A 124,737-nucleotide genomic window follows, 5' to 3' on the forward strand; every position below is an offset into this window, starting at 1 on the left:
AAGGGGTTTATTTTGTGATAACAACCAGCTGACTGTATATTATTCTGCTTATTACATGGCTACTAACCAATTACATAAATACAGGTGAAACTCGAAAAATTAGACTATCGTGCAAAAGTTCATTAATTTCAGTAATTCAACTTAAAAGGTGAAACTAATATATTATATAGACTCATTACAAGCAAAGTAAGATATTTCAAGCCTTTATTTGATATAATTTTGATGATTATGGCTTACAGCTTATGAAAACCCCAAATTCAGAATCTCAGAAAATTAGAATATTGTGAAAAGGTTCAGTATTGTAGGCTCAAAGTGTCACACTCTAATCAGCTAAACACCTGCAAAGGGTTCCTGAGCCTTTAAATGGTCTCTCAGTCTGGTTCAGTTGAATTCACAATCATGGGGAAGACTGCTGACCTGACAGTTGTGCAGAAAACCATCATTGACACCCTCCACAATGAGGGAAAGCCTCAAAAGGTAATTGCAAAAGAAGTTGGATGTTCTCAAAGTGCTGTATCAAAGCACATTAATAGAAAGTTAAGTGGAAGGGAAAAGTGTGGAAGAAAAAGGTGCACAAGCAGCAGGGATGACCGTAGCCTGGAGAGGATTGTCAGGAAAAGGCCATTCAAATGTGTGGGGAGCTTCACAAGGAGTGGACTGAGGCTGGAGTTACTGCATCAAGAGCCACCACACACAGACGGGTCCTGGACATGGGCTTCAAATGTCGTCAGAAGCGCCTTACCTGGGCTAAAGAAAAAGAACTGGTCTGTTGCTCAGTGGTCCAAAGTCCTCTTTTCTGATGAGAGCAAATTTTGCATCTCATTTGGAAACCAAGGTCCCAGAGTCTGGAGGAAGAATGGAGAGGCACACAATCCAAGATGCTTGAAGTCCAGTGTGAAGTTTCCACAGTCTGTGTTGGTTTGGGGAGCCATGTCATCGGCTGGTGTTGGTCCACTGTGCTTTATTAAGTCCAGAGTCAACGCAGCCGTCTACCGGGACATTTTAGAGCACTTCATGCTTCCTTCAGCAGACAAGCTTTATGGAGATGCTGACTTCATTTTCCAGAAGGAATTGGCACCTGCCCACACTGCCAAAAGTACCAAAACCTGGTTCAATGACCATGGTATTACTGTGCTTGATTGGCCAGCAAACTCGCCTGACCTGAACCCCATAGAGAATCTATGGGGCATTGCCAAGAGAAAGATGAGAGACATGAGACCAAACAATGCAGAAGAGCTGAAGGCCGCTATTGAAGCATCTTGGTCTTCCATAACACCTCAGCAGTGCCACAGGCTGATAGCATCCATGCCACGCCCCATTGAGGCAGTAATTAATGCAAAAGGGGCCCAAACCAAGTACTGAGTACATATGCATGATTATACGTTTCAGAGGGCCGACATTTCTGTATTTAAAATCCTTTTTTTTATTGATCTCATGTAATATTCTAATTTTCTGAGATTCTGAATTTGGGGTTTTCATAAGCTGTAAGCCATAATCAACCAAATTATATCAAATAAAGGTTTGAAATATCTTACTTTGCTTGTAATGAGTCTATATAATATATTAGTTTCACCTTTTAAGTTGAATTACTGAAATTAATGAACTTTTGCACGATATTCTAATTTTTCGAGTTTCACCTGTACATGGAAATAAAATACTGCTTTGCATTGAAATTATGTATTTATGTGGCAAGAAAAACTCACTGAACAGCTGAAATCCTGAGTTCTGCTGTTGTTAATTTTTTAAATTACCATCTCATTATCCAGCCTATTACAAGACTACATACCAAATAAACAAATAAATGGACATGAAACATTGATTTGAGTTTAATTATTTTATTAGCTTGTATAGATTGCACAATGATCCGAGAAGTAGGAAAGATGGCTCGAAATACCCGGATGAGCAGTCTGATACATGGATGTGCAGTTGTTACTGAGAAATATCAGACCACTAGATGGTGCCATTGGGAAATAAGAATAGAGTATTCCAGAGACCCGTTTAATAAATAATGTTAATGAATACAAAGTGTGACATCGAGGCAGAAGCTCTGTCAAGAGAAAACACAAGGTTCACCTAAGGAGAAACCGAATAATGGAAACACATACGGGATTACAGAGGGAGGAATCTCCACGTACGAAGCACTGAGCCCAAGTACACCGGCTCACCTGAAGAGGGACATACCACAAGTACCGGGACTGGTGGTGTCACTCCTCTGCTGAGTTCACCACTGAACAGTGCTTAAGAAATCAAAAAGGCGTCCAGTGTTTTCCAGTTTCGGGGAACTGTTGTGGACAAGATAACGCACATTATCACCTCGAAAGGGGAAAGGCGCTGATGCAAGTGATACACCCATTCGGCTGGCTGGCCTACCTGTTGTTACCCCGTAACACTCGGTCTGAAACCGGTTCTAGGCGGAGGTTGTAGAAACTTGCAAAGGTATTCGGTGTAGCCCAACCCACTGCTCTGCATATGTCTGTTAGAGAGGCACCCCTCGCCAGTGCCCAGGAGCAACAACAACAGCTCTGGTGGAGTGTGCTCGAACTCCCAATGGGCACGGCAGGTCTTATGATTGATGAGCCAAAGAAATGGCATCCACAATCCAATGGACCAGCCTCTATTTGGAGACAGCTTTCCCTTCTGCTGTCCTCCAAAACAGACAAAGAGCTGCTCCAAGCGTCTAAAGCTCTGCGTGCGGTACAGATTGATATGCAGGTCGCGAACTGGACACAGCAACGACAAGGCCGTGTCTTGCAGGTTCACCACCTGATCCCGAAAGGAAGTGGTAATAGTTGTAATTGTTTAGTAAGTAAATGTAAAAGATTACTGTAAAATAAAGTGCTACCATGATTTTTGTCCAGACAAATTTAATTGCAATGTAATTAGTTTATCACACTGCACTTTTTGAAGCTTTACCCTTTTTGGGATTTTATGCTTGGCCTGAATGTCTTTCCTCCCTATTAACAAGCTTTGTGTTGTTCAAAAATGTTTCCATTGTACAGCAAGTTGATTGATAATCATAATCCATCCGATCCAGACAATGACCCTTAATGAACTTGTCATAATAGTGCGTGCGTATGAACAGCGCTGGATGATTGTGTCTCACAGGCAAATGGAAAGTCCCCCAGACTAGTTACCATGCTTATGCTGGCTCAGCTGCTGTCCGATGTTGAAAGTTCCAGCAAATGGATTTAACAGCTATGGCTCGATCCCCACTTGACCTGAATCGCTGTGCTCTTGTGTAGACCAAAGAGTCGAGAGTCAAGTGTGTCTCTGGATCAACCTTCACATCAGAGTTAAAATTGTCTTTTTCAATGCAAATCTTCTTAAGGAGATAATTGATTAAAGTAATACTAAAGCATTTGTAAGGGGCTAATGAGCTGTGACTATTATGCAATATAAACTAAAGAGCTGGAAAGGATTGAGTCAGCAGAAATTGACAAACTTTTATAATTATATCTTTTAGAGGACAGTTTAGTAAACAATTTAGTATGTTTCTGACTGTCCGCAGACAGTCTATTCTATTTCAATGTTTCTCTGTCTATTCAAAGTCCTGTGTTATACTGCAAGCATCCAGACTTCTCTGTGGCTGTCTGGCTGTATCTGTTCAGTACAACCTGTATCAGGTCTCTGTGGAGTCCCCTGCCAGTCTGTCTTCTCACATCTGCATCACAATTAGTACACGTCGGATGCAGCTATAATTTAGCATTGCAATTAAAGCACTTGCTACATTAGGGTGTTTCTTCAACTATGGGCACTTTTTGCCCTTTGAAATTTGACTTATAAAATAAACTCTTTTAAAACACATTTTTGACAACTTCTCCAGCTTATTTAATTTGTCAACTAACCATGTCCAACAGTGTACATACATGCATCATGGGAGAATTATTTAGTTTTTGTGTTTCTTCTGAAACGTGCCACACCACAGTCATTTTCATCTCAAATTATGTGTTATTTTATAACATTCTGTAGGAGAAAGGAAAGTGATGGCAATTGTATTAAGTATTTTTTTATATATATAATATAGGGCTCACCTCAAGGCCAGCCTGCCCATCCTCTTGAGCCCCCCGAGCCGGATGAGCTCGCCGCTGCATTGGAGAGTGGTTTGGCGTCTGACTTGACAGGGCTGCCGCCTTCGGGCCAGATGGCTTCGAGGCTGACGTCCAGATGTCCAACATGCTTTCCCGGGCCGCCGTCAGCGCGGTGCTGGACTGGAACCCTCCGTCCTTCCCACAGCCTTTGCAGCTGGATGATTGGTTCCTCGGGTCTGCGAGCCACTCACAGCCGGACACCCTTCTCCACCCATCAACGTGCCTCTCGCACATCCGCTCTCACTACCCTTTGGAGCGGCCCACGGGTACACGGCGGTCAACCTGTGCCCCGAGAACGCCCTCAGGGCCACGAAGGTCACAGTGCGGTCACTCGGGCAGGCGATGACCACTCTCGTGGTTCAGGAATGTCATCTGTGGCTGAGCATGGTCGAGATGCACGAAGTGGACAAAACATGCTTCCTCAACGCACCTGTCTCCAAGTTCGACCTTTTCGGCAACACCGTTGAGGACTTCACCCAGCAGTTCTCAGCGGTAAAAAAGCTGATGGAGGCCATATCTCACATCGTGCCCCGTCACACCTCCAGTGCTGGCCGTGCCCCGTCTGCCCGCCGAGGGCGTCCTATTGCGGCACCTAAGAAACTTACAGCTCCGTCTCAACCCGGGCCCAGCTCTTAGCTCCAGCGTCGAGCACCCTGCAGGAGGCGCACTCTGTCACCACACCTCACATTGGATGCAGACCTCTCACATCCAGCCCCACGACTGTTGTCCCCCGGCCGGCCGGTTCTGACGAGTCTAGAGGACGCCTCCACGGGACCTCCTCCTCAGTCACTAACCCGCCCCCAGCCGGGTGTGCGGAGTGAAGTAAGTGCTACGAGTCTTCTCTCAGCACACGAGCCTTGGGACACGTTTTTGGGACGGGACTCACCAACGAGCGCACGCAGTCAGTGCTGAAATGCCTCACCGTGTTCAGGCCGGGCACGGCAGTCCATTTAAAACACTTCTAGAGGCTCATGGGGCATATGGCGTCCTCCGCAGCGGTCGTGCCGCTGGGGTTGATGCATATGAGACCGTTTCAGCACTGGCTGCGTGTATGTGTATGAGTTGTACAAGAACCTGGATTTTTAAATAGCTAAAATTATCCAACTAAGTGTAGTTTTTATTTGGACATTTTAGTGCACAAAATGTAGTGAAATTACATACTAATATATACTTCTTACTTAGCAAGAACAACTGATGAGTGATAACAAGCAATTTCACTGTAGGCGGAATGGTGTTTTTAACATTATTTGCAGTAGTTCTTCGAAATAGGTGAAACCTTCCCTTAAACTCCTAATCTGGGATCAAAGTATCATTTATTGGAATGTGAATGCACATATTTATTTTTTACTTTGACCTATTAATACAAAATGTCAAGATCTTTTGTCATTCATACTATCATTAATTGGGCAAAGAACACTTTATAATTCACTGTTCATAATGAGATTTATCTTTACCTCCCGTTTTTTGGGTAATGTAAATTCTATCGATTCCAAAACCAAGAATTGTCCATTCCCAAATTTCTGGAACCTAACAGCCCTACAGTTGTTGTTTCTATCGTCATCTCTTCCTGACAGGAAAGGCTCAATTGTGAGTGTTGCCACCTTGTGGACCCACTAATTATTGCAGATAATTCCAGCCGTAAACGCATTCTGCACGTTCACAGTACATGCTGTTAGAAATATCAGGCCGCACGTGTTCAGGGCTAGAGAACCCGGCTGGTGACGAAATTTGCGTAAAACGTCCTGTATGCAAATGCCTATGCAAATTCACGTTTGACCATATTATACTTTTGGCTTAAGTATTACATTTCGGCACGTAACTCGTCCTGCATCGTTTGTGATACAGACATGAGTGATTCCTCAAATTGTACAGTATGCTGAGGAGAGGTGCACTACAGATTTTCAAGGTGATCTGTCTTCCAGGCACAAAAATCCCATAGACTTATTTTGAAAAGGAGCTCCAAACATATCTAAGAGCCAGAATATCACAGAGACTTGGGGGTGGTCTATTTTGATTTGGGCCAGTAAACAACCATTTGGGCACAGCAAGTCATTGTGGCAGCTAATCATAATAAAACAATTGGCATTATTTTGCAAACAGTACCGTTGCACCCTATATTCATATTACGCAGTCTGTGTAGGACACTAACTACCTAGGTGGGCACAATCTTAATCTAGGAGGGCACCAGAAACACCACCGGCTGCACTTACTTGCACGTTATACGTTATCCATGGACCTGCTAGCAGTCGCGGTAAATAGACTATTGCCTCAAGCTCGCACTTTCGCCTCATGCTCGCACCGCGCCTCGCAACTCACATCCCCCACCACCCAACCCCCGTCTGACGATCCTGGAGATCTAAGTAGGGCATCAATTTGGCCAGCATTTGCCCTTTTTGCAAATTACAATATTTACGTAATTTAAGCAATTAAGCAAATTAAGAAATGTACCTGAGGTAACCCACAACACATCTTATTTATATGCAAAAGTGAAAGTTGGCCTGTTTTCTGTATAATAAGACTTTTACTCACTGATACGCAGTTTTACGGTATGCAAACTAGCAATCATATCAAATAAACACAACCTCTTACCATGTTCATCTTCAAAGAGATTTTGGATTGTACAATCAATCACAAAGAGCCTGAGGAGTAAGAGGAGGAGTAATTAAAATTGCCAAAAAAGTCATTTTCACTTATCACAGCACAAAAGGATGCCTCTTCTGAGCTCATGTTAATCACTGATAACATGCTGACAGCAAATGTAGTCATACTTCATTAACTCTCACAAAAACATTCTGTCCTAAGGAGACATACTGCATCGCAATGCCAGAATGTTCTGCAATTGTTGTGGGTTGTAACAATCTCTATCTTTGAAGCACCAATAGACAGAAGATTCTGATCCTTCATTTAGACTGAAGAAAATCTTTCATGATGACACATCTGTATTGAGTAAACGGCAACTATCTCACCCTCAAAAGGCATGTGCAGGTGAACGGTGCATGTTAAACCACCTTAAATTAGTATGTTCTTTATAATTGATGTGTGTAATTTTCGTGATTTTAAAATACTTTGTCCTATTCCTGCTTGATATGCAGAGAAAATTATAAATAATCCATTAATAGGTTGAGTGTACTTAAAAGTGTGAACACTGTGGTTCTGTGGTGCTTTCAACATCTCTGGTTGAGCCAAAGGATCAAGCTTTGTCAGTTAGCCTCTGCTGGTAGAAAAATTTGTTAAACGTAAGTTGAAAGCTACACTTTAGAGAAAATAGCTAGTTACATTACAAGCTACATGCCCAAAGTAGCTTGCTACATTTAAGCTACTTTATTATTATTTTTACAGACTTTTTCACATAACTTTTATCAAAGCCATAGTACAGCACAATAAATAGCTTGAGAGAGCAAGCAAGAAAAACCTGTAAGAAAAACAGGGTAACACTTTACATTAATATTCCCTTTGTAAAGTGTTTATAAAGGGGTTCATTACTGACGAATAAGTCATTTAACAAATCCATTATAGAAAATATTATAGCAACACGCATAAGGCAACACAAAGGGCAACTTTCATTCTTTGCATACAAAATAGTAAGCACTTTAACTTAAATGTTATAAATGCTTAATTGCAGAAACTGATCTATGGAACTTCTCTCTAGTGATATGTGGTTAAAAAAAACAAAACACAAACTTCAAGCAACTTGTGGAGGGACATTTTATGCGAGATTTTCACCAGCAGAGCCGGAGTCATAACGTGCTATATTCATATTGATATTATGTTATTATTTTAAACATATATAATGGAGATTTTACTTGCTTTGAGGAAGATCAGCAACACCCTAGGATTATTCAAGTGTTATTAAATGCAATGTTATTAAATACTTGGAAGACATATTCACCAGAAAACATAACCACACTGTAACCACACTTCGATCGGTACACATGAGTAATGTTTAATTCATTAAAGCATGACAACAAATATAAGCTTCAGCAATTCTACCAGAAAACAGTGATGTCACAATGATGCTATCACACTCCCTTCCCGATTCTCCGACACTCACGCACCACAGCCGGACCTTATTTCTGATCTTACAGACAAGACATAAACACGTAATGACGATTGATGTTTGCCTGCGATTTCACACCAAATCCGACCCGACAGCTTTAAATAAAAATCATTATTGTAGACTTACCATAGTGAATGGGGGTAAGACAAGGACAGGATTTTGAACATGGATTTTCTTTATGTACTCACTCAATAATTCATTTTTATTCATTGCAACCAAAAAAATCCAATGAAGTGCAGCTTTAATAAAAGTATGCATCCTTATATTAATCACAACAACAACAAATTCTAATTCGTGCCACAATTTGGCAAAACAGGCTATTATAGTGAGATTAAAAATCTCCTTTAAAATCCCTTAACAATTAGAACATTAATATATAAATTGTTTTTGCAATGCCGTTAGTGAACTTCAGCTTTAAAATTGCTTTAAATGGCAAAACATCCTTGATAAAAATGACTCTTATTAAAGCTAATATTTGTCCTATAATATATATGAATAACCAATCACTGCACACTTAATCTCCATGTCAAGTCTCACCCACCCTGAATGGTCAGTTCACCTGGACAGACAGGAAACATACATGCTGTCACAGTGCAGTGTGTCATGTGATTTTTTCATTATACAGGGATTGAATCTTCACAAATAACCTGTATTTATCCAGTCAGCTGACCAACAGAGAGGGGAAGAGGCTGGAGAGAAGTCAATCTGCCTGAGAAATATATGGATGGATGTATGGAGCAATGGCACCGTGTGGGAATGGAAATATGCCAGGTGGATAAAGATTGAAGGAAGGAAGGATTAGGGCAGTCACACTGTCGCACTTCAGTAGAACATCCAGAAGCCGGTGGCAGTACATAAGACCTGAGTCATCAGGCCACTTGCAGGAAGAGTGGAGTTGAGGCATTATTGCGTGACTAACTGGCCAGGGAGATAATACAACCAAATACAACCCCCTCCATGATGCCATTTATTCTGTCCAGTGATCATCTTTGGCATATAATGTTAACACAGGAGAAACAAAAATTGTCCAGGGGAACATTATTGCTCAGTTGTTGCTTTTTCATTGCTCTGTAGACTTATTGGAGGTCTTAGTTATGTTCATTTTAAGTACAGTTGCCCCAAAGAGTATTTGGACACAAATATTAAATTCACAGCATTAGGAAACAAAATATCAGGTTATACCTTATAAAACAATAGATATTTAAAATACAATAGGCAATAATTCATGTAAAAAATCATACAATTGTTGAAATACAGTAAATGTAGATCTATAAAAATGTATCTGGACAGCTTAGATAACTGATCTTGGAAGAATTTGATGTGAATGTTTGAGTTGATTTTAATATCTTACTTTTGATTGCAGGCTTTGGTATCTTGGCAAAACTGAGCAAAGTTTGAGCCATTTTTGAGCTGTCTTCTGAAACTAGAGAAGATTGCGGGGGTAGAAAAATCTAAGCAGGAGACGTTAAGCAAAAGTTTCTACCTCATTGCTGTCTAGGATCTATAATGGATCTAAAAAGAGAGATTTTTCTTTCAAATGAAAGTAGAAGAAAACCTAAAACTTATTCCTTCAGACTGATCTCACAGTGAAATCGGAAACAGTAGGTTGACTTTTCTTTACCTAAAATCTGTCCATGAAATGCTAAACACTGCCCCCAGTGGCAAAAGCGGTAAGAGTTGTTGGGAGTATGGCACGTGTGAGCTACATTTTCCAGGTGTAATGTCCATAGATGGGCGCCAAAAGCAAGTTATGAATTAGTTGTTTTCAGCTGTACAGGCAGTAAGACGATGAAGAGGTATGGATATTTTATAAACTGTACACCCAAACCTAAACTTAACCACATTGGCGGGTCGTGCATTAAAAGTCTAGGCCTTCAATGTGATTCATGCCATTAAGAAAACACAGTTTCACAATGAATAAGACACCCTATGCCTTTTGGGCATCATATATTATGTCGCAGCTAACTAATAATACAAATTATCATTTTACAAATACATTAAAAAACTGAAGCCAGAACTTGAAACGACACTGAATGCTCAAACAAGCCTAATTTTAACTGCAGCGTTTTGTGAAATTAACGTCAACAATCCTAATTTTTCATATGAATCTACCAAGGAGGTCTGGTATTCCAGTACCTGGAAAAATCTATCTAATAATATTTGTGATTTAAATGTTGCTTGCAATACATTTCATTTCATCAGGGTACATGGTTATGCTGCGTTCCATTCAAGTTGGATGTGGGTTATTCCTCCTTGATATCTCTGACCATAAATGTATTCCATTCCCCAATATCCGGAACTGCAATGCTCTCATTAGTTTAGCAGGGGTTTGACTCTCATTAGAGATGTCTCCTAGCAACCCAGCGCTAGCATTTGTGCTACAGGTGTTTAAATATCAAAAGAGATTATAATGTTTTATACACCTGACATCATGCATCTGCATCTCGGTGAAATCGAAGTTGAGAATTTCTGCACAAGCCTACAAATTGTAATTCTGACTTAAAGATGCATTCCATTGCACTTTTCCTAGTAGGAAGTTGAAAAATATGACTTTCCAAAACTTGATCTGACACTGAATGCTCAAGCAGCCTAATTTACACTTAGAAAACTCGTGATGTTGCTATAACAATGCAAAAAGCACTTACCAATTTACTTGAAGTGAAAATCTGTCCTCTTTTCCTGATTAATAAATTAAGCAATCACATGGTCATGCAGCACATCTCGTGTTTTTAAATCCATATGGATCTCTTTCTCAACGGTGATAGTGGCAGTGATGACAAACTCTTTCACTTTCAAATAAAGTACATCACTTAAAGAGTGATTGCATCACTCAAGGCCAGCTAGAAGGCCTCGATTGGGACATATCCTAAAGAACAAGAACACATAAATCAATCTGATTGGCTGATGAATCTGACAATCTGACTTTAGTTGCTCATTCATTTGCACTTTTGAGGGATTCTGTGGAAATTCTGAAGGCCTGACGGTGTGGAGCTCAGACTCACTCGCTGTTTCGGTCATGTGATTTGTGAAACAGTTGTCACAATTTGCTTGTAAGCATCAAGAAATAAATTCTGACTGGATTAACTTTTAGTTTATCTCTATTTGTTTGTAGATTAATTAAGAGTGGGAAGCGATTAAAAATACATAGTCAAAAAGTGATTGAGAATGAAAGGATAAAAAATATAAATTTATTTGGCATGTTAGGCCAGCAGAGAAGGCTTTGCTGGCCCTGAGAATTCGTCACTGCCTAACCCTCAGTGGAGTAAAAATGTAATGATAGAGGGGAAAATGGAACCTCCGAATCACCTCGAAAGCCTTCCTGGTTTCAACGCGGTATCTGAACTCAGGTCACCCAAGCTGCTAACATGACACACACACATCTGATCATGCCACAGGGGAAGATAAATGCATGGAGCCGATGCAAACATGTCTGATAGGAGATGGCACTTGTCAGTGAGTCACATAATGTGGCCTATCCCAGGGTACTGGAACTTTCTTAAACAACATGCCGACCTCCAGTGTGGTCATGTTGATGTATTTGGGGTTTGGGTATTAGGGAAAGGGTCAGGGATAGCATAAGTTGGGGTTAGAAGTATAGCACCATCAAAAAGCTGAAACTGTGAGACATAAGTTTAATAATCAGCAAGCAACAGCTATCAAAAGCAAGAAAGAGACAAGAGTATGATGTAAAAGTTACAAAGGCAGTGGAAAAAATTATCTTGTGTGTGCGTGGCCTGCTATGAGGTCTGACCTCTTTGTTTTTTATTTATTTATTTTATCTAATATTCTGATATAGTCAGCGGACTGGAATTTTATGTACCCCGTGTCATTTCCAGATTATAATGCATTAAGGCCTCAAACCGTCTATCTGAGAATTTCAAAACCTTCCCAATGTTCTCTTGTTACACAGGCAGCTGTGTACACCACTATCACTTGATCATCCCTCCCTGGGTTTGTGCTGGAGTCTACAGCCTCTCTGGGTATTCAGTGGAAAATTTACATTGAGGTCAATGTTTTCCAGGTGCTATAACTAAACATTGCACCAACTTATTCAAACAAATTTGTGAACTGATGGAAGGCAGTCAGTAGAGAGCTTTTTAAACTGTTTGTTGTGCTAGGATAGCTTCTTGCCCATAGATGTGGGCCACAGATGCTGTACCAACATACTTTAGATTAAATACTGTGTTGTTTGATAGCACTATCTGTCTAAACAGACATTATTATGCATTAATTGGAAGAAATTATCCTTTATAGTGCCTGCCCATGAAAAACTTACTAAATGGACCAGAGTGTTGCAATGCAGTTGCTAAAGCTGGCATAAACACTAGCTGACCAGCGAGAGGTGTGTAATTCCTTGACCGACTGGACTCCCTGCTTAGTTGATGGATCCAGCAACTGGAAAGCACATCAAACATGATAGAATTTTTTTTTCAGTTACTCTGGCAGACACTTGTGGTCTCGTCAAATGACCAATGAGTTCCTTTTACTGAAAAACCGACAAGACGACATGCTGATCTGAACGTTTTCATCAGTGATTGTACTCAGCCGCATATCATCACAAACACAGATTGAAATCCATAGTGATTCTGTCACCAATAATTTTTCTGGGGTTCTCCGATAATAAAATCAGAAAGCGAAGGCAGAACAGTCTGTTTTTATTGAACATAAATTGTTTACTTCCTGAAAGATGCCAATGCATAAGCGTGTTCTATGGTAAGCCCCAAGGGGATAAATGTACAATCACATACATTCAAAGGGTAAAGTTACTCAATGAATCACAACCTAAACACTCCATTAAAATTGTTTATGTTCACGTGGTACTCCTGTTATAATTTCTGTGAGCTCCATGTGAAAGGGAATCGGAGAGAGTGCCTAGGCATTTATCCACACAATTTTGGAACTAGCACCTGAACTAAAATCAGTTTCTTGTGGAACTACATTATATCCCATTCTGATTATATTCCAAGCATAATTTTTCCCCCTGGGACTCGAAAGTAGGAACTTTATTGAAATAAGCTTTGACATAAGCATGTGACACTGTTGTGCTGGTGATGCCTGAACTTGAAGCAACAACAGCCAAGCAGACTTACCTCAAAACATAAACAATGGATGACTCAAAGAGAGATTTCGGTTGATTTTGATCATCCTGGGCCTCATTTCCCAAAAGCATCGTAGGCCTAAGTAGATGGAAGAATCTTAGCTTTGTGTCTTGTTTCCCAAAGACATTGTATTTTAAGTAGTTCTTTAAAAAAGCTGGTAGAGTGCTCTTGAGAAATCTCAGAGCATCATAAGGACATACAGATTTATGCTGACACTTGCAGGACAGTCGCAAAATTACACCTAATACAATTAAATACCTTTACTGTATCTACACTTTATGCTGAGACTTTAATATCAGGATACATATGATTTATTTACTTTATATTACAAGGCTAATAAATAATAATAATAATAATAAAATCATAAAATTGATAGTCATTATATGGATGAATAGATGTTGAATAAAATATTGAACTTACGTAAAATCGCTCCTGGAAAACACTCTTAACAGCTAAGATCAATTGTTATTGGAAAACAATGCCCTGTTTTGCTGTGGAAAACTTAATGTGGTCAAGATGCTCAACTGGACGCTGGAGAGCAAGAGCAGAGAAGAGACACCATCTGTAGTCAGCTGCATTTTGTTTGTTGATTTTTCATACCTTTGTTTGATCTTATGTGTGCTTGCAATAAACAATGCCACTTGAAACTATTGTGTATGGAGCTTAATAACACTGATTTCAACTAGCAATTCAATGAATGTTGTGATTTGTAGGATAGTATTACAGTATGTACACATGACGAATGGAAAAAAGGGCCTGCAGGTCTGGTTCAGTTGTTGTGGTGATGTGGGCATGGCAAAGCGACGTCTATGCAGAGTATTAAGGGGGTACATTTCCAAGCCTTGTTGGATTTAGGTTGTAATCAAACCTCCATTCACCAAAACCTGGTTCGATCCGAGGCTTTGTATTTGAGCTGGTATGGTGAGGTAAGGGGTGCACAGGCATATTGAAAATGATATTCTATTTGAAAAGCCTACAATAGCAACACTCAATAAAAGTTTTAACAAAGGTTACTAACCAGACTTTTAAAATGGCCGTTATCGGACTTCTGATGGCTGATGGCTGATTTTTTTTTTATCAACTAGAAATGTTTGCTGTTCTGACTCCACCCAAATAGTTGCAATTTGCAAGGAAAGTACCACCTCAGGAGCAGGTACTAAGAAGTTTCCTGATTTGGTTCAGGTTTTAGTTCCATGTGGAACTACTGTAGTTCATCCATCCATCCATCCATCGTCAACCGCTTATCCTGTGTACAGGGTCGCGGGGACTGTAGTTCATGTTGTGGAAAAATAGTGAGAACCTGAAATCGTTCCAGGAACTATAAAAAGTTCCTGCAGTGGAAAAACGCCTTCAGAGAGAGTTGGTACTTCACTCCACCATTCTGAATCGGCAAGAGACCTCAGTAAAACAATCTGTAAGTGTGACACCCTTGACAAAAATCATGTTAACTGGAATCGGCTACTTTGACAAAATTTTAAGGTTATCTGAGTGTTTTACCACCTTGCTATGCAGTTTCTAGGGTGTTCTGTGCTTGTTTATTGGCTGAAGTCAAAAGATCCAACCTCCAAGTTTCTATGATATTCTGATTTCTAGATATGGTTCAGTACACAAGATCACTATGTGTTAATTACTGAAGTTTAATACTAACGATTCAGGGTTTCTTCAAATCTCTTACCCTAAGTATGGGCAAGAGTTACAGCGATACTTGCCTTAGCAAGCACCACTAATGAGTCTCTGAGAGTCTTAACCTTCTCCTAAATCTGTATGTGTGTGCCCTTCACGGCACCCAACACACTGTTCCTCTCCATCCTCAGCTGATGAGAGTATGCCACACTCACACAAAGGAATCATTCATTGCCCTGACCAGTGTTGCTTATGTAATTCCATGATTAAGCAGTTGCATATATTATCAATGCAAAACATAACATTCTCTGTGGTTATGAATCTCCAGTGTACACAAGATCTCATTTGGGATCAGGGTACCAGTAGTGCATCATATAACCTGCAGAATTAAACCATTATCCATGTGTCTCTTGGAAAGTGACGCCTGACCTGAAGTTCAGTTCTGCTATTAGCATTGTAAGCCCTATTGTTGGTTATGTGCGTCACTGTGTTGCAAGGATACATTACAGCATTGTTAAATTCAGTGCACTTTACCCTGAACTCTTTGGCTAGATTACTGTTCTTAATGGCTGGCACTGAGAAACAGCTGTCATTTGGCCAGACAGCTCTAACTTGTTTGTTCACAACTGGCTCATTTTGGCAGAATTTGCAGAGATCTGTTAGAACAGTAGCTCTCAAATGGTGGGTCTTGACTCAAAATTGGGTTGCAAGTCTCTTCTGATAAGGTCACAAGCCTGGGATAATAGTTTAGAATTTTAATTTTGTTTTTATTTCAGCCTAGTCTCATAGAATGAATGTTACACTAACTACAATTTAGCAAACTGATTTTTACACTGGAATTAACTAATAATTTTATTTAAGGGATAGTTCACCCAAAAATGTAAATTCACTCATCATTTGCTCACCCTTGTGCTTTTCAAGATGTGTATTACTTTCTATCTTATGATGAACAAAAACAATGATTTTTGATGAGTCAATGATTTTTGAAATGGCATAATGTGTCCTTGATCAAAGGGAGGGGGGATGTGGGTAACAGTCAGTATCTGGTGTGGCCACCAGCTGCATTAAGTACTGCAGTTCATCTCCTCCTCATGGACTACACCAGATCCAGTTCTTACTGTGAGATGTTACCCCACTCTTCCACCAAGGTACTTGCAAGTTTCCAGACATTTCTGGGGGGAATGGCCCTAGCCCCCACCCTCTGATCCAACAGGTCTCAGATGCTCAGTGGGATTAAGATCCAGGCTCTTCGCTGGCCATGGCAGAACACTGACATTCCTGTCTTGCAGAACGAGCAGTATGGCTTGTGGCATCATCATGCTGGAGGATCATGTCAGGATGAGCCTGCAGGAAGGGTACCACATGAGGGAGGAGGATGTCTTCCCTGTAACGCTCAGGATTTGTGCACATAGACAACGTTGTTGCTGGTGATGTCTGGTAAGGACATGAGCGACCTTCCATCAGGCATACAAGCCCTCAGTCCAGCCTCTCTCAGTCTATTGCGGACAGTCTGAGCATGATGGAGGGATTGTGTGTTCCTGGTGTAACTCAGGCAGCTGTTGTTGCCATCCTGTACCTGTCCCGCAGGTGTGATATTCGGATGTACCGATCCTGTGTTGTTATAGTGGTCTGCCACTGCAAGCTGTCTTTCCTGTCTCGCTGTAGCGCTGTCTTAGGCGTCTCACAGTACGGACAGTGAAATGTATTGCCCGGGCCACATCTGCAGTCCTCATGCCTCCATGCAGCATGCCTAAGGCACGTTCACGCAGATGAGCAGGGACCCTTGACATCTTTCTTTTGGTGTTTTTCAGAGTCAGTAGAAAGGTCTCTTTAGTGTCCTAAGTTTTCATAACTGACCTTATTTGCCTACCATCTGTAACTGTTAGTGTCTTTATGGTCGTTCCACAGGTGCATGTTCATTAATTGCTTTCACTGAACAAGCAAGGAAAACTTTGTTTACACCCTTTACAATAAAGATCTGTAAAATTATTTGGATTTTTCTAAATTATCTTTAAAATACAGTACAGTGTCCTGAAAATGGTTTCTTTTTTTGAGGAGTTTATTTTTCAATGAAAAGTAGCTAAATGCTGCTCAAAAAGTCGCTAAATGTTGCTAGATGACGTCATGCGTTAATTAGCATATTCATGACGTCATCGTGTCGTATTTGCATTCTGACTTGTGTCAGCCCTTTACATCTGTTTGTTTCCCTCCTACTCTCTGTGCTCACATACTGTATTTTAATACAGCCGAATTCCCCAAAAAGCTGTTCTCATGTACATATTTGTTCTGTTTCTGTTGTCAGACAACGGAACGAGTATGAAATAGTGACTGAAACGCTGCCCATTATTATTACATGTTAACAAGGAGTTTAAAGGAGGATGCTCGGTATACTGCAGCCTTCAAAGGACGCATCCTACTAGCAGGCAGCCTTCGAAACAAGACACAGCGAAAGACATTCTGTCACTTCTAACTTTCTCTGTGAGTGATCATTTTACATGTAAATATAGCCAAAATCTAAATCACAGTACAGCCGTTGTCTTTAACTTATGTGTATGGTGATTTTGTCAGATGAAGTCACTGTTATAAAATCAGGATTGTATATATGTATATACATACACATGACTAATCTGTTATACAGAAGCAAGGTAATGTTGGCAAAGCAGGTGTAGAATGTTGGATTAATATAAATAGATTAAACTGTGTATTACACATAATAATTGCTCAATGGGGCAGTTTTAGAAGGCAATAGTTCAAAAAGGTAGTGTGCTGGGTGACTGGGTTCAAGAGTGACTTTTCCAGCCCTTTTTCTCACTCTGGAAGTGTAGAGTTCCAGACAGTTACTGAAGTGCAGAGGACAGACTCAATGACTGCTGAGCAGAACTGTATAAGCAGCACCTGTGGCAGGTTGAACTTCCTCAGCTGGCAAAGGAAGTACAACCTCTGCTGGGCCTTTTCACAATAGAGTCAATATGGGTCTCTCACTTCAGCTCCTGTGAGATGGTAGTGGGGAGAGCACTCATCCCTGGGGGGCACCAGTGCTGATTGTACATGTGCTAGAAGTGAATTTCTCCTGTCTCACTAGCTGCTGCTGTCTGTCAGAAAGCTGGTGATCCACTGACAGATAGACGTGAGAACAGAGAGTTGGTGTAGTTTAGTCTGGAGGATAACTGGGATGATGGTGTTGAAAGCCGAACTGAATTCCACAAAAAGGATCCATGCATATGTCCCTGGTCTGTCCAGATGTTGCAGGATATGATGCAATCCCATGTAGACTACATCATCCACAGACCTGTTTGCTCGATATGCAAATTGAAGGGGATCTAGAAAGGGTCCATTGATGTCCTTAAGGTGGGCCAACACCAGTCTCTCAAATTATTTCATGACTACAGACGTCAGAGTGACAGGTTTGTAGTCATTAAGTTCTGTGATTTTGGGTTTCTTTGGCACAAGAATGATGATTGAGCATTTGAACCAGCATGGGACTTCACACACATTCTGAGAATGTAATTGTTTGTTCACAGAATTATAGGGCAAGGCTAATTAAAATAATATCAATATTAAAAACTAATAGCCAATAATTAGGCAATAATACATAGGCCTAATAAAGTGTATTATTATAATTATTAATTTGATTTAATTTAATGTTTTGTTTTCGTTCTGGTCATTTTTTTTAATTTTTTATTTGTGTTCCAATAAAGGACATTGTAGCTTTTCTGCTAGTATTGTGTATTTATTTTCATTTAATACATATTCTGCATGAAGGGTTTGATGTTCAAAAGCATACTGAAATAACTTTACAGTGGAGAGATATTTATTTTTGCCATGGAGCAAACATGGAGCGGGGTGTCTCTAATCCAGGAGTGCGGAGCGAGCGAGGAGCGGGAAATGGATAACCCGGAGTGGAGCTGGAATGGAGTGATTAAAGAATGCTTTGAGCGCGGAGGGGAAATTATCACCCCTCCACTTCACTCACATACTCTGCTTGGAAGTGACTGGTTAACATGTATTCTTAATGGGCTGTGGTTAATCATTATTTCATACTTGTTCCATTGTCTAACAACAGAAACAGAACAATATGTAGGCTAAATGAGAACAGCTTTATTGTGAATTCGGCTGTATTAAATTAAAGTAATAAAGTATGTAAGCACAGAGAGTAGGAGAGAATCAAACAGAGCTAAAGGGCTGACACTAGGCAGAATGCAACAAGACTAGATGACATCATGGATATGATAATTAGTACATGACACCATCTATAGCTCCATTTAGCGACTTTTCGAGCAGGCTTTAGCTACTCTTCCTTTTTAAATGATTCATTTCAGATTCATCCCTCTATATTTGAAAGTCTTAACTGGAAAGTAGTCTGGACAATAACAAAATTTAGAGAAGTATCATTCAAAATACTGCAAATAATTTATCCCTTTAAGCAGTTGAACAATTTTATTTAGATATTGAAACATTTGTGTACATTTTGTGGAGTTACTAAATATTCTATAAATATATATTTTCTTCCAGTGTGTATACTCAATAATATATTTTTTTTTAAACGAGGTTAAGCAATATGGCAATTCTTTGGACGGTGTTAGAAATCAAAAAGCAAAAAAAAAAAAAAACCTTTTAAACCCCTTTGTATTAAACATTGCATGTGAGATTTGTCCTATTTTTGAGCGTGAACTAATTTTTTTTAACCTTTGGAATATTACATTTTTGAATTTCTCAACCTGGACATTTGCGATATATTTTTTGAAGCTTGGACTGATGTTTTATATTGCTTAGTTTTACCTCTGGCATAGATTATATACACACTGGTGGCCAAAAGTTTGGAATAATGTTAAGATTTTGCTCTTATATAATTGGTACTTTTATTCACCAAAGTGGCATTCAACAGATCACAAAGTATAGTCAAGTGAATAATGTGAAAATAATGTGAAAAATGACAATTACAATTTAAAAAAAAAACTTCTTAAACTACTTCAAAGAATTCTCATCAAAAAAAATCCTCCACATCCAGCAATGACAGCTTTGCAGATCCTTGACATTCTAGCTGTCAGTTTGTCCAGATACTCAGGTGACATTTCACCTCACACTTCCTGTAGCACTTGCCATAGATGTGACTGTCTTGTCGGGCACTTCTCATGCACCTTACAGTCTAGCTGATCCCACAAAAGCTCAATGGGGTTAAGATCCATAACACTCTTTTCCAATTATCTGTTCCAATGTCTGAGTTTCTTTGCCCACTCTAAACTTTTCTTTTTGTTTTCTGTTCCAAAAGAAATTTCTTATAAATCTTATCTTTACTGTTGTACATGAAACTGGTGTTGCGCGGGTAGAATTCAATGAAGCTGTCAGCTGAGGACCTGTGAGGCATCTATTTCTCAAATTAGGCCTTGTTCAGACTGCCACTAAAAATCGGATTTTTTCCATATCCAGATTGTATCCAGATGAGATTTTGATAGTCTGGACAGCAATTCTGATTAAAACCACATCTGGAGGGGGTTTCAAATGCGATTGAAATCTGATTTTTTTCAGATGTGTCTCAGTCTGGACACTCTGGCTGCTCAAATTGGATTTCAAATGGCCTTTAGCGTCACTTTTAACCTGACACACAACGATAACGGCTGTGTCTTGTTTCGAAGGCTGCGTGCTAGGTAGGACATGCCATTTGAAGGCTGCAGTATACAGAGTGTCCTCCGTGAGATGCCTAAGACTTAAACAAGTCTCATTTAAACGAGACGGCCTTCGTAGGACAAATGGAAACGGAACATAACATGGTTGCTATGACAGCACGCCACTCTTTAACAAGCGGGAGCACTTTGAGTGAGAAGGGAACAAAGTCCCTCTGGAAGGGAATGTATGAGGTACATTTTAGGTGAGTTATAATGATGTAAAGAGAAAAGAAAATAGATTTTACAGGTGTACTTTTAGTCTAATACTTTATTTTAAATATATATGAATATAATTATACATATTATATATGTATACTACTGAGGTACTTCAACTTGGGAATTAACATTCCTTGTGTTTGAACATCATATTTACAGGCAAATTGCTGTTGTTATTTTTTTTTAGACATTTCCGTTGAAGCAAAGAATTGTGGGTTGTGAGTGCCCATGAATGATACACCTCATGCATCCTCCGAATTCCTGTGAAAGAAGGTTGCATTCGAAGGCTGCATTCAAAGTGTCCTTCTCGCTTTTCTGAAATGGGACAGCCTCGATGACATATGCGGTTGAGAAATGCGACCTCCGGAGGACGCAGCCTTCCAAACGAGACACAGTCAACATCAAAAACCGGCGACTGCAGCACGTAACATCCCAATATTTACCAATCTTCTACACCGTGACAGGACAGGGTGCTTTTTTGGAGAGCGAGATGATGCACCTCCATTTTTACCACATCTGTTTGGAAAGCATCGTAACGTGGGTAGGCCTAAGTCATTACCAAAGCAACCCATGCAGATAGGTTGGATATGTCAAATGCGCAAATCTGATTTGATCACTTGCAATTAATAATGTGGATAGTCTGCCTGAAAATATCTGATTTGAGAAAAAAATCAGATTTTCCTGCAGTCTGAACATAGCCTTATGGCTCCTACACACTACACGTTACAAAGACATTGTATCATGGTACCGTTCATATTACAAAACTGTCTGTCTTGTCACTGAAGTCGTAGCGTTTTCAAATTAAACTATGAATCTGTGACAGGGGTGAATACATTACAAGACATTAAATTATTGACGAAACCCGACGACCCTGCCTGGACTCGAAATTACATTTCACAACAGAGAACACGCGAAAAGTGATACGAGATACGAAAACAAATGCATGATCATATGTTATGCATTTAAGAATATGATGTGCATGTTTGTAATCATATATTTTATTGGTTACAATATGAAAAAGTACCTCCAACTGAAAAATCTACCTATTTGCTGACCTGACTGACCAAGAGAATTGGCAATTTCTCTCCAACTCTTCTCTTTCTCCACCCGGTTGTGGTACAGTTCAGATTAAACATCAAATAGGCACTGGTGCTCCTGTCAATGTTCCACTAATCTTTTCCCCATTTCTTCGGTCCAATTAAAGTTTCTTGATACCACAGCCATACTAGTTGATGTTCTGTTGCAGGTACATCAGGACTCCTCCCACTGAAACTTCCCATGCCCTGTTTCTTGCTCTCTCATTGGCTATAGGTTAACGCTGCAGTTGTATTCAGTCAAAACATATTTCACATTGCGCGATTTAGAGTCGCAGATATTTAACATTCTAAATATCTCGCTGACATCGGCGATTCTCTCAAATCGCGTCTTTGAGAGTTCATACATTGCGATCGTTGCTCACGGGAGCGAGCTTCGATTTGCCCACAATTTCAGGCTTTTGCCAGCGATCTCCACAAAACTGTTTACGAGCGAAAATTGGGCTTAAAATCGTGTAGTGTAAACTCTGCATTAGAGACTCTGATGTACTTATTCTCTTGTTTAGTTGTACATCTGGCCTTCCACCTTTCTTTCTGTTCTTGTTAGAGCCAATTGTTCTTTGTCTTTGAAGACTGTAGTGTACACCTTTGTATGAAATCTTCAGTTGTTTGGCAATTTCAAGCATTGTATAATCTTCATTCCTCAAAACAATGATTGACTGAAGAGTTTCTAGAGAAAGCTGTTTCTTTTTTGCCATTTTTGACCTAATATTGACCTTAAGACATGCCAGTCTATTGCATACTGACAACTCAAAAACAAACACAAAGACAACGTTAAGCTTCATTTAATGAACTAAATAGATTTCAGCTGTGTTTGATATAATGGCAAGTGAATTTCTAGTACCAAATGAACTAACTCAAGAATAAGGTGTTGGGAGTGATAGCTGCTGGAAAAGGGGTCTGTCTAGATTTGATAAAACATTCTTATTTTTTCAAATAACGATGGTGCTGTTTTTTACATCAGTAATGTCCTGACTTTATAATTATACTTTATGATTTTCAGTTGAATGCCACTTTGGTGAATTAAAGTGCCAATTTCTTTCCAAAACAGCTAAATCTGTACATTATTCCAAACTTTATATATTTATATATATTCACATTTGTTGTGAGTTTGTATGCATCTAGGATACTATATAGGATATAGGATACTAAACAATTCTCACCAATGCAGGACCTTTAATGTACAGTGGGTGGCGGCAATGGGACATTAAACCCAGAAGAAAAGAAAAAGAAAAAGAAGAAAAAGAACAAGAACAAGAACAAGAACAAGAACAAGAACAAGAAAAAGAAAAAGAAAAAGAAGACGCTAGTTAATATTGAAATTGAAGTAAATTCCGAGTCTTCGCTTCGCTTGACGACAACGTTGGGAAGAGTTTGTACTGGTCGATAGATACTATTCCTTGCTGTTATTGTTGGAATACTCGTTTATGTAATAGGGTGAGATTTAGAGGTGGCATGTCTCCTATATAACCTGCTATCACTGCTCAAACTAATGTTGTATAATTTAAAATATTCAGCTTGAAAAGTCTTAGATTGCTAGTAAGTGAATTATCCTTGTCTGCTAATTATTGCAATGTGGAGTATTGAATCCCATGAATATATATCAATACCCGTTTTAATTGTGTCCTTCACTTCGTTGGTTTACAAAATGTGTCTCAGTTTAAGCAAGTGGTCACAAGGGTCCACGTGCATTGTTAGTTTAGAATGTTTTTAATGTAAATTAAGTCTACATTTTAGAATATTTATTTACATTATTATTATTATTACAAAATGGCCTACTCGGTTTATTGCTGTGATTTGTTTGTTTGTAAATGCATTGTTTTGTTTTGTTATTGTATGCATTAAACATTAAAGCAAATTCCTTGTTTGTGAAAACTTACTTGGCAATAAAGTCAATTCTGATTCTGATTTGCATAGCAATAAAAGATCATAGCCTGAGATTAATTTTGTACAGAAAACGTAATTACGTTTTCAGGTATTTAATCAAGAAAAATCACTGATAAAGACATGGAGGAATACCTGTACCTCAGAACTAACAGGTCAACATTATCTTCATAACATGTCAATAAATCACTGTTATCTCTTTCTTACACATACTAATTAGCATTTCCTCGATATTTGGCTCCCAAACACAGTGTCTTCATATGATTCCTAATGTCCCATCTGGTCAATTAAAAAAAAATGGTAATTAATGGCAAAATCATCTGAACCTGTAGTAAAAGATGTAAATATCTAAGTGACTGAAAGTAATGTACCTGGAACGTTGATCGGTCAAGGGTCAATCCAGATGGAAGAGCTGCAAATGAACAATGGGAGCAGAGAGCTGTAACTCTACCAGCTTATGACATATCATTACTATTGGCTTTTCGGTGAAAAGGTGGATAAATAAGACCTAAGAGGAAGATCACTCAAGGAACCTGATCGGGTGTAGCGCGCCACTTGTTTCCGTGGAGACATGAGCACTACGCACAAGTGCGCACTTTCACTTTCACTATTCAACAAGGACAGTTGAGAGAGTGTTACTTTTGTACCTCACTCTGGCGAACAAAACATTTCTACATTTATATCAGCGAAAGGTACGGTTTTTTAATTTCTAAGTGTTCAAATAGGCCTACGTCATCAACAGTTATGCATTTATCGTTAAATTACTCTTTATTGCATTTAAAAATAGCTAGTGGCTGACATGCGATGCTTTATGATTGAACGCTTGTTGAAAAACAGGTTTTCCACGTTTCGTGCTTCTCTGAGAAGGTTGCAAAGTTTCCAGTCTTTTTGCGACGTGTACGTTTTTGCATCGATCAGCGCTTGGCGATTCAGGATAGTCAGTAGCTTATTTACAATCTATCACCCCTTCTACACTTGCAAGCGAGAGCTGTCCACAATTGCGTAGTTCAGTTGAATGTGGAGCTTTAGTTTGTCGCGTGGTTTGCTTGCATTGTAGTAGTGGCGTTACCCTGATGCGACGTTTGGATGGTCATTTTGATCTTTAAGGTGGGAAACGTTGTGGTGGAGGGGGCAGAGTATGGTAGTATTAGGGGAATTCACTAAACAGTGAAAAAAGCTCCACTTTTGTGTGTGTTATTTCAGCACATATACAGTATCTCACAAAAGTGAGTACACCCCTCACATTTTTGTAAATATTTGATTATAACTTTTCATGTAACAACACTGAAGAAATGACACTTTGCTGCAATGTAAAGTAGTGAGTGTACAGCTTGTAAATTTGCTGTCCCCTCAAAATAACTCGCACAGCCATTAATGTCTAAACCGCTGGCAACAAAAGTGAGTACACCCCTAAGTGAAAATGTCCAAATTGGGCCCAATTAGCCATTTTCTCTCCCCGGTGTCATGTGACTCGTTAGTGTTACAAGGTCTCAGGTGTGAATGGGGAGCAGTTGTGTTAAATTTGGTGTCATCGCTCTCACACTCCCTCAAACTGGTCACTGGAATTTCAACATGGCACCTCATGGCAAATAACTCTCTGAGGATCTGAAAAAAGAATTGTTGCTCTACATAAAGATGGCCTAGGCTATAAGAAGATAGCCAAGACCCTGACACCGAGCTGCAGCATGGTGGCCAAGACCATACAGTGGGTAAACTGGACAGGTTCCACTCAGAACAGGCCTCGCCATGGTCGACCAAAGAAGTTGAGTGCACGTGCTCGGCATCATATCCAGGGGTTGTCTTTGGGAAATAGACGTATGAGTGCTGCCAGTATTGCTGCAGAGGTTGAAGGGGTGGGGGGGTCAGCCTGTCAGTGCTCAGACCATACACCGCACACTGCATCAAATTGGTCTGCATAGCTGTCATCCCAGAAGGAAGACTCATCTAAAGATGATGCACAAGAAAGCCTGCAAACAGTTTGCTGAAGACAAGCAGACTAAGGACATGGATTACTGGAACCATGTCTTGTGGTCTGATGAGACCAAGATAAACTTATTTGGTTCAGATGGTGTCAAGCGTGTGTGGTGGAAACCAGGTGAGGAGTACAAAGACAAGTGTGTCTTGCCTACAGTCAAGCATGGTGGTGGGAGTGTCATGGTCTGGGGCTGCATGAGTGTTGCCGGCACTGGGGAGCTACAGTTCATTGAGGGAACCATGAATGCCAACGTGTACTGTGACATACTGAAGCAGAGCATGATCCCCTCCCTTCAGAGACTGGGCCGCAGGGCAGTATTCCAGCATGATAACAACCCCAAACACACCTCCAAGACGACCACTGCCTTGCTAAAGAAGCTGAGGGTGAAGGTGATGGACTGGCCAAGCATGTCTCCAGACCTAAACCCTATTAAGCATCTGTGGGTCATCCTCAAATGGAAGGTGGAGGGGCACAAGGTCTCTAACATCCACCAGCTCTGTGATGTCGTCAAGGAGGAGTGGAAGAGGACTCCAGTGGCAACCTGTGAAGCTCTTGTGAACTCCATGCACAAGAGGGTTAAAGCAGTGCTGGAAAATAATGGTGGCCACTCAAAAGATTGACATTTGGGCCCAATTTGGACATTTTCACTTAGAGGTGTACTCACTTTTGTTGCCAGAAGTTTAGACATTAATGGCTGTGTGTTGAGTTATTTTGAGGGGACAGGAAATGTACACTGTTATACAAGCTGTACACTCACTACTTTACATTGTAGCAAAGTGTCATTTCTTCAGTGTTGTCACATGAAAAGATATAATCAAATATTTACAAAAGTGTGAGGGGTGTACTCACTTTTGTGAGATACTGTACCTGCGTCTTATTCACTAACCACCAACAATCTATTTAGCAGACAAGTGTTGAACTTGCAATGCGTTTTGAGCTTTTAAAGTATTTGTTATTCCTTTCTGTGCAAACACACTTCCTTTCTATTTAAATTAGGCTCATTGTAAGTTGCACTTCATTAACAAAAATTTGCTCAACATGTGTACATTTTCTTTTGATCATATGTGCAGTAATTTGTCAAAAAAGGATTAAATTATGGAGAAAAGCATTATAACCTGGCATATATCAGGATGCCAAGCAGTCAAGCACCCTTTCGGCATGTTAAAGAGATGATTAAGGTGTCTGGATCACAGCAGTGCAAGTGATTCTGTACAGTCCTGGCAGAGTGTGTCATATCATGGTGATCAGCGGCATCCTCCGGTGTATCACCCAGAATCGTCCCGCAACAAGACAATTACACATCCAAATTACAGTTATGCATACATTTTGTGGGTGTTTGAGCTGATAATGTCTAGGCAGATAATCATGTCATCCTAAGACCTTGACCAGGCTATGTGCCCAAGGTTCCTACGACCCCTTTCAGGGACCAGGTAGTGAACCTGCAAGCGCTGCCCCGGGAGGAAGCAAACCCAGTCTATTCATTGCTGTATCCGGTACGTGCTTTGCGTACCTATTTGGGCCGCAAACAGAGCTTTAGACTCTCTGAGCAGCTCTTTGTTTGTTTTGGTGGACAGCGGAAAGGGAATGCTGTTTCCAAACAGAGGCTTGCCCACTGGGTAGTCGACGCCATCGCATTGGCCTATCGGACCCAGGCTGTGCCCTCCCCCTTGCGGGTTCAAGCACACTCTACAAGAAGTGTGGAATCCTTCTGGGCACTGTCCAATGGCACCTCTCTAGCAGACATCTGTAGAGCATCAGGCTGGATGAAACCCAATACATTTGCAAGATTCTACAATCTCCGAGTTGCGTCGGTTTCGTCCCATGTTTTGTCAGGTCTGAGCATGTAGAACTCGGTAACATGGGATGACTGACCGGGTGTACCACTTGCGCAAGCGCCTTTCCCCTCCACTGAGGCGATTACGTGTGCTCTCTCTCCCAGGAAAGTCACAAGGCTCACGCTCCCTGGATGTTTCTCTTCCCCAGCCCTCTGGATTGCATATTCAGCTGAGGAATTCCCGACCAGACCCACTATGTGTACTAACTACTCTGTACTGGAATAGGTGTTCCACAGGGTTTGGCCGTCACGGATTAATCCCCCTGTGATGTATTTTCCACGGTTTGGTCCTGTTTGCCCTGTCAGGTGGACCCACGTCTCCCTTGGGCAGTCCCTTCTGCCCCTGTCACCATGTTTGTAGCAACTCCTCCATCGCTAGGTAGGATCTGCCACCACGCCACTTCCACATGTGGCCTGAAAACGTATGTGACGTATTTGCCACATTTTCACCTCCCCCAGCCTGGGCAGGATGTGGTCTCTGCGGGGTCTTTTCCCCCTGAAAGAATAGGACTGCAAAAGAACGTCTTCCCCGATGCGTGTTATAGCTATATGGCCCCAGCCGCATCTAACACTCTGTGAGGAGAAACATAGAGAGGAAATGGCAAAGGCTGGCACGGCCTGCTCCCATGCTTGCCACGTCACTTGTTCCCACCCCTCAAGGGAATCCTCAGATACCGGGAACCTAATAAAAACAATATGACATCTTAGTGGGGCATCGGGGAGGGTTAGGTGCAGTCTGATGTTCATGCTCCTTTGGTATGCTACAGCTTGCTGCACCAGCATCAGCAGATCACATAACATGGTTCAGTGTAGGTGACGCTATTGATAGGGACCCTTTGTCACTACAATCAACACAACGTCGAGTGAGTGACAGAAGGGGAATGTCTAGGTTACTAGTGTAACCCCCGTTCCCTGATGGAGGGAACGAGACTTTGTGTCCCCCTTGCCACAACACTGCACCAAGCCGCTGTAATGGCCGAACCGTATTCTCGGCACCTCAGTGCAGAACCTGACTGAACAGATGCACAATCCCCGCCTTTTATACCCACATGTCCGGGGGCAGGACATGCAAATTCTGTTTGCCAATTTGGCATTGGCCTTTTTCATATTCAGAGGTATCCGAGGCTCAGTATAAGATTTCACTTTGCCTACCATTTTTCCCAACTTAGATCCATAAACCACCGACTGGTGATCACTGAACGTTTCTAAGCACGGCACGAAACGGTTACAGTAGCATTTCTATATGAGCATGGCACGATCATAAACCTTCTTTGGTCCAAAATTCTCGGCACATACTCAACCGTTCTGTTGGAATGGCTTTAGGACATGGTAATGTGGTAACTCATGATTGTCAATTTTCCAATACCACAGTAACTTATAGTGCTTTTAGTTGTTTCTAGTGGGTTGAGGATAAGGATATCAGTTTTGTGTCTACCTCTCATCTGATTTTAGATCACTATCGGTTCAGTTAAGGTAAATTGTTTAGTGTAGGAGGTACGTTTTACTTAATAAAATCTCCAACTAATATTTGCCTTAAAAACCATTTCACTCCCCCACGCTGGACATTTCACTGAGAAACTGCAGAAAAAATACCTGTACTAAGGCACGTAATTTAGTTTAGCAAAAATGTTGCCATGGTCACATAATGTTCATGAGACCAGGCTGATTTAAAAAAATACTGCGATATAAAATTTTGAGATACTACAATAAGATGCAATAAATATAATGCTGAAATATATACAATATAAATAATACAATAATTAAGAGTAATAGTTCAATGAAATAGTGACAATGAATAAATAACCATATCTGTCACTTTGCCGTGTTGTGTGTGAAACGTCATATATTGAACACAAGTTTTTCATATACGTCATACCTCTCACACTGCATCGTCCCTAACCGCAGAATCAAGTTTGTTTTGTTACAATGTTCGTCTAGTGTTTCCCCATCAACCTGTGATGACATGACAGTGATGCTGAAGTCTTAAAGAAGCAATTGGGAATTGGTTGATGTGATCAGCCAAATTATACTGTAAAACCAACGCTCGAGTAATAGGAATTGAATGTAGACCGATACCGATCGGTGGCCGATCAATAGTAGCATCCCAACTTTCTTCCAGTATTATTATTAATTCTCCTTCTTTAATTTATTTATTTTATTTTTATTTTTATATATTTATTTCCTAATTTTGTTCTGAATATTTTATTTCTTCATTTATTTATTTATTCATCCTATTTCATAATTCTTTTTATTTTTTTTATTATTTTATTTTTTATTTAGAGAAACAGGGACAGCGTACAATAAACATTAACCTCAAGGGGAAAGATGCATAGTACCAGGTTTTAGCTCAAGAGCTAATTTCCACCCGTAGTCCCTGGGCAGGCTGATGTTATAATAAAATCCATAATATATCATACATACATGAATAATGAAATTTACATTGACCAAATAAATAATAATAAAAAATTCTAGTCATTACATGCACAACATCGGTCACATATGGGTGCAAAGTTGATTTGACAAAAGCCATTTCTTTGCCAGACGTGAGAATGTGTAAAAGTTTGTACTTCTTATCAACTCTATAGGCAACATATAATGAGGAGGCATGGCTTTCACATTGTGGCATAGCTTTTGAATCCATTTTTGACATTTATGTATTTATTAGGGCTGTCAATCGATAACATTTTTTACAATTTGCATACAAATATTTGCTGAGAAAGCCCCTCATATAACAATAATTCAATATATAATGATGAAATAATTATACATAGTTATCTTTAAATATAAAAAAATTATATATTTATATATATAAATAAAATAAAAACATATTCAGATAATTTTTAGCTTTAGAATACAATGTATTGTTTACTACCATATTATTGATCATATTGGCATACAGTTTACAGCAATCCATTTCACAAGTGAATTTGTCAATCAGTTGGAGATTTATTTTGAGGGCATGTTTAAGAGCCCGTCAAAGTACACCTGCGTCAGACATATTTTTAGAAACAAGCCAGGGGTATACATAGTACACAATACTACAGATATATTTTACAATAATGCCAAGACATTATATTCATTACATAGTGCAATGATTTTCAATGCATTGGAGTTGTTGGAGTATTTAAATAATATTTCAAGTCTTTACAAAAAAGTGCAAATAGGGACTTTATAGACATAAATTTACACATATTTATAAAAAACTTGCCAAGAAAAATAAACAGATTAATCAGGAAATATTAACTTAAGTTATCAAAACTGTGAAAACCAAATAAAACATCTTTATAAAGCAAAGAAAAATTTGTTAAAATAGAGGTACGTACAAACAAACAAAATTTTCTCCAAAATACTACAGCGTGGACACATTCCCAAAAAAGGTGAGGGCAGATTCATCTACAGCATTACAGAAGGAGAAAGTGGATCTATTTCAGAGAGCATGTTTCTTAAATAAAGATTGACTGGGTAAAACGGTGTAACAGTTTAAAGGACACCTCATTAACCTTGTTGGTAATTAAATATTTGTGAGGTAAAGACCATACGACCTGCGTCAGACATGCTTGTGTCACGCGACAAACTCGGGTGTGTTGCGTCATAAACATCAAATGTTTAGGTCACTGTTTCAAGTTAAATACAGTTTAATACTCAATCTTTAAACACATCTTGAGATCCCTTAGTTCGCATTTGCGCTCCTTCAAGTGTTTTGAACGCAAGAACGTAATGCATGTTTGTGTTGTGTGTCCGCTGAAGGGTTGTTAATGTTTTGTTCACTGTATTAAACTGTGTGTTGCTCACACAGCTGAAGTTTCACTTACTGCCCTCTGGAGTAAACAGGTGGTACTACAAGCTTGAATTTCTCAGGAATTTCTGATGATTAATTGCATTAATTTTTTTAACACATAATTTTTTGTAAAATTAATCGCACATATTTTAACGCGTTAAATCGACAGCCCTAGTATTTATTTAACCTTTATGCAGTTATTTTTTTGTTTTAACAGATTTAGACCTGTAGACAGGTGTAATTCAGCCATTAACAATGATTATTTTACTGGTGATGTAAAAAGAAAAAAGTATAATGTTGCAGACATTAACTGATATTTTGTGACGCCACTCTTTACTGTTTTAGCCTAATCATGGACACAGATGGAATGGTTATCGAAGTTATTGGGCTTCCAGACATCGACCCAAAAAGCATGATTGACAGATTAACCGTGCACTTTCTGAGGCGCAGTAACAAGGGTGGAGATGTTTTAACAGTGATTTATCCAACCTCTACCAAAGACCAGGCGTATGTAGTCTTTGAATCAGCAGAAGGTATGAAAACTTTGCTTAATATATTCAAAATATTTTTCCTCTTGTTTCCTCAAGTGTTTTTTCAAACTTTTCGAGCAATATCTGAATCCATGAGTAAAACCCCTTGTTTTTCTTTCAATATTTTAGTACCTGGAGTTTTGGAACACCGTCATCTTTTGGAAGTGGAAGGTCAGTTTTACCCACTGGATGTTAAAAGGGTACATCGGCCTCAGGTAATGCTGTTTATTGGTGATCCTTACTTACACATAATCAATTTACTGCAAATTAAATACAGTTACCAGTGTTTTGACATTTTAATTTTTGCATTTGAATATTTTGTTCTAAATGATAAATGTCCAACTTAGAAGCATGACAAAGATATTTCCTTAACATGATTGTGCATATGTTCATGTTTCCATTTTCTTAGCTGGACATGCCAGTTGAAGCATCCCTCAATGTGAATATGTTCTCCAGACAGAGAGAAATCCAATATCTTCTTGAAAGCAATGGCTTTAAGGTGTCAGAGCCCAGATCAGGTGAGCTGCATTTGGAGGGCTCCTTTTTCAGACTTAAACTCATCCATTCAAAACTCATGCAGCTTCTGGATCAAGAAAGCCATCTTAAGAGAAAAACACCTCTGCCTTACACTAATAGCTACTCAAATGGCTCTGTCTCCAAATATCACCCCAATGAATATGAATTCATACATAAATCCAAATTGAGACACAATCATGCCAATGGCAACTCAATGTATGCTGGGGCCAGTAGCCCATCTACAGCAAGAACCTCAAGATCCCCAGAGTCTCCAAACAGTCTGCCACTGTTGCAGCCTGCCTCTCCACTGGCTGGAAGCTCAAGCTCAGGAGGCTCCTTTAGCAGTCCCTCCAGGTACAATGATGAATCCAACGTAATCTGGAAGAGCCCTTCTCCCAGGCAAACTGAGTTTTCTTTCTCTGTGGAACCAGATGTGTTTAGATACACAGTGTACTTTGAAAAAGATGTTATTAAAAAAATTGAATCCGATCACAGCACTCATATTAAGCATGATGATAATTCAGAGGTTTTTATTGTCAGAGTCTTGGGAGGGGACTGTAAGGAAGCAGGTAAGAAACTGTCTTACTTCATGCAGGACATCACCTCATCTCTACGAACACAAGAAATAGAGCTGAATAAATTTGGTATTAGTCAGAAGAGACTAATTGTTCGTGAAATGCACAAGCTCAAAGACATCTACAAAGTTTTGATTTGGCTGGAACAGGATGTTATTAAAGTGGTGGGATCATCAAAAGACAGCTATGAAGTGAAGCAAAAGCTTCTTGGATGTGTGGTTGACAGTCCTGTGCCTAGCCAGTTGGCGAGGAACTCACAATTGCGACGCAGCAACTCTTTACCAAGGCAGCAAACAAGGACTAAAACTGTGAATGTTAGCTCAAGACGAAGTCCTGACACTGTGCTTCAGGATGCTACTAGTAGTTCCTCCGCCTCACAGTCTCAGTCTGGGCGAGACTTACAACAGGATAGAGGTCGTCAGTTGTCTAAACCCACTGCTCAACATGGCAGGCCACGTAGCGCTTCTGAGTTCCGAAATAAAAATCAAAACAGAGTAGACAGACCGCTGCCAACCAATGGTAAGAAGGATTTTACACCCCCTAGTGGAGTCAAGACATCTAAACAAAGCCCAGCACCTAAAATTGTTCCTCCTTTGCAGATCCCTGTTGTTGACATAAAATCAAAACTTCGCAAAAATCAAAAGTCACAAATTTCCCACGTATGAAATGACTGAATCTTTATTGTTAAACGCACTTATAATTTTGTCTTGGAGCTTTTTAAATTTTGTTTTAGAAAAGGTTAAATTGGTCTGACACATTATAATCCTTGCACTTAACTCAACTTTAAGAGAAGTACGAGACTGTTTTACTACTGACAATTTTATTTGCTTTTTCACAACTATTTAAACTCTACACTCTCCTGAGCACTTTGAAACAATGACTGTGATTATTTTTGTAATTATTGTATCACATATGTTATAAAATAGGAAATCCAAATAACTTCCATTATCTACATTTTTGTATTTGCTGTTGTTTACCTGTCGAATATATTACTTTAGTGTTTACAGTGTATGCTCATTCTTTTTCTTCATTGATGATTTGTCAAGACTCCCTCTCATTACCATAGAGACAGGTCTCCACTGAATGAGGAAGTGCCTTTTTCTGCATTCTACAGGATGTGAGGCTGGTCCTGTGGTTGACTTAGGGTCATATTTAAACGTTAGCATGAGAGAAATACATTAATGTGGATAGTGCTACTGTTTGTTCTTTTTGATCTGACAAATACTTAACAGATTTATTTTGTATTCATTGAGAATACATGTAGTATTTCTGTAAGATACAGCCTTTTTATCTATTGGAATCCCATTGAAAGGTTTTGTTTTACCTGTGGTCTGTTTTCGTCATTATGATTCGTCTGTTGTCTAGACAAAACATTATTTTTAGCCATTTTGAAGGGATATTTTAGGCCTCACTCTAATGTGGACAACTATGAATTGCATTTCATTGCTCAGAACGGAAAACAGAGTACAACAACAATGCAAAACACAGAAGGGTGACACTACAATTACATTTGAAACACTGCAAACATGAACTAAACAACCCAAAACACTCTGTAACTGACACAAATTAACAATAAAATAAATAGAAGTATTTGACTTTTGCATGACACTAGCTAAAGCTACAATATCAAGGTTCACACAATTTTAAGGTTCACAGTTTTTAGATATTAGATATCTGCTTGATAAACTTAATTAACTTACAGTACCAGACTCTTTTTATCACAGATTGAAGGATAGGACACAAATGCAGGATGGCAAGTAAAGGGCTTTATTACAAAATAAAGAAAACATAATAATCAACTTCAAAAACAAAACAACCAAAAAAAAAAAACAACCGAAGTCTTCAGGAAATCCCAGGAATACAGCGACTGAAGATCACAAGACTCAACAAAACAAACTAGCACAAAACAGAACACAGGGACTTCAGTAGGAAAAAGGTAAATAGGGGTAGGTGCCACCAATGATGTTAATTGGAGAACAGCTGCCCGGAAACAGATCTGTCCTTATCCACGTGACACCTGCAAGACACAAGAGGGTGTGAGAGACAAGAAAATGAATGAAAAAAAAAAAAACATTCAAGACTAGACAAACAAATAGTCAGGACAGACCAGAACACAAGAGGGACTTCAGTAGGAAAAAGGTAAATAGGGAGCAGGTGTTCTTGGCCACAACAAGCTAGTTTTGAACAGACCTTTTGCCGCACAAAGACATACAATATAACATTTTGACTTTATAGCAATATATTACATTTTTGTCATGGTTTGGTTGTTCATAACATTAGCTCTTGAATGTCCTGCTTTATTACACTTAGAAAAAAAATGTCCTACTTGTTTCTTTTATACTTTTACACTGCATTGAAATTCATCTGTTGGAGCTATGGTTGCCAAATACAGAGCCATACAATATACTGTATAATAAACACAATTTAGTCTTACTAACATGCAATTTGTAATATTGTGATTAAGCAGGAACAGCATGTTTGTTTAGATCATTTCATACTACTGATAGCATCACAACTGCTGATTTGCATCACAAACTGCTCCTATCACCCCCTTATTTCTCCATAAATGGCATGCTGTAAATTCTTTCCTGTATCTTGTTTGGTCCTGTTGTTTATGGTTTTGAGTAGGTTTTTCAAGAATGAGATCCTAGATTAGTGTGTGTGGGCAGCACAATGTCAGACCATGTGAAAGTTCTAGCTTTTGACAGTATCTATGCCTATTACCCATACTCCCCCATGAATGAAGGACAAGATGAAGGGGGTGGGTTTACGGAAATGCCATTCATCCTCTCATAAAATAACATAATCTACACACAAAAAAAAGACTAATAGCCAGATTTGCTCAATTTTAATTTGGCAAGTTTTTGCACAGTTATAGAAGTAAAAGTACATTTAAGTGTGTGATTCAATTTAACTTAAACATTTCAGTTAATTCAATAACTTTTACTCACAAATCTGTACTTATATAAACTTGGTAAAATGAACTTTCTTTTTAGAACCTTCTTTATAAATGCATTTAACCGTGTATCACATGACATACAGAAGCCTTCCACATAGATGCTATATACATATAAACAGTACCTCTCATTTCTTCTGTTAAAAGCAAGATACAGAGCTGTGCACACAGACCTCAACATTTGGTGCCCAAAAAATTCTAAATAATACTAACAAAATCTTTCAATGTAGAAAGTCTACATTGACTCCAAGACCACAAGTAGAAGTAAACAAAGCAGTCTATATACTGAAAATATTTTTTCTAGTATATGATTCCTTAAAAGAATAGTTACCCCAAATTAAAACTTACCCTCATGGCATTCCAAAATGTACTGTACTTATGACTCTCTTTCTTCTAGGGAACACAAAATGTGAATTTTTGATCTGGTCTGAATGATTCCTTCATGAGTCAGACTGCACTTGTCCACAAGTTCAGTGACTCAATGATCCGGTGGCCGCAGATAACAGCTCACTGGTGGATTATCAGTGAATAATACGTCAAATGTCAGTCTATTCTTCATACAAAGGTGTTGTATAATTCCAGAAGACTTGAAATATAGTGCACAAGCTATATTGGCCACTTTTATAATAATTTGAAGGTGCTTATTTGTAACTCTGGAGATTGACAACCCCGGTCCTCAATCTTTCACTCTTTTATGGAAAAGATTGGCCCGGATATTCTTCAAAAACTCCCCTTTTTTGTCCACATAAGACAGAAAATCAAGCCAGTAAATAATGAAAGAATTTTCTTTTTTGTTAGTGTAAACTATTCCTTTTAAGCTTCTTTAATACACTATTTATGTTGTAAGAATATGATATATTGTTATTTGGGATTATATTTTATTTACATCCAGCAGGATCTGATCTACAGGGTCATTAAAACAGTGTAGAGGAAAGGATCTGTCAAAAAAAAAAACATCAGGGCAGGAGTTGAGGTTTCGCTGTGGCTGCATCCAGGGCCTGTGGTAACTCACGAAGATGCAACAAAGTCACGAGTTTAAAGATAGTTCCTTCCCCACTATATACACCCATGTGTGCGCAGTAACACACACAAATGCAGACGTTCTCTCAAACAGGATGAAATGCTGAAGCCAGCAGACCGCAGTCATCACTGACTATCAAGACACAGGCAACACCCACTCCAAACTTGTCTCCTCTACCGGCTTTGAGAAGACTATAGCCACTGTTCTGTTTCTCTGCCTTTCTCGTCACCCTCCACTCTACTCTCCATCCGTTTGTCCTTCAGATAGACAACTGCAGGGATGGCGGAACTGGAGGGCTTGGAGTTTGGAAAGTCTGACTTTGTTCTTCTAGATGAGGTGACTATGGAGCAGTTTATGGAGAATTTGAAGTTGAGGTAAGAGTGAACAGCTTACACTAAGTAAGGGTGTGCAATAGGCATTATATATTACACAGAAGCTAACAGCTTTAAACATAATGGCTTTCAATGACTTAAAACAGCATACTTATGTTAAGTGTTATCTTAGACTAATTTTGGGAGCGTTGGTGCTGTAGAAAAGTCTTTTTTTGTCTGCTGAACTTGACTGTTATATAATTTTCAATGTAAAAAAGCCTAATTTTGTGGTTTTAGTGCTTTTTGACTTTGCCACTCCCTCATTGCTAGAACAGACAGAATGATGAGAAAATGACAGATGACGAAAAAGAAGTGGAGGGGGAAGAATGAGTCAAACCACATTGAACTTTCCCACTCATGGCTGAGTTATTCAATTTAGTGGCTGACCGTGACAACTTAAGGGACAAAATACATCTAATCATGTCTTAGGACAGCTGATCAAGGCCAGCCATTAGAACCTTAGTGGCGCTGTTCATGAAATCAAAAGTTTCTGGTTCTCCTTTCCTTCTACTTTCAGCATTTACTTCCAAGTTCACCCTCTGTGTCATGCTTAAACTGAGTGAATCAGATGACCTTTGCGCATGTCTGTTTTTTAATGTGCTGTTAAAAGTGCATTTGCAGGAAACTGAAAGTTTCATTGCATCCTGTGTTGTCGGTCATGTTACACCTCTGAAACATCTAGGGAAAGAACATACATTTCTGACAATTCCCTGTAATAATATCATTCTTTTTATCAGCTGAGGTGTGACAAGGTCTCATGTGATAGCACTGCACAATCACACAGCAAATCAACAGAAGTCTATTAGAGCTTTATTGAAACTCTACTGAGTTAATGCTTATTACTTATTGGTTAAAGAGCATGTTGCCGTTTAATTTGAATCCTCGGAAATAAGATCTAGTGTGCCATATAGATTAAGATTATGTATAAACTCTAATGATAATGTGCTTGTTTCAAAAAACTATTTTTAGAATTAGGGCCAAAATGACTAAAACATTTTAACTATGGAAAGATGTCCATGTTTTTCTGCTGTACGCCAGGAAGAGATAGCTTTTCATTTACTAAAATTACGCTTTATTTTTTGTTGTCATAAATTCAGAAAGTCAACTTGAGCCCCACTGCACTTCCTGTTCTCACTTCCCGGTCTCGTATCACTTCCTGCTGAATATAGGCATTTTCTTTGGTTATTAATATGCTATGAATTTGCAGAAAAACCTATCTGTAAATTTACAGCAAAATTATTTAACTACTGTAATTCGTAAATACAAAAAATTCAAAAATGTTGCATTAAGCAGAATTCAGGTCAGTTTGTCCATACAATGCATGTAAATGGGTGCCATCAGGCTGCTGGCTGTTTGATGGTCCAAAAGGTATATTTAGGCAGCATAAAAGTAATCCACATGACTCCAGTCGATCAATTAATGGCTTCTGAAGCAAATCGATAGGTTTAGGTGTAAGAAACAAATCAATAATTAATTTTTTTTTTACTTTTAATCATTGCTTCCACCTTTAATTGTTGCTTCTGTTGTATCCACCTATTTCACAGGCAGCGAAATGACCTATTATTTTTTTTTTGTGCTTTGTGTGTTCTTCCAATGCGGATGCTACAGACTTCCGCTTCACAGCTTATTCCCATTACCAAGCACTGAAATATCACTGCCAACACTTAAAAATGAGTGAACAGTCTGTATTTTCTTAACGTAAATCCCTTTCTCACTAAAGGCCGCATGGGGACATTCGGTTTCAACGGCAATCCCTGAATAGATAAGTATACAATCACTCACCTTTACATGGTAAAGTTACAGGGCTCTAGCACTCTCTGCATGTGCCCTGTATGTGTGTGTGTATGTGTGTGTGAAAGAGAGAGAGAGAGATATACAGCACGCAGAGAGAGGGAATTCACGTATATTTTGCGCTAGAGAAAATTACGTTTTTTGTTGAGCAGTTCAATATGAAAACAGCCAAATCCCAGACATTTAGGAAATCTAGAAATCCCGACTGAAAAGAGGAAACATCAGTGAAAAGAGGACGTATGGTCATAATAGGTTCCATTTAAAAATCTTCAGATTTGAGGCACGTACCTTTGTATTATTTATGCATTAACAAGTGCCGCCTTTTCACACACTCTGCTGAGAACAACTTGGTCTCTCCCTCATTCACATACTCTCACAGCACGACATGAGATATGAACCTTGTAAAGATGATTAATAAAACAAAGGCTTGATTGAAATGTTTTTCATCTTTGTTATCTTCCAAAATGACGGACAGTATTTGGAATTATCTGTCAATGTTTTTAAAAAAGACAAGGGATGGAGAATTAGTTTAATGGAACCTCTGATTATTACTTCTGGTTCGACTTGGAATGTTTCAGCATTGGCAGCTTTTGGGGGCTTATCGTTGTGACATTCATTTTACAGTCATGCCACTTGTAGTTGTTATAACACCTTGCAACAGTGCGTAATTATCCAGACCCTTAGCTGCTCACCATCACCAGTTACGTTAGTCTAGCTGATAATAACTACTAAGCGGAAGTGTGGAGCATACGAGAGGAAGCCTCTCGCTGCAATGGCGCCGAACATGGAGATGTCAGAAAAAGGTGGATACTCATGTGAATGCATCATAACGCTTACGTCACTAACGCGTGGACTGCTGGCAGAAAGCGATTTTTGAAAGTTAATAAAGTTTTAATTATCGACTTGTTTCTTACACCAATCTATCGGTTTGCTTTGACATTAATTGATCGACTGGAGTCATGTGGATTACTTTTATGCTGCCTAAATATGCCTTTTGGACCATCAAATAGCCAGCAGCCTGATGGCACCCGTTTACATGCATTGTATGGACAAACTGACCTGAAATCTGCTTGTAAAAATGTATTTTTGGTTCTGCTGAAGAAGGAAAGGTATACACATCTGGGATGGCTTAAAGTTGTGTAAATCATAAGTGACTGGTTTTACAGTAAATAATTGCAAAGAATATAGAAAACTTTCATTTAAAAATAATGGTACTGATATTGAGGCTATGCTTTAACAAAATATTCAAAGAATAAAGAATGTCAGAGCTGTTGAATATTCAAAGTATACATGCTATTAACAGCCATAATGCTACTGTGGTGGTCCAGGTTTTACTCTGTTTTTTTTTTTGTTGCATTCATTGCATTCAGATGTTATACTCTGTAACTTTTTAAACTTTTGCTCTGAAAGTGCATGATTTTTTATTGAACCAAAACAGGACATATGAAAACAATTAATCTCATCATTTCTGCTTGTACATCCTGGTCAAGCATTTTGTTCACGATAAGTTTGTTGTTATCAGGTTTGAGAAGGGCCGTATCTACACATTTATTGGAGAAGTGGTGGTCTCAGTCAATCCGTACAGACAGTTGGATATCTACGGGAAGGAGGTGATTGAGGACTACAGGGGCAGAGAACTGTATGAGAATCCCCCTCACCTGTATGCTGTCGCAGATGCGGCTTACAAAGCCATGAAGAGACGAGCAAAAGACACATGCATTGTCATTTCAGGTATGGCAGCTACATCCCCACTTCGTTACACAGTCATTATTTTTAACCTTGGTTAATTTTCATATATTAAAATATTACTGTTCTTTGTTACTTCATGTAAACTATTGCGTTAACTGATATTAACATACACAACCTTATTGAAAGTGCCCCAAAATATCTAATATTTAAATTATGATTTCTGGTTATCACGCGGATCTTTGAGAATCTTAAGCGTGTAGATTAGAGACTGTTTAACACAAATCTCTGTGTTTCAGGTGAGAGTGGAGCAGGCAAGACTGAGGCAAGCAAGTACATAATGCAGTACATTGCAGCTATCACCAATCCCAACCAGAGGGCAGAGGTCGAGAGGTCAGTTTCTGGACTTATTTTTTTTTTTGCATTTAATTGCATATAAATACATATTATTGCTTTTAATATCCTATATTATGGATGGAGATTTTTTTTGATTTACATGACAATATTTGGAGAGATTTGGAGCATGTTACCTCATCCAAGAGGAAGTCAAACTTTCCAGGGAAGCAAAAGGAAAACTTGTGAAAATTCTAATGCTGAAAGTCTTCTGACTGCCGCTAGATGGCAGTATAATGCCATTTTATACAGTACAGTAATTGAGTGTATTGCGATGTGGGCAGCTTACTTGATTACTGAGATCTGAAAGTGCATGTTCACTCACAAGTACAAAGGTTTTTTGATCGCATGATTTCATTTCATTCAGGGGTCTAGCCCCTACTCGTCAGTTTGTACTTGAACGATCTTCCACATGCCAGTCCAGATGTACATACTCAAATGTATGCAGAGGATACTGTGATTTATGTACTAGTGAACAGGTGGCGCTCAAGTTATCATCTGCAATGACTATAATTTTTGATTTGACTACAAAAGTGCTTTCTTACTTTAAACGTCCAGAAAACAGCATGTATTTTTTTTTTACAAAAAATAAATAAATAAAGGGTAAAAGTCCAACCCGATATTTTAGTTAATAGTGAAAAATTACAAATTGTTCCAGATTTGAAATACCTAGGAATTATTTTAGACTCACATTTTACATTTGAAATGCATATTAAAAAGTAGTTTGTGCAGTTACATTTAACAAAAGAAATGTAAAATTTATTCGGAATCAACTTTCAATAGATGCTGCTAAAGTATTTTTACATTCGATGATTTTTTCTCATTTTTCTTAATGTATCACATCGTGGTCACAAGCAGGAAAAACTACCCTTTGACCTTTACACAGTTTATACAAACGTATTAAAAATATGTGATAAAAAAACAAATAAATATCATCATTGTCATATAATTACGTAGCCTATATATTTAAGTATATATTTTTTAATTTTGATAATTTTAATATTTGTAGACTAATGTATAAAATTATTAACAACCTTGCTCCACAAACTTTGAAAGAAGTTGTGTCATTGCGTTTAGAAAACTCCATAACTTAATAAGAGATAATGAAGTGCAACAGAGCCTCAGAATTTGGTCATCCATCTATATAGTTCTATATCTATATACAGGTGTCAATAGTTGGAATACGTAACTTTACAGTACTTAAGACAATGTCCTACTCTTGCACACTTTAAGTTACATCTTAAAATATGGTTAAAGACAAACTAAACGTGCGAACATTGAATTGTAATTCTGGGGCAGTAATCAACTGTCCATTGTCCCTGTTAAATAAACTACTGAATAAATAACATTTGTTTTTTTTGCATTGTTTGTATCCTACCACAGTGTGAAGAACGTGCTCCTGAAGTCCAACTGTGTGTTAGAGGCCTTTGGAAATGCAAAGACTAACCGCAATGATAACTCCAGCCGCTTCGGGAAATACATGGACATCAACTTCAACTTTAACGGAGACCCCACAGGAGGACACATCAACAACTATCTGCTGGAAAAAGTGAGAATTCGGTTTTACAAAAGGGTATAATGAATGAATACAGATAATGAACCTGACATTGGGATTTTCGTAGTCTCGCGCAACCCTAATGTTTTGGCCCACAAGAGCATAGGTTTGACTTTTTGCAGCACGAAGCATTTACATATTTCCATCGATCATAGTATAAATAATGGGGGGGGGGTTATTACATTTGATATTTTAGTTTAATATCGTTTCAGGTACAGTAGAATGCTTGTGACCTGTATGTAATACCTTCTCTTTCACAGTCAAGAGTTGTCCAACAGCAGGAGGGAGAGAGGAATTTTCACTCATTTTATCAGGTGAGATCATCTGTCAGGAATTGATATTCCTATGGATTTATCATATTACTCACGGAGTCCTAAAATGCCACAAAAAGTGCTTTTAAAGGGATAGTTCACCCAAAAATTTACTTACCCTCATGCCATCCGAGATGTGTATGACTTTATTTCATCTGCAGAACACAAATGAAGAATTTTAGAATAATATTTCTTACACAATGCAAGTGAATGGAGACCAGATCTTTGAAGCCACATAATAAGCAACATAAAAGTAATCCATGTCTCTAGAAGTGATATGATATGTGTAAGAAACCGATCAAAATATAAGTCATATTTTAATATAAATTTCCTTTTACTTTACCAAGATTTCTTCTTCTTTTGTTTTTTTGTGATTCACATTATTTTTGCATATCGCCGCCTACTGGTCAGGGAGTAGAATTTATAGTAAAAAAGGACTTAAATATGAATCTGTTTCCCACCCAAACCTATCATATTGCTTCTGAAGACCCTCGTTTTTGGAGCCTTTTTTTTTTTTTTTTTGGACCAACAGAGCTGAAATATTCTTCTACAATCTTAATGTGTGTTCGGCAGAATAAAGTCATACACATCTGGGATGGCATGAGGGTGAGTAAATTATGAGAGAATTTGCATTATTGGGTGAACTATCCCTTTAAATGTTTAACACAGACATGGATAAGCTTTTTATGTGTTGTGTTGATGCAGTTACTACGGGGAGGGTCTGAAGATTTGCTGAAGTCCTTGTGTCTGCAGAGAGATCCGGCAAAATATACTTACACCAGTCAAGGGGCATCTGTCACACTGGTATGTCCAAATCTAATGAGTTTGGTACAGCATCTTAAAAACAGTCTTTATGCAAAATATAATGAAATTTTTATTTTGGGTTGAAATATGACCCGTACAAGTTCTTGGTGAGATTCACCCATGTAGTTTCTCCCTATACCCATGACTTGGACTATCAGCATAGCAAAATGCACCATACAACGTATCCCCACAACGCACCTTATTTTCTTTCTCTTCTCTGTCTCCCTCCATCATTCCCAATGGGCATTAAAGGCCTCCAATAATGACTCCTTGTGTCACAAAGCCGTGATGGCAGCACTGAAAGTGATTGGATTTACTACAGAAGAGATCCGCTCCATCTACAACATCCTTGGGACCATCTTGCACTTGGTCAGTCTTTCTATCTGTTTGTAGTTTCTAATTTGATGCAACAGTAATTCAAAGTTTTACAGTGTTATTTGTCTCTGTAAAACATTCTGTTTAGGGTAGCCTTCAGTTTACTAGTGATGGTGAACATGTCGTGCTGGTTGGAGAGGACACAGTGAAGCACATGTCTGAGCTGACCTCCACAGAGCCTGAGAATACCAGAAAAGCACTACTTTACCGCACAGTGGCTACAGGGGGTGGTGAGGTCATCGAAAAGGGACACAGTGAGCAGGAAGCTAATTATGGAAAAGATGCTTTTGCCAAGGTATTATGCCCTTTGCTATTTTTGTTATTTATTTAACTTTTTTATTCTAAGTTTGTATTATATGTTCAGTTATATCTTTATGTTAGGCGTTGTATGAGAGGTTATTTGGTTGGATAGTGGGTCGTATCAATGCTGTGATTGAAGTGAAGAACTACAACCCTGCCCTGCATGGCAAAAACACTGTTATAGGTGTGCTGGACATCTATGGCTTTGAGATCTTTGACAATAACAGGTAACTCATTTATGTAGTGTCAAACTGTATTTATTAAAATTGTTTTTATTATGATATTATGCAGATCTCTTGGTTTTGTGTCTGACTTCACAACTCCACAAAATAATGTTTGTCTTCACCATTTCATGGCCGCAGTTTTGAGCAGTTCTGCATTAACTACTGCAACGAGAAGCTGCAACAGCTCTTTATTGAGCTCATTCTACGACAGGAGCAGGACGAGTACCAAAGAGAGGGAATCACATGGCAACATGTAAGCAGAACTCACACATAAATTAAACACACCTAAAATTAAAAAGATAGTTCACCCAAAAATATCAATTCTGCCATCATTTATTTACCCTCATGGAACACAAAAGGAAATGTTAGACAGCATGTTAGCCTCAGTCATATAGGCGTTTTGAGGCACAGCAATGATTCACAATATAGCACAGCATTGAGTGCCTTGTAGCTTTTTATAAAAGAACTCCTGTGTTATAATATAAGCACATGATCTTTCTGAATCCAAACGTTCTTTCTTTAAGATGCACTATTATTTCTTTCAGATTGAATACTTTAACAATCAGATCATCGTGGACTTGGTGGAGCAGCCTCATAAGGGGATCATCTCCATTCTAGATGAGGCCTGTCTCATTGCGGGGAAAGTCACAGATACAGTCTGCCTGGAGAGCATGAACAAAAAGCTAGGCCAGCACCCTCACTATACTTCCCGGAAGGTAAGCATGCACACTTCATGCAAACCATCATCCATGATTTCTCTGATCAGAACACATAAGCATACATTTTTTAAGCTTGTGGGACAAAACTGCACCCTCACATATCTAGATATGTAGTTGCTTAACATGTACTGCACTGCTGCAGTTTGACAGCAATGTCAGAAGAGGGCAGTACTCTTACACATTTTACAGTTAAAGGGATTGTTTTGTGGCTTTATTTTGTTCTGTGGGACACAAAAACAAAAGGATGTTTGGCTTGATGTTAGGAAATGACAGTCTCAGTCACTATTCGCTTCCGTTGTATGGAAAGAAAGGTGCAGTGAATGTGAATGGTACTGGGACTAACAATCATCTCCTCTTGTGGTGTACAGAAAGATAAAGTAGAAATTAAGTCATTCAGGTATATTTTATCGTTGGGTGAACCATCTCTTTAAAGTCAACATGAAAAAAGATTTGCCCTGTTTACTTCTGTAATGTGAGTTTTTCACATTACATGAGTGAAACATGATATTCAATAAGAAAAAAATGTAGGATGGTACTTCATTTTATCCATCAGTAATTGTTTTTTTATCTTAAAGGGACAGTTCACCCAAAAATGAAAATTCTCTCATCATTTACCCTCATGTCATCCCAGATGTGTGACTTTCTTTCTTCAGAACACAAATGAAGATTTTTTTGTAGAATATTTCAGCTCTGTAGGACCATCTAATGCAAGTGAATGGTGGCCAGAAGTTTGAAGCTCCAAAAAGCACATAAATGCAGCATAAAACTAATGCATAATACTCCAGTGGTTAAATCTATATATTCAGAAGCTATATGATAGGTGTGGGTGAGAAACAATCTGTGAGAGGTCAATATTTAATATTTATTTTTAACTGTTAATCTTCACTTTCTCTTTCACATTCTGGTGTGGAAGTGACTTTCACGTTCAATTAAATATTGACTTAAATATTGATCTGTTTCTCACCCTCATCATATCACTTCTGAAGACATGGATTAAACTACTGGAGTCTTATGGATTACTTTTATGCTGCCTTTATGTGCTTTTTGGACTATCAGAGTTCTGGTCACCATTCACTTGCATTGAATGGACCAACAGAGCTGACATATTGTTTATAAAATCTTTGTTTGTGTTCTTTAGAAGAAATACATTTCTACATATCTGGGATGGCATGAGGGTGAGTAAATGATGAGAGAATTTGTCCAATTTGTTATTTATTTTAGAATAATGTTACATTTACATTTATGCATTTGGCAGACGCTTTTATCCAAAGCGACTTACAGAGCCCTTATTACAGGGACAATCCCCCCTGGAGCAACCTGGAGTTAAGTGCCTTGCTCAAGGACACAATGGTGGTGGCTGTGGGGCTCGAACCAGCATCCTTCTGATTACCAGATTACCAGTTATGGTGCTTAGACCACTACACCACCACCATAAGATCTGGAATGTGCAGTACTGTCAGAAGTGTATGTTTACTTTAACACAAGGACTGTATTATACCTGTTGATGGCATGACCACTGGAACTATCTTTTTTCTTAGCTTTTCCCTACTGACAAGACCATGGAGTTTAACCGAGACTTCCGTATTCGACACTACGCGGGAGATGTTACGTGAGTGTTTGAAAGAGATGATTAATGTGACCTTTTATGTGACATTATCCTGTGCAACAGACTGTCCATTATGTGATTCAGATGCAGTTGATGTGAACAGACTGATTGCAAATGCCTGAAACACCAGTTTTGTCACTTCAGCAGCTGTGACAACAGCTTTGCAAACTTTTTGTATTGTAATAAAATAAAAATGGGTCGGTACAGCAATGTACAGCCAGACAAAACAGCATTAACTCTTCCATATGTCTGTGTATAGGACAACAGAAAGCTGCTAAAGTCGCCACTTAAACAGTTGATCCACCATATTACCATGATCTTTGACATGAAAGCGAATTCAAAATGCATTTAACTAACATAGTGTTATGTATTTCAAGGTAAAACAGAATATTCAGCTGTAAATAATGTGGGGCGGGACTTGATTTTACCTGGATTAGATTTATTTGTGAAAAGTGGGTTAAAATTGTATTGTTTAATGTTAGTTTTCCTCTCCCACAGAGCCTTGAATACCAAAAACTTTTTTTTTTGGTATTCCATCAATGACAATACATTTTTACATTTTGATGAATGATTATGAAAACAAACTTAATTTTATTGAACTCAGAGTTACAAGTTGGAAACTCTGATATTATTAAAGCATCTCTCACTTGGCTTTAGTGATATACTGTAAATCACAAATAAGCAGATTTGGCAGTTACAGTAGTTAGTTTCCTAAACGTATTTCTGTTTGATATTTTCTATCATTTTGCAATTGATTGACAGTGTTGTCACGCCCATTCAGTCAGATTTTTGAGCCAAGAGGATTTGAAATAAATAAATTAAATACTTATTGCAATGCATGTAAAAAAAAAAAAAAAGAATGTCTGCGGCAGAAATATTTATTCACATTCAAATTTTGTTAGTCCAACGGAGTCACATATATTCCATTATACGTGGCATTCAGAGATCATGCTCATTGGGTAGATCAAGCAGAGTACCAAGGGAAAGCGTAGAGTTACAGTAATAAATACAAATCAAATGCATCAACTTCAGTTAAGTTAACATTCGCCAACTATGTCTGATCTCGTATAGAATATGTCAAAATCTTTGTTTGATCGGTCGCTGTTCGTTTCCTTTGGTTCTGAAATGTGCTTGACAGTTTTTGTGACATCTTTGAACTCTCTTTTCTTCATGTTAAAGAAAGCAGCAGCTTATTATCTTATTTCAGTGTGAATCCTTGGTGCCCTTTCAAAAAAAATAAAATTGCATTACGACCCTGTTGATTTTTAATAAATGTAAGTTTAGAGATATCTAAAAGCAAACCAAAGACATAAAATACACATTTACAGCAAAGTAGTACAAGGATTCGTTTTGGCATTGAACCTTAGAATGTGAACAGCTCTGAGTAGAATCAATAGAGTTGTCATCTTATAATTATGTTCATTTCAAAAATATGTGAATGACGCATGAGACATTTATTTAAAAAGTGAATAGGGTTAGTTTTTATGTCATGTTACCTTTAATAACTGTTTTAAGAGGAAGTTTCTTTAAAGGTTTGAGGATGCAACTTTATTAATATATTAAGTTGCAGCTGCTGCAGAAGTCTGCAGAGTGCTGAAACTCAGTGAGAGCCGTGTCCTGGTTTAGGAAATAGCAAGACCTTTTCTCATTGAGGAAAGAGGAGCAGAGTGAAGCTACTGGAGGGCTCAGCTCTGAAAATAGATGACACATTTTCACTTCCTTTTCACTCTTTAATGAGTGAGTGTAACTGCGGAAGTAACTGATTAAAGCTAAATTGTCTTGAACTAAAGTTTCGTAGTGCTGCAATCTCCTAATCTCATATCTTGTGAATCTGAGTGAGTGAACAGTGAATGTCAGTGGGAGAATCCAAGGGTGATTTGTATATTCAGCGTCTCATTGGTGGCGGGTCTGAGAAATGAGATGAACAGTGTCGGGAGCCACAAGCCACATGCTTGATAATTGGGTCAAGAGTACAGAGGACTCAGTCCTTAACACTGAATGGCACTATTATGACAACCCTGCAGTAAAACCACAAAACATGCACATACACATTCTGTGACGATTGCTTTGGATCTGTCTGAGAATGCGTTTGCGACACAAATCTCCTAGATTGATGCATGTCCTTCTCTCTCGCTCTCAAATACACACAAACACACACACACACACACACACACACACACACACACACACACACACACACACACACCACAGGAAGTCCCCTCAGGAATATAGACTGTCAGAACAGGGATATCAAGCCTCACTCACAATCTGTGAGATCCCTGAGGCTCTGCTGTCAGTGATGGAGGGAGGTCTCGCTAAATATACCAACCCCTTATCAGCACACCCCAAACCATGGCCTATTTCCCTCTGTCTCTCTCTCTCTCTGTCTTTCTCTCTCTTCCCCCCTTCTCCTTGTCTTCTCATGTCTTTCTTTATCACTTCCGTGTTCTTTCCCTATATGTCATCCATGTCCCTGGCTATGTTTAGAATAGCTTACTCTTACTATGTATGTGCATAAAGTATGCACATTTTATATATGCAGGGAACAGTGTTGGGTGTAATCTGATTACAAATGAATTAATAGCGATAATCTAATGACTTTTTTAGTACTGAAAGTAGTGTAACAAATAATTTTTTGTAATCAGATTACAGTTACTAACTAGGTGTGGTGGTGGCTTAGTATGCTAAAGCACATAACTGTTAATCAGAAGGTTGCTGGTTCAATCCCCACAGCCACCACCATTGTGTCCTTGAGCGAGGCACTTAACTCCAGGTTGTTCCAGGGGGATTGTCCCTGTAATAAGTGCACTGTAAGTCACTTTGGATAAAAGCGTCTGCCAAATGCATAAATGTAAATGTAAACTTTAAATTAAATTAACTTCTAAGTACATTACTTGGCTTATACTGGCAGGTAATACTGCTTGTTTATGCTACCACATTTGCCAAAATGTGCAGTATACAATCTAAAAGAAATTACATCTTTAAGATATTTCTATGCTGAACTGAATAAAAAACAAATACTAACTGTTATTTCCAAGAGGGTTACTGGAGGTAATTTGACAACAATGTAGCGTACTGTTTGAAACATTTATCATTGCATAGAATACTGTTTCACTTACTGTTTTTCAACATTAGGTAGTATACAAATACTGCACAGTAATCAGTAAGTAGAAAGCTAGTATTCCATTCCAAACACAGCTTTTTTGTCTTTTCACTTCCTCTTTCTATCCTCTCTTTCATTCCACTCATCTCACATTCATCATATGACCATTTCACACCCTAAAATAAGCATCATGCCTCATCTTGCATGCACTGAATTGAAACAGATGTATTTTATGCTTATATTTTTAATGGCTATCAAGTAAATTTTCTCTATAACACAGTGCCTTTGAGAATTCACACTCCTTGACTACATTTCTTATATCCAGGTCAAAGAATGTGTTGGTATGTTGTAAGCACAAACAGTTCCTTCTGGAACATTTGGGTTTACGCCTGTTCTCACCCCGTTTTCTGGAAGTCTTACTAAAGAAGGGCCACAGGGCAGCATCTGTCCACCAAGGACTGCTTTTGCCCCTGTGATATTGCTATTGCACAGCCATGTGGGCATACACGTGTTGTGTGAGTGAATGTGAAGCGTGTGTGAAAATGACAGTTTAAGCAAAAAATGTGCACTTGAATGTATAAAGCAGTATTGTTTATACTTGAGTGAATGAGCACGTGTCGGTGTGTGTGGGTCTGACTGTTAGATGAATACATCTGTGCTTTGCTAATCCGGTCTACAGAGCTGAATGGACTCTGGGCTGCTCTGATTTTGTACCTGGCCAACACACACAACACATTCTCTCAAGCATTTGACACTTTACGTAACGCTTAACAAATAACAGTGAACAATGCTAATTCATTTGTTTTTTGTTTATTGTTCCATTTTCTGGGCACGTCCTTGGGTTTAGAATTGGTCCTTTGCTCATTTGATTGCCCCTTACTAGTATAAAACATTTGACTGTAGCTACACTAGCTAACCTAAAAGTACCGTAAAGTGCCAAGTATTTAGAGATGCCACCTTCAATATGGTAATATAAGGGACATGTCATGCTCTCCTCTGAGGTTTCATATTGAATTTTAATAGCATAAATAGAGTAAGGTCTTGGTTAGGATTAGTAAAGCATAAAATTAAAAACTCACTAGAATTATCTATTGGCAGACATAATCTGATTTTTAACCTTATCTAGTCTCTTTTAGAGAAAATAAACTTGCTTTTGGCACCACTCAGTGGACATTTCAGCTGGAAACTGAAATGATATGTACAGAATATAACTTATTAACGCTTTGGCAAAAATGTAGTTATAGGGCCCTATTTTAAGAGCGCTAGTGCTAAGTGCAGCGCTATGCCATATATCATAAGCACAAAGCCAGTGGGCATGGCCATGACATTTTGGTATTTTTATGCAAGCATGCACTAAGTCTTAATTCAGAGGTTCTTCTCCAGTTATTGCGGCATCTGCATCCTATTATATATTCCATTTCCTCAAGCACAAGTGATAGAAACAAAGGCAGCACATTCATAAGAAGTTAGTAGTGTAAATGGATTGTATGCAATGAATTAGAAGAATAGAAATATGGACACACTCCTGTTATGCATAGAAAATGTTATTCTCATCAGGATTTGGAAGTATGTTTCATTAAATTATAAGGAATGTAAGTATTATTAATAGTTTATTTTGATTTTGAACAATTCAATTTATTGAAACTTGAAAAAATTCTAATTACATTTCAAACGAAACAAAAATATAATCAAAATAAAGAAGTTGTCAAAAAATCATACCTAATCCAAATATTTTACCCTCTCCAACTTCTTTCACCAGCCTCTTTTACTGTGACTTAAAAATCACGCTATGACAACAGGTGTAAAAATACCAATATAAAATGTTATCTTAAATACCATTGTAAATATAAACAATAATAATAATAATAATACAAAAATAAATGAATATCATGATAGATAGTTTAACATAAATCTCAAAAATGTTTGTTTCATAAGTTAAAGAGTTTGAAAAGGAACTTTATTACCACCTGCTGGTGCAATACCCAACTGCAAACGTAGGAACTGAATTTGGACTGCACTGAAAACAGACCTGCTTTCAAAATGTCTTAGTGCAATGACCTATTTCTCAGAAAAATAGCGAATTGAGCTTTGCGCCACATCATTAACACCCACAGATAGCGTGAACACTCCCACCACACCAGCGCTTTGCTCTGGCACGAAAACTGCTCTTAGAATTAGCGTTCTCATGAAAATTGTATAAGACGTAGCACACAATATGTAAGGGACACTGGCAGCACTATAGTGTGTAACACATATTATGGTAATAATTCAGCATATGGCATGAAAATATTTTTGAGAAGTGGACATGTCTTGCGGTGTGGCATATTAAACTCCAGAAGTCTAAAACTACTTTAAACAGCCTTGTGCTACTTCTGTGATAATTATTATGCATGCAGTGTTATATCCATGTTGATTCTATTTTCTATAAAAACTCATCTGTCACAAAGCAGGACTGTTTCATATTAACAAGTGAAGGCAAAAGGGTGATTACAAATATTGAAAAACCAATAACAGCCCTACAATACACACTTTGACATTTATATACATTTTTATATATACTAAAATCTTGATTTATATATCAAAGTATCAAAGTACCATCTAATACCATCATATCATGTTCACCAAAATGCCAAAATATATGAATAAAAAGAATGTAGCCGATAAACTTCTTATGACCTTTCTGCATCATACTGATTTTTGAACTTTTTTTGCATCATACTGCCAAGATGGTCCAGGTGTTTTGTAGGTTTACCTGTGCGTTTTGTGAGTCATTTGTGCCTTTGTGAGTCATTCATAACCACTGAGTCACTCAGTTACTGTAATCGTATTTTCCTTTTTGTTTTAAAGCTTGTGTTTTTCTAGTGATTTATCTCTATTCATGTTCCTCTCTTTTTCCTCACTTCCCCTTTCTCAGGTACTCAGTTGAGGGTTTTCTAGATAAGAACAAGGACCCGCTGTTCCAGGATTTCAAGCGTCTGATGTATAACAGGTAGTGATGGGAGGCTTTTACCTTCCTTTCAATTAAGAGTATTACACCCAAAATTCTGTCATTGCAGACTCACCTTTATGCCGTTCCAAACTAAATGACTGTTTCCCCTCTGTGGAACACAATACAAGATTTAATGCAGAATGTCTGAGGTTGTCTTTTCTATACAATGAAATTAAATGAGGACTGGGGCTGTCAACAGGGATGCAAACTCCTCACCTTTTGGCAAAATTCGCTGTTTTGTTAAAAAAAGGTAACTTTTGTGATTTGTGCTGAGCCGAAGAGTTTTTGTTGTTCTACAGCAGCACATGCCCAGTGATTCTGCGTTTGACAGGAATGGAGTGGCTCTGAAGAAGTGGTGCTCGTAAAACTTCTCATTCGTATCATAATCAAACTGTATGGCTTGGTTCACATACTGACCAACTGAATAAGGGGGGCATGTTGTTCGTTCACTTTGACATTGTGAAACTCTCATGTTCATTAAATTGAGAAAGGGGCATAAGAGCTATAATTGATGGTTAAAAGTGACTGATGTTTATACAATGAGGAGCTTTTACATGACTCACGTCAACACTGCTGAATATGTTGAAGTTTATCGACTGAAGCGTCACCGTTCACCGTCCAACCGTCCAAGTGATTGTCTCACTTTTTTCGCCCCTCGTGAGTTTGCATCCATGTGTCAAGCTCTAAACTGCCAAAAAGCACCATAAAACATTCCATAAAAGTAGTTAAAATGACTTGTGTGCAATATTTCAAGTTTTCTAAAGCCATATGATAGCTTTGTTTGAAGAATAGACTGAAAACGTTTGGTTACGTATGTAACCTCCGTTCCCCGAGGGAGGGAACGACACGTTGTGTTGGAGAAGCGACACTAGGGGTCTCTCTTGAGCGCCGATATTCACCTCTGACCTATTGAAAAGGGCCAATGAGAGTTGGCAGTCAGTATTTGCATACCCGCCCCGCGATACAGGTATTTAAGCGGGGCAAATACGGAAGTTTAGTCAGGATTTTTCTGAGGAGCCGAAATGGTCCGGCCACAACAGTGGCTCGGTTCAGCGACATGGCGGAGGAAAGACACAACGTGTCGTTCCCTCCCTCGGGAACGGAGGTTACATACGTAACCAAATGTTCTCCTTCTGTCGCTCTCGCCACGCTTGTGTCGGAGAAGCGACACTAGGGGACCCATTCCAATCTTGCCATGTGCTGAACCGTGTACGTGAACTGCCGATAAAGAGGCGGGCAGGGATTCATCCAGTGCCGCGCATCGCCTGTACCTGGCTGCACGTACTCTTCCCCAATGCCCCATACGAACATCGGGATCCTTCTAGTTACCCTGAGAGGGGAACAAGGCGATGTTTGCCAACATGGGAACGGGCCAGCCTGGCTGGGCCTCTTTCTCTCTATATTTCTCGCGATAGAGCAATCACGGCCGGGCCCTTACACGCATATAGGGAAGGGGTCTTACCCAGACCCTGCGGAGACCACACCTGCCCTTTTTCTTGGGGAGGAAAAGTGGTAGACACGCCACACGGCCGCCTTAGGGCTCGTGTGGAAAGTATGGTGCGGTGGTAGATCCAGCCTCGAAAGGGGGAGTTGCTACAGCACGGCGACCGGGCAGCAGTAACTGCCTAAGGGAGACACGGGGGTCCGCACGTAAGGGGACAGAACCGTGGAATTACACACAGGGGGAGTCCGAGCAGGAGGCCTTACCTGCGGAGCACCTATACCAGTACAGGGTAGCCATCAGGGTACCCGCAGTGGCTTGGGTCGGCGAGTTCCTCTGCTGCACTGTGGACCCAGAGGGCTGGGGAGGAATCGACCAGGGTCCCGACTCGGAGTGGGGCGCCCTGGGAAAAAAGGCGCACTACTTAAACTTGACGTCAGGAAAAGGGCGCTGGGCACAAGCGATCCACCCGGCCGGTCAGTCTACGTGTTACCAAGTTCTACGGCTCGGACCTGACAAAACACGAGACGCAACCGACTCAACGCGAAGGTTGTAAAACCTCGCGAAGGTGTTGGGTGTTGCCCAGCCCGCGACTCTACAGATGTCTGCTAGGGAGGTGCCCTTGGCCAGTGCCCACGAGTACGCAACCCCCCTTGTTGAGTGAGCTCGGACCCGCAAGGGTAGGGGCACGGCCTGGGTGTGATAAGCCAGTGTGATGGCGTCAACAACCCAGTGGGCGAGCCTCTGTTTGGAGACGGAATTCCCTTTCTGCCGTCCCCTAAAGCAGACAAAGAGCTGCTCAGAGCGTCTGGTGCTCTGTGTGCGGTCCAGGTAAATGCGCAGGGCGCGACTGGACATAGCAACGAAAGGGCTGGGTCTGCCTCCTCCCGGGCAGCTTTGCAGGTTCACTACCTGATCTTGGAATGGTGTGGTAGGAACCTTGGGCACATAGCCCAGTTGCGGTCTTAGGATCACAGACGTATCCGCCGGACCAAACTCCAGGCAAGTGTCGCTGACAGAGAACGCTTGCAGGTCCCCGACCCTCTTGATAGAGGCGAACGCGATCAGCAGGGCCGTCTTAAGAGAGAGGGCCCTGAGTCCAATTGATTCAAGCGGCTCGAAGGGAGGTCTCTGGAGTCCTGCCAAGACTACCGAGAGATCCCAGGAGGGAACTAGGCCTGGCCGGGAGTGATTCAACCTCCGGGCGCCTCTCAGGAACCTGAGGATCAGGTCGAGCTTACCCAAAGACTTGCCGTCTACAGGATCGTGGTGGGCGGCAATGGCGGCAACATACACCTTGAGGGTGGACGGGGACAGCCTCCTGTCCAGCCTCTCCTGTAGGAACAGGAGCACTGACTTGATCGCAGCATCTCTGCGGTCTTCAGTTCGGAAGAACACCAATCTGCGAACAAGCGCCACTTTAGGGCGTAAAGGTGCCTGGTAGAGGGGGCTCTGGCTTGGTTGATTGTATTCACAACGGTCGCCGTAAGCCGCCTAGCTCTTCTGCATCCCGCCCAGGGACCAGACGTGGAGGTTCCAGAGGTCTCGCGCGTGCCAGAGCATGCCCCGCCCCTGAGAGAGGAGGTCCTTTCTCAGGAAATTCGCCAGGGAGGAGCTATCATGAGAAGCCTGAGTTCCGAGAACCAAGTCCGAGTGGGCCAGTAGGGGCCACTAGCGTGACTTGCTCCTCGTCCTCCCTGACCTTGCACAGCACCGGTGCAAGAAGGCTCACTGGGGAAATGCGTACTTGCGCAGCCCCGAGGGCCAGCTGTGTGCCAGCTGCCTGTCCCGAGGGGAGCCTCTGTTAGGGCGTACCAGAGCGGGCAGTGGGAGGTTTCCTGGGAGGCGAACAGGTCTACCTGGGCCTTGCCAAACTGTTCCCAAATCAGCTGGACCGACTGGGGGTGAAGCCTCCACTCCCCGCCGGGCAGGCGTTGTTGTGATAGCGCGTCCGCTACGACGTTGAGCTTGCCGGGGATGTGAGTGGCACGCAGCGACTTGAGCCGCTGCTGCGTGCCCGCTGCACACGGCACCCCACCCGGACCGGGAGGCATCGGTTGTGACCAGAACGCGTCGGGACACCTGCTGCAGTGGCACTCCTGCCCGTAAAAAGCAGAGGTCTGTCCAGGGTCGGAGTGTTTTGAGGCAGGGGGGGTGATCCTTACCCGATGCGTGCCGTGGTGCCATGCTTGTCTCGGGACTCGAGTCTGGAGCCAGTGCTGGAGTGGTCTCATATGCATCAACCCCAGCGGCGCGACCGCCGCGGAGGACGCCATATGCCCCAGGAGCCTCTGGAAAAGTTTTAGAGGGACCACTGTGCCTGGCTTGAAGGAAGCGAGGCAATCCAGCAACGACTGAGCACGCTCGCTCGTGAGATGTGCTGTCCTTGAGACTGAGTCTAACTCCAACCCGAGAAAAGAGATGCTCTGAACCGGAGTGAGCTTGCTCTTTTCCCAGTTGACCTGAAACCCCAAGCGGCTGAGGTGCCGGAACACCTGGTCTCTGTGTGTGCATAGTAACTCTCGAGAGTGTGCTAAGATAAGCCAGTCGTCGAGGTAGTTGAGAATGCGGATGCCGGCTACTCGTAGCGGGGCAAGAGCCGCCTCTGCGACCTTCGTGAAGACGCGAGGGGACAGAGACAGGCCGAAGGGGAGGACTTTGTACTGAAACGCCTGGCCGTGGAACGCGAACCGTAAGAAGGGTCGGTGTCGTGGCAGAATTGAGACGTGGAAGTACGCGTCCTTCAGGTCTACCGCTGCGAACCAATCTAGATGCTGAATGCCAGCCAGAATATTTCTCTGCGTGAGCATTTTGAACGGGAGTTTTAACAAGGCCCGATTGAAAACTCGCGAGGTCCAGGATTGGTCGTAAGCCGCCTTTCTTGGGTACAATGAAGTAAGGGCTGTAGAAACCGGTTGGAGGGATGGGCTCTACGCGCCCTTGGCTAAGAGGGTCGCGATTTCGCGCGCAGGGAACTGGCATGCTCGCTGTGTACTGCGGAAAGCGGATGCCCCTGAAGGGGGCGGAGCCGGGCAAACTGAATTGCGTAACCGAAGTTGAATGGTCCGGTGCAGCCAGCGTGATGCATTGGGAAGCTTAAAACCACGCTTCCCAGCTCTGGCGCTTAGGGGCACCAAAGGGACGAGTATTTTGGACGTACCCGGCGGGGCCTCGCAGCGGGCCGGAACAGGTAATGCAGCGTCGGGCAGCTTCGTTGTGGCCTGAAGCTGGGGTGCTGAGAATAGACTCAAAGCACTTACCTTGCTCGGGGGTTCGTGAGACAGGGGGCGTGGGCCGCCTGCGGGTTGCTCGACGCTGGGGCTGAGAGCTGGGCCCGGGTTGAGGCGGAGCAGGAGCTGGTTTCTTCGCAGTGGGACGCCCTCGGTGGGCAGACAGGGCAGGGCCCGTAGCGGCAGGTGTGCGGCGGGGCATGATATGGGAGATGGCCTCCGTCTGCTTCTTCACCGCGGAGAACTGTTGGGCAAAGTCCTCGACAGTGTCGCCGAAAAGGCCAATCTGGGAGACAGGTGCGTCCAGGAAGCGGTTCTTGTCGGCCTCACACATCTCGACCAGATTGAGCCAAAGATGGCGTTCCTGGACCACTAGGGTGGCCATCATCTGTCCGAGTGCCTGCACTGTGGCCTTCGTCGCTCTCAGGGCGAGGTCGGTCACTGAGCGCAGTTCCTGCAGCACATCAGGATCAGGTCCACCCCTTGCATGCTTCTGAGAGCTTTGGCCTGGTGGACTTGCAGGAGGGCCATCGCATGCAGGGCGGAGGCAGCGTGTCCAGCCGCACTGTAGGCTCTCGCATTGAGCGAGGATGTTGTCCTACAGGGCTTGGATGGGAGTACGGGGCGACCACGCCAGGAGGTAGGGCTACCGGGTTATAGATGGTGCGCAACTGCCCTATCGACCTGGGGAATCGCCTCGTATCCGTGGCGCTCTCCGCCATCGAGGGTGGAGAGAGTGGAGCGGGTGGCACCTAGACGAGCGGAGAGCGGGGCTCTCCACGTAGACGTCAGCTCATCATGCACCTCCGGGAAAAACGGGACCGGGGGGATGCGAGGCCGCGAACGGCGCGCTGTCCCCAGGAACCAATCATCCAACCGTGAAGGCTGTGGGGAGGACGGAGGGTTCCAAACCAACCCCATGCTCACGGCGGCCCGGGAAAGCATGTTGGACATCTGAGCGTCGGCCTCAGCCTGGGCCTGCTGGCCCGAAGGCGGCAGTCCAGGGGAGTCCTCGGCATCAGACACCGCACTCTCCGATGCAGCGGTGAGCTCATCTGCTTCGGGCTCGGGAGGATAGACAGCCAGGCCGTGAGGCGAGCCGCTATCGCCGCGAGCGTGGACGGGGACCAGCGAGCGTGTCGGGAACGGGAGGTTCGCGGGGGCTACCCGGCGAAACTGCACCCGCTGCCGCCTCCAAATCGCCCTCAGCGCCAACCGCATCGCCCTCAATCCCGTGGGAAGAAGGAGCAATGCGGGTTGCAGCTGCTTGCTGAGCAAGCTACGCGTAACGGTCATGGTCATGTTCTCGCAGTGAGAACATGAACCATCCACAAACGCCGCCTCGGTGTGATCGCAGCCCAAACACACGAGACAGCGCCTGTAGCCGTCTGAAGCAGAGAGGCTTCTACCGCATCCAGGAACGACACAGGGGGCGGAAGGGCATCTTGAAAAAGACGCGTCCTCAAAAGGAAGTTCAACGCCGCTGTGTTTGCTCTTTTAGAGAAATTACTCTTTTAGGGAAATTACTCTTTTAGTACACAGTGTGTGTGTGTGTGTCTGCGCTGTCGAAGCGCTCAGGGGCAACAATGCACGCCGTGCAATGAGAAGAGAAAGCCGCTGTTGTGCGCCGTCAAGATCCAACAGCATGCAGATCGTCAGAGGAAACAGGAACGTTTTAATGGCGTGTAACTCGCAGCAAACTGCAGAGACCATCGGCTCCGAAGAAATTTTCTGACTAAACTTCCGTATTTGCCCCGCTTAAATACCCGTATGCGAGGGCGGGTATGCAAATACTGACTGCCAACTCTCATTGGCCCTTTTCAATAGGTCAGAGGTGAATATCGGCGCTCAAGAGAGACCCCTAGTGTTGCTTCTCCGACACAACGTGGAGAGAGCGACAGAAGGGGAAGTCAATATTCACTGAAAATCTTGCCCCTCACTTTAGCTCATAATTCTCATTCACGCTTGTGATGTCAATGGCAATGAACTGCACGTCTTTTAACAGACACACAACCGTTTGGTTCAAAATGAGGTAAATGATGACAGAATTTTCACTGTAAATTAATTCTCAAAAAACTTTGATCAACATTCATTTATTTAATTATTTGGATATAAGCTGTAAAGTTGGCTGGTCATCTTTGCAAGATAATTCTTTTTTTAGGGTGATTCAAAACTCTGCAATTTAGTTTGCAACATTGGCTGGGTTACTTCACATTATCTCTAACTTGTATATTTAGATACCATTTTACACTTATTATTCATTTATGTTTTAATCTTAATCCATGGCATGAACAGTTGATTTATTTTCATGCATTTAATTTTCATGTGCATCCTTATATCAGTAGCTAAGGGTAAAACAGGGTAGTAGGCTCTGTGGGGTTAAAGGCTCCATTGATTTTATTTTCTCCCAAAACATTAAAAAACTAAAAAACTAACACAGAACTTTCCTAAACGCCTGTTTGTCACTATACACTGGAAATATTCCTAATCCATTATATCTTTGCATTATATCTTAAGGTATTGAGGCAATTTGATCGAATTTTTATTATTTTTTAAAACGTTGCGAATTTATGCAGCTCATGAAAATGCCTTAAATTATCATATCTTTTGAGACAAAATAATTATTTATTATTTTCAGATTTGTATAATGCCATTAAATTAAAATAATTTCTATAACAGTCCAATAAGTGAAAGGATAGTATATGGGGTAAAAGCCCCCTGTTGAGGGGTTAAAGGCCCCTATTAAACACGTTGGTTTTCTTAAGTGGGGCGAATAGATTTGTTATGAAAAATGTTTAAAGTGGGCTCACATTGACTGATCCAATCATAATAGAGATTAGTTTGTTTATAGAATATTGAGATGTAATAAAATGCCAGATGTGTTTGAAATAAACAGGAAATGGTCGACATATTTCTGAAGTATTTATTTTGAGCAAGCATCAACTTAATTTGTTACTCAAAAAGCATGCGTCAGGGTGTCTCAAAATTATTTATATCTATTGCCCTCTTGTCTACACAAAATCACTTTAAACTACCTAAGGGCCATTAGCCCATGTGAGTTTTTTTTTTTACATACTTCTTTTCCTTACTTCTTTTCCTTGGTTTATATTACTCTCTTTTCTAAACCTGTCATATAGTTCGGACCCAGTCCTCAAAGAAATGTGGCCTGATGGGAAAATGAGTATCACAGAGGTGACCAAACGGCCTCTTACTGCAGCTACACTCTTCAAAAACTCTATTATTGCTCTAGTGGACAAACTGGCCTGTAAGGTAAGAACTGCTTAAATGTCATATTTAGATTAAAAGTATTTGAAATGTATTTTTATGTTTATATGTATTATTATTATTACATGGCTTTCTGAAATATTTGATTCTAAGGTTAAATCATTTAAAATAACGACTGCATAATTGATTGGTGTCCCAGGCAATCGATTTCCTACATAGTTGTGCTAGTTCCATATCTCTCGTAGCACTTTATGTAATAAAATATTTCTCAAAAAACTTTGATCAACATTCATTTATTTAATTATTTGGATATAAGCTGTAAAGTTGGCTGGTCATCATTGCAATAAAACTCTTTTTTTAGGGTGATCCAAAACCCTTCACTTAGTATGCAATTTAGTTTGCAACACTGGCTGGGTTACTTCACATTATCTCTAACTTGTATAGATACCATTTTACACTTATCATTCATTTTTGTTTTAAAGGGGTCATGACATGGTTTTTTTTATTGTATTATTATGTTCCCTTAGGTGCAATTATAGTATTAATATATTTTTTTTAAGAAAAACTTTTAAAATCTAGTGATTTATGACCTTTTCCCACCCTGTTTCTCATCCTCTGATTCAAACAGTCTGTTTTGGGGGCGTTTTCCATTTAAGACTTCAGTGTTAACGCCCACTGTTATGATTGGCTAACGCCAGTGCCTATGTATCAATTATTGACGCCTCCAGCCAGAACAGTATGCAAGTAAACTAAGTAAAAACACTGTGATTATTCATAATGAATGAAATTGCGCTTTAAAAAGTAGTTTAAAGTTTAAAATAGATTACTTACAGTTTGGCGTCGTCGTTGTTCCTAGAATAGTCGGCACGGACTTATCTTTGAGCAACAGTTTTCTGGCAAAGCCAGCATCATATTGAGATTTGTTCTCAAAACAGTCATCCTTAAAATGTACAGAACAAACGCTTAAGTTAACACTGCCGTGACTGGGATGTCCGCAAAAAATAAACTGCATCCATTTTTCCCTGACGTCTGGATCTTTCGGCAGCTTATTCAGAGGTTTTGTTTGACCACAGCCAGGAACAGCACATCTGTGTGGCATCGTAATTTTCCTGTGCACAAATAGTCTCTGTCAGAGCTCGCTGTCCATCGACTGAACACTTGTGAGGCGCACGGCGATACTGAAATGAGCGTAGTTGTCTTTGCGCTTAAAGCGTAGTTATCTTGTGCTGGAGGCGGTCATATGCAAACGCTGTTACGTCACTTCTAACCGACACGTCACTTCTAACCATGAATCCAGAACGAGCTGTATTTTGAGCTTGATTAAATAAATGATTCGTTTAGAATGGGGAGGACGTCTTAAAATATTAAACTTGCAGGACGTTTTAATGATACAAAGACCTCTTATATACCAAAAGATCAAGGCAAATTTGGTTTCTCATGTCATGACCCCTTTAATCTTAATCCATGGCATGAACAGTTGATTTATTTTCATGCATCATTTAATTTGTATGTGCATCCTTATATCAGGAGTTATTTCAGTTCTGGTACAATTATACAAATATTTAGGCCAGCTGAGCCAATTTGTGTTTGTGGATTTGTAATCTCATACATTGATGAGATTATAAAATATAGTGACTTTTACACTGCTTTATCTAAAATGTATGTTTTATAGAATGAATCATTAATTTAATTGAATCCAAGATTACTCTACACTACCCTCATTTACAGTTTTTCTCAATGGCATTGGCTCAGTTCTCAAATTTCATCAATTGGCATTGGCTCAGTTCTTCAATTTTTTTTTAATTAAATGTTTTTAAAACAATATGTTCAAATCTCTGAACAGTTAGGTTCTTGTTCAAACCAGATTTGAATTTCTTATTAATTTAAGAAAATTGCTTGTGTTTTGGCACATATGTGCAAAAGAGTAAGAACAATTGTCTACAATTTGCAATGGAAGGTTTGTGATGTCCGCTAAATCTCTGGCCAGACCAACAAGAGCGACAGGAAGTCCACCAAAAGATGGGAACTTTTAGTGTTACGTACTATGAGGAGGTACAATTTATTGTTTTTCATAGAACTACTGCAGGTTGTTGCATTTTTTATTTTTTCATTTTGTGGCAATATTCTGTTCACTATATATGACTTTACATGTAAGAAATGTGTAAAAATCAACATGCAAATGTGAATTTTCTGTTTACATGTAACTCATTGCTACAAAAATTTATGTACTGTATACGTAGAAATGTGCATATCATTTTTCTGTGAACTACAGTATTGACTTTTCCCAGTAAACTTTTACCTACTGTTGAAATCGGTATCTAAAAACAAAAGACAAAACTGACATTCTTGTATTCTACAGTAAGCAGTCAGTGTGAACAAAAAAGTAGAACAAAAGTGAAATTTGTATATAACAAACATTTCCAGGGTTGATTGCCATGGTGAAAAAACATCTAAACATTTGACCAGTACGGCTCACACGATGACAAAAAAACCTTTTCATTTTGGTGGCATTGGCCAATTTACTGACACAATAACTGGGTTTTGAAGCATGAATGAAATGTTTTGGGTAAGTCACTACATTTTGCAGACATGCGATAGATTTGTGATGTCCCATAAAACAGTTGTGACAATTGAACTTTAGTTCCCCTTCTGTCGCTCTCTCCACGTTATGTCAGAGAAGCGACACTAGGGGTCTCTCTTGAGCGCCGATATTCACCTCTGAACTATGAAAAAAGGCCTATGAGAGTTGGCAACCAGTATTTGCATGTCCCGCCCCCGGACATACGGGTATTTAAGCGGCGCAAATACGGGAGTTCATTCAGAAAATTTCTTCGGAGCCGATGGTCGTGTTTGCAGACTGCTGCGTTTTACACACCGAGTTCCTGCTATCCTCTGCTGCATGCTGTTGGATTCTACGGTGCACAACAGCGGCTTTCTCCTGTTTGCACGGCTGTGCACTTCCTGCCCCTGAGCGCATCGACAGTTGCAGATAAGAAAGATCTCTCACGAGTTCTTTCATTCATAAAAGAGTGATTTTATTTAAAAGAGTAATTTCCTCTAAAAGAGCAAAAAACACAGCGGCGTTGAACGCCCTTTTAAGGACGCCGTCTTTATAAAGATGCCTTTCCGCCCCTGTGTTGTTCCTGGATGCGTAGATTACTCTCCGCCTCCGACAGCTACAGGCGTTGTCTCGTGTGTCTGGGCAGTGATCACACTGAGGCTGCGTTTATGGATGGTTCATGTTCTCATTGCGAGAACATGACCATGACAACGTTAGCGGTCGCGGCTTGCTTACAACCGTAAGCAAGCCACTCCAGCCGCCCGCGTCGCTCATTCTTCCCACGGGATTGAGGACGATGCGGCTGGCGATGGAGGCGATCCGGGATGGCAGCGGGTGCAGCTCCGCCGGTACGCCCTCGGACCACCCGCGCCCGGCACGCCGTTGACTCCCGTCCCCGCCGAGGTGGCAGCGACTCGCCTCACAGCCAGTCTGCCTACCCTCTTGCGATGGAAGCATATGAGTTCGCCGCGACATCGGAGGGCGTGGGCTCTGATGCTGAGGGCTCCTCTGGGCTGCCGCCTCGGGCTTGCACGCCCAGGAGGAGGCCGACGCACAGATGTCCGGATATGCTTTCCCGGATAGCCAACAGCGTGGGCCTGGATTGGAACCCTCCATCCTCCCCACAGCCATCACGGCTGAACGATTGGTTCTTGGGCGTGGGCGCTGCTCACAGCCTCGCTCCCCGGTTCCTTTCTTCCGGAGGTGCATGATGAGCTGACGCCTTCGCGGAGAGCACCCCTCTCCACTCGCCGCGACCGCCATCTGCTCATCCTCCTCGCCACCCTCGACGGCGGAGCGCCCACGGTACACGGAGATCCCCAGGTGGATAGAGCTGTTGCGCTCCACTTATGTCCCGGAAGCACTACCACCTGGCGGGCCGCCCTGTACTCCCTTCCCGGTCCTGTAGAGCAACATCCTCGCTCACCGCGAAGGCCTACTGCTCTACCGGACGCGCCGCTTCCGCCCTGCATGCCATGGCTCTCCTGCAGGTCCACCAAGCCAAGGCACTTCGCAACATGCACGGGGGTGGCCCTGATCCCGACACGCTGCAGGAACTGCGCTCAGCGACCGACCTCGCCCTGAGAGCGACGAAGGTCACAGCGCAGGCACTCGGGCAGGCGATGGCCACTCTGGTGGTCCAGGAACGTCAGCAATAGACTTGGTTGAGATGCGTGAAGCTGACAAGACTCGCTTCCTCAACGCCCCTGTCTCCCAGTTCGGCCTCTTCGGCCACACCGTTGAGGACTTTGCCCAGCAGTTCTCCCTGGTGAAGAAGCAGACGGAGGCCATTTCGCACATCATGCCGCGCCGCAAGCTTGCCGCCACGGCCCAGGCCCCACCTGCTCGCCGAGGGCGCCCTCCCGCTGCCAGAAGACCTTCTGCTCTGCCCCAACCTGGGCCCAGCTCTCAGCCCCGGCGTCGAGCAAACCGCAGGAAGCGTACGCCCCTGCCTCACGGACCCCTTCGAGGACCCGGAAGGCTCCCAAGCGCCCCTGAGACAGCGGACCCAGAGGACGAGAAGTTAGCTCCGAGGTGGTAAGACCACTCCGTCCCCGGTGGAGGGCCGGGAGGAGAATCTTTTGTTTTTTCATTTGCCGCACTCCTGACGGGGCTGCGGTACCCAAATTCTCAATAAAAGAGCTATTTCCTTTACCTCTGGGTCACATGGCCCGCAAATGCCGTTCTCACGGTACTTTGCTTTCAGGCCTCAACAGTCTCGGCGCCCAGGATGCGGTGCTTCCGCCCTCAGCCCCACGACTGTTCCCCGGCCGGCCGGTTCAGACGAGTCCAGAGGACGCCAGCATCAGACCTCCTCCTCAGTCACGAACCCGCCCCCTGCCGGGTGCGCGGAACAAGGTAAGTGCTTTGAGTTTATTCTCAGCACCAGAGCCTCGGGACGCCACGTTGCCTCCCGACGCTGCGTTACCTGTTCCGCACCGCTGCGAAGCCCCGCCGGGTACTTCCAAAATACTCGTCCCCTTGGTGCCCCTAGCATGGAGCTTAGAGGCATGGCTTTCACTGCCCAGCTCGTCACGGTGGCTGCACCGGACCATCCGACTCGGTTACGCAATTCAGTTTGCCAGGTCTCCGCCCCTTCGTGGGCGTTCGTTCCTCCGCAGTGCACGGCGAACATGCCCACTCCCTGCGCGAGGAAATCGCCTCCCTTCTAATCAAGGACGCGATAGAGCCTGTCCCTCCGACCGAAACGAAGAAGGGTTTCTACAGCCCATACTTCGTTGTACCCAAGAAAGGCGGCGGCATACGACCGATCTTGGACCTGCGAGTTTTCTATCGGACCTTGTCCAAACTCCCATTCAAAATGCTTACCCAGAAACAAATTCTATCTGGCGTCCGGCATCTAGATTGGTTCGCAGTGGTAGACCTGAAGGACGCGTACTTCCACGTCTCAATTCGCCCTCGACTTCGACGGCCAGGCGTATCAGTACAAGGTCCTCCCCTTCGGCCTGTCTCTGTCCTCTCGCGTCTTCACGAAGGTCACAGAGGCGGCTCTTGCCCCGCTACGAGGAGCGGGCATACGCATACTCAATTACCTCGACGATTGGCTCATTTTGGCCTCCTCGCGAGGAATTACTATACGACACAGAGACCAGGTGCTCGAGCACCTCGGCCGCTTAGGGTTTCAGGTCAACTGGGAAAAGAGCAAGCTCACCCCGGTCCAGAGCATCTCTTTTCTCGGTTTGGAGTTAGACTCAGTCTCAATGACAGCACGCTCTCCAACGAGCGTGCTCAGTCAGTGCTGGAATGCCTCGCTTCTTTCGAACCAGGCACCGTGGTCCCTTTGAAACATTTCCAACGGCTCCTGGGGCATATGGCATCCTCACGGCGCGCCGCCACTGGGGTTGATGCATATGAGACCACTTCAGCATTGGCTCCAGACTCGAGTCCCGAGACGAGCATGGCGCCACGGCACGCACGGCGTGGAAGTTACCCCCGCCTGCCGCCAAACCTTCAAACCCTGGACAGACCTCTGCTTTCTACGGGCAGGAGTACCCTTGCAGCAGGTGTCCCGTCACGTTCTGGTTACAACCGACGCCTCCAAATTGGGTTGGGCGCCGTGTGCAACGGGCGCAGAGCCGCAGGCCGGTGGAACCGAGGCTCGCTGCGCTGGCACATCAACTGCCTAGAGCTGATGGCCGCTTTTCTTGCCCTGAAGAAATTTCTTCCGTTGGTTCAGCGGCAAGCATGTCCTAGTCAGGACAGACAGCACCACGGTGGTGGCTTACATAAACCGCCAAGGCGGAGTACGCTCCCTCCACATGTCACAGCTCGCCCGTCGTCTCCTCCTTTGGAGTCAGCAGCGACTGGAGTCACTGCGCGCCACTCACATCCCCGCAACCTCAATGTGATAGCGGACGCGCTGTCAAGGCAAAACTTGCCCGGCGGAGAGTGGAGGCTCCACCCCAATCGGTCCAGCTGATTTGGGACAGGTTCGGCAAGGCCCAGGTAGACCTGTTTGCCTCCCAGGAAACCTCCCACTGTCCGGCTCTGGTATGCCCTCACAGAGGCTCCCCTTGGGACAGATGCTCTGGCGCACAGCTGGCCTGCGTGGGCTGCGCAAGCACGCTTTTCCCCAGTGAGCCTTCTTGCACAGGTGCTATGCAAGGTCAGGGAGGACAAGGAGCAAGTCACTCTGGTGGCCCCTACTGGCCCAACCGGACGTGGTTTTCGGATCTCACGCTCCTCATGACAGCCCCTCCCTGGCGAATTCCCCTGAGGAAGGACCTTCTTTCTCAGGGACGTTGCATGCTCTGGCATCCGCATCCAGACCTCTGGAATCTCCACCTCTGGTCCCTGGACGGGACGCGGAGGATCTAGCCGGCCTACCTTCGGCCGTCATAGACACTATTAACCAAGCCAGAGCCCCTTCGACCAGGCATCTTTACGCCCTGAAGTGGCGCCTGTTCATGGACTTGTGTTTTTCCCGAGCCGAAGACCCGCAGAAGTGCGCAGTTAGGTCAGTGCTCGTGTTTCTTCAGGAGAGGCTGGAGAGGAGGCTGTCCCCCTCCACCCTCAAGGTGTATGTTGCCGCTATCGTGGCCCACCACGACACGGTAGATGGCAAGTCTCTTGGTAAGCACGACTTAATCGTCAGGTTCCTAAAAGGTGCCCGGAGGATGACTCCTCCCGGCCTAACCTGTTTCCCTCCTGGGATCTCTCGGTCGCCCTTATGGGACTCCGGAGACCCCCTTCGAGCCGCTTGACTCAGTTGGACTCAGGGCCCTCTCTCTCAAGACCGCCCTGCCGATCGGCCGCTTCCATCAAGAGGGTCGGGACCTGCATGCGTTCTCTGTTAGCGACGCTTGCCTGGAGTTCGGTCCGGCGGACACTTTCGTGATCCTAAGACCGCGACCGGCTACGTGCCCAAGGTTCCTACCACACCCTTCAGGGATCAGGTGGTGAACCTGCAAGCGCTGCCCCGGAGGAGGCAGACCCAGCCCTTTCACTGCTGTGTCCAGTACGTGCCTTACGTATTTACCTGGACCGCACACAGAGCACCAGACGCTCTGAGCAGCTCTTCGCCTGCTTTGGGGAGAGCAGAAAGGGAATGCTGTCTCCAAGCAGAGACTCGCCCACTGGGTTGTCGACGCCATTTCCCTGGCTTATCACACCCAGGCCGTGCCCCCCCTTTGCGGGTCCGAGCCCACTCCACCAGGAGTGTTGCGTCCTCGTGGGCACTGGCTAGGGGCACTGCCCTAGCAGACATTTGTAGAGCAGCGGGCTGGGCAACACCTAACACTTTTGCGAGATTCTACAATCTCCGAAGTTGAGTCAGTATCGTCCCGTGTTCTCTCAGGTACCGAGCCTGTAGAACTCGGTAGCACGCCCACGATCTGACCGGGTGAATCAGCTTGCACCCAGCCCTTCCCCTAACCAGGGAAACAGTGCGCCTTCATTCCCAGGAGATCCCAGGTTTGGAACACTGGTTGACTCCTCCCTAGCCCTCGTGGGTCGCAGTTCTGCGGAGGAACTCGGCGACCCAAACCACTGCGGGTACCGCAAGCTACCCTGTACTGGTATAGGTGCCCCACAGGTAAGGCCTCCTGTTCGGACTCCCCCTGTGTGTAAAACCACAGTTCTGTCCCCTCACGAGTTGACTCCGTGTTTCCCTTAGGCAGTTACTGCCTCGGTTGCCGTGCTGTATGCTTCCCCCCTCTGCGAGGCTGGATCTACCACCGCACTACTTTTCCGCATAAGACCATGTAGAAGTATAGGCCATGCGATGTATTTGCCACTCAAAATTTGCCTCCCCTCCCGGGTAGGTGTGGCCTCCGCAGGGTCTTCTCCGCCCTAATAAGGGCTAAGACCCCCCTTCCCTCAATGCGTGTAAGGGCCCCGGCCGTAGTTGCTCTATGCGAGAAACATAGAGAGAAAAGAGGCCCAGCCAGGCTGGCCCGTTCCCATGTTGGCGGCCGTCAACTTGTTCCCCCCTCCAGGGTAACGATAAGGAATCCTGATGGCTTAAATGGGGCATTGGGGAAGGGTACGTGCAGCATGATACAATTGGTCGTTCTGCACGTAGGAATACCTGCTCGCTCCTGTATCAGCGGATCACGTACACGGCTCAGCGCATGTCGCTTCTCTGACACAATGTGGAGAGAGCGACAGAAGGGGAACGTCTAGGTTACGTATGTAACCTCCGTTCCCCGATGGAGGGAACGAGACGTTGTGTCTCCCCTGCCACGTCGCTGAGCCGAGCCCCAGTTGTGGCCGGACCATTCCGCCTCAGAAAATCCTGAATGAACTCCGTATTTGCGCCGCTTAAATACCCGTATGTCCGGGGCCGGGACATGCAAATACTGGTTGCCAACTCTCATTGGACTTTTTTCATAGTTCAGAGGTGAATATCGGCGCTCAAGAGAGATCCCTAGTGTCGCTTCTCTGACACAACGTCTCGTTCCCTCCATCGGGGAACGGAGGTTACATACGTAACCTAGACGTTTAGAGAATGTTAAGACTGTTTCAAAAAATGAGCCAAAGCGATTGAGAAAAACTGTAATACTCTTTTCTGTGAAAGATGAAATAGGGTCTCTCAGAATAGCACAGGTAATCTCTTTGGTAGACATGTTGAAAAATGTAATCTCTCTAATGGAGACTGTCTGTATTTGATAAAGCTGTTAACGGCAAAGGAACACCTTCTAAATCCTGTTTTAGCTTAGAGCCAGTGGGCCACATCTCCTCACTTCTCCTCTCCAAACTTCTCCCCTCTCCTACTACTAGAGAAAGTGTGAAATTTGATGCTGTTATTTTAGGGTAACCTGCTACATCTGTGAAGATTTCTGTTTCTACCAGGCTGCACATGTGTGTGCATACTCATGTGTTGCATTGTAAAGTAGCTGCATCCGGGACAACTTGTGTTTTTTAGGTTACAGTAAAGGACTGCCTGCTCTCTCTCTAGTCCTATGGGGACACCGGTACCTTGTTTGTCACATGCTCTTAACACTGTAAAAACTGAAAATGAAAATGTGCAGTTGTTACCCTAAGGTCTATTTCTACCTGATCTGACCCTTTAAATGTTTTTGTTGGTTTTAACGTAGTGTATTGAGTTTGAGTCAGTCATACACTGATCAACCACAACATTAAAACCACCTGTCTAATATTGTGTAGATCCCCCTCGTGCTGCTAAAACAGCACCAACCCGCATCTCAGAATAGCATTCAGAGATGATATTCTTCTCACCACAATTGTACAGAGTGGTTATCTGAGTTACCGTAGACTTTGTCAGTTTGAACCAGTCTTGCCATTCTCTGTTGACCTCTCTCATCAACAAGGAGTTTCCATCCACAGAACTGCCACTCACTGGACGTTTTTTTGTTTTTGGCACAATTCGGAGTAAACTCTAGAGACTGTTGTGTGAAAATCCCAGGAGATCAACAGTTACAGAATTAATTAAACCAGTCCATCTGGCACCAACAAACATCCATGTGATAATCTAATCAGCCAATTGTGTGGCAGCAGTGCATAAAATCATGCAGATACAGGTCAGGAGCTTCAGTTAATGTTCACATTAACTATCAGAATAGGGAAAAAATGTGATCTCAATGATTTGGAGTGTGGCATGATTGTTGGTGTCAGATAGGCTGGTTTGAGTATTTCTGTAACTGCTGATCTCCTGGGATTTTCACACAGAACAGAATCTAGTGTTGACGCTGTTTTAGCGGCAAATGGGGGACCTACACAATATTAGGCAGGTGGTTTTAGTGTTGTGGCTGATCTGTGTATATTAAATAACTTTTTTTGCCTTGAATTAAACCAGGTAATTTAGATGTTCCATTTGAAGCAAATTTTAGGTTACTAGAATCAACAGAGTATAGAGAGGAGAGAATGAAAAAGATAGATAGATAGACATACAGACAGACAGACAGACGGACGGATGGATACATACATGCATACAGAGGTAGATTGATCTGTATAGTTTGATTGATTTTAAAATGTTAAAATGTTAAAACCAAACCTACACCATTTATAGTAGAAAGAGAGAGAAAGAGAGAGAGAGAGAGAGAGAGAGAGAGAGAGAGAGGGAGGGAGGGAGAGGTAACAGATGTTTGCAGACAAGCCTGTTTGAGTGAGGGACGTAAGGGCTATGTTTTGTGAATGTTGGTTGGGGAGAGTAAGAGAACAGAACATTGCACTATTTATTCATGTAGAAAATCACAATTCTAGGAATTGACATAATCACTGTAACACAGTGCATCCTTGATGAAGTGAGATTTGGGCTTGCAGGAAAGGTCAGGAGGAGAAAAATATATTTGATTAATTCCTTATACTGTAAATGTTTTTTTCTTTTTACCTCATGGTACTGTCTAGTATTGCTGCAACTGGGGTTTTAGTATTAGTACAACTACCATTTCAAACAATTCGCCTATTTTTTTATACTGTATATTACCTTTATAAATCCTTGTTATTAGCCTCAAATCTAACTTATAGAGCAGCTGCAATTTAGCAATTCAATAATGTACCTTCGAGGCCTCCTGGTAAATGCTAGTAAATAAAAGTAAATAATATACAATCGATCTTACAGGAGCCCTATTATGTGCGGTGCATAAAGCCAAATGAGGTGAAGTCCCCCTTGCTGTTTGAAGACGCACGCTGCCAGCACCAAGTTGCTTACCTGGGTCTACTGGAGAACGTCCGTGTGAGGAGAGCTGGATTCGCCTACAGACAGCCTTATGCACGCTTCCTTCAGAGGTCAGAGGTCACACATACAGTACACTTAAATTAAGGTAGTTTGAAGTACTCTCAGTAGCCTACTGAGCATTCACGGATAATCTGATGCATATGCAAAATGCAAAAATGGTAAGAGCTCGCTGAATTCACCAGTTCTGAACTCAGTGGATTATCGGGGTGTAGTAGTTTTCATCACTTTGCTGGGAAACATTGTGTTTGCAAAGTACAAGGTTGTTATTATAGGCACTTCTGTGGAAGAACTAGTAGGGTTCCCGCTGGTCCTTAAAATTTTTTAAATGTCTTCAATTCAGTTTTCAAAAAAACAACAAACATCTTTATTATCATTTAAAGAGGTCTTAAATTTGGGGATTGGAAAACTGGAATCTGTGTTCAGCCATCTCGGAGCTTTTCACATGCATTGTGCAAGAAAAGTGCTGCAGGAGAACCAATTCGCACAAATCTAAATATTTGATGGTGCTTAAAGTTACTATACAAATCTAAAAATGCAACACAGTATCACTGAAATGTAGGAGGTGACAGCGTTTCACTAGATTTGCAGTGAGGAACATTATAAATTGTCAAATAGAGTTTGACACTGCTGGGATCATTGTTTTGTCAAAATAAAAGCTCCATGTGAAGGTGAAGTAAATTCAATAGAAATATATTACTATTGTATAAAACAAATCCTCAAAATAATAATAATTCAGTATCATAATAATAAACTTTACTGGAGAATAATAAATAATATATATATCTGGGTTCCAAAATCTAAGTGAGTTAAGTTGTAGTTTTTGCACACACTATTAATTTACAAAAAATGTTTTGTATAAATATATGTAGGTAAATATTACTTTTTTATTAGTGTATTGGTGTGCATAAATTATATTTGTTATATTATAAATATATAAAAATTCTTGTGTTTATTTAGTGGAGAAACTGTGGAAAACATGAATTCATTATCTTTAGCTAGATTTATTGTACTTGGCTACATTGACTGTTAGAAAATACTTTTTAAAAATACTTTTATGTAATTTCCCCCAGCTAGACGGTTGCTTGGGGCCTTGGAAATCGTAACTCCGCCCCTAATTAAACTACAAATGTCTGCCATTTTATAAAAAAAAATACTGTAAATTGTCTGTATGTGCTAAGTGCTTCAAAGTGAAGACACAGCCCCGTTCTCACACATTATTGGATGCTCATAATGCAGTGTTTTCAGCAGTTTCAGAGCGGTTTATAACAGACAGTTATGAAAAGAAATCACTGATGATCTAATTTTGAGGAATTACTGCTCATATATGTTATATGCCAAAGTTTATTTTACAGTGTTTATATTGTAATACGATGTAGAAGTGCATACTGTTTCCCTCATTTGTTTGTGTCAGCAGCTTGGAGAACATGCTGTCAAATATTTGATAAGTAAAGTCATCTGTGTATTTTAGGCTTGAGTATTTATACATTGTTACAAAAATATTTTTTATCTGATTTGATGCAACATTATATGATACAAATGTGATTAAATATAATTCTTCCACAAACTTATTTAGGGAAAAACTTGCAGATAACTTGCTTTGCTGATAAGCAATGTTAAAGAATATTTTGGGTTAAATGCAAGTTAAGCTCAATCGACAGCATTTGTGGCATTCAAATTTTTTTTTAATTTGAATCTTAACTTTTGTTTTGTTTTGTTGCTGAATGTGTGCCCCAGTCTTTTTAAGTACAAGAATCTGTGATAAATTATTTATTTTGTTATACATTTGTTCTGGTATGTACATATATTATTCATTTTAATTGTGCAGGTCTTAAAATATTCTTTAAATGTATTAAATTAGATTTTTTAAATTGTGCAGTAACCCTGACTAGTAACTGGATTTGCCAAAGAAGCATATCCACAAACATCTCGATTAACAACAGCTTATATTTTTGACAATATTTGTAATATAGCATGGCCTTTCACAATGTATTACTTCATTAAAATCTAGTATAGAATACATTCATATTTCTACAGACTCTGTATGACTGTCTTCTCTGTGCTCAGGTATAAGATGACATGCGAGTACACGTGGCCCAATCACCTGATGAGCACTGACCAGGAAGCTGTGGAGGCCATTGTGAACCAGCATGGCTTTGAGGATGATGTAGCATATGGTCACAACAAACTCTTCGTGAGAACCCCTCGCACTCTCTTCACGCTGGAGCAAGAGAGAGCTGCCCTCATCCCCATTTTAGTGCTGTTCTTACAGAAGGTGACAGACACTCCCTTTCCTTTATTTCTCTGTCTATCTGTCACTTTCCTGGGGCACTTTAGGTCTCTATCTATCAACATTGTTTATTGTTTTCCCTGAGTCAGGCACTGTGCCTCTGATATTTCCTGTCTTTCTCTATCTCTGTCACCTTTCCCTTTTCATATGCATAGTTGTTTGCTCTCTGCAGCTGTCTAACTTAATCATTCCTGACTTTCTCACATTTTTTATGTGCATTCAGAGGTGACATGACACAGTGAATTGGGCTCATGACACCTAGACAGCAGTTTTCTCTGTCTCATTCAGTTTAAGACCTCAAACAAACTGAGTTTTGATCTCGCAGAGCTCAAATCTATTTACATCCATATCTACATTTTTGTGTTTTTTGGAAACCATTCTAAATTTTCAAACCAGAGGAAAATAAATACCAGAATGTGAATGACCACACTGTGAATTCAGCAACAGTAGGCCAAAAGCTCTTGTTGCTGAAATCTGTGTGTTCTTACCGAAATTTGAACCATTGCCCAGTGGCCGAATTAAATTAAGAGTGTTGTATATCATCCTCAAAGCAAGTAATATCTCGGTCATAAATGTTTAAACGAATATCATAATTTAATGGGTAACCTCAAACCATGAGGTTCATCCACACTGAAAAGCAATGCATAATAAACACAAAAATCCCCATCAGCTTATTGGAGTTGAGAGTAGAGCAGATATCTGCATTTCGCGGATAAGATTTCTTGCGGTGCAGGATTAAATGAAGGCAGTAGTGGACGGTACTTGCAATGAGTGGTGTGCTGGAGCGGGCGGTCAGAGAATAGCCTGAAAAATCTGATGTGGATGTCTTTTTTTATGTGTTACTTTATGAATGAACAACAACAATAATTATTATGTTATTTTAAATGTATTTATTTTTGATTACAATAAACAGAACATATGATGGAAAAATGTGCACATAGCACAAGCATCAAGTTATACAATATTTAGAGCAGGCTATTAGAGAAGGCTATGCAGGTAGTCAACAGGGCTATAGAAGAATGGCACGGCTTGGACACACTACTTGGTGTGTTCCATTCAGAAGTGATCATCCCTATACCCTATTCCCTTCAAAGACTTTACCATCCACTCTAAGAGCTTTGGAGGGCCGAAAGGTGTGGGGGGTTCAAAAACAACTTTTAGGTATTTTGGTATTTTAGGTATTTTGTTTGTTATTAAATATTCATTTTCTTACAGCATGGCTACCATGATTGTTCTCCTTTCAAAGTGCCCTTCGGAGGCTGATTTATCCTGTTAGGAACACAGGGACTGTGTCATCAAAATGTCAAACTTGGACTAGAAAATGGTCAATCTAGTTTGAAGAAATTTACCTCAGGAAAGTCAGTTGGTCATCATGGCAAGTGTCATCTGATAATAGCAATAACAGAATCACAATCCTTCTTTTTTAGTTTATATTCATCTGACCTTTTTCTCTTGGTCTGTTTCTCAGCCATTTGTCCTCCTTGGAGTTTAGAAGTTTGCATCAGCCAGATGAATTAAATCTGGTTTGAAAGGTCAGAATGAGTCATGGAGATATATGGAAATATAAATATAAAGATGTAAATATAGACATTATAGACATTTTCCCAGGATTTCCCATTCATTCATCTAATGTGTAGGATGGATAATAACAGTAATAGTGATAATGAGTCTGTGATTGGTGGGTTATTCTTGAGTTGCGTTCAATTATTCATCTGTGTTGTGTGCTGCTCTGATTTCACTTCTGCCCTACTTAACCACCAGACTTAAACTACAGGATAACTTACTAAAAACTCATCAGGGAAACTCAATGCTTAAGGGATCCACCTAACCCCCTCACTCATTCAGTGACTCATTCACTCGATGACTCACTCACTCCCTTTTTGTTTTTTGCTCTATCCATCACTTTCAAATAATCTCCCCCTCCCAATCTTCTCATTTTTCTTTCATCTCCTTTCAAAATGTTAAACAGTAAATCAGACATATTACTTAGCTCTGTTCCGAACCCTAGTGAGATGCCTCACAATCTACTATCTACATAGGCACCTACCTTCTGGATCCTAACCATAATAGAACCTCAGAAGTGTCTGATCTGAAATGCTATTCATAGGCAGCAACTCTAAAAACATTCACACAAATAGCTCTCCGCAGGAAGACCTGTGGAAGAGTGGAATGCAATGAAAATATTCACTTACAGTTGCTCATCACAGTGCATTCTGGGATAGCCTTATCCATGAAGGATACATGCAATGCTGCGTTAGAGTTTGGATAAAACAAGGTTAATTACAAGATGCCATAATTTTTGATGCCCACTGCTTGGAACAGTGTCAGTGTTGGAAATGTGACTATGATGCGTATAAACGCTACCAAGGTGGGCAACTCACTATGATTTGGAACAGTCACCTGTCTCACCTGTATACCAACCACATCAAAGTTTCAGTTTCAGTTTCTCATCCACTTTCCCCCATTGTTTCCCCTCTCTCCCTCTGTATTTCTCTCTGCAGGTATGGAGGGGTGCATTAGCTCGAATGTACTGTAGGAAGATCAGAGCAATCTATACTATAATGGCATATTATAAATGCTATAAGGTGAAGGCACACTTCTGGGAAGTGGAAAGACGCTTTACCAATGTTCGAAGCATGGCCGACTACGGCAAGAGTGTGGAGTGGCCGACACCGCCTGCAGCCTTGGCGCAATTCCACAAAATCACGAAACACCTCTACCGGCGGTATGTTTAGCACTGTTAGTTCATTTTCCAATTAGCAGTTTTTAATGTCACATTGTATTGAGCACACACCTAACTGAGGTGAAAATCAAACTGGCTATCTTAAACTGTTCTGAACTGTTGTAATGGTTCATTCTAGGGAATCTGTTTGTTTAGATTCAAACAAATGACTTGCCAATTTGAGTGCCTGCACGGCATATTTAGTCTTCCTTTATACCAAAATATTCAGTTAAAGCTGCACTATGGAACTTTGGCTCTCTGTTGACATTTATGGTTGAAACCTAAAATTGCAAGCAACTTGTGGAGGATCATTTTATGTGAGTTGTGTTTCAGCACTGCTTTGCTGCGCAGATAAATCTCATGGTTTGAGGATACCCATTACATTATGATATTGGTTTTAACACCCTGGACGTTCCATCACAAGGCAACATACATACATACATACACATTCACACTCTCACTCACACCTACAGGCAGTTTAGGCTCTCCAATTACCTTAACCTGCATGTCTTTTTGGACTGTGGGGGAAACCAGATAACCTGGAGGAATCCCGTGCGAACACGAGAACATGCAAACTCCACACAGAAAGGCCCAGTTGAGCCGGGACTCAAAGCCGAACCTAGCGACAGTGCTTCCCACTGAGCCACCGTGCCACCCGCTTTGAGGAAGTAACACTCTTAATTACATATTTTAATAGGATTATTCAAGTGTTTTATCCACTTCACAATACACATTAATGTTTGTATTGTACTACACATATCAGTTTAAGAGGTGAAACTTGTGCCATGGCTGGGACGAGTTCAATGGAAGACACTTTTTACAATTTACAGCCTCGGTGGACAATGCAGCTGAGCTGTTATACTATAATAGCAATGTACAAAAGTAATGTAGGCAGCAGTTTATACATGCACATACATAAACAACTTAATTTACACACAAAGAACAACAACAAAACAAAACAAACTTATTTAAAAAGAGGTAACAGCTGGAATAAACATGTAGTTGTGTCTGTTGGTCTTACATTGAGGACGTTTGTATCTCTGACCAGAGGGAAGCAACCAAAACTCAGTGAACATATGATGACTAGGGTCAGAAAGAATTAGCTGAGCCTTCCGAGTTGCTCTTGTCACATACAGTTGTGTCAGATTAGTAAGTTCAGTACTTTATTAAACATGAAAATAATATGTATATATATAGTCAAAAATAATTGTATGGTTATCAATATTATGCCACAGATGCTTTCAATTGAGCTTAAATTGTATTGAACCTGAAGTAGTGTCAGTGTAGTTAGCTACCATTTGTTTACAGTTTGTAGTTAGTTTTTCAAAAGAGTAGCTCAACTCTAGATTGACTACTTTAAATAATGATTAGCTTATAGCTTGGCATGTTACAGTTTCATACTAGCTTGCCCATCACTATATGTTATCATACTTTCCGCCTTAGTGATATTTGTATGTCTCTGTTTCTCCCATTCTTCCTCTTCTGACCTTCCTCTCACTCTTTCACTCTTTCTCTCAGATGGTGGGCGAGGCAGCTGATTAAAAATATCCCTCCGTCAGACATGGCAGAGGTGAGGGCAAAAGTAGCTGCTTTGGCAGCTCTGAGCGGGGAGAGAGTGGACTGGGGTTACAGTCGTGCCTGGGAGAGAGACTACCTGGCCAATGTGAGTCTTTCATTATGATGCTACTCTATTATTATTTCATTTGAACAGACCCCTAACCGTCAAATGTTTTTGCATGTTGAGAGGTGTGCTGGCACTGTTCCAAGCAATCAGACTTTTTATGTCTGGTTGATGATAAATTCCAATAAACTTATATTAAGGTAGAGACCCATGCTATATCTAGAGACCAGGATATTTTAGGGGGCACTTGGGGTGGGCTTTTTTAGCTTGGGCCAGTAAGCAGCCACCGATCAACCACTAAGAGCATCATATAACCACCTAGCAATGCCCTAGCATCCACCCAAAACATCTTAAGAACAGTATTGGAACGCATTGGCAACCACCCACAACACCCTAATGTGCCACAGTTTACCCAGAATTTTGCTAGTGAAAATGCTTATTTTTTATTTCTTTTTTATTCTCCCCAATTTGGAATGCCCAATTCCCAATGCGCTCTAAGTCCTCGTGGTGGCGTAGTGACTCCCCTCAATCTGATTGGTGGAGGACGAATCTCAGTTGCCGCACATCCGCACATCTTATCATGTGACTTGTTGAGTGTGTTACTGTGGAGACGTAGCGTGTGGAGGCTCACGCTATTCTCCACGGCATCCACGCACAATCACCACACAGCCCACCGAGAGCGAGAACCACATTATAGCGACCATGAGGAGGTTACCCCATGTGACTCTACCCTCCCTAGCAACCGGGCCAATTTGGTTGCTTAGGAGACCTAGCTGCAGTCACTCCTGGATTTGAACTCAGGACTCCAGGGGTGATAGTCAGTGTCAGTACTCGCTGAACTACCCAGGCCCCCGAAAATGCTTCATTTTGATATCAGCAATTAGGTTTGCACTAGAAAAATGATATAAAAAAATTATAATTATTGATATCAGTAACTGGATTTTCAAAGAATTTCACACTGATTTGTTATTCACTTCTGTTCTGTTCATTTATTTACAGATATCATGTATAATTTCTTTCTACTGTATTAAAAAGTCAAATACACATCAGCTATGTACTTCTTACTATTCAAAAATGTCATTTTCTTATATCAGTTATTACATTGTTACTAGTGCTAATTTGCATTACTGATATCAACAACTGAGTTAACAGTGAACTAGTAGAACTAGAAAATTATAATTTTTGATATCTGTTAATACATTTTAACATGTTAAATTCAGTATTTCAGATATCATTAAATTCAAGATTAATTAAAGGCTTTCTTACTAGTTACAATCATAATATAGATATCTAAATGATCATTTCCTCTAGTGAAATCCAATTAATTCACAAATTAGCATTTTTACTAGATGAAATTCCATTTAAAGTAATGACATCATTTTTTTTATATCAAGAATTAATGTTTTACCAGTGCAGATTTAATTACTGATATCAATAATTAGCATTTTCATTAGTAGAAATGCCATTGCTGATATCATGGATTAGCATTTTACTGTAGTGAAAATTAAATCTGTAATTAATATCCTACATGTGATTCAATGTCTAAAGGGCTTGCAATACAGCAATCCTTACTCTGATAGGAATACACTTTATTAGTGTACCACAGTGTTTTTCATCAAGCAGTGCCTTCATTTTCATGAAATCAATAATGTTTATCTTCAAACATGTATTCTGTTAATAGATACACTTTTGGAAACAATTATGAAAATCGTTTTGCTCCCAGTAATATTTATTAATTAATGTTCAGATTTACCTGTTCTTCAGAAAGCGTAGCAAACATTTGCTCAAGTACAGCTACATTTTAACTTCAGATGCACTCTTTTTTAGGGGTTTTTGTAATAGTTTAATTATCATTGTTTTTTTTTATAGTTTCATTTATTTCACTAGAAGCCTTCGTGAACATCTTGACATTAAAGCTACAGGGGACTTTTCTGAAAACTCTTTTTCCAGAAATAAACACCCCACTTTTCTGTTTAAACAACATTTTGTCCAACCCAAATTTATTTTGGTTTGCATAAACAGTGTTGACATTTTGAACTTTTGACACCAAGCACAAGACAAAAACAGCAGGTAAACACATCTCATCGACCACTTGCGGCATAAGCAAATATTAGATTGTATTGACCCCAATATTAATCCCTCAAAGACCCCAACTGCCTGTTTGTCTCAAGTCTTGTGCTTTAATTAAATGCCCATTACTCAGTTCAAACTATTAGGCTGCAACACATGTCCGGCAGGCCTGATGTTGCTTAATTTACATCTTGTTATTTGGGTTGAAGTGAGGTCTTGTGCCATAGACGAGGGAACTGCCATATACAAGACCATCCACAACACCAGGCTTCCCTGCTGAAAAGACCAGTGTGCTGGTCCATTCTGGTTTATTTATATATTTATTTATTTATACTGGTTTGGCACTGGTCTAACTGGTGGACCAGCAAAACATAGATGGTAAAGCTAGTTGACCAATCTGGTGAAGCTGGTTTGCCAAGGGTCTTACTGGTTAAGCATACACACAGTACAGCATACAGTAAGCCTATCATTAGCCTATAGTCCACAGCAATCCATTTGACTTGAACTTGAATTTGTTAATCTGTCCGAGGTAGACTTATTATAAGCGCTTTTCTAAGGACATGTCTATGAACGCATGTGACAGATGGACACTTTGGTTGTGTTGCATCATAAACAGCATTTTTAGAATGCACTGTAAGTTAAATGTAGTTCAAAACTTAGAAAAACACTTCTTTCAGGAAGACTTGCAGAAAAGTAATGTCTCTCTTTGGCGTAGGCCAAAGAAGTTGTACTCGGAACCGTCATATCCTGCCGGAGATAGGAGGCAGGGGTGAGGAGACTACCCCCGTGCAAGGAGGGACTCAACCTGTGGTGGTGGGGTGGTGGAGGTTGCCGTGTTAGCACACTGAAACAGCAATGTGATAGATTGTGAGCAGACTTATGAAGCAACGGCTTACATGTGATTGGTTAGGAGTTACCTAGCTAATGGTGCGATGATGTACAGCTGCTAGTCTTCCCAGAACTACGCTGCACTTGCATATCTTGAGATCCCTGTATTCGGAGTTGCGCTCCATTCATCAGTGTTTGAAAGAGGCCCTAACACTAAATCACTAACCCTAACCATATAGAGCCTGTAAGTTTGAGTACCCTGCCAGGAACAACTCTGGACACCTTTCTACTATCACTCTGTCAGTCATTGCGTTCCATTCAGGAGTGATCATCCTTATGTCCTATTCCCTTCAAAGACTTTACCAGTCACTGTGAGAGCTCTGGAGGGCTGAAAGATGTGGGGCTCAAAAATAGCTTTCATTCGAAACTATCATGAGTGTTCTCCCTTCTAAGTGCCCTTCAGAGGCTGATTTATCCCACTTGTAATGCAGGGAGTAGTGTGGTTTGTTGCCTGTTTAACTGGAGTTGTGCTTATTGCCCCCTGCTGACTGAGACTGGTAAAAACCTAAAGGTGAACATTCCTTATTATGGTCCGGGGGCATAATAAATTGCATAATTTTTTTACAGCATCATTTTGTTTTCTATAAATAATTGCAAGTTACGAAGTTAAGTTAAGAAATGGATCTGATCGAGGTCAGGTGGACCCAAAACCAGCCAAATTACAGGACTTTCCTAAGACTGGTTAGTTGTTCAGGCAACCCACCGACTAGTTGATTTTGAAAATATGTAGTTTTGCACATCTTTAGACACCAGCACACAAGCATCCAAACACAACATGTGCTGGTGACCAGATTTGCTCATCTGTTCAGCACACTAAAAACAGCATTTAACATGAATCATGTCTCTTTGATTGGAGAGATATTTTACAAAGTTTCCTTAGTATCTGGTGTCAGATGCAAGGCAAACACTGTTTTTCTTTTATATAGCCAGACTATTATTTTTGCTCAAGGACAGCATAGCAAACAAAAGCATCCTCTCTTGAATAAAAGCCCAAAACCCTGTGTCTTCAACTTATTTGACCTCAAGAGGCATGGAACGGTTTTGAGGAGTCCTTGAGCATGTGCTCTATACAGTATTTTAAAAATAATATTCTTTTCTATTTACAAATATCTCCTCGAATGTGTGAGACTTGTTACTTAAGCAACACACAATTTTAAAGCCCACAAGACACATGTTGAATGTCATGTCCAGTCATCACAGTTTATATTAGTGACAGATGAGCTTCAAAGCCCTTTACATTTTTCCGTTCATCTAATTGATTCAAAATCTATTTATGAAGCCAAATTGAGAATCTGCTGTCCCAGATAAAGTGTTGTGTCTTTTTGATGCATTAGTGGAGTGGGCTGGTGATGATGATGACTGTTGTCGAATCCGTCATGGACTGATTTGAATTATCATCAAGGAAAAGATGGAGGAATAAGCATGCATGTTGTGTTTGTGTTCCTGTCACTAAGCTTCAAATTTTTCTCAAATGTCTCTCATCTTCAGGTGAAAGAATCTCCACTAACAAGCTCCAACTTTTTGCGAATCATCAAAGAGCTGAAGAACAAAGACCAATACAGTCAGGTCCTCTTCTCGTGCTTTGTCAGGATGGTAGGTTACGGTGTTCTTTTTGTATGTGGTTTATTGATATGTAAATCTGTGCATTTGTATTGCTAATGCGTTCATAGCTTAACTGTGTACAGTAAGAAAAGTGCAAAATACAATAGAAATGACTGTATAAAGAAAAAAAATACTACAAATTGAGTACAAATGACAAATTGTAAGTAATTAAGTAATATTACTAAAACAATAACACTAGTGTGAATGGAGAAAACAATTAATATTAACATATAAAATATCAATAGTGCCAGTTGAGTAAACAAGCAATATTTTAATAGAGAATATAATGGGGAAAACAAGTAATAATAATAAATAAAGTAAAATAATTGTGCGAATGAAGAAAACAAGCAATATTAATAAAGTAAAATATTACTGCAAATGGAGACAAAAAGTAATATTAATAAATTAAGTAAATTAATTGTGCAAATGGAGAAAACAAGCAATAGTAACAAACAAAGTAAAATAATAGCGTGCATGGAGAAAACAAGTAATATTAATAAATAATGTAAAATAATAGAGCTAATGGAGTGCACAATTAATATGAACAAATAAAGTGAAATAATAGTACGAATGGAGTAAACAAGTAATATTATCAAATAAAGTTAAATAATCATATGGATGGAAAAAAAACTGGTAATATTAAAGTGATAAATAGAGTAAAATAATAAAGCAAATGGAGAAAAATGTATATTAATAAGGTAAATAATATAATAATAAACAAGCAATACTAACAAAAAAGTGAAATAATAGTGCAAGTAGAGTAAAAGAGTAATATTAACAAATAAAGCAAATAAAAAAGACTTACAGTAAATAAGTAACCATAGCGTGAATGCCATGAACATGCAATATTAATAATGAAGTAAAATAATAATAGTGTAAATTGATTAAACACATCATATTAACAGATAAATAGCAACAGTGTGAATGGAACTACTATTAATAAGAAAAACAACATTGCAAATTTAAAATATGAAAATAAAAAACTAAGAAAGTAAAAATCAACAATGTTATAAAAGTTGTGACTTTATTATATGACTCCTGAGGACTTAAGAGATATATTATACGTTTATGGTGCTTCTGCATTCTCTCTAAAGCTTGAAAGCTTCAATCTCCATTAATTGTACTGTAACTACATGCAAAAACAGCTACAATTTCTTATGCGTTCAATGGAAGTAAAATAGTCCTGCATGTTTGAAATGACACGAGGGTGCGTAAATCATGACAGAATTAAAATTTGAGCTTGAACTACTTCTTTAAACCCTGATTTATTTTTCATTGTTACTTATTACTATAGAAAAGCTGAGTCGGAGGTACCTTGTTTAACAAATATTTGTGTTTTCACCTTCTCTCTAACCCCTCCCCCTCTCCCTATCTCTTTCTCCTGATTTCTCTTTTCTACAGCTCAACTGGTTCAATAATACAAAGGACAGAGCTCTACTCATCACCGACAAGCACATTTACAGACTGGAACCTAAAAAACACTTTAAAGTGCAGAAACGAATATTGCTTGATTCAGTAAGTATTTTATGCTCATGAGATGCTGACACAGGCTTTCACATGCATCCTTTTGCAGCTTAAAATTTCCAGTCTCCATTCAGTGTAATTGCATGGAAAAGAGCAGTCAATACATTCTTCAAAATGTCTTGTTTTGAGTTCCATGGAAGAAAACAAGACATTCAACTTTGGAACGACATGCGGGTTTATAAATTATGACAGAATTAACATTTTACAGTGAACTATTTCTTTAAGTATTAAGTCTAAACTGAAAAGCAGCCCCGCCAAGAAAGCAGACACAGGTCCTGAAATCTGTGTCTTGTTGTTATCTGGGTTTGTGTTTTATGCAAGCATGCAATGTGGGTCAGTGCCTCTGTCTGTTGCAATCACTCTGTCTCCCGGGGTCTTTTGGACCTTATCGCCTTCCATAGCATGTCTCTTGTCTTCAGCCTGTGGATTTTTGCCAAAAGCTAACAAGTAATTTGAGATTAGGTGTCTCTCGTTAGATCCAAAGTAATACTTCATATGACCAGCAACACAAACCTCAATCCATGTCTGAGTGAATTCAGTGACCATAATAGTGTGTGTGTGTGTGTGTGTGTGTGTGTGTGTGTGTGTGTGTGTGTCTGACCTACATTCTGTCTGTGGTCTTGATGTGATACACTAAGAGGGGGGATTTGGTTACACGTTACAGTATGAACCTACCTTCACAATCGCAAACACACACACACACACACTTTAAACCTGCAATTGTATCCATATCTGTATGTTTTACACATGGGTGTTGTTTTGTTTTGAAAATTGTTGGGGGTGGTGGTATATAACGGATATAATCGGCACAAATCGAGCACAAACGAATTTCACCGGTTTGGAGCAATTCGGATGACATGGGGTGGAGAGTGACGTCACTGTTCTTTAAAAAAGTTGTTTTGTTATATTTAAAAAAGGATCACAGTTACAGGGTTTTTTCAACAGCACAAATCGAGCACAAACAAATGACACTGGTTTGAAACGATTCGGACGACGTGGGGTGGAAAGTGACGTCACACAGCCCAAAAAAGAATGCTTAACATCTCAAACACCAAACCAGCAAAAACGTTAATATTTGCGGCACAAATCAGCACAAACACAGCACAAACTAATGAAATAGTTTTGGTGATTATTTAATTATATGGGGTGCCAACTTCACAGAGGTGATGTGTTCTGTTAAATCAGCATAAAAGCAAATTTGCATTATAAGTTATATGTGCGGTCTTTCTTACCGCCACAAAATTTGTTTGAAACAGAACCGCATGGATCTGCATATAGGCTGTCCAGCACCAACATATTAGGCATTACTCCAACGTAAAATAATTAGCGATTGCCAGGTTTCCTGATAACACTGCAATTTAAGATTTTACGATCATCTTAACTAACGTTGCTTGTTATTTTATGGCAAAGTAACACCTGTTTCCCTAACCAGTACATAGATCGCTCATTATAAAGTTGAACTTAATTTTTACGGAAGCTGTCCAAGGATGCTGGTTACTTTGGCCAATACTGTATACAGCCGTGGCCAAAAGTATCGTCAGTGACATCAATTTTGTGTTTTGCAAAGTTTGCTGCTTCAGTATTTGTAGATTATTTTTTTCACATGTTTCTATGGTATACTGGAAAACAATGATAAGTGTTTCATAAGTTTTAAAGGATTTTATTGGCAAAAACTCTCAATTTATGCAAAGAGTCAATATTTACAGTGTTGACCCTTGTTATTCATAACCTCTGCAATTCGCTCTGGCATGCTGGATATCAACTTCTGGGCCAAATCCTGACTGATGGCGATCCATTCTTGACTTATTAGTGCTCGGATTTGATCACAATTTGTGGGCTTCTGCTTGTCCACTCGCCTTTTGAGGGTTGACCACATGTTCTCTATGGGATTAAGATCCGGGGAGTTGCCTGGCAACAAATCAAAAAATTTTATGTAATGATCTCTGAACCACTTCATTATCACACTTGCCTTGTGACATGGTGCTCCATCATGCTGGAAAATGCACGAATCATCACCAAATTGCTCCTGGATCATTGGGAGAAGTTGCTCTTGCAGGACGTTTTGATACCATACTTTATTCATGGCAGTGTTTTTGGGCAGAATCGTGAGAGAGCCCACTCCCTTGGATAAAAAGCAACCCCACACATGGATGGTCTCAGGATGCTTCACTGTTGGCACGACACAGGACTCATGGTAGCGATCACCTTTTCTTCTCCGGACTATCGATTTTCCAGATGTCCCAAACAATCGGAAGGGGGCTTCATCAGAGAAAATATCTTTGCACCAGTCTTCTGCTGTCCAATCCTTGTACTTCCTGCAGAATTTCAGTCTGTCCTTGATGCTTTTCTTGAAGAGAAGTGGCTTCTTTGCTGCCCTTCTTGACACTAGGCCATTGTCCAAAAGTCTTCACCTCACTGTGCTTGCAGATGCATTCTCACCAACCTGCTGCCAATATTGAGCAAGCTCTGTACTGGTGGTAACATGATTCCATAGCTGACTCCTCAGGAGTCCTGGCGCTTGCTGGACATTCTGGTATGAAGCCTTCTTCACTGCAGTTGAACATCTCTCCTTGAAGTTCTTGATGATCCTGTAAATGGTTCTTTCAGGTCCAATATTCTTTGCAGCAATTTCCTTGCATGTGAGGCCATTTTGATGCAAAGCGATGATGGCTGCATGTCTTTCTTTTGAGGTAACATTGCTAACAAGAACACAATTATTGGAAGCACTTCTTCCCTCCTTTTATAGCAATCTGTCTGCTCTTATAATCCAATCAGAATGATAGTGATTTCACCTGACTAGTACTCATTCACACTTTCCCAGATGCTGCTGATATAATTAGTGAAATTATAACCTTTTTTTGCAAATAATTTTGCAATTATTTATAATGCATCTGATCACTCTGCACAATAATGTAATAATGTAACTCTGCACAGAAACAATGTGAATCAGCACCACAATAATCTGAAGCAGAAAAATTTGCGAAACACAAACTTTATGTCACTACCAATACTTTTGGCCATGGCTGTATGTCCAGGAGTTTGTCTTCTCTACATGAAAATGTGGAAATACTAACACTCATGAAAGTTCTTTGTAACCTTGTGGAGGTGTTGAAATGTATTAACTATTACAGAATTTACTAAAATAAATAATGATGGCTTTAGTAAGACAGAGTTTGAGATGTAATGATGCTCAATCATGGAGATTAATGAAAGTGATCCAATAAATGCATGTAACATGAATGTATGCAATGTGAATAATAAGGGGCTCCACGTAACCATCTTTGTTTATGTAAGGGTATTTGACCCCTGGAGGAATATGTATAGGACTTCTGCACTCTGGCCTGCAGGGTCAGCTTGAATGAGATTGCCCTCAAGGACTGTTTCCGTTTTGGGCAGTATAAGCCGGTCTCCTTCCTGATGCCTGATGGTTGAAGTACTTGTAGCCTGACTCAGTATATTGACCTTGCCCTAGTGATAAGTGGTTCACTGTGGGGGAGGCAGATAATGAGCCAGGGACCCACGTCATGGCCGCCGAGCGAGGGTCCCACGTCACGGTCGCCGAGCCAGTGTCCCACGTCACGGCCGCCGAGCCAGGGTCCATGTCACGGCCGCCGAGCCAGGGTCCCACGTAACGGTCCATGCCATGTCACAGCCTGAGTCTGCTCCATGCTATGTCACAGCTGCACCTCAATCTACTCCATGCCATGCCACGGCCTGCTCCATGCCATGTCACAGCCGTGCCTTGGCCTGCTCCATGTCACAAGCAAGCCTCTGCTGCATGGTCCAGGCCCACCACTGCTCCACGGTCCAGGCCCGCCTCTGTTCTACCAGCCAGCCAAACGAGTCAGCATCCACGCCTACCACGTCATGTCATGCAGCCACGTCAAGTCGCCACTGCTGCCACAGCGGTTGTCACGGTAATCCTAGCAGCACTATGCCTGTCCCCCAAACTGATTCCCGTGCCCAGGGGAGGCATACACGTGCTCTGCCCTTGCTGGGGACACTTCTTTTGCGTTTTGCTTTGCAATTTAACTGGAAAGGAGCGTGAGCTGCTCTACAGCAGAGCATGCCAATTGGTGCAGGAGAACATTGCCAGCTGTCAATCTACGTCATTGATAGCATCTGCAACTAGTGCTCATTATAACAAACTCCAGTGCTGAATTGTCACTTTTTATAATATACACAAAACAAAATGCTCAAGAACTGGAGATATTTCTTCCACAGTAGACACTTTCCTGATGAAAGCTATTTCAAAAAGTGGTGGGGACAAAGGTAAAATGTGGGTGGGACATGTCACCCTTTCCACCCGTAAATGATGCCCTTGGTTTTACACGACTAACGGAAACAGATCAGACATCCCAGGGAGAGGGAGAGAGAGAGAGAGAGAGAGAGAGAGAGAGAGAAACGATGGGGAACTTCAGCGATAACTGCAGATGAACAACATTCACTGCAGTATGTTACCGAATCATACCAATTATTCAGACCTGTTTAACACATCACTTTCCACATAATAGTAGTTTAGTTATGATGTTTACATGGATTTTGAATACATAAAAGCATATCTAAATAACTGATGATGCCATGAAAACCATATGCAGTAATATCAGAAGTAATGTCACTTTTATGGATTTTTATGTGTGGTGACTCTACACGCCCGGTCCCTTATCAGGCTAATCAATCCGCAGAGAGGGATAAAGGCCGACTTCGGAATGTGGTGCAAGAGAGAGAGAGATTGTTTAAGGCATCTGACCATCATGTGTGTGTTTCTGTCTTTTGGTTACGTTTTTTATTAAACTATTATTTATATTGTCAAGCCGGTTCTCGCCTCCTCCTTTCCCTTATATTCCTTTTACAACATTATTTTCATAACAACACCCCTAGATTCATATTACCGTAATCGTTTTATTTTTAACTTGTAATTCGCATAATTTTTTAATAATGATTATTATTAGATTCTCATTACTGTAATACATTAAGTTTTTAACATAATATTATTATTTTCATTTGTATTTAATTTTTTATTTTTTGCATGTAGTCATAGAATTTTGGGGTCAAGGTGCATAACTGTCACAATAATAATTTTACAATTCAAAAAATCATAATAATCCTAAGATTGGCTTTCTTTACGCGAAGCACAATTTCTTCTTTATACATGTTCTTGAGTTTTTGTAGAATTTATCCTATTAAATACGCCCAGCATCCCTTGCAGCCCTGCATCTAGCTGGTCACAATCCAAGTGCATAATATAAACTTTCCCAACCCTCTCAGGTCAAGCCAGACCACACTGGATGGTTGCAGGCAGTCCCAGATGATGAAATTGTTTTGTGACAGCCCAGCACATTGTGGGTTTAATCTCATTTCACCATAGACTGACGCACTACAACTCTGATTAACACACTGGCTGATTGTGTCAGTTGTTATTGTAGAGCAGCAGACACAGGCAGGGCAACCTTACACATGTGATGGTATTCCTTAATCAATGTGTTCGTCTGTTTTAGACCGAATTCCACCAGACATTGTTCAAGTGCAAGGAGCACAATAGCATCAACCCATAAAACTCAACTAAAGTCAACATGAAATCAAAATTCGCCCTATTTTGCATATTCCTGGTCTTATTATGAACTCTTCATCTGTGCACACTCTTCTGAATACATTGTTTGTCTTTGCTACCTTTAATTAAAAGAGTAGTTCACCTCATCATTCAAAAATTCTCTCATCATTTACTCACCATCATGCCATTCCAGATGTGTATGACTTTCTTTCTTCTGTAGAACACAAATGAAGATTTTTTTAAAGCTTCAAAAATCACATAAAGGCATCATAAAAGTAATCTATACGACTCCAGTGGGTAAATAAATGTCTTCTGAAGTGAAATGCTAGGAGTGTGTAAGGAATAGATGAACATTTAAAACTTATTTTTACAAAACAAAAATGTGAGGGTCGAATACAGAAGCGCAATATTGTTTACAAAAGAGGACTATATATATGAATATATAGATGCCTCATTCGGCTGGTTTGGATACGTCAACTGCGGCGCCATCTTGAAACGGCGAACAAGGAGAGCTGTTTGAATACAGGAGGAGATGTTTCAGACTGAGCTCCTTGTAAACAGTATCACGGTCCATTGAAACATCTGCTAATAAGGTATCTACATATGACTATCTATGCAAGGTTCATGGCATAAAGCGAGAAGATGTGCTCATTGGAATCCAGGTTTGAATCCGCACTGGGTCATGACCCGATCCAATTCCCCATGTCTCTCCCTCCAATTTCCAGACAAATTCTGGACTATATGAAAAAGTCAAAAGCCAGTCAAGGAAATAAAGCTCTGAAGAATCCGTCTGGGCCTATGGGTACACAGTATGTGCTATTTAGGTCTATGTGTACTTAGGCATGTGTGTGTGTGTCTGTATGTGTGATTGGAACACAGGAACAATGTTCTCTGTCTCACTCTCACTTCTCAAAATCTCAGACAGCAAGGTCAGCCACGTGTACCACGGGGCACAAAGCGATTAACCTTTGTGTGTGTGTGTGTGTGTTTGTGTGTATATGCACATATGTTTGTGTGTGCTAGTGTGTGTCCATCCAAGAGGCAGTAAAGAGGCTTAACAGTGCCTGAACACTCTCCTTCCTCTACAGCACAGCTGTGATGCACCTACTGCAGCTCATAACTGTTTGCATTTATGCATGCATAGAAACACACTACAGCCTACAGTAAACCTTTAATAAATCCCACGAACAAACACACACTCGCAAACTCCCCAATACTCAAAAGAAAGCATACAAATACAAATACACACATTAAATGGATAGTTCACCCAAAAATGTCAATTCTGCCGCCTTTAATTGACACATTCATGTACATGCAAACAGCATCCCCAGGACTGTTTCTAATCTAAGAATCATGCATACCAGCCGAGCACACAAATTTTGCTGACGCAAAAGTTCGATTGGTCACACTTTTCAAGTAATTCCAACAATCAAGTCATTCATTCATATTATCTCCAGCATATTACTCATTCTCAAGGTTACTGAGTCAATCATGTGCTAAAGCACAGGAAGTGAGTGCATTGTGAAGGAGCTTTTCACACTTGGATTGCATTAAGGCTGACTGAATGCCAGTAGTAGGAAGATTGTTGTAATGAAATCAAGAAAGATGGATCTATTAGATGTAAATAGGACTTTGAATTCATTGTGCAACAATATATGCAATGCAATGTGTCGCATGTTTTCACGTGTTTTATTGTTAACAATCTCTTCAATCCCACAGGTCGTTGGTTTGAGTGTAACAAGTGGCAGTGATCAGATGGTGGCGCTACACACTGCATCTCAGGATGACTTTTTAGTGCACTTGCAGAGGGGTGAACTGAACCCAAATCAAGATCGCATTGGGGAGCTGGTGGGCGTCCTCACTGACCATTTTACACGGTAAGATCTGTTACATGTTCCCCTGCCCTTACATTTCATATAAAGAGCATTCCTACCCAGTTACAATACTTATTTATATATAGCTTATTAGCCATTATGGAGGGATGTAAAAATAATTTGAGAATTTAGTTTTGACCAAAAAAAATAAACAACAACAAGTGGTGAACTGCACACCTTAATTAATTAATAGTATTTCAGACCTGTTCACCCCTAAATGAAAATCACATTCTAGTTCATGTATATTTCAATATGGCGTATGATGACGTGTCATGCCAGGTTTTATGCTGATGACACCAAACGCCATTGGTTCTTGTATGTCAGCAAATTTAAAGGGATAGTGCACCCAAAAATGAAAATTCTCTTATAATTTTCTCTCCCTCATGCCATCCCAGATGTGTGACTTTCTTTCTTCTGCTGAACACAAATTAAGATTTTTAGAAGAATATTTCAGATCTGTAGGTCCACACAATGCAGGTGAATGATGGCCAGAACTTTTCAGCTTCAAAAAGCACGTAAAGGCAGCATAAAAGTAATCCGTACGACCCCAGTGGTTAAATCCATGTCTTCAGAAGTGATATGATATGTGTGGGTGAGAAACAGATCAATATTTAAGTCATTTTTACTATAAATCTCCTTTGATATAACTTAAGAAGACTTATATACCGCACGTCACACATGACTACTTTTATGATATTTATGGTACTTTATTATCATTTTTGGAGCTTGATAGCAATTTATGCTTTCATTAGTAAATAACGACATCATTAGTGGTTTTGGGTGAACTGTTCCTTTAATTAGCCTCCTCTTTAAATTAGCTTTGTTTTTCTATGGTTTAGTAATCCACAAAAATCCAAAAATATATTATCCTAGGGGCTTGTATTGTTGTAAACACATACACACACACACACAGACACACACACTTCTTAATGGGGACATACCATAGAGATATATTTATTTTATATAACGCTAACTATAAGTACAAGAAACCTAACCCACACACCAGAGCTGGGCCCAGTTGCATGAAACACCTTACATTTTTCCTTTAAGTGTATAAAATTTAAAGCATGATTTCCTCTTACCTAAGATAATGACTTATGGGTGTTGAATATAATCCCTTAAACATTTCTGTTTAATAAGGGAAACCATTAAGAAATGTACAACAGTGAGTAAGGTTTTACTGTAAAAAAATTATTTATTAATTATTGTCCGACCTCTTCTGAAGCAGAACATTAACAGTGTTGTCACGTGGCACCTGTTAAGGTTTTCTCACCACTTGTCAGGATGCACCAATCACAGTCGTTTGTGATTACTGCATAAATGTTTTTTAAGCTCATTTTTGGAGGATATAGGGGTGGATTTCATTTGTATCTAAGGTACGATGCTACAGTTCAAAAACTTTTTGTGTGCAAATCTTTTCTGTGTAAGCCAAAAAACAAAAACAAACAAACAAAAAAAACATATTTTTGCATGTATATATATATATATATATATATATATATATATATATATATATATATATATATATATATATATATATAAATATAAATATTTCACAAATGAGTGGTTACTGCTCTGATCACCTCACGTCTTGATTACTGCAACGCTCTGTTCATTAGCCTGTCCAAAAAAAGCATTCCTAGATTACAACATGCTCAAAATGTAGCAGCAAGAGTTCTCACCTTTACAAAGTGCTCTGCCCAAGTCACCCCTCTTCTGCATGACCTTCACTGGCTGCCAGTTGCACCCCAAATACAATTTAAAGTACTTCTGTTCACATTTAAGGCTTTATTCGGCCTCGCCCCAGTTTACCTGTCCGATCTTCTCCACCCACATCTCCCCACAAGGTCTCTTAGATCCTCTGAACTTTGTCTATTGGCCATCCCTAGGTTTGGACTGTCCACTTTGGGTTGTAGATCTTTCTGTGTTGTTGCTACTAAGCTATGGAACTCACTACCTCTTAGTCTTCATAATATTTCTTCTTTACCCACTTTCAACAATTAACATTTTTTAACGTCGTATTTAAGTAAAAAATAAACACTTAAGATTTAAAGAAATCTTGTGATGTTTTATCTATAGACCATTTCAAGGAATGTTTGTCAGTTTAAGGAAGTTACTTCTTTGTTCCTTGAATATGTTCCACTAGTTGTCAAAATCATTCAAAACAACAGTGGAGACGCTTCATTCATAGCGACTTTAACACGACTATCGTTACTAACTTTAGCATGATTTTCATAAAATGCCATTATTGAAATTTGGACCATGTTGTTCGGTGACTGGATGCTCTCTGGATGACTGGAACTAACTGAAATGAAAGTGTTTAGATCTTCAATAAAGCAACCACAAATGGATGCATGAACCGTTTCAGTGAAGCGAGACGGCTGGATATGTGCAGTACTAATATAGTCTTAAAGTGACTATAGATCAGTCCTATTATAATGAATGAAGCTGCACAAGTCATTTAGTCACTTAGTAGATGCTTTTATCCTAAATGACTTAGAAATTAGAAACACAAAAAAAGGATTGTTTTTCCAAATGAGGACAAATTTCCCCATAGAGAGGTTTTGTCAGATTTTGCTCACTTCTGGGTACAGATGTGTCCCAAACCTATAGCTAAGTACTGTAAGTACACACACTTGCATAAAAGTATGTCCCTGAGACACATTCATTTATTCAATGGTATTTCCAGGTTCCTGGCATTGTCTCACATAACCTGCCCCAAAAGGATAATGTCTGGAGCAGACAATAGTCTGGTTGTGTATATATTGCTTCTGTGAGTGAGTGTATTGCAGGTGTGTAGGTCAGTCGGCAGGGCAGGACTGGCATACCGGGCATCTTCCCGGTGGGCTGACGCATTTTGGGGCCAAATTATAAGGTGAAATGAGCCACTAAACGGCGGCGCTATATGCGATATGCAGAAAAGAGACCAACCAAACCAGTTTCTATGTAAAATCCTGGGCAGATATCTCTTTCCAGTCCACCCATTTCAGTGGGTGTTTGTAATCACTGCTCCTGCATGTCTGCCTTGAACCCATTGTTCTGCCATCTGCGAGTCAATGCTTGGGGTCGTGCTCCCTTTACGACATCATCAAAAGGAGACGTCATAGTGTGGGGTCTGTCAAAGTGTGGAGGAAGGCAAATATTGTGTGAGCATGTGTGAGGGGTGGGCGGCAGACCAGATGACAATGCAGACACGTGCTTTCACTCTATTCCCACACAACAAGAGACCTCAGCAGTGCACAGCATTGCTTTTTTAAAACAATATACTGGATTATTCCTTTTTAATAAAGGTAAGAATGATTGATTACGGGTTTACCTACAGGTGTTAGGCTGATAATGCCTTGTTCATACAACAGCTAACAGTAGTGCCTGAAAACCTGTTAGTATAACCAAATTCAAGCCCGTATTCTGTAACCATAGTAATGGTGGCAACATATAAAAGATGACGACCTCCATAACACCTGAGAGTTTTATCACAATCGATCCAGTGTTATTTATAAAGTCCAATCAAGGTGTGAGTTCATTCATCAAACCATAATTATCAGACAGTGGACTTGAAAGTTATAGTTCACTGAATAAATATATTCCATTCGACTATAGTGGTTTAATCAATGTCTTCTGAAGTGATATGATGAGTGTGTGTGTGAGAAACAGATCAATATTTAAGTCCTTTTTACTGTAAATCTACAATTTCACTTTCACATTCACCCAAGTACTGGTTGGCGCTGGTCAAAGGTAGAGATTTATTGTTAAAAAGGACTTAAATGTTGATCTGTTTCTCACACACACTCATTATATCCCTTCAGAAGACAAGGACTTAACCACTGGAGTTGTATGGATTACTTTTATGTTGCCTTTATGTGTTTTTTGGAACTTCTGAGATCTGGCCACCATTCACTTGCATTGTGAGGACCTACAGAGCTGAAATATTCTTCTAAAATCTTAATTTGTGTTCTGAAGATAGAAAGTCACACACATCTGGTATGGCATGAGGGTGTGTTAATAATGAGATAATTTTCATTCTTGGGTGAACTATCCCTTTAATTTAATTTCTTTCCTTTTTGTTATTGGGCCTTTCTTTAAACTCTGTGACCTTTCCTGTGGGTCACGCACCCTCACCTGACGTGGACCGACATAATGACCATGTCATTTGTGTTTGTTTGTGGAAAGGCAGTTCCAGTCTGTGTGTGTGTTGGGGAGATTAAGCCCCTCTTTGGCCATCTGCTAAGACAGCTGGGTGTGTTTTTTGGGGGAGACGGGATGGCCAAAGGGGGTGTTGGGTTGGATATTAAGAGCTTTTTGTAGCTGTATTCTTTGAGACTGAGAAATTTAGGGAGCTAAGAGGGCTCTCGAACTATCGTCCAAATATGACCAGTTCGGAATTTGTTTTCTTTCATCTCAGGTGTCCTTCCATTATATCAGCTGCTAAACTAGATTTGCAATTCCTGAAGGAAATACCAGTGCTTGCAAGGCAGCAAAATAATAATATTAGGTTTTACAGAAAGCTGTCAGCGCTACCTAAACTTTGCCATTGTCCTGACACTCATCATACCTGTTGTTTTCTGTAGGCTGTACACAAGAATCAACTGTAATGTGACAATCTTTGCCAAAATTCTACTAACTGCTGCGAAGGTGTTGTTGCAATGTGGTTGCGAGGGTGTTCTGATTGGATCAATTTCCTTAGTCAAAAGAGCCACACATTCTAAACCCTAGATATGGCTCGGCCTCAAGTCTTTTTGAAAGTCTTGCTTTGAAAAGTAATAACACACTGTTATGTTGTATTATGTTTTAATGCATGATATGGTGCAGTTAAAAATTGCAATATACATATTTGTCATTTTGTTGATCTGTTCCCTAATATTGCACTTTGCCAGTTGCAAAACAGTTCACAGAGCTTTCTGCAGGCAGTGCAAAGGGCTTAAAAGCTTATCCCAGGTTTACTATCAATCAAGTCTAAGTGCAAATTGTGGGGCAAATCATTGTTTTTGATAGACAACTTAATGTGACTTTAAAAACGTTCAATGTATACAGCACTGTACATGTATGCAATTAACTACTTCAGAAGATAATTATTATATTAGCTCGTGTTTTCTGTGCGTGGGCGAGAAAATTATGGCAGAATTTCCATTTTTTTGGGTGAACTATACCTTTAAACATCTTCAGTGTATCTGAACATTTCACCATGTGAGTTTGTTGATTACAGTTTATTAGATGAACTGTCCTCTAAACACATATTGCTCTGTTGTTCACATCTGTTGATGGGGCCGTGCTACAGTATGTTAAAGAAATAGTTCACCCAGAAATGTTCATTCTCTCATTATTTACTCAGCCTCATGCTGTCTCAATATGTCTTATATGATGTTCTTTCTTCTATTATTTTGAAGGATGTATGAGGTGTTTTTTACATATAATGTAAGTCAGTGGAGTACAAAACTTTGAAGCTCCAAAAAGGACATAAAGGCATCATAAAAGTAATTCGGATGATGTGGTTTAATCCATGTCTTCTGAAGTGATACGATCTGGCTAAACTGTAAGTCTTATTGACTATTAATCTTGACATCCACAGTCTCCTTGGCGCATTCATGAGAGAAGTTCATTCTCACTCTTCCGCATGGGCAGAGTGCTGTACACAACTAGGAACAGTGTTGCCAGGTTCGCGATTTTCACCCCCATTTGGGCTATTTTGAAAATGCTGATGCGAGTTCATATCATAGACTCACAGGTTTAGTTTTTGGGACACTTTTAAAATATAACATAGGTGCCAAAACTTTGATGAGAATCATCTTGTACTCTTACGTCTTGTTGATGTACAATGACACCGGGCCTCCACGTGCAGCGTCAAAGAATCACCATCTTGAATCCAATCTGACCGGATGTCAAGATTTATAGTGATTAAGGTCTTTAATTGTATTATATTTTTCACCCAATGCAATCATATCACTTCAGATCACTGTTATGCTGCCTTTATGTACTTTTTGGAGCTTGACATTTTTGTACCACATTGACTTTCGGACGTATGGACGTATGGACTTCATCATTCAAAATCTTGTGTTCTGAGGAAAGAAAGTCATATGAGTTTGAGATGGCATGAGGGTGAGGAAATTATTATTTTTGAATCACCTGTCTCTTTAAGCATCACTGGATACGTGTATCTGTGCATGTATGTGCCATTCCGGGGGTTTACGAGTTTGTTTGTGCTTGTGTCATCTGTAGACATTATGACCAGAATAATCAGCTCTATTGTTGCCATGTGTGACATCATACCCCTAGTGTGTGTGTATATGTGTGTTGTCGTCCCTTTGGAAGGAAGAGCCTGTTGCGTAATCCTACATTGGTGTGATTCTGTGTATTCTGAGTTGATGAACAGATTAGCTCTGCCTAACTTTCCAAGATGTAAGTTTAGAGTCACTGGGGCTTAACTAAGCTAGAAGTAATCTGTGTGATTACTATATGATTATATAACTGATACCACCTTTGTTAAGTCAGTCACTGTAATTTTTTTAATAATTCCAGAGCCTTAATATAGCTCATAGATTTGAAAACCCGTCAGTGTAGTATTACAATTTTGCTACATAATAACAAAGGATTGTTCTTGTTGTTATAATGCTGATGAAAGTGTCAGAAGGGCAGCAATTTTGTAAACACTTTGAGTGGATTTAAAGGGATTGTTCATCCAAAAATGTATCTGGAAGTTTTCTCATCATTCAGTCACCTTCATGTCATTGCAAACCGGTATGACTTTCTTGCTTCTGTTGAACACATAAAGCAAACGGTTGAAGATGCAAGAATTGTTCAAGATGCAAGAGGTTGACAGCACCGGGTCATAGATATGCAATATGATAGGTTTGGGTGAGAAACAGGTCAAAATGTAATTTTCTAACTGTAAATCTACACTTTCACTTTCACATTCAGCCACCTACTGGTTGTGGGTGGTAAAAGGTGGATATTGATTATAAAATGGAATTAAACATAGATCTATTTCTCATCCAAATGTATCACATTGCTTTAGAAGACATATATTTAACCACCGGAGTCGTATGAGATCCTTTTATGCTGCCTTTATGTCATTTTTGGACATTCTGATTTCTGGTCACCATTCATTTGAATTGTTTGGACCTACAGAGCTGAAATATCCTGTCTAAAAATCTTCATTTGTGTTGTGCTAAAGAAAGAAAGTCACACACATCTGGGATTGCATGAGGGTGAGTAAATGATGAGAGAATTTTCATTTTTGGGTGAACTGTCTCTTTAACGTACCATAAAGTGGTCAACTTGTGCACTATATTCCAGATCTTCTGAAGCCATACGATAGCTTTGTTTTAGAAACAGATCATAATTCAAAAGCTCAAGATGCGTGACACCGTGTTTGACACCATGTTTGAAGGACCAAACGGCATTGGTTCTCGCATCTCTTAAACCCCAGTACGAAAAGATTGAATAAGCGTCAGTGCGAATGAGATTTGCGAGCTTAGAGTAAAATATTTTCTTTGATTAGCAACATATTTTTCATTATGTTCCTCACCCAAAGCAATGAGGGTGAGTACCTGTAAATGATGACAGAATTTTAATTTTGATTAAATAAATGAAGCTCCTGTCATCACTTACCCACCCTTTCTTTCTTTCTTGGAAAACAAGAAAATTTTAGGCAGAATGATTTACTATCATTGGATTGAAAAAAGGTAAATTGAAAGTGAATGGTGACTGAGACTTTGCATACTGCCTAACATACTTCCATGTACCACGGGAGCCATAAGGGTTTGAAACAGAATAAGGGTGAGTAGATGATGACAGAATGCTAATGTTTGGTTGAACTGTTCTTCCAATTTTTTTTTTGCTGTAGTGGTGTTGCCGTAGGTCACATAATTTAGAGGTTGGACAGCCGTTTTGACCTGGCTCTTTTGCCCCCATTGCCCCTGACTCACACTCGCTCAGCACCCACCCACATGCAAAAAAAACAGCCTGTCCCTCCACACCTCTGTGAGACGCAGATGCTGCTGTTACCCCAACGATAGTTGCCAAGCAGCTGAGGAAGTGCTAATTAGGATTGCAGGAGAGATGATGAGCCGCATTGGAGGTGATGGAGTGTGTATGTGAGTGCGTGTGGTTAAGTGTGTTTTAAATGGGTTGCGATCTGTGTAGTTTTAATGGTCCCTCCTGACATCTTATGACTGTTGTGGTTTGTCATAGGGCCCAGAAGGCTTTTACTTTGTACATACAGAGCTGTTAAGAGAAACACAAGCCTTTTTTGTCTATGTTTGCTATAGTGTTACTATGATAATCACACTTACAGAGCAAGTTTATAGACACTACATTTTGGCATAATAAATAGTGCAAGTGTTGTGAGCACTAGGGGCCGGTTGCACCATCTATACCTAAGTTAAATCTTAGCCTAGATGTGGCATAAATGGGCACTAAGTCACAATTTATGCACTACCAAATATTTGAGCGTTGCACCATTAAACTTAGGTAGGATGTAACCCTACGTATAAACTAAATATTTATGGCAGCCTTCGACCAGGAGTTACAGATGGAATAAAAAAGCAGACTGATATTTTAGGAAATCAATGAACTCATGTTTTGCGTGACAGGCTTCAGTCCATTCGACATACAGTATGATGTTGACATTTACACTCGCTAAACATTTTTGAAAGAGAAAAAACTAATTTTAAGCAACTATTCAGCATGGAACCGTTCAAATGGTGCCGTTTTCAGAGTGCTTCGTCCGGTGTCAAGTTTCAACACCTTCAAAATATATAGGATATTAAAATGAATAAATGTCTATTTTTTCAGCCTGTTGTATTAGTATTTATTTATCACCCCTTATGTATTTTAGATACAGTACCTATAATATCGTTATTTACACTGGGCAAATATACTATTTATCAAATCTACTTTTATTATGTATCATATTTTAATGAGGATCTAATTTATTACAACTGACAGTTACATGAGCAGACAAGGTTTGAACATCAACCGTAACAAGATCAAACTGAAATTCACGGCTTTTTAACACTTCTGTGTACAAATTTGAAGGCAGTTTATTGGATCAATACAGATAAACGTCATATTATGAGACTACGCATTACTTTACGGAGAGCTTACAACCTACTTTTTAAGTCTTGCATTAAAAGGCACCTATTATGCCCCTTTTCACAAGATGTCATTTAAATCTTTGGTGTCCCCAGAATGTGTCTGTGAACTTTCAGCTCAAAATACCCTACAGATGTTGAAGATGACAATTTTTGGGTGGGAATAAAAAGGAACTGTTTTTGTGTGTGTGTCTTTAAATGCAAATGAGCTGGTGCTCCCCGCCCCATATCCAGATTAGGGCGGAGTCTCTTCTTCGGATAACTAGACATCATAAGCAAAATGACTTACAGCGAAAATAGTGCTGTTCAGCCATATATGTTTGAACCGGAGTCAGAGACTCTGTCAGAAGTAACAACTTTGAGAATGAACCAGGATGTTTCTGAATGGTTATTTGATAAATTAGTTTTTTCGGCAGTTTTGCAACGATGGATGAGCATCACACACACACACACACACGTGTTGGTCTACCTATCATTATGAGGACTTTCCATAGACATAATGACTTTTATACTGTACAAACTATAGATTCTATCCTCTAAACCTAACACAACCCCTAAACCTAACCCTCACAGAAAACCTTCTGCATTTTTACATTTTCAATAAAACGTTGTTTAGTATGATTTTTAAGCGTTTTGAATTATTGGGACACTACAAATGTCCTCATAAATCACATTTATTAGCATAATAACCTTGTAATTACCAGTTTGTAACTTACAAAATTGTCCTCGTAAATCACAAAAACACGCACACACACACACACACACACACACACACACACACAAATACAGTTACAACGTTCTCTATGCGCTATAACGAAACAACACACACAAACCAACATGTCCGTCGACAGTGTCCGTCAACAGTCATGGGCAGGGCCTGTACCAAGTGACATCACTTTGTACAGAATCTGCAAATGGCTTGTTCTGAGATAGTGCTTATGATTAATGGGGATAAATAAAAAAATGGACTGGGTGGATTTTTATCTTTATAGGTTTGAATTTTGCATAATAGTTCTCCTTGAAGAACAGGTGGTGCAACCAAATTAAGCACTGACTTAGTTAAAAACTAACTAGTTTACTTACATGAGACCTTATGCACAGCTGGTGCAACCGTACCTAGCTGCATAACTACAGTATGCAATGTATATATTACAGGTTATGGCTTATTTAAAGGAGCAGTTCAGGATCTCTGTAGCACAAATTCCCAATATGCTCTAAGTCCTCGTGCTGGCGTTGTGACTCGCCTCGATCTGGGTGACAGAGGACGAATCTCAGTTATCTCCGTGTCTGAGACAGTCAACCCACGCATCTTATCACGTGGCTTGTTGAGCGCGTTACCGTGGAGACCTAGCACACGTGGAGGCTTCACGCTATTCTCTGTGGCATCCACGCACAACTCACCACGTGCCCCACCGTGAGTCCACATTATAGAGACCACGAGGAGGTTAACCCAACGTGAATTCTACCCTCCCTAGCAACTGGTTGCTTAGGAAGCCTGACTGGAGTCACTCAGCACGCCCTGGATTCAAACAAGTGTGGTAGTCAGCATCTTTACTTGCGGAGCTACCCAGGCCTCCCAGATGACACTGTTATTAATGAAACGGTCCTTTTTAATGTCTGCACTCCCTGCCACCTCTAGTTATGTGCCGTCCTCCCTCTTCTCATTTCCCGTTTTCTCTCTCTGACATATTGGCTCTCTTTCATTCTTTCTCTCATACTAGCTCCCTAGTCGTTTCCAATCTATGCATCACCTTTGTCTCTCTCTGTCTCTCTTTCAGAGAGGGTTTGTCAGTTTTGTTTTGTTTTATTGCTGGCTGATGTGCATTAAAAGCTCCTGCCCTGAGAGCCTTTCCCTTCAGGGAAATGGCTGACAGTTTTAGAGAAGGGTGAAAGAAGTGATGTTGTGTGAGATTTATGGCTGAAAGCCTGAGGTGAGAATGGTTTTTAGAAGCAACAGAGATGCAGAAGTCTCTTTCATTGAGTATGAAACAGAGATAATGTGGCTGAGGGAAAGGTGGAAGAGAGTTTAGTGGCCTCAGATGGCTTAGATCTATTAAAGGGATAGTTAAAATGAAAATTATCATCATTTACTCACCCTCTTGCCATCCCAGATGTGTATGACTTTCTTTCATCTACTGAACTCAAATGAAGATTTTTAGATGAATTTCTCAGCTCTTTTGGTCCATACAATACAAGTGAATGGGTGCCAACATTTTGAAGATCCAAAAATCACATAAGGCAGCATAAAAGTAATCCAAACGACTCCAGTGGTTAAATCTATTATCTTCTGAAGTGATATGATAGGTGTGGGTGAGAAACAATTGGAACATTTTGGTACCCATTCACTTGCATTGTATGGACCTACAGAGCTGAAATATTAGTCTAAAAATCATAATTTGTGTTCTTCAGAAGAAATAACTTTTTTTTTACTTTTTACAGCTATTCATTGCCATAGTAGCATTTGTTACATGGCTAACCTGCTCCATAGCAGGTTTTATTCTGGGTTACAGATCGCAAATAGATACTGTGAGTGAAGTAACATCTTTGATACAATAAATACGGGAGTGACTCCCCCTGTATATTTTGCTCCAAATAAAAGCACACTTCAAGGTTAAAAATGAACTTACCATCAAACTCTGAGTTGATAGAGAGGTTTACAGCTAGAGTCTTGAGATCACATAACCCCATTTGTGGTTTTGTTGACCTTAAACTTACTTGAAAACTTTTTATTTTATTCAGTTAGCTTCATGAAACAAGCCTCTTGTGTAATGGTAAACAGAATATATGCACAGTGACAGCTGGGTCCCAGGGACACAAACTGCTGTGACTCTGTATGTGTTCCTGAGTTGGTTTCTCTAAGGGATGGTAGTGTGGGCATAGACAGTCTGGAATGTACCTGTCAAGGAATACAGAGGGAATGATGAGGCAGAGTTATAAAAAACAAAGGATTTAATTAAATGATTTTAATATAACAAAAAAGGTAAAAACAAACATAAACAACCCCGTTGGGGAAAAATATCTGTCCAATGCAGAATATCTTCACGGAGCTGGCCTGGGACATACAGACAGGGAATCAGGACCAACCGGACTGAACAGGGTAATCTGAATCAGGACTGACTCGACAACAAACAGGACAGTCTGATTACACAAGCACACAAGACCGACTGAAAACAAGACGAACTGGCACTGGACAGTACACACGAGGAGGCTAAAATAGGTAGAGAAATCAAACGGGTTAATAGGGGGCAGGTGAGGCAAATTAACTAATAATAATCAAACAAGCAGACACGGCATTAGTGCATATTGCAAAGACAGTAAGACAATATACGCCCATACCAACCGACAAAACGTGACGAGTGAATGCGTAGCAACCCCAAACAAAGCGATGCTACGCATTCTCACACTAAACGAATCCTGAGCGTACAGGTTTCACGCAACAGACGACAAAAACAAGGTAGGACACGCCCAACACCTTAGACCAAAGTAACCTCAGCACAACATGAAGACAGCTCGCCAGAGACAGAAAAACTTTTGACATGGAGCATGAGTGTCTGGATCCTAGCACAAACCGAAACCAAACCAGACAGGAAGTCAGGATCCAGACACCGTGCTCCCGACATGAAACAAGACAGACCAAAGAGTGCATGGCAGGGAATATAACCAAAACTGTGCACTCACACAAAAACAGACAATGAAACACAAAAACATGGGACGATGATGCCACACTCCTGTCAGACAAAAACCCAGACTGACAGTGACAGTCTGAAGAACTTTTTTTCAGGCTTGGCCAAACAGAATTTCACATAATTCACCATAATGGAAATGGAGATGTACGCTCACATTTGAATATAGCAGCAGTACAAACAAAGGATGAATTAAAGAAAATTAAGGAAGTCTTGGAAGAAGGAAGGCGGACGCTCAGGAACCGTAAGGAGTTGCTGTTGCGTCCCAGTTCTGTCGGTATGGTTTCCTTGGCAATAAATAATGCAGCTTGACTGCAGCATCTTCTCTTTGGTCGGGGTGCCATGTACCAAGAAAAACAGGTCAACACATACGCAAGTCTGCATCATTGAGAACATGTAGGCCTCCTGAAGTTCTTGATGAAAAGCACTGCACCACATACTTGTTGAGTTTACATAAATATTAATAAAATCTCAACTTTAAGCCTGAACCAAACTTTAAAGTACATTCATAGCAGTAAGCACATGATATCACTTGGATGCTTTAGAGACTTAGATACTCAGAAATTAATGTGCCCCAGTCTCAAGTTTCACTGATCTGTTTGTGGTGAGTTGGTGAATCATTTGGAGGCCTCGCAGAAGGTCAGTGGGTTGGTGGGTGCACATCATGGCTTTGGTCCCGCATAGAACAGCTGAGTGGAGGGTTTAGCAGAAAGGAAATAAGAGAACCGGAGGGTTGCGTGACCCAGAACCCACTTCTTCCTGGCGGACTGCCGTCCACCTGTTGGAAGGCTTATGAGGGAAGTCTGTGCAGCTCTCTGCATGGCTTGGGGTGGGGTGGAGAAGGAAATCCTGACAGAAGGAGACAGAGTCACCAGTTCTCACCATGCTAGTTGCCACCCAAGAATGATAGTCGAAACAAAGGCAAAAAAATAAAGACATTCATAGACTTTTATCCATTCTTAAAGGTGACATACTGTATCAACTGTATTTTCATTTGGACATGAAATAACAAATGTTTAATGTACTATGGAGACATATTCAACAAATGAATATGATCTTATGATCAAAAAACGCCAAAAATTGCATAAATCAATATTCGTGACATTTTTACAATTGCGAGTGCCAGCTAAGGAATTGTTATCTAGGTTACTGTTATTAAAATGGATACGTTTGAAGTCCGTTTCTCAGAGATTGTGCTGATGTATTTGTTTTTCATGATTTGCAACTCAAATTCTAAAAATACTTAAAGACTAAGAACTTAACAAATTTGGCACCCATTCACTTGCATTGTATGGACCTACAGTGCTGAGATATACTTCTAAAAATCTTCATTTGAGTTCTGCAGAGGAAAGAAAGTCATACGCATCTGGGATGGCATGAGGGTGAGTAAATGATGAGAGAATTTTCATTTGGGGTGAACTTATCCTTTAATGTTGGTGCTATAATAAATCTATAAACTCCACATTTCTGCATTTAAACCCTCCAAAAATGTGCTCTGTGCACTCCCATTGTAAGTGCCACACTGTAACCTCCATTTTTGCTCTTTTTAAAAGAAAAGGAGGAGCCATGTATAACCAAATGTGTTGTAATTGCTACATTACTAAATTGTTTTGGTGCAAGAAATTCAAAGTATACGTGTGGTATAGAATATGGCCTCTTTAAACTTTACCTGTTAAATATGTGTTCATTTGTGTACTATACTTTTGTGTATGATAAAGAAAATACAAGAAAGAGAGACTTTTTGTGTAATAGTTGCCTGTTCAAGAGACTTAATGATACTCTGAGAATACTCTGAGGAAGAGAGAGAATCATCCATTCAGGGAACAGGGACAAGATCATACAGTATAGGTGTTCCTTCTCATCTGTTCTGTCCAACATAGAACATTATGTTTGACAGCTTCAAATGGGACTATTAGGACCTCACTTGACAGTGTATGAACTTCTGACATAATAGGCTGATCACACAATCCTAGACATGCTTAAAATGGCACGTTTGAATAAGTTACACAAATTTTGAGCAATAGTAAATGTGATGCTTGCCTTAGCATACGCCTCCATTTAGGCAGTACCCATTTAATTAAAGCAGCTGGAGTGATGAGTGGGTTTACTGTTAACATGACTTGGCTAAGTCACCCTGTGCAGCTGTGTAGTAGGGCAGGTGTGTATCTAATCTCCTTATAAAGCTCCTTTATTGCATAGCTGTGGGAAGTAGGGGTGCTGGGGGTGCTGCAGTACCCCTGTCGGTGTTGCAGCACCCCCTGTTAAGTGCTGTCAAACTGTCATATTCTGTGTTAATCTCGGTAACGAAAGTAATGACGAAAACGTCAAATGTCCGTCCTTCCGCAGCACCCCCTGTTCAAAATCTGTTCCCGTGACCTTGCTTTATTGGACTCTCATTATGAACTACTATAAAATCAAAGCAAACAGAACTGAGTGCAAAGCTATGATTGATGTTTAAAGGCCACTGAGAGCCGGGCGAGTTGTCACAGCTATGTTTGGAATGTATTCTACAATTTAGAGTAATTACATTATCATATGTGTTTATTTCAGAGTGAAGAATACTCCTCTGCCAGTGAAAGTGTGCTCCACTGGGGTCCAGCTACACATGAGCGGTAAACAGAAGACCATCACTGTGGAGACCAAGTCAGGACAGACTACAGCAGACTTCAAGAAGAGCCGAACAGGATTCACCTTACTGTTGCCCCATCAGTAAAACAGCATATATAAGGCAAATATTTACCCATACAATCAGAGATGGGGTCATAAGATGTTTTCAAACAGGATTGGATATGTCTGTATGGGAAGAAATGCTTTAATGCATTTTGCAAGTTTTTTTCCTTACCCAAGTACACCACAGTCCTCCTTAAGAAATGCACTTTGTCATTTTATTAAGCCTCTGTCTTAACCAGAAAAGACTTGAGCATAGTCTTTTATTCTGCTCTCCCTCCTCTCATTTTATTTTTTGCTCATGAAATAGCCATATAGTGTTGTGTTATGTCTTTTATATTGAAGCTGAACTATTGTAGACCATGCAATAGTGATATTTGATTATTTATCTACATTTCAATGGGGAAAGGCCTTTGCACTTTTCATAACAATATATAGTGTTTTCTTATGTCCTCTAAGATCGTATTTTGTAATGAATGTACATTTTTACTTTAGAGATGTTACCAAGAATTTTTTCATGAATGTTATTGCTTAACATTTTGTGATAAATGAGAGTATTAAACCAAGATCGATCTACTGTACGACTCCTCTGTTCATGTGTTACAATAACAGAACAACTGGATTTGTATGTTACCGCACTGATGTAGTAATGTATAAACAGATGAGTGTTTGTTGCTAATTAAATTCTCTGTAAATAGACTTTTTATTACTTCAAAACAGCATGTAATGAAATCATATGAGGGCCTTATGATATTAATATTATGGTATTAAATTGAATAATTTTAAATTAAATTGTATTATTATGTCATTTTACTGAAGAATAAGGAATCATTTGTGTGGATGTGTGTTTGTGTGGACCTAGGCACAGATGATGCTCAGTTCTGACAGACTGTCTTACTGTCACTCTGTTTTCTGTTCTCCGTCTTCCACTCCCCTGCTGCGAGAATCTCTCTGTTTGTGTCTGCTTGTGTGATTTGCTTCTTTGTTTCATGATGCATCTTTGCATGCACCTGTCTATCTTTTGATGTTAGACTGTGTTTTTTGCAGTCGTTTTTATTTGTTGTCTAAAAATGTATTTATTTTTTTCACACTTTTTACTGTCTTCTTGGTTGTCAGTTTACATTTGGGTAGTTGACATGTGAAAAATAGCAATTTCCATGTTCGACGGTAACATACAAATGTCTATGTGGGTAACTCTACCCACACAAACACATGTACATATAAGTTAAATAGACTTGGATCAAATGTTGTTGTTTTTTGTATTTTTGTTTTCATAAAAACTTTTTTACTCCATATTGTTGTAATATTTTGCTTTATTTATTGTTCGGAATGGTTAGTTGTTGAAAAAAAGAAAAGCTTTTGCCATTGTGGCCTTGCTGTGAGTGAGGCATCTGACCTCAGGTTGCTCCATTGGGACTAACCCTGTAATAGGTTTAATGCCTATATAAAAATTTTTGGGGGCATCAGAAAATGGTTTGAGTTCCAGGGCTGAGAAAGAATGTTATAAGAATGTTGTAATATTGCTAATACTGTTCTACATTACAGAGAAAAATAAACCGTAATAATGAGCCTTTAAAATACAAATTTTACAAGCGCACGCACAAAGTGATCCACAGCAACACCGGGAAAAGAGGTAATGATCCTGAATGTGTCAGAAGAAACAGCAAGGGGACTGTCTGAACATTGTGTTAATTTATAGAGAGAAATGTACATTAAGTTAAACATGCAGTAAGAAAGATACTAATTTAGCTTCCCCACTCCCCAAGAACACTTGGATAAGCCTAATAGCACATATTTATCTAGGTTATCTAACGATAGAGCGAGCTGCCATGCTAAGTGGCTAACATTAGGCTAATTACATGTTTCAAATGATAAGCCATTTTTGAGGTTGATGAATGATAGGTGAACGTTTGCCTGCAGAGTTTACATGTCACCTTCTTGGGGTCATCCTTTACGCTCTCGAAATGATCCCACACTTTGGATATCCTATCTGACATAAATAATTACTGCATGGACCAGACATGTAAACTGTCATGTCTGTCCTTCACTGACAGCGTAACTTCGGCACTTCCTGTGGGGTTTTTTTTCTGCGACCAACCGAACTTGGTCAACCAATACTCCTGAGTCACATAAGGGCAAAACGTAAACACGCTTTGACAAAACAGACAAGGGGCGATGATGCCATGTTCCTCCACAGGCGAACAAATCCTTGTAAGGTGCCATGACCGTGACATCACCACCAGACCTGTGCGCCCACCGGAGAGCACACGGCTTTATTGTGTTTCGTACTTTGTGTGGGCGCACGGGTTACAAAGGATTGGCACCTTATAAGGATGGTCCAAACAACTGGACCCATGCACTCACAAAAAGGGGAACACAAAACACAAAGGCATTCCCCCTGGACTTTACTTAAACTGAGTTTAGTAATAGGCTAAATAGAGTTAAGTAATAAATAGACTTAAGGTGGAGCTGGGGTGAGGGATGGATGTTGAAAGAATTGTTGCAGCAGTGAGATAAGCAGAGGTTTACATATGCTTTTGCATTGTAGGAACCATGTTCAATCTAGTATAAAACATGGCTTATTTTCATAAGGGAATGTCACCCTAAATTAATAAATATCTATGAGGTGATATTACTAAATTCTGCAATCAGAATTAGTTGCAGAATTAAATATTATCATCCAGCTGTTTTAGATCTCAAAATATTTTCTTCTTTAAACAGGTTATATATATATTGTAAAACTTTATATCAAGAACTTTGTTTACATGTGTGGTTCTACAGAATATGAAGATTACTGTATGGTTTGTAAGAGGGGTTTTTGCTGAACCTTGCTATAAAAAGTGTTTGTAAAACAACTGAATTTTTAAGCATATAGTAACACTTTTTACTTTCATTATGATTTCCTTCTTACACAGTCCTTGCCAATTTCGGAATGCATTTAAAATAAATTTGTGTTCTGCACTTAAGCCATCCTGTGACCATGTTTGTTTCTTCCTCAATCCAATTAGTAATATTTCTAGAGCAAACAGAGTCACAGGCAAAAATAACTATTCCCCCGGCAACAACACACGCCTTCCACCCCACCACATGGCAACAAACTGAGTTTCTCTGATAGCTAATATAATTATGAATCAGGTTTGAAGCTCTTTGGGTCACAGGCTGCATCTGGCACATGGGGTCTTGTTTTTGAAGTTTGTCATCGTGATCAAGTGGATGCCTCCCATTCACAAATCTCAAAGTAAACAACAATAATACATGACACCATAATTGAGGACCATCTCAAGTACTAGGACCATGACCACCATAAACATGGACCAGTAAAAGGGTAAATGAGGCAGACTCAGCTTAGTGTTTTGCTTGTTTTTTAACTTAAAAAAAAAACATCTTTAACATACAAAATCTCTCAGAATAAGATTTCTAATGATCTTTGCATGTGCTGGAGGAAGAGATGAATTTCTTTGGCTCGTCTCTCAGCTGATTTTGTTGTTACTCATCCAACTACAGTGCAGCTGTGGAGATTATTCACTATCTCTTAATTAAAACTTTTAACAATCATCCATTTTCCACAGCAACCCCTCCTCCAATTGGACATTTGTCTCTGTGACAGCTCGTCCAATCATATGGCTTGCTGAGTGACAGGGCTGCGTTCTAATTGATAAAAGGCTCCTTGTTCTTGTGGTGGACTGACATGGAGATTTACACACAGCTGTGGAGTTTAGAATCACTGCTCTTATGGCAAGAAGACTTCTGTTAAACATGATTCTTTTCCTCCTTTGTTAAGGGAATCTGACCTCAAATTGTATTATTTCTGTTAGCATTAGCAAGCACCATTGATCATTATTCTATCATGCACAGTTTGCAATTTGTTATGTTTTCTTATTTTATCCTAACCTTTGATGACATTATTATTGAATATAAATCCGTATGTCTATCCCTCACAGCCTCATTGTCATTCCTGTCAAAAAACAGTGATGGCACTGCACTGAAAAAGGTCTATAGCCATTTTTCCATCATCTGGCCGAACTTTTCTAAGCACGGTAAGAAACATCCCAGTAGTATTTCAACTTGAGGGTGGTTCGGTGTGGCTGGTTAGTTGGACTTGATGACTGCAGCACCACACAGCACATTCTCAATAAAGAATTCTGCTGAAGATGTACCTGAGTCTCCTGGTATTCACTTCTGAATTTCCTACAGTTTTGTTGCCGTGAACCGGATAGAGCTTTCTCACCTAACATCACTCCAGCCTGAACATTTTTCAGCTCAACAATGATTTGGTTAGTTTTACTCTATCCAAAGAACCTCTACAGACCAGTACATATGGTTATCCTGTGCTCCATCAGAGAAGGTTACCAGTTGTTTCCGTTAACAAGTAGTTTATCCTCTGTTTGTCAGAGAGGTGTTGAAACATTATCGCTTTTGTAAAGAAAAAACACTGCAAAATATTTTTAAAAAGAATGTTAGACTGATACCTACAACTGAAAAAGGTGGACTAGCATCACCTTTATGGACAGATGATGAGTTCAAAGTCTTGCTATGAGAACACATGAACTCAATTGTAACAGAATCAATCGGACAGAACTAACTCAGAAATTACAGTGATATCAATGTCAATATCCTGCAGATCACTGATTGGTCAGGGAGAATCTTCACTACCAGCATCTCTAGATTTCAGACACGTGACATCAAATCACTAGTTTTAAAGTTGGCAACAGCGATAATAGTGTCATTTGTTCACACGCCTTTCAAATTGTGAAAAAAGAAATGGTGGTGTGCAAAACTACGCCGTGGTCAATAAATGAGGTGCAGACGGTCCATTCGTTAGTGATGAACAAAACTAAAGTCTCTCAATAAGTGTATCAGCTGTTGGCTGCACACGACTACCACCAGACCTACCAACAGTGTAGGGAAAAGTAAAAAAAACTTAAAGGGGTCATATAATGGTACATGCACTTTTTCAAGTTGATTGTACTGAAATGTGTGTTGGCTGTGCCTGTACACAACCATCCTATTATGATAAAAATCCATCCAGTGTTTTTGTTTTAATCTCCTTATATATTTTCCCCGCCTCAAATCGAGCCGTTCGACCGTGTGACACCGATCACACGGTCGGACGCCCCTCCCAGGATTGTTGATTGACAGCAGTGTTTCAACACAGACCCGTCCTCGCTCGTGAGCGAGCTGTCAATCATAGTCCGTCATCATTGTTGATACACTGGAGCAGAATGGCGCCTAAGCGATTGTGGTGTTCTGTTCTTCGGTGTAATAACGAACACAGCAGTCATTTTGATGTTCCTAAATCTGAACCGCTGAAGACGCAGTGGCTGAGTTTTGTTTACGATGGGAATATTCCCCACGAGCAACGTCAATGCGTTCATGTTTGTGCGAATCATTTTTCACCAGACTGCTTTATAAACGAGGGTCAGTATAAAGCTGGTTTTGCTAAGAAGCTGCTGCTGAAAAAAGATTCGGTACCAACTATTTATATTCCCTCTGCACCTCCAGAAGAAGTAAGTGTAACGTTTTATTAAACTTTATATTAATCTTTGCAAATCGCTTGCACGCTTCACAATGAATGTGGCTAATGTTTACACTCAGGGTACATTACGGCATGTTTTCCATAACGTTACGACGTTCTCAATATAATTCATAATCCCACGTTTATAATGAACAACGCGTTATGGTTATTGTGTTATTAAAAACTGTGTACGCAGGTGTTACAGTTAACATGGTAACACTAAGTTCAAATTGGTACGGTTGCACTACAGATGTGTCCTCAGAGACTCCGCTGCCATTCTCTCTCCAAAATATACCCTCAACTGTTGTCAAGGCAACACTCCACGTGCGTTAGTGTCAAAAACGCCCCCAGAACGGAGGGGCGGGTGACCAAAGCTCATTATCATTTAAAGTCATATGCACTGAACGGGCGTGCTGAAAACAGAGCTGTTTTTGAGCAGGTAAAATTAGTGTTTTCTTAAAATACTAATGAGAATTTTTAATAAAAGTATATTACAAAGTTTTCATTTAGACCCTAAAGATTCATATTAACTTGTACAAAAATGGCATTATATGACCCCTTTAAAAGTGACTACAGAACCATCAAGGAAAAGTGGAAGTGGTTCGACCAAATGAGCCAGTAGATCAGGGTACAGTGCCGCTGGACAGGCCACCTCCGCCCTGCATTCCATGGCCCTCCTGCAAGTCCATCAGGCCATGGCACTGAAAAAACTGCACGTGGGTTGTCCTGATCCCAAGGTGATGCAGGAGCTGCACTCGGCGACTAACCTTGCCTTTCGGGTTGGCGAAGATCACCGCACGAGCACTCGGCAGGCGATGTCCACCTTGGTGGTCCAGGAGCGCCACCTATGGCTGAATCTGATCGAGATGAGGGATGGCGACAAAGTTCGCTTTCTCAATGTCCCCATCACCCAGAGTATACCTGTTCTCGGCGGTGAAGAAGCAGACGGAGTCAATACAACACATCCTGCTCCAGCACAGCTCAAGATCCCATACCCTGTCTGCTCGCAGAGGGCATCCCCCTGCGGTGGCAAAAGCTCAGGCAGCTCCGCAACAGCCCGAGCCCAGTCCTCGCCCCCAGTGTAGAGCCCCCTGCTGGAAGCTGACGCCCCCCGCCTCACGGCATGGCATGAGGACCCGGAAGACTCCTAAGTGCCCCTGAGTCAGATGGCCCAGGGAGGGAGATGTCCGCTGGAACCATGGAGCTGGTATACAGACCAATCCGTCCCCCGGTGGAGGGCCGGGAGGTAAATCTTATGTTCCCTTTTGTTTTGTGTTCGCCGTCATCATGGCGACTGGACACCGAACACTCGCAGCAAGGTCCCCACGGATGCAGCCCCCCCACCTTCACACACCTGGCCGCACCACACACCCCGCCAGCTGGTTGTGATGACTCTCGAGGATGGCCCAATAGGCCCTTCTCCTCAGTCGCTGACCCGTCCTATGCTGGGTACACAGAGCAAGGTAAATGCTTCGAGGTTCCCTCAGCGCAGGCATCTCAGGACGAAGCAAGGCTCCTCAATGTGGTAATTTCTGCTCCACGCTGCCGCAACGCCCCACCCCCAGGTTCGTCAGATGCAATTGTCCCCTTAGTGCCCCTTGCCCTGAGCTTGGACACATGACTAGCGCTTTCCAACCCATCGCAGTGGCTGGCCGGGACCCAGGTTCAGTGCCGTCCACTTCAGCATGGTGAAGGGTGAGAACACAGCTACCTTGCACGCAGAAATCACCACCCTTCAGTGGAAGTGTGTGATAGAGCCTGTCCCTCCAGCCAAAATGAAGAAGGGGTTTTACAGCCCCTACTTCATTGTACCGAAAAAAAAGTGGTGGGATGCGGACAATCTTGGACGTACGGATACTGAACTGGGCTTTACACAGTCTCCCGTTCAAGATGCTGATGCAAAGTCGCATTCTAGCGAACGTCTGACATCAATATTGGTTCAAGGTGGTAAACTTGAAGGACGCGTACTTCCACATCTCGATTTTACCTCAATACAGACCCTTCCTGAAGTTTGCATTCAAGTGCCCTTGTCCCGTTAAGGGAAGTGGGCATTTACATTCTCAACTACATCGACGACTGGCTAATCATAGCTCACTCTCGAGAAGCGTTGTGTGCGCACAGGGACCTGGTGCTCTCGCACCTCAGCCGCCTATTACTTCGGGTCAACTGGGAAAAGAGCAAGCTCCTCACGGTTCAGAGAGTCTGTTTTCTCTGTCTGGAGTTGGACTCCCAGTCAGTGCTGACCTGTTTGAAGGTGTTCAGGTAGAAAACCACAATATTACACAAATATTTCAGAGGCTCCTGGGGCATATGGCATCCTCTGCGGTGGCCACACCGCTCGGGTTGATGCATATGAGACCGCTTCAGCACTAGCCATGGACTTGAGTCCCGAGATGGGCATGGCGCTGGGGGACTCATCGCGTGGCCATCACGCCGATCTGTCGCCACCTTTTCAGCCCTTGGAACAACCTCGCATTTCTACGAGCAGGTGTTCCCCTAGTACAGGTCTTCAAGCGTGTCGTGGTTACAACCGACACCTCCAACACAGGCTGGGGTGCTGTATGCTCCTGGACGGGCCTACGGCTGTGTTGGCACATCAACTCTCTCAAGTTGTTGGCAATACTGCTTGCCCTGCGGAGGTTTCTGGCCGTTGAACCAGGGCGAGCACGTGCTGGTTCGAACAGACAACACGGCCTCGGTAGCCTATATCAACCGACAAGGTGGTTTACGCTCCCCTCGCATGTCCCAACTTGCCCGCTGTCTCCTCACTGGAGTCAGCAGCAGCACTGTGAGCCACTCACATCCAGGAAGACCTAAACACCACAGCGGACGCGCTGTCACAGCAGGTTACAAGCAAGGGAGAGGGGAGACTCCACCCTCTGGTGGTCCAGCTGATCAGGAGTCGATACAGGCAGGTACAGTTAGACCTGTTCACCTCCCCAGAAACCTCCAATTGCCCGCTCTGGTACGCCCTGACCGAGACACCCCTTGGTATAGATGCACTGGCACACAGCTGGCCGCCTGGACTACGCAAGTATGCATTCCCCAGTGAGCCTGCCTGTGCAAGGTCAGGGAGGACGAGGAGCAGGTCATCCTAGTAGCAACCTACAGGCCAACCCAGACTTGGTTCTCAGACATCACACTTCTCGCGTCAGCCCCTTCCTGGCAAGAGTAAGGACCTTCTTACTAGGACTGTGCACCATCTGGTACCCGCGACAAGATCTATGGAACCTCCATGTCTGGGCCCTAGATGGGAGGCGGAAGACCTCAGTGGCCTACCACCTGCCGTGGTAGACACCATCACTCAGGCGTCTGTTCGCTGAGTGGTGTTCTTCCTGACGCGAAGACACCCAGAGATGCGCAGTCGGCTCAGTGCTTTCCTTTCTGCAGGAGAGGTTGGAGGGATGGCTGTCCCCCTCCACCTTGAAGGTGTATGTAGCTGCTATAGTGGCACAACACAACACAATGGACGGTAAATCCTTAGGGAAGCACGACCTGATCATCAGGTTCCTGAGAGGTGCCAGGAGGTTGAACCCCTCCAGACTGCACCTCGATCCCTCGTGGGACCTCTCTGTAGTCCTGCAAGGCCTACGAGGGGCTCCCTTCGAGCCATTAGAGTCAGCAGAGTTTAAGGCACTCTCCTTGAAGACTGCCCTCCTGATGGTGCTCATCTCCATCAAGAGGGTAGGGGACCTGCAAGCGTTCTCTGTCAGCGAAATGTGCCTGAAGTTCGGTCCGGGCTTCTCTCACATGATCCTGAAACCCCGATAAGGCTATGTGCCCAAGGTTCACACGACCCCATTCAGGGATCAGGTTGTGTCCCTCCTGCCACAATACTGAACTACCTGCTGAAATGGCCGGGACCTTATTCTCGGCTCCTCAGCACAAAACCTCAATGAACGTATGCACGTCCCCTCCTTTATACCCGTATGTTTGGGGGAGTGGCATACAAATACCACTCGACAATTCCCATTGGCCTTGTATAAAAGATCAGAGGTGTCTCAGGCTCTCAAGAGCGACCCCTAGTGTCACTACATCAACACAGCGTCTCATTCCTGCCATCAGGGAACAGAGGTTTCTGATGCCGAAAAACTACCTCATGCTTTCATGACCTCAGGACTAGATTTTTCTATAACTAATTTTGGCATTGTATTAAAGGAGACCTATTATGCAAAATTCACTTTTACTTGGTGTTTGTACATAAATGTGAGTCGGCAGTGTGTGTACACAACCACCCTACAATGTTAAAAGTCCACCCACCCTTTCTTATATTTCTATTAATCAAAAACTGTGTCAAAATTTATGTTTTTCGTTTCTGCTCTAAAGTGATGTCATGTTAGAGAAGGCCTCGCCCATGACTGTTGGCCCACCCTATTATCATTGATCCTTCCCTGAGTGATCTACACACAGTCTGCCATTTTTTTCCACACTGGAGCAGATACAGTGAGAAGAATAGTGTCTCAGCTTCATAAGCATCATAAGTGTTCTGTTGTTGGCTGTAAAACTGAAAATAAGAGTCTTCATGCACTCCCAGCATCAGAGCCATTGAAGATGCAGTGGACAAGTTTTGTTTTTGAAGGAAATGTGCCCAAAAACATAAAACAATTAATGCATGTTTGTGCAAAGACTGCTTTGTGAATGAGTGTCTATATAAAGCAGGATGGTTGCAAATTTCCTTTCCGAATGTGCTTGTTAGCCGATTCCACTGCTAATGCAGCTAAAGTTACCATTGTCTCTGATTGTATTCACGGAGACTAGAGCTATGTCGGGGTGGGTAGCAGTAGCTCATTTGCATTTGATGAGACACACGTGAAAACAGCATGTTTTGATTCCACTCAAAAAGAGGCATTTACAACATGGTACAATAAATGATCCGTGGGGTATTTTGAGCTGAAACTTTACAGACACATCCTGGGACACCTGAGACTTAACTCATCTTTTAAAAATTGCCATAATAGGTCTCCTTTAATTCTGTTTAGGCAGAGGGGAACTGCCTCCAACACCACTTGATGCATACTTCAAAATATGGTAAAAGAAGGAGAAAAGAGGCTGCCTCCCATGGGTCCTGATAATTGAGATGTCCTTCAATGGTGCTTGATGACATGGCAGCCAAGATATCCTGCTTAACTAGGCCGCAGCCTTCTGATTGAGAAGCACCATCAGTTGCGCTGAGTTGGTATGTTTGTCACCCCTCCATAATTTTTTTATCTCCAAGTGTCAAATCAAATCAAATCAAATCACTTTATTGTCACACTACCATGTACACAAGTGCAACAGTAGGTGAAATTCTTGCGTGCAGGTCCGAGCAACATAGCAGTCATGACAGTGACGAGACATATACCAATTACAGTAAACAACATACTTACACAACACAATTTACATATCAGATGTACACATACTTACACAACACGATAATTATATACAATGTACAGTAAACAATACACACAATATAGAATACACAATATACAATACAATAAGTAAAGAGTATACACTTGTATATATATATATATATATATATAAGTAGTTGTATTGAGGAGAATATGTTGACAGTGTGAGATTATAGATTAATAAAGTGTGCAGTGCTAATTATTGATCGTGGGGGAAGAAGCTGTCATGTAGTCGGCTGGTACGGGTCCTGATGCTGCGATACCGCCTGCCTGATGGTAGCAGTGAGAACAGACCATGACTTGGGTGACTGGAGTCTCTGATGATCCTCCGAGCTTTTTTCACACACCACCTGTTATAGATGTCCTGGAGGGAGAGAAGCTCACCTCCGATGATGTGTCTGGCAGTTCGCACCACCCTTTGCAGGGCTTTGCAGTTGTGGGCGGTGCTATTGCCGTACCAGGCGGTGATGCAGCCAGTCAGGATGCTCTCTACAGTGCTGGTGTAGAACCGTGTGAGGATGTGGTGGTTCATTCCAAACTTCCTCAGCCGTCTCAGGAAGAAGAGGCGCTTGTGAGCCTTATTCACAACAGCCTCAGTGTGGACGGACCATGTGAGTTCCTCAGTAATGTGGACACCGAGGAACTTGAAGCTGCTGACTCTCTCCATCGGTGCTCCGTTAATGGTGATGGCGCTGTGTTCTCCGTCTTTCTTCCTGAAGTCCAGTACAAGCTCCTTGGTTTTACTGACGTTGAGGGAGAGGTTGTGCTCCTGACACCAGTGTGTCAGAGTGTGCACCTCCTCTCTGTAGGCTCCTTCATCATTGTCAGTGATCAGACCTACCACCGTCGTATCATTCTTCCAACTGAAGAGAGCATGATCTCAGCAAAAAGGCTGCATGTGTGACACCATTGGCCAAAATTAAGTTGTTTAGACTGGAGTCTGCTAGTGTGGTGGCATCTACAGAGAACCGTTCGGCCCGATGGTGGAAAAGAAGCTTATGAAATTCAAGTCTCTAAATATGGCTCAGGTTCCTACTTCAGTATAAGTCTATATTGGATGTTTTAGTTGTTTTATCATGCTCTATGCTAAAATATATGTCCAGCTACTAGAAAAGGAATAGAACACCTCTTCTCAACATGCCACATCATTTGACGTAATTCATGCCTGTTTCACAAATGATTTGGGAGGAGTTGTTCAAAACCCTAACGCTAAGTATTAGTGTTTTTAGTGATGCTTTAAGTATCCAGTGCTTGCAAATAGCATCAAAATGTGATAACTGTGTATTTTGCCAATCAGACTCCCAACAAGCTAACATGAGTCTCTACTTTAAATCCCTGTATGAAGGATTGAATTGTGTGGTTTCTCATGTGCTGCTGAGCACAGATCACATGTAGCAGATTAGTGCAGTGTGAGAGTTTCATGTGTTGCCATTTTGACTCAACAAGCTATTACTGACCAGTGTCAGTTAATCAAGATGTGCACATTTCACTCCACAAGAGCACTTTCAGTGTCCGGAGACAGTACACAAGAACATTTCTTTTTATTGTGATTAAAAAAACATTTATTGATTCATATATTAAGCAAAGAAAAGAAAAACACATATAAACAATACATTTTTAACCACCACTATTACCCCTCCCCCTCCTAATCCCCAGCCTCACCCTGACCCTCAGCAACATCCCAGTAGTCACACAAGATTTTAGACACACACACACACACACACACACATATATAAGTATATATTTCTCCCTTTTTATTGCACACACGAGTCATACATTTAGTACCACACATTTCTTCCTTACAGTGACTCATTTGGGGATGCACACAGCTATCACAGACATACATATTAACAGAATTACTTTTAAATGTATTCTTCATACATAATATTATTTCAGAAATATATGTTATCCAAGTAATGTGCTTAAGAGTAATTAATTTAATTGAAAGACAGTAATTGGAATCTGCTAAAATTTTTAAATGTAATGAATTACACTACTTTCAAATATTGTCTACACAGACAATCCTCAAGGATTGTAAAAACTTGTAAGATTTATCTGTGTGGGAATAAAAATAAAGACCTTGTGTGGGAGCATCTATAGACCCTCACACAAAAGAACACTGGCACGGAGGTCAACAGGGAGATTTGTGTATGCTAGAAAGCAAAGGAGAGTTAAAGAGAAAAGAACAACCATCTGCACAAAATCTTCATTCCTTTTTCCAATTCAATCCTGTTCTCCTCATGGACCTTCTGCTCTCTGAGGATCCCTCTTTGAAACAAGTCAGATTTGTTTGACCTCGGTCACAATCATAAGCCCATCTCTTAATCTACCATACTCATTGTGGCGACCAGAGGACATTTTAGAAGCATATGACTAAAGTTACAATGTTAAAAGCCTAAAATGTAAATACTTTACGGAATATTCCGGTTTAAATGGGCCTAGTAAAGCTTGGTCAACAGGATCTGTGGCATGTCATCAATTTCACAGAACAAAATACACATATAGACTCATCTGTCACTTTGTAAAGACAAAGGATGTGTTGAAAGGGCCTCATAGACATCCATTGCTAATCGGTATAAGTAGGGCTGGGGGATTTATTGAATAATCACAAAATAATTGTGAAGATTTTGCTGACGAGATAAAAGGAAGCAATATCGTAAATATCACAATTTTTATCACATTTTAATGTGCTTTTTATTTTGCCATTACGTTTCATAAAGACTGCATCAGTAGATTAATTTCATGATCCTTCAGGGCTGCACAATTCATCAAAATAATATGGAGATATGGTCATATGTGATTATAATACTGCAAAAGGCTGCAATCAAAGACAGATGAACATTGTCTGTTTGGGCTTTAGAATAATCGGGTGACATGCTGATCTGTGCACACACGGGGCTCGTGTGTTTTGTGCTTTTAGAGCAGTTCACACGCATTGTAAAAGTACTGCACGATCAAGCATTCGCACAATTCTAAACATTAGTATCCACTACAAGTGTTTATACAAATCTACAAACGCAGCATAGTATAACAGAAAAGAAGGAGATGACAGCATTTCATCGGATGAGGAACAATGCAAACTGTTATTTCAGTGTCAAAATAAAAGCTGCAGATGAAGAGAAGTAAATAGGACAGAAATATATTGCTTTTATATCAAACAAATCTAATACTCAAAATAATAATGATAATTCAGTAATATATTTTATTATAAACTTGGCTGGGTTCCACAGTTATAATCTAGTATTATGCAATATCCACTCACTCTGTCAGTCTGGGTTTTTGTCTGACGGGACCGTGGCATTATCGTCCAAAGTCTGTGTTTGTGTGAGTGCACAGTTTCGGTTGTATTCCCTGCTGTGCGCTCTTTGGTCTATCTTGTTTCATGTTGGGAGGACGGTGTCTGGATCCTGACTTCCTGTCTGGTTCGGTTTCGGTCTGTGTCGGGATGTTTTGTCTTGTGAGAGCACGTGGCTTTGTTTTGTTTCTGTATCGCCATGTGTCTCTCTGTCTTAGGTCATACCCCGCCTCCTTGTTTGCTTATTATTATTCACACCTGTCCAGTCTTGTTAACCCGTTTGACTTCTCTCTGTATTAGTCTCCTCATGTTTGCTGTTCAGTGCCAGTTCGTATTGTTTCCAGTCTTGTGTGTGATCCAGTCGGTCTTGTGTATAGTCGGTCGGTCTTATTTGTTCCTCATCCTATACCTGTTGGTCCTGGTTCCCTGTTTTCCTGTGTCCCAGCCCTGGATTGTTAATTTTCCCCTATGGGGTTGTTTACGTTTTTTTTTCCACTTTTGGGAGTTTTTTTATTTTCCTTTATTTTGTATTTAATAAATTCTTTTTATTTCAATTCTGCATTTGGGTCCTGCTGTGACGAGGCAGGCAAAGAATGGGGATCTAAATGCAGCTTTAATAAAACAAAAGATAAACAAGGTAACTCAGAATATGACAACACATGTGAGAACTGACAAACTAACTGGGGGAAATAAGGGCTTAAATATACAAGGAACGAACAAGGGAACAAGGAACACTTGTGGAAACAATCAGGGGAAAACCAATCATAAAATGAAACTACAAACTACAAAAACTAACAGGAAACAGGAACTAAAAAATAATTTCAACATAAAAGCACAAAAACAAAAGACAACAGGGAATATGTGACACCTGCCTCCTGCATCTTTGATAATGTTGGGGAAAATGCCTTTATATTTAAATAGATTTTATTCAATACCTTTAGAATATTGAACCTTCTTGACAACAATGGCTGTTTGATGAAATAATGGTTCCTCTGATTTAAAAAAAAAAAAAAAGTGTTTCAAAAGTGCTTCCAAGTTTTCACTAAATGAACTCCTCAGACATGAACATTTGATTGTATTCAGGTTTGGTTTCCTTAAGTGAAACACCTCTCAGAAGTGACACCATATTTGTCTAATAGAAATCTGCACAGCTGAGTGCACAAGTTTGCATCAAACCCCTTTAGAGAATCTGCAAGATGTTCATCAATTCATAAAAATTGCTTATTTGTTTTTATTTACCACTGCCCTGATGAAGCTATTTGACAAAACAGATATTCCGCAAACTAAAATACTGAATTTACACAAATGATCCTGTTCAAAATTGTGTTGTTTCATTGATCAATGGCTGTTTGTAAAATTGTTTATTGATGTTCACGAGTACTTGTCCTGAGCAGTGAAGCTGCCCACTGTTCTTAATATTCCAGGTTCAATACTAGTTAAGCTCAATCACTAGCATTTGTGGCATAACTTTGATTACCACAAAAAATGTATTTTGATTTGTGCCTTCTTTTCTTAAAAAAATAAAATAAAAAAAAAATAGCTTAAAATGAAAGTAATTAGTAATATGTTTACTTTTTAAACGAAGCAATACAATAAACTAATCTTGTTAAAAATTTAAAAAAGGAGTTTGGAGTGGATTACTTTTTTGAGTAAGTTAACCAACAGTGAGTGGAAGTATTAAGCTGTGACTTTACTGATAGTGTAATATATATAATTTAGTCTTGGGAGAATTTGATGACAAATGTTTGAATAAATATTGAAATCTCGAACTTGTGTTTGAAAGCTTTGGCATTTTGGCCAATCTGAACACAAACTTTGTTGCAATCATTGTTGAGATCTCTCCATTCATGTTATTGTCATTTTAGGAAAAACTTAAATTAGTTTCTACTGGAAAATTTGCTAGAATAGAACAACAAAAAAAGGGAATAAGTGAGCTGTGTTGTAATACAGGTGCTTAAAATACAGTGTCTATAAGCAAACAGAGCAACACAGAGAATTCTGCGTTGAACTTACACATTAAGGAACAGCGTAATGTGCTGTATATTTTATATTTTGCTCAAACTGTTCTGTGCCATCAGAGTGTATTTTCAACCACATCAGAAGGCCATTGGTCTACTGCAGCCAGATGTGACTATAAGAACAAGTAGCTGATTGCTGAGAGATGTTCTTTGATTCAGAGCAGCTCTGCACACTTGAAGCCATCTGCGGCTCTGGGGCCTACTGTGGTCATGTGAATTCAGAGGGTTTGATTCCAAGACTAGATTTACGGCAGCACAGACTGTTGGGCTGGGCTCTATATATCATGTGTAGCAGGGAGACAATGGCAGTGTGTGTGTTGCATATGTTAAGGAGAGAAGAGGAGTTAAAGGTTTCAAAAACAGACAATAAACAAATCCAACAGGTGCCTGGAATTGTTACAATGTAGAATATATCAGCCCGTCAGTGAATAGCCCAAATAAATATGCCTTTATGCACTGACCAAAAACAAGAGAAATGCATGTTCAAGCAACTGTTGTCATCAGCAATGCCATCAGCACTGATACACTGAAAAGTAGTAGCCTGCAGTTAACTCTTAAAATTTGAGGTGCTGGTTAAATGTGTGATGTTCATTAAGAGTTTCTAACCTAGTCACAAAAACAATTCCACCTCATAATTTAAAAATGTAATAAAAATATTGCATGAAGAATATCAAGCCAATTTTTTATAAGCTA

General features: G+C 40.8%; 2 protein-coding genes across 2 annotated transcripts; both read left to right on the forward strand.

The window, feature by feature from the left end:
* Window positions 1-24,346: 24,346 nt before the first annotated feature.
* LOC127651017 (uncharacterized) lies at window positions 24,347-34,209 on the forward strand. Its single transcript, XM_052136713.1, has 4 exons — window positions 24,347-24,416; window positions 31,657-31,844; window positions 31,971-32,056; window positions 32,251-34,209. Exons 2-4 carry the CDS (start codon window positions 31,664-31,666, stop codon window positions 33,595-33,597), a joined length of 1,614 nt encoding a protein of 537 aa, XP_051992673.1. The 5' UTR covers window positions 24,347-24,416; window positions 31,657-31,663; the 3' UTR covers window positions 33,598-34,209.
* Window positions 34,210-37,036: 2,827 nt separating this feature from the next.
* On the forward strand, window positions 37,037-109,065 carry LOC127650683 (unconventional myosin-Ig-like). Its single transcript, XM_052136272.1, has 22 exons — window positions 37,037-37,283; window positions 40,594-40,802; window positions 41,057-41,150; window positions 42,534-42,699; window positions 42,966-43,019; window positions 43,722-43,820; window positions 44,073-44,189; window positions 44,284-44,490; window positions 44,577-44,722; window positions 44,858-44,972; window positions 45,265-45,435; window positions 46,977-47,047; window positions 53,062-53,136; window positions 60,945-61,077; window positions 72,135-72,301; window positions 74,316-74,523; window positions 77,040-77,263; window positions 78,779-78,923; window positions 83,328-83,432; window positions 84,843-84,956; window positions 92,236-92,393; window positions 107,713-109,065. Exons 1-22 carry the CDS (start codon window positions 37,189-37,191, stop codon window positions 107,873-107,875), a joined length of 3,036 nt encoding a protein of 1,011 aa, XP_051992232.1. The 5' UTR covers window positions 37,037-37,188; the 3' UTR covers window positions 107,876-109,065.
* Window positions 109,066-124,737: the final 15,672 nt, after the last annotated feature.

Source organism: Xyrauchen texanus, chromosome 10, assembly GCF_025860055.1.
Source record: "Xyrauchen texanus isolate HMW12.3.18 chromosome 10, RBS_HiC_50CHRs, whole genome shotgun sequence".
Lineage (NCBI taxonomy): Eukaryota > Metazoa > Chordata > Actinopteri > Cypriniformes > Catostomidae > Xyrauchen > Xyrauchen texanus.

Excerpts from the sequence above, each read along its gene's own strand:
- LOC127651017 (XM_052136713.1), top strand. The coding sequence starts at position 31,664 with ATGGACACAGATGGAATGGTTATCGAAGTTATTGGGCTTCCAGACATC. Across the intron at positions 31,845-31,970 it reads AGTCTTTGAATCAGCAGAAG|TACCTGGAGTTTTGGAACAC; the intron begins GTATGAAAACTT and ends TCAATATTTTAG. Across the intron at positions 32,057-32,250 it reads AAAGGGTACATCGGCCTCAG|CTGGACATGCCAGTTGAAGC; the intron begins GTAATGCTGTTT and ends CCATTTTCTTAG.
- LOC127650683 (XM_052136272.1), top strand. The coding sequence starts at position 37,189 with ATGGCGGAACTGGAGGGCTTGGAGTTTGGAAAGTCTGACTTTGTTCTT. Across the intron at positions 37,284-40,593 it reads ATGGAGAATTTGAAGTTGAG|GTTTGAGAAGGGCCGTATCT; the intron begins GTAAGAGTGAAC and ends TGTTGTTATCAG. Across the intron at positions 44,190-44,283 it reads TTGGGACCATCTTGCACTTG|GGTAGCCTTCAGTTTACTAG; the intron begins GTCAGTCTTTCT and ends CATTCTGTTTAG.